Below are 144,179 nucleotides of genomic sequence, written 5' to 3' on the forward strand. Positions count from 1 at the left end.
GCATTAGTGTTACATATAATACAAATGTGAGACATTTTTCCTTGTAGAACAAGGCTTTCTTTTGGTGTCATGACCTTTCAAGAGTTATATCATTTTTTTATATTTTAAAAACAAAAGGAAAACTTGATTTGACACATGTGGGTTGATTTACTAAAGGAAACTAGACTGTCCACTTTGCACCAGCTTCTAAGAGGAAAACAAGTGCAACAGCACTTGCAAAAAGTACAGTCTTTTTGCCTTTGGTAAATCATCCTCATGATAATTTCAAAACAAGTGTTGACATAGATAAAAAGTGCTAATTTTATTTAGTAATTTTATGTATCATATAAACAAAATTATTTTTCTGTTACAAAGCTTGGTAAGGATATTTACATATTATTTAGTTGTTTTTTTAATTATGTGTATGTATTTTTTAACACACTATAAAAAATTGGAATAAATGAAAACACAAAAAAATGCTTTCTATGAACAGTATAAATTGTTGAAATCAGTGTAACAAGAATAGCTAAGGACAGTGGAAGAAAGATGTAACCACTTCCTGTCGAGCTATTTACGGGTATGTCACTGGATTGAAAAGGTGATATCTTGGTCATCGCTGCACCAAGAGATGATCGATATATTATTATTCAGGGCTGACAAAGGTAATCAGAACAACTACAGAGCCACTGGATTACTTTTACAGGTGGTGGAAGGGGGTTCACCCCCCTCCCACCACCGCCTCTACTGGGCACTCCTGAGTGAGGATGCGATCAGTGGCACCCAGTTCTTGAGACACAGTGGGAGGAACGAATATCATTCCTCCAACTGTGTGACATCAGAAACCAGCAGCGACAAGGATTATGTCACTTTCAGTTTCAGTCTCATGTAAACATGCCATTACTGGTTTGTAAATGCATTGGATCAAATCTATCTGGATTTTATCCGATACTTTGGAGTCCAGAGGAGACATCTGGGGTCTAATAGACCCCAGATCTCTACAAAAAAAGGCCTATGCTATCACAAGGGATGTTGTTCATACCTTATGTTAGCAGCAAAAGGGATTTAGAAAAAATAAAAGTTACAGTGTAAAAAAATAAATAATAAATAAATAAAATAAATAAATAAAAAAAATAAAGGGAACATGTTCCTGCATGCTCACATGCAAAAGAGAACACACGTGTCAGTCCCGCACACATGTATAAATGGCGACTGTATCACATATGTGAGGTATCGCCACAAAAGTTAGAGCGATAGCAATAATTGTAGCACCAGACCTCTTGTGCAACTCAGGACTGGTAACCTGTAAAGGCTTTTAAAGCATTCCCTATGGAGATTTTTAGGTACCAAATTTTGGCGCCAATCCACCAGCGTAAATGTTTGATATAGATTTACTCTGTGTAACATCATCTTTTATATTTTACCAAACAATTGGGTATTATATTGTGTTTTTGTGTAATAAATTTCATTGAAGTTTATTTTCCCCAAAACTTTGTGTTTGAAAAACCGCATGTGACAAAAAACTATTTGCAACAACCATCATTTTATTCTCTAGGGCCTCGGCTTAAAATATATAAATATAATTTTTGGGGATGCTAAGTGGTTTTTTAGTAAAAGTAAATTATGTTTTTTACATGTAGAAGAGGATTGTCAGAGTTGGCCCAGACTGGAAGTGGTTAAATTATCGTAGATCTAGTTAGGGATAGCAAGTGGTTAAATCGAGGTTAAATAGGAAAGACTTACTGAAAGAAAAAAGGATCTGCTTCAGCTTAATAGGGTTTCTAAGTTATTGTTTATATTTTAACACCTGTTTCTGCAGATCAGTGCTAACATTGCTGCTTCTAACAACTTTACTAGATAAATCAGGTCCTGGCAGGTACAAGCCTGACCGTGTGTTCAGCCTGCAAAAATTCTAGGACAAATTAGGTATTTTCTAGTTCCTTTACTACATTTACAAATTAGCACTATTATGAAAAATTTGATAGCATTTGCTATTTGCATTCCAATTTCACATGCCTTTATTTACATTTTTCTTCAAATTTATATGAAGACCAAGCAAAAAAGAGAGTCACTAGTGATCAATTCATTTTTGTTTTGTGGTTTTAATTCTTTTTAAAAAAAATGTATATCACAGCAAGAACTTAAGCAGTAGTTTTCATGGTAGTTATGGAGTTTGCTCTGCTAGTTAGCTTGGTCTTTGTGTTCCTTTGGGAAAAACTATAAATCAAGATGTGAATTTAGAAAAAAAAGCAATTAATATACAGAATATTTTCATTACAGTTATCAGAATACGTTTCTGTGGTCCTTTAAGGGGTCTTTGTTCAGTCTCAAAAACAAGTCTATTTTATTTTACATTGGTCAGTATCAGAAGAGAGAAAACTTTAATTTCCACACTGTTAGGACTTATTGTTGTACTTAACAGTTAAATGAAACTTTAGACCTGTTTCTTGGTTCATTAAGAGCAGAGTATTTTCCTTGCAATTGCAAACTGTAGAATTGGAGCCTTGTGAAATTGACTGTATTATTACTTGGATACTCTATATTATAAGGGAATGTATTGACATTCACATCAGATAACGGTGTCTTTTGCACAGCTTAATGCACACAATTCCATTGCCTTTCCAAGACACAGTCTACATTCAAACAGCTCCTACCTACACTCTTACTCTTCAATGCCATATTAGAAAATAATCTGCAGCTTCCAAACTATAGTCTTGCAGAATGCCTTTTAGTCTAATATTACTTTGCTTCTAAATTAGTAAGCCTATTTAATCTGACATTAAGTCTAACAATAGCTGGAAGAAAAAAAAACAAGGCAGACTGCAGTGAAATACATATACCTTTGTAAGTGCTATAGATCCTGCCCAAGGAAGATAGCAGAATAATTCCCTATTAGGGCAATTAAATCACAAGGTTCAAAAAATCTCACTTCACGTTACCCTCCAGCCCCTGTCAGTCAATAAAAGAGAGTGAGAGAAAGATCTAATAATGGCTCCAAAAGGACCTCTTTGCTAGTCTGTTAAGCCTGCTATGGGGAATCTGAATATCCACCAAGTCAATCAAATGTCAGATTCCAATTCTCCAGACCGCTGTTGGAGAGGATTTATGAATCACCACTAGTAAGCAAGCTTAAGTGATTTTCCTTCAATCTCATAAATGCTTACAAATACTTATTTAGATAAGGGTAACCTCATGCAAACTTGTAAAAAGATAACCATTGATTCGATTATACTTATATAACAAATACTAATGTGTAATGCACTGTAATGTTTGTGCTGGCTGGATCCCAAAATATTTTGGAGTTAAGGGAAAGAGCAGAAGGATCCCAACTGAAACAGGTCACACTACCTAAAAAATGCATATAAGTTTATTTATATTATACAAATACCACGAGTCACAGTCAAGTCAACAATCCCTAACCCTTGAATGAGAATTTAAAATGACAAAGTATAACCATGAAGAATATGGTAAGAAGGGACTAAAGGAATTAAAAAGCCCCCAAAACTGTGCTAATCATTAAACAATTAAACACCAAACCCCTGCTACCCCAGCAATTTGGAGGACCAATAGGGTGATCAGACCCAAGTCCTCATATGCAATATATTGAGTGAAATACAGTGTTACAAATATATAGTATATATTGTACTCCCAGTAATGAGAAAAAGACCTTAAAAATGCTCAAGGACCAGCTCCCTGTCCTGGACTCACAGGAGAATGCTGAAGCTAGAGGCACCAAGTCATCGTGTAGTGCTGCTCTCTGGAGCATTTAGGAGGAAGATGAGCAATCCAAGGCATCACTTGACTGGATCAAAGACCCAAGGAATTTAGATATGTATAAAGATTTTTTATTATTGGTTAGAATTAAAGCTCGTGCTGTGTAACGTCATCATGTAAAGTTGGTGACTATGATGCATCTCCTGCATCATAAAATCATAAAAAAACAGATTACAGAAGAAAGAAGTGGCGTTGACTGAAACACAAGTAAAATGGTAATGGTGGGTGTGTGTACCGCACCATATATTTAAAATTACCACCTCTTAATTGTAAACCAGTTAAAAGAATCAGTAAAAGAAAACATAGATAAAACAAATAGATAAACTACAAGAAACCAACCTTAATGACCAAAGTGAAAGGTACCAGCCAAGGCATGGCTGGCAGCAGTTATCAACACAGCGAAAGACAGCAATAGCAGCCTTATCGAAGGAAGGGTCCCTTAAATATGGTGAGCATCGAAAGGAATGGGCTGGCAGAAATCAGGTGATAATAGAATCACTTACCACCAGTTAGACTGTCCACAAATATCAAAGACAAACAAGATATTCAAAACTGGCACCCTCTAGGGGATCTCCAGTTGTGCATGAGTGCTGTGGCCACCAAGGATTGAGGCAGTGGTTATGTCATCATGCATGCATGGCGGCTGCACAGGGTGGCCGTCTTGGAATACTGTACATAATTGCATTCCAGATAGCCAGAGGTGGAGGGGTGCAAGGGAACTGCAAGGGAGGGGTGAATGGGAGCATAGAATCCCCAGAGCCATACAGAAAGACAGCAGGAAATCCCAAATATCCCGATTTACAGAGACCAGCCAGAAAGCCCTCCCTAACCACCATAAAAGCAGTACTGCTAGGGTATATCCGTGCAGATAACCCACCTCATTGATCAAATACCAGAGGAAAGACAGACATACAACATGTACAAGAATACATAAACAATGCATATACACAAACCACAAAATATCAAAATATAAACCAATACATAACAAATCAGTTACTGTAAATATCAATGCATGTATGAGCTTACAGCCTCAGCAGAAATTAGTTACAGTCAATACATTGCCGTATGTTTCTTAATTTTAGAAGAATATCCCTCCAAAAAGGGCTGAAAACTTGCAGCCTTATTTAGCCTATGGGCAGCTATTGCTTTTAATCTATGAATCCATCTCAATTCCCTTTGCAACAGAGCCTTGTCCCAATCCCACCTCAGGGTTTGGGATGTATCTGATCTAAGGCAATGAAATAGACATGAGAAATGGCAGTGGTGGACCTGGGCTACATGTCTGACTAGGGGAAGATACAGATATCAAATTTTCATAGCAAACTGTATTCTGTACATGATCATGTATGCTTTTACAATACTCCCTCTCTGTCTTCTCCACATAGAAGCTGCCGCACTCACAAAGTAAGAGATATATGACACCTTCAATGCGGCAATTCACAAAATGGCATGGAGTATATTTTTCACCATTCGGTAATCTAGAATTCTAATTTGTATTCACACATTTACAGTAATTACAATAGCTTCAATAGACTGAAGCACCACAGCAATATGTGGATGTAACACTTAAATTAAACCTCTACAAAGAGAAATATAACGCTGCCATTGCAGATTTCGCTTTCTGAAAATGCTAGGCTGTGATGCTGACCATTGGATATTTTTAAGGTACGAACCAAAAACCAGTAAGAACACCAAAAATTCCTACTTTTTTGATTGTCTGCTTGTTCTATCTCAGCGGTTCCACAAATTCTAAAGGGCCAAACAGCCAGATAACTGACATTTTCTGTATAGGGAAACCCCTGGAAATCTGTTAATTATACTGTATATTTGAATTACATATGATCGACACATATTTATTGTCTTTCCTGAAAATGTACTTGTAGTTCTAATTAAAATAGTCTTGTGAATTATACAACTCTGCCACATTGTACAAGCAGCCAGGCAACACACTTGTTCCCTGGTTTAGAATGGCAGCATCCTGTTTCACCTACCTATCTAAGGTGCTTACTGGATGATGAATCAGCAACATCACTTCTGTACTAGAAGCAATAAACCTGATTCAGAAAGTAACAGAATTATATTTCTGGCCTTGCAGTGTGGATATGTGCAAATTCATTTTTAGATAAAACAGTGTGTTGAGCTGTTTGCCTAGAGTTCCACTTTAAATTCTAGTTTGCCCCATTCTATGCAGTCAGCTGGTTCCTAGAAAAATCTTCACTGTGGGCCCAGTCCTCTTCCTGTGGCTGAACATCAGGCATGCACATGTTAACTGCACTGGCTTCTGGGGTAAGTTGCAAAAAAAGGTTCCCAACTAGGACCTTCCCAGCCTCCATTCTCCTCCATTGAGAAATGCTTTCACTGCCTGTAACAGGATCTGTGAATGGAGGAGAGACTGATGAGTCACAAGATTATCTCCCCCATTCACAGATTGTGTTACAAGCAGTGAAAGCAATGCAAGAACAAAGGGCAGATCCTCTGGAAGAATTTTTTCAAAGCAACTCAGCCTGGAGTCCAAAGGTGACAAAAGTTCAACCACAAAAAGGCCTCATGCACACTGCAGCTAAAAAAATACCTGTTTTACAGCCATTTGATTTTTTTTGTCTTTAAATGCATCTCCATGCACACATAGGTGTTTACAGGCAGGAGCATTTAGAGGAAGAAAAAAAATACATAATTTTCATGTTGCACGCGTTTGATCACTCATTTCTCAATAGATGCAGTATCGGATCGATGCTGCATCCACCTAGGTGAATGTAAATGTCCATACTAATCTTTTAACCTTTTAGCTAAGAACATTAAAAACTACACTTCTTCAAGTAGTAGTAGCAGATAGTAGATGATTTATAACACAAGGAAGTTCTAACCATTTTTTTGTCAGAGAATATTTGCGGGAACTGTCCCCCAACTTCCCCCTTCCCTCTCAGGGGAGAGTAGCAATGTGGCGCATCATGTGCACTACATCATAAGGTGGCTGTGGCCAAACAGTGGGAGGGTCTTAAAGGACATTGTTATCCCCTGTCCACTGCCACATCCTGGCCCTCTAAGAGGTTCTAAATGCTGGGAGAGCTCCCAATCACAAGTATGCATCAGGAGATTTCCAGTACCCATCAGTATCTCTGCTGGGAGTGTCCATGCACTCTCAGCACAGAAAAATGTTTACAAAGGGACACAGATATGCAACCTCTTGGCGTTAAAGCCCACCCACCAAGATGCTGTATATATCTGTACCTCTGGTGGAAACTGGTTAAATAAAACCAGGATTGCATAACGCACGGAGTGCAGGGTTCAGGAGTGCTTATCTCACAACATGCCAGTTTACAACCAAAAATAACCTCCCTCCAAATTTTCCCCAAACCCCCTGTTAGGACAACTCAATTTCATGCTGACACCCTCCGTCCAATCATGACAGATACAAAGTACTTTGGGAATAATGCAATTCAGACACTGAGGTGTGAAATGCAGAATTCAAAGTCTTTATTGTTTGAGTTTAAATACAGAGATAACACTGAATATTTTGGGTGATATCCATAAAGCACCAATCAGAATACATTATAATTGTTACAATAACTCAACATATGGTGTGTAATAGAAATATAGCAAACAAAATAAGTTCTGCAAAGCTTCATAGCACTTATAGATAACATTCCAGTCCCCAGACAACATTCTTTTTTTAAAAATAAAAGTTGGTTGGCAAGCACAAAGCAAAGGTAAGTTAACTATTAACCCTTTCACAACCTCCCTTTTGTCACAATGAGACAACTAATATATTTGGCCTTTATGCCATTTACCTGTACTGATTCACTGCATGTATCATTGTCACCAAATTGAGAATACATTGTAGACAACAGTATAATCCAATTAGGCCACAACATGCTATTATCAAACCACCAATGATTTGCCTCAAACTTCCCAGTCCAGATATCCATCCAAATAACCAGTCCCACCAATTGCTAGGAAAATCCTGTTTAATTCCTGAGGCCAACTCATGTATATGTGATTGTATAGAGGTGGCATGATCACTCAAATTAAAACAGCACACTCCTTCAACATTTTCACAACCATAATTAGTTTTAAAGAGAAAATAATCTAGTCACTCGATTCTGAAGCACCGCTTTACGGGTTCCTTGGAGGTCGAGTAACTATTCATGCACAGCCATTGAAGTGTGATTAAGACTTTTTACCATGCTACATGCTAAAGCATTAACAGTTCTTGTATTGAATAATGCTAATGCTGGTACTCCTACAACAGATGCGGCCAAACTAGTGTATTCAGCTTTAGAAAGCAATGTAATATCTGATATACAAATTTCTGATACACTCTCAGTGTCCCTTTTTGATCTTAGGTCCCTCCCCTTAGCTTTAAGATGCACAGGCAATATCATACTCAAACTGCTCAAACTACAAAGCCCTCCAGTAATATTGCCTGGAATATATGTATACGTGGTATTTCCACAAAAAAACAGCCATCCTAAAGATAGTTTGGCATGCTTAATATGGCTGGGCTACAGTAAAACATGATCACAAGTCATTGTGTTATGTACTGAAGTACATGTTCTATTAGATTTACATAACATCCCATCATGAGGGGATAGGGTTGTTGGATTTGGCCCATATGTAAATCTTAGATATCAACACCGGGGACTCTCTTCAGAATCACATGCCATTTTATAACATACATTTCCTTGGGTAATATTCAAAGTTTTTATACAGGTCATATTTTTCCAGCGTTTAAATGAATCTGGACAATTCCGACAGTACTCATACAAGAAAATAGATGGTACATCAATCACTCTCACATCAGTATCATTAGTTAGAACTCTAAAGTTATTCAGAAATACTTGTGCTGGAGTAGGAACGGCTGTAGTTAAAAGGTCTGTAGGATTGAGCATATCTGACAAACAAAAATTGGAAGCATTCATCACTGTCCTATTTATGTAAACCCATACATTCTCAGATTGCTTGAACAGTTCACGTGGATGTCTAGGTCTAGACAGGAGGTCAGTCTCTTGGGGTTGCGGGCAAATATACATCAAGTCCTGAGGGTGATGATAACATGTACTAATCACCCAAATCGTAAAAAACAGTACCAGTGTGAGACAACCTATTAAAAGGAAGATTTTCCAAGAGGTTTGTGGATGCAAAAGCATTGACATCTTGATCAGTCTGTTTTTGGATCTCTTCCAGAGAGACTCTTGTCACTGGCTTCACTCTCTAACACGTCTGTTTCAGGGACTGCAACGCCTGCTTCACCCTCCTTGTCTGAGGGTCCAAGCCTGAGAATCTGCTGTCAAAACTGCTGTATATATGTCACAGCTGTTATCACAGTGGGCTCTCCATAAGGCCTTAACAACTACGTTGTTTATTAGCTTAAAAGGATGTGTTGCTTCCTGTGAGGGAAGCAGAAAAGAGAGATATACATCACCGTAGATGCCATTCAAATCAACTCTACGTCCCCAGACATAATCACCAGTAGACCTTTGGTCCAGGGAGAAGGAAATGGTCTACCCATCAAAATTTCAAAAGGTGACAATTTAGTGGTTTTGTTTGGTGTCATCCGTATTTCAGCCAATATGGTAGGCAGATAAGTTTCCCATTTAGCAAATGTACCTCCAGTGGCTTTCCTCAGCTTATCCTTATATGTCCTGTTCATTCTCTCTACCATTCCTGAACTCTGTTGGTGGTAAGGGATGTGAAATTTCCAATGAATAACCATTCATTTAGCTACCTGTTGGGTCACTTTGGATGTAAAAGCCAGGCCTTTGTCTGAATCAATCACCAGAGGGCGACCTCATCTCGGAATGATTTCTTTACACAAAATCTTGGCCACTGTTAAGGCATCCTCCTTGTACCTTATACCTCCAGCCATTTACTGAACTTATCTACTATAACCAGCAGATACTTACCTCTCTTGCTGTTGGGCATTATGTGAAAAATCAATCTGTAACTCCTCAAAAGGACCCTTAGGTGGAGGAAGATGGTCATGATGACCATGTTGTTGTCTGGTACTATTATTCCTTAAACAAATAACACATCTTCCTAACTGATCTTGCACCCGCTGTGTTAAGTTTTGTATGCAAAAACACTTTTTCACTTCCTGCAAAGTTATCTGCCATCCTCTGTGCCCTATGTCATGAAACTGTGCAATAAGTACCGATGCACTGTGTTGAGGTATCCCTATTATCCCCTCTTTAAACACTAGACTGTTCTGGTCCATTATCAAACCTTTATCTTTCCAGTATTGAATATCCTCTATAGTGGAAGTGTACTGTAATTCTTTAAGCAACTTTTGTTCTGGGAGCATGGATGGTTCTAACATGGTTAAAGTAAGGTTGGAAGACTCCTGTAATGGCTGAAAGGCAGCTTCCTTGGCCGTACGTTCAGCCAATGCATTGCCCAGAGCAATGGGGTCATGTGAAGATGTGTGGGCTCTGCATTTTATAACACCAATAGTATGGGGTTTGTGTATAGCTTCGAAAAGATCATTCACTATGGATGCATGAGAAATACCTTTACCATCAGCGGTAACAAACCCTCTATGCTGCCAAATCTTGCCAAAATCATGCACTACACCAAATGCATTCTTGGAGTCTATGTAAATAATAACATCCTTTTTCTCAAACAATTCAAAATCACAAATAAAAGCTATGAGCTCAGCAGCTTATACCAAAGGATAAGGAAGGGGCTTTGCTTACCACACTGTGTTTGGGAGTTGGACAACTGCTTAGCCTGACAAATGTGTGTTGTCATTAGGTCTTGTACAGAAACTGTCTACAAAAATGTCAGTGCCCCCTTCAACTGGGTTTTGTAACATGTCAGCTCAGGGGGTAGTGTCTTCACAATTATGTTTCTCAGGAGGAATATCGGACTCTGATTTCAATCCCAGCATGATATTCAGAACAATTGGTCCTGAACTTGGAGAGGAGTATTTAATAGATAAATTGACAGTGTAAGTGAGAATAACCTCATACCCACTAGCTCTCTGGGCCATCATATGCTGTGTGGTAAGATTCTTCAAAATTTGTAATACATGATGTGTAGCATGCAATACAGTATTATGTCCCAATGTAATAGCCATAGATGCATCCACTCCCATAGTGCACATTGCCAAAGCTCTCAGACACGCCAGCATGCCTTGGACCGGCACAGGGACTACTTTGAAAAAATAGGCTACTGGGCGCATGGCCCCTCCATGTTCCTGGGCGACTACCACATCCATGGTTTTACTATTGTATCTAGCATACACATGAAACAGAACAATATAAGAAGGTAGGCATAAAGCAAGAGAGGAAAATAAAGAGGACTTCAAGGCTTTGTAGGCATCACTTAGATCCTGGGTCCACACTATCTGGTCGGAAGTCTCAACCTTAGTATTTTGCCTCAATATGTTGTCATAATGTGAACAGTCAGGTATCTATTGCCTGCAGTAGCTGATCATACCAAGAAAGGACAGCATATCCTTCTTAGTCACTGGGTGGGGCAGACCCAGAATAGCTTAAATCATTGACTTACTCACAGTGCGCAAATCTTTTGTCAGAGTGAAACCCAGATATTTAACAGATTCTTTGCAAAACTGGATCTTATGCCTCGCCACCTTGTATCCTTCATCGCCCAAATAAGCTAACAGAGACAAACTATCCTGCCTACATGCCTCTCTGCTCGGACTGCACACCAAGAGATCGTCACAGTACTGTACAAATAACGAACCATGATGGGGAATCCCTCCCCTCAGGGACTTACGGAGTGCCATAGCATATACTGCTGGGGAATCGATGTAGCCCATAGGCATACGACACCAGGTTAGTTGGCGATCGTCAAACGTAAAAAACAATAGCAGTTGTGTCTCTTCATCAACAGGGATGGAAAACAAAAGCTTTACTTAAATCGAGGACTGTGTAATATTGCGTGGTGCAGGGAACAGAGGTCAACAATGATGATACATGGGACAATAGGGGCTACAGGCACTACAAGAGCATTAACTGCCCTTAAATCCTGAGTAAATCTGTATGAACCATCAGGCTTTTTAACGGGATTAGCTGGGGTGTTGTAAGGTAATATTACAGGAGCCAGAATTCCCTTTTGCAAAAATGTTTCAATCATCGGTCGAATACCTTCCAGCTTTTCTTTGGCCAAAGGGTATTGCTTTTGAAAAACGGTGTGTGTGTGAGGCTTCAGTGTGGCTTTGTGTGGTGTACAGGGTATGAATCCCACATCCAACTTAACCCTTGTCCATACTTTCGCATCTACCCCTTCCAATTCCCCAATGGCAACCAAGCAATATGGTGATTCCATATGAACACCTCCTTTGGGGCTTACTGTATTAACACTTTCTAATTTTCCCAATAAATCTCTGCCAAACAAATTCACTTGACATGTTGGGATGACCTTAAAAGAATGATTTGTGATGTGACTTCGCCCATAGGTATTGCTCACCTCTAACGGTAGGGTTTCCCAGGTTTTGGTTAGAACCCCAGTTATTCCCAAAGAAGGTTTACACTCCAGCACAGCACCGTTGTAACACGCTGACCTTAAACAAGAACAGGTGGCTCCTGTATCAATTACAAAAGATAATATCACACCTCTTAGCAAGAGAGATATGGAGGGCTATTCAGCGTATTCAGAAGAGAACTGGGGGAGCATGAGGGTAGCACCTTAAGGGCAGCCCTACTTTTGTTGATTTTGTGACTGGAGTGGGTATTTCATGGCAGGGGTGCTTGCGGTGAAAGAGCTTGTGAGGGCACGCTTGATCTACTCTGATTCTGTGGTGTCACATTAGGGAACTGATGTCTCCAATGTCTGGACTGACCACAGGAAAAAGAATGGTCATTTCTGGGATTGAAGACTCTAACCCTTCCCCCTCTCCCTCTTCCTCTAAAACCTCCTCTTGTGTTGCTCCTAAACTGTCCTGTCTGATCCCTTGGTCTGGCATCTCTAGGATCACAATGCTGTAATCCTTGAAAATTAACCTTTGTATTTGCCTTAGGAAATTCAAAACACCCTGCTGAATCCTTCTCCAAGTCCTTGCATAACTGCCTGTATGTACATAATTCCTAAATCCTGCGTTGTCAGATTTAATCCTGCTTCCTCTTTCCAGACATTCTTAACCACTTCCAGACCGGACACTTTTACCCCCTTCCTGACCAGGGCAATTTTCAGCTTTCAGCGCTATCACACTTTGAATGACAATTGCGCAGTCATGCAACACTGTACCCAAATTAATTTTTTACCATTTTTTTGAGACAGATAAAGCTTTATTTTGGTGGTATTTATTCACCGCTGGGATTTTTATTTTTTTTGCTATGTAAATGAAAAAGTCCAAAAATTTTGAACAAAAGTGTTTTTTTTATAACATTTTGCAAATAAATAATATTTCATCATAAATCTTTGCCAAAATTTATTCCGTTATCTTTTTAGTAAAAAAAAAACAAAAACAAATTCGTTTATAACCAAAAATTATAATTTTTAAACATTTTTTTTTACATTTTTATTTTATTTATTTATTTATATTATTATTTTTTATTTATTTATTTTTTTTACATACTGTCACCCTAGCAGTACAGTGTCACCATGGTGGCACTGTACTACTTGTGGGGGGTGATGAAGATTTTTTTTTTTTTTTTTACACTGATTGCTTTTACATCCATATAGGATGTAAAAGCAATCATTTCTCTTTCTCTCTGTGTGCATTCCTGCACTCATTGAGAAGTACTGAGTGAGCTGTGATTGGTCACACCTTGTCACATGGTACAAGGCTGTTGTGAATAGCCTTGTACCATGTGACCTCTGTGATCATTCACAGATTTCACACGTAGTAAGCAATGATGTCACAAGTGACATCTTGCTTACTACTTTGCATGTGATCACTGATTGGCCAATCAGTGATCACATGATCGGGACCTCGTACAGAGGTCCCGTCCGACGATCGGTGTTTCGCTGTGTCCGGTGGACACAGCGGGCACCGGATCGTGGTGCTGCGCGCTCCCAGGGAGCGCGCACAAGCAGGGTGTGGGGAGGCCGTTCATAAACGGCCACCCGACCCTGCACTGTCACCGTCCAGCCGTTTATATGCAACGGCTGGTCGGGAGGTGGTTAAATATCTTAAGAAACTCTGTAGTTGATTCCTTACTGCCCTGCTTACAAGCAACCACTGTAGCTAGTGTCTGCTTATCTTTTCATAACCACTGCATTTCTGTAGTTAACTCATTCCACATCTGTTCCTGTCCTGCTGCAGTTCTCCACTCGTAGTTTGTAGCCGGTTTAGACAGTTCATGAAGCAAATTAATTGTAGGCATTTTAGCCCATTCCCAACCTGATTCCATATCATATTCCAAAATCTCATCAATGATTATCTTCATATCCTGTTGTGAAAATTGTCACCCTTGAGATGCTCTTTTCAGGTAGTTGATGGCAGCAGTGGGGTTCCTCCGTGGATCAGGACAACCCTTTATGATGCCATTAACTTTAGTTATTTCCATCAGCTTCACCACATCATTACCCACAATGATATAAGGGTAAGCTTGGGTGGCTCCCTCATCATCTCTAGCACCTTTTCTGGCTCTCAGATGATACCTACCAGATTCTTCTGATTCATCCTGCTCCACCTCTTCATCCCCTGCTGAATCTTCTGGCTCCTCACTTGCTGTGTCCCTCTCCTGCACTTCCTGCTCCTTTACAACTGATTACTGTTTACTCAGTTTTGTTACCTGGCTTGATACCTTGCTCTTTTTACCCTTTCCCTTCTTGGTCTTGTGCGTCATAGCAGCCACAGTTTCCTGCATCTGCTCCAATGCCTTTCCCAATTTAACTTTAGTTTCTTTCCACTCTGTATTTATTTCACATATTGATAAACCTTTAGCTGATTCTTCCCCTGAAGAATCCTCATCACCACCATCCATCAAGGTCAAATGGCTTTCTTGATCGGTTGGTGACTGCTTGGTATAATCAGGGAAGGGAACACCTGGTGGCTGGGGAAGGGAAACCAGTGGAGCAGTAGGTGGGGCCCCGTGGGCTGAGGCAAAATTTAATGAATGTCTCCTCCAATTGCTTGATAACAAATAATCCTCATCCTTAGGGAGTTGAGGATACAATTGGATATAATCAGGAACCGCAGTGGCCCGTGTCAAAGAGGGGTCAAGAAAAGGATTATTATTCTGCTATTGGGGTAGAAGGGGTTTGTATTTTGTGCTTGCATCCTGGAGCATATTTCAACCAGTTTAACGCTTCCCCTTTCATATACTTCATATCCCAGTCAGGATCTGGATCAAAATATGGAATGGTACTCTTGCCTCCTAAACATAGACCCTTTATCATGTCCATATGAAAATCATCATTATCTATATTCCTAGGAAAATGACTGGCACTACCCATAGTTTCAGTCCATGGCACCAAGTTGTCCAGCCATGGGTTTATATAATAATAATCCCAAGGTGACACTCTGTCAAAATATTCTTTATATGTCTCATTAACTGGTGGCTGGGGTTTTTCTAGAGCTGATCCCTTTTCTTCCGTTCATTTTTTTTTTAACAATTTCCTTTCTCTTAATACTTTACTCGGTGGCTTAGGAGAATCTGGATACTTCCCCTTACCTCACGAGTTTCCCATTGTCACTTAAAGCAAAGAAGCAAGGTTATGCGAGCGGGCCTATGTGTTTCTGTCCCAGAGATTAATTTTTGTGCAGGGTGAACCTGTACTGAACTCACATAGAGCTCTGACAAAATTCTTCTCTACTGTACAAGCGCTTCAAGGCTTAAAATCACTTGGACAAATACATCCCTATTCTGACTCTTTCAGACTGCCACCATGCTTTCACCTGTCCCGGGTCAGCAGGAAGAACCCTCACTGAGTAGGTGGTGTGTCTTGCAATTGTCCAGAGACTTATAATACATCTACTTAACAGTTTCTCTAGTTGCAAACATACATAAGCAACTTAACACACTATTCTGTATGATTGGATGGAGGCAGATTTATAAATCAACCTAGATTTTCAATCCCGTGAGCTTCAGCAGACAACTTCTCATGCTACTGCAGCACAGAGTCTTGTTCAAGATAGGAGGCAACCAGGGCAAAGTAAGACAAAAACTGCTCACTTACCTCCAAAGACCGGACCTATCCCACACTTCTGACATCAGTTCTGTTAGGACAACTCAATTTCGTGCCGGCACCCTCTGTCCAATTATAACAGAAACAAAGTACTTTGGGAATAATGCAATTCAGGCCGTAAGGTGTAAAACGCAGAATTCAAAGTCTTTTATTATTGTTTAAGTGGTATCCATAAAGCACCAATCATTATAGATGTTACAATAACTCACCATATGGTGCATAATAGAAATATAGCAAACAAAATAATAAATTCTGCAAAGCTTCATGACCTAGGACACTTATAGATAACATTCCAGTCCCCAGAGAACATTCTGTTTATAAAAATAAACGTTGGTTAGTACGCAGAAAGCAAAAGTTAGTTAACTATTAACCCTTTCACCCCCTCCATTCCCCTGTTGGTTATTTCTTCCCCCACATTCCCCTGCTAAAAAACTGTTGGGCTGCATTACATACTTTTGACCAATGAGCCCTGTATGTTGTGCTGTTTCTTCCTACAAAGTAAAAATCTTCTCTGTTGAAAACTTTTCCCCCCTAAACAAGCAACACCCATCATGCAACCTTTGTCTCCCCAATCACCTCTGCACCTCCAATCCACAGCTCACCCATGCACCTCACTGTCCACAACATATCTCTTTCCCCTGTCCAAAGCTCACTTCTGTATCCCTATCTAAAAGGTAATCTCTGTACCCCACCATCCAAAGCTCACATCTGCACCTCCTGTCCACAATTCACATCTGCATCCCACTTTCAAAAACTCAACTCTGTTCTCCCATTAAAAGCTCACCTCTGGACTCCTGTTCAAAGCTCACCTCTGCACCCCACTATCCACAACTCAACCCTGCCTCCCCATCCACAGCTCATCTTTACACTTCCTGTCCACAACTCACCTCTGCACCCTCATCCACAAATGTCTGCAAATCACCTCTGCACCACTGTCCAAAGTTTACCTGTGCACGTCCCGTCTGAAGCTCATCTCTGTCTTTACCTCATGCACCCCATCAATTTTCCTCTTCTACACCTGACTGCAGCTCTCCTCTGCACCCCCACAACCCTCACCTTTGCACACATACACCCACTCCACTGCCCTTATCTGATTAGCTATCTCTGCAGCTGGCCCTACCTTATAGTACCTCCAGTGACAAGATCTTCCTACACAGTGCACTAAGTGCACTCACTTACAGTGCCTCTCTCCCACTGGCCAACAGGATCATCCATCTTGGGTCATCATCTGTGCACCAGGCTGCAACTCGAGATGCCCCCCCTTCTGAGCCATAAGCACACTGCGCTGAGCAGGCTGTTCCTTCCGTGTCCCGCAGTTAGTACAGTAGCAGGGAGGGTCAATGGGAGCCAATGGCAGAGAGTCACTGTCACTTGCAAACACAGAAGCTGCGCACAGTAGATATTGGTCTGCACAGTGCCAGTTTCAGCAGAAAAAACGCGCTGATTCTAAGTAATGATGAAGTTTATACTAAAATAAAAGAGGTGATCTATGTTACTTAACACTTTTGTGGCACCCTTACTAAAATTGATCTGTATGAAAGACCTACTTTCAGCTTCCCATGGGGTCAGGGCTGCCAGTCACACTCCCAGTGAAGTCCGGGCTGTTTTAAGAGATTGCAGACCTAAATTTGAAATTCACAAAATACTCTAGCAACACAGTAAGTTGAGGGGAGCTCCTTCCCCGGGACAAATCTTCACAGTTTACAGGATGACTTCCTCTGATTCCCCCATAAGTACACGACATAGGGAATTTATGTCTCAGGTCATCTGGGAAGAGCCAATGATTTACATCTTCCTATCTTCCTAGGGCACAGGGCAGACATTGGACACACCATCACTCTCTACACAGACAGAGCCAACTTCAGAGTGCAGCACGTTTCTCCTTTCATTCCCCTAGTGCAAAAACAATAGCATATCCAATTGGGTTTGGTGAATAGAAACATAAGAATGGTTCTAAAGCTAAAACCTTTTGTTACCTTAAAGGAAAAAATGTTTTACATCTTTCTTTGTTTCCCCACCTCCCTAAATACTTACCGGAGTCCTCAATCGATGTAGCTCTGTGCATGGCTGTATCTCTTCTCTCCCCTCTTCCTCTACCCACAGGGGCTCAGACATCAGCGGGAGCAATTGGCTCCTGTTGCTGTCAATCACATGCTGTGAGGAGGGATCAGGGGGCAGGGCTGAGCCACACTGTGTATGTCTATGCATGCACACAGCCCTGCTTGGGATTGAGCCTGCACAGCTGGCCATAGCAAGCAGTTTGCTATAGGAGCACACAGTAGACTAGGAGTGGACAGTGCTGATGTGTGGACCCAGAAGAGGAAGTTCGGGGATGCTCTGTGCAATTGCACAGAGCAGGTAAATATAAAATGTTCAATATTTTAATTTTAAAAATGCCTTTAGAAACACTTTAAGCTTTACTCTAGAAGAGAATAAATGTCACACGAGATTTCATCCATCAAACAAATATTTTCTATTTTAAAGGGTAACTTTGGTGCTCAACTAGTTTCTCTTGAAAAGGAACCTTCCATCCTGACTTTCCCAAATGCTTTCTCCCATGCAAGAAATGTTTTCCCCCAAAAGAGTGCTTACCGAGCATTGTGCCATCTCTTTTCTGGCCCATTACAAAGGGAAACCCTTCTCCGCTCACTGAGCTGGACAGGCAACCAAAAGGGAGAACCTCTGCTAAAAAAAAAGTCCCTAAAAGAGTGTGTATTTCTGATAACCTGGGATAGGAGGTTCAGAGACAAAGTTCATTGCAAAAAAAAAGGACTACTTATCCACAGTACAGTTTGATTATGTGTAGCATTGGTTTAGGTTGCACCTATGTCATAATATGTATATTCATGCAGTATATCTCTGCATTTAATGAAGTAAAAATTCAGAAGTTCCACTCTTCCTCCTTTATGACCACATTTTATTGTGTGTTGCAGTAAGCTAATTAATCAGCATTCCTTAGTGCAGCCAGTAAGTCTATGCAATGAGTATATTTTAGTTTTCTATCACATTAACAACTAAAACCAGTTGAAGGTGAGTAAGTACTTATTCCAGGTCTCTTTAGTAAAGATGCCCTAGCACCTGATGGTAAATGTACAGTTATAAAAAGCATGCATTCAAATGACACTTTTTAACTTCCGGTTGCAGAAAATTAAAATCTTGATGGATAAAATATCCTTCCTGTTGCATACCTCTAGTAAAATGATGAGTAAGCTAAACACTCCATTTGCTTAATCAAGATTACCTAATTCACTCATGTCTGTCAGTGTTAATAAAGTCAAGCCCTGGACATCAGTTAATACATTTAGTGTAATGCACTACCTACTTGACAGTTGTTATAGCCAATCAACAGTTCTGGAGTGCAACTCAGAAGATTGGACATAATTGCCTGAAACTGAAATGCCAGTAGGTCACACATAGATAAAAATCAGTTGCGAAGGTATTGGCAAGTAACATTGGAAGCCTTGCTTTGTAGAAAATGAGACAAATGACCAGTATGGGAAAACTGAGAGCTTTGCACAGTCCTTCTGGCAAAATAATTGGCTGGATTTGGGCAGGCCACGTTGACCTGTAAATCATAGGTTCAGGGCTATAAACAGAAAAAACTGCTAGATTGTTTAAAAAAATTATAAACTGAACACTCGGCCATATAGGAAGTGATTTGGGCAGCTACAAATCATTACATCACATCCAGGCTCTTCTACACTATTAAAGAGTTACTAAACCCACAACAGTAAAATCAGTCTACAGTATATATATGCAGTAAAGAATGCTTGTTATACTCACTGTCGAACCTAAGGGGTTAATCCTCTGCATTGTGTAAAAAAGTCCTTTGACCCTGTCTTCTCTGCTCCTCCTCTTCTTCAAATGTCCACATCTTATCTCCTGATAAGACATACTGGACCCATAGCCATTTTGCACATGCTCAGTTTAGTGTGTATTGCTAGAGAGGGTTTTTTTTCCTTGGGAGAGTGCATGTGATCAGCACATGGCCAATCAGCACTGTCCAGACAGAGGTCAGTAGTTTTGCATCCTCCTAGAGCAGAAATAAACTCCTCCTACAAGCTTTAGCTAGTGCTTCGCTGAACACTGATAGAATTCACAAGACTGCTCTAACTTCTGATGAGAAAAGGTATTTAGCAGTTTATATTTACTAAAATAATTGCATTTCCATGTTCTCTGTACTGTGGGAGACCAGATATAGTGAATGCAGGGTCCTGGCTTTAGTAACACTTTAAGATCCATTTTTCCCATCCTGGTTTTTCTTCTTAACCCATACTGATAGATAAGCCCTGTTCCCTTAAGATGTAACTAAACATTAATTTGCAAATCCTTTTTGGCAAGAGATATACCTAATAACCAGTGCTTTTTTTAAGTTACCTTTTCCATGAGTTTGTCCGTCCCAGCTGTGTCAGACATCTGGTCTGGTTTGGTCCTTAGTCAATCAATACCTTGGAGGGCATTGCAAACAAAGTTGCTGTAAATTCAAGCTTGGATTGAAGATACACATCATATGGTGACAACACTGCTCCTGTATTGAGACATAGTGAATAAATGTCACCCTAACATAGGGTGATAATGAGTACCTACAGAAGATTTTTGCTGGCAAGATCACCAGGTACTATCATAGATATTCAAGGTGTCATAGAATAAGGAGGATATACACTTTCATTATTGGAAGGTAAGTTATCATTTATTTAACCATCAAACTTGGATTTAGATATGCTTTAAACTTCTACAACATCTGCCAGACCAGCATTCCACAATCCTTGTTGACTTTAGCCATAATGATTCACACTAGCTTTGCCAAATAGCTCATCTGAATGCTCAGGAATTTTCAGATGGAGGCCATAACTATGCTTAGAAACGTGATTAGGGGTTCAGGACAGCAAAAAATCAACTTTAACTTAAAAAGTTGGATCTGAAGACACTGTGTACTGCAAATCTGTCTGGATACAATGATACTATCCCTCCTCTGTCGGTTGGCTGGAATTCAGATTTTGTTCACAGAGCTTTCACAGCTGCTATCAAGATGGAACAATAAAGAGCATATGACAGGCTCTATGCACAGGTACTATTAGATAGGATAGCAAAAGGAATGACATAAGTCACTTTAAATGTCAAATCAAGCTACAGGGGTTTGTAAACAACATGTTTTTTTTTCCAACACAAGGTGTGAAAAGGAAACTAAAGCTTCATATGCATGTTTAAAAAGAGAATACATATGAATATGCAACATTTCATATTTATCTGACAAAAAAGAAAACATATATTAAAAGTGTTAGTGCTGACAATGATATAGACGTTAAATATTTACAAAACCATCATACATTCCAGTTAATTATGTAGGTTTATTACTTGTGGAAAATGTATGTCTTTGGGAATCTTTAGGCAACTTTCAAATCAATTGTTGCAGGTGAAAAATGGAAATATTGACTTAGTCATCTGAGGCGCAAAATGGAAGTAGGTTCTTGTCGAGTTGTGAGTTGTGTAAGTGTTCATTGTAATTCTGCCCAACTTAAATTGTGGTTTTGTTGGAATTCATTGGGTTCCTCATTATTTGCAAAAATGTCTGCTTCAAAATCTGCTACATGTTTGACTTACTCCATGTTACTGCTTTGGTAATAACTGCCATATTTAGATACAAAGTAGAAGTGAGCATTCAGCCCTAAAATCTCATATTCTTTATAGAAGAATTCAAAGTATATCTAAAACCCAAACTTGTTTTGTTGCATAGCGTAGGGAACATTAAAACCTCTATCAAGTTTTTTTTTAATGTCTGTATCCCACTTGGAAAATTTCCCTTGACTTCCTGGCCCATATACACAACAAGAAGGGAAAGAGAATTTCTTTAGAGTGAGGGGAATCCCATCTTAGATGGGTTTCACTGCAACACATCTCCATTGGAAGATTTTCCCACTGTTTGTTCTGATTACAACTCAAAATATTGGATATTCAATTGCTTGTACAAGTGACAGTGGTCACCAGAAGAAACACACAGGGTGAATCTCCCAAGATACCTGCAATAATAAAAAATTGACTATGGGCCTATGGCAGGGCTTGAAATTTCCACTCGCCTGCTCGCATTGGCGAGTGGAAATTATGGTGGGGGCGAGTGTGTCCCCAGGGCCGTCTTGCTGAGCAGGCTCGGAACTCAAGGCCGGATCTGTCACTCGCACTGGGAGCCATCAGACTGCTCGATAGTTGAGCAAAATGAAAGCAAAGGAAGGAGCGTGTACTGTGCCCTCTGCTTCCCCCTAGAGTGCAGTACCCAGCTCTGTGAGTGAAGGTAACGATATACTGCAAATTGTTAAAGGGCTGTGTGTGTGTATATGTGTGTGTATATTTGTGTGTGTGTGTGTATTTGTGTGTGTGTTTGTATGTATGTACATATATCTGTGTGTACATGTGTGTATCTGTACATGTGTCTGCATGTATGTACATGTATGTGTGTGTGTACATGTGTGTGTGTTTGTGTGTATGTACATGTCTGTGTATGTATGTACATGTCTGTGTGTATGTACATGTGTCTGTGTGTGTACATGTGTCTCTGTGCATTTGTGTACATGTGTCTCTGTGCGAGTGTGTACATGTTTCTGTGTGTGTGTACATGTCTGTGGTTTGGTCAGGTTCAGGATTATGTGGTTATTATGGGTGGTAGCATATGGGGCATTTGAGGTACTGCTGGGTTGGATAGTAGGTAGGATATGCTTGGTAGAGTTAAGGTTTTGTGAGTGAAAGATTATGGGAGGTTATGGTTGTATGTTGTACATGGTCTAAGTATGATGGAGTGTTTAGGGGGACATTGGAGGCCCTGATGTAATGTGGGGGGACTCTGGGGACCCTGATGTAACATGGGTAACATATAACAGTGCCATTTCATGAAATAATGTACAAAGGCGTGTTTAGGGGCAGAATTAGGGGTGTAGCAGGGTAAGGGTTTGGTGGGGCAACTGGTCGCAAGTAACTCTTAAGACCTGGCTAGTAGCTCAGGACTTGAAATTTTAAGCCCTGGTCTATGGGTTTTATCACTACCCATTTTGAAGAAAAAGGTTTTGGCCCTTATATTTTAAGGGGCAGTTTGGTGGTCTCAAATCCCCAATATCAGTAACGAGACCTGGTATCCTGTTTTAGTCCCCCTTGTCAGCATGGGGGGGGGATTTATTTCTTCAGACTGAGAATAAGAAAAGCTCAGCTGTAGCATTATGAGTTCAGTTACTGCACTGTAACTTCATTCTCCTAATCCCTATTCACCACTTTCATTTAGTTGGAATACGAAAGGCCGGATCTATCTCCGCTGAATATTTTGCACTGTATGTCACGTTTTTTCGAACATGTCACGTTTCTTGGATAACCCTCCCACACACATGCCCTACAGATGCAACTCTATCTCAGTCCTATTTTTTTCTGTTTTTGGCATGACTTAGTATACTGCAAGCTTCTTGTGTCTATCTATATCAGAAAGTTATTTTGTAATACATATTATTTTATGCATTTAGCAAGTGGTTACTTTATCATTGTAAGATAAATTCCATCTTATTAGTTAATCATATGCCAATGAGTCCACTGTGGAGTCCAACACTAAGCTACCTTGTCCATATCCTAACGTGTATGCTACAGTATGCTTTCCCAGTTGTGCAGATGTTATGTTTGATAAAAGTTTGGAGGAAAGTGTAGGAGGAAACACATTGTGATTCATGAATTAACCACACTTCCTCCTGCACTTTCTCTAGCAGTACCTAGATGACAGTTTCAGATACTGAGAAGTAACTATTTTAATTATTGCAAAAAACAGGTTCTTTAGCACATGCTTAAACTCTAAATTTGTACAAAGGTTAATAAATGAAGATCTAAATCAGCCTTTCTCAATTTTTTTACTCTGCAGAAATTCTTTTAAGGTCTTAAGGAACTCTTGCTAATTATACATAGAGATCGTATTGAATTAACATGATCAGTAAGTTGTAGAAAGTTTGAAATAAGACAACTACAATTGTGGTGTACCCAGAGTATTTGACATCCAGGGCAGATGATTTAACATCCACCTGCTGTATATGAGGTATATAAAAATATTTTTTCAGAGTAATAATCTTAAAATGTACATTTAAAATGTACATTTTCCTCTGTAAGGGGGTCACTTCTACAATAAACACTAGTGTTGGGGACATCACAATTTGCACTGTTTTCTTTTCTTTTTTGTTACTATTTTTAAATATTAACAGAAAATAAATGAAGACAGTGTAAATTGTGGTGTCCCCAACACTAGTGTTCATTGTAGAAGTGACCCCCTTAGAGTACATGCACACTGGACACTAAAATCAACTGCCCTGGATGCCTTTCTTCAGGCAGAACAAAAAAAAGCTTGATGCTGGTGAATGCATGTACTGCGTTTACCTGTGTCAAGTGCTTGGGTATTAATTCATTTCATTGGTCAGAATAATAATGTATTCTGGCCACTGAAATGAAAAAAATGCCCATGCGCTAAATGCACATAGTGTTAACTGCATTTAACAACATTTACATGCACTTACACACGTTTTGGCCGCATTTGCTATTTTTCTGCCAAAACAGTCCTCTCGTGAAAGCGAAAGAGGAGCGTGTCACTGCCTCTAAACTCTGCTGCTCCTAAACTCTGGTAAAAGTCTATGAATGCATGGACATATAGGCTTTTCTTCAGTTGAGATCAGGGGCTTTGGCAAAAAACACCAAAAGTTTTAAAAACTTGAGTTTAGGAGCAGCACTGTGCATGAGGACTTCCAGTGGTGGTCAGTGGAAAATTGCGTAATGTAGTTGTGGTTGGTGTAGCTGGGAGATCAATTCACCACTGTATACTGCTAAAGGAATCCCTAGTATCCTTGGAAGAAACCCTAGGGTTCCATGGAACCCTGGTTGATCTAGCTGAACATATATTATAAAGTTCTAGTATAAAGTATACAAATATTATAAAGTATAGTATAACGTTTAAACAAGCTGGAATAATGATAGTCACACTTTCAGCTCCCTTCCTATCAGAGGCAGACTGACCATTTGGAAACTCGGGCACTGCCCGAGGGCCTGGGGTCGGTAGGGGGCCCCATGAGATGCCCCTGGTACCTTTTTCATAGGCTTTTTTGAGTTTGGGCAAGGACACAGGGGCCCCATGATCCCCTATTGCCCGGGGGCCCCATGAGTTGTCAGTCCACCCCTGCTTCCTATAGATTTCCAGTCCAACTCCTTCAGTTTCTTCTTTTGCTTCCTGTGCACTATTAGTACTATTTCAAATCTAAATACCACTGCATTGAAACATTCAATGGAAAATTTACTGGCAAGCCAATCCGATAGAGAAGGATACCAATGGAAGGCTTTGGAAGTACGAATAACTTTTCAGATCCATGTGCGGACCTGACTCCACCCAAAATGAAATTGTTATTTTTCGATGGAATTGGCCTACTAAAGTGTAGGAATAATATACACATAATACCCATCAGTAATGTGTTCTTTTTATTCAAATTATGCGTGTCTGGAATAAGCATATTTTTACATTAATCTGACAAAGATTGGCTTACCTTTACAACAGACATAGGAACATAGCAACCATAGACATCAATATGGTACTGCTTCATTCTATAGTCATTCATACGTAAAGCTGAATTGGACAACATCACTGATTATTATATTTAGAACAGCTCAGCAAGAGACATGTTAACTGAGGATAACGTGATTGAGCAGCATATAAGGTATGCCGGAGGCAGCAGCAAATCACAGACAGCAGTGGAGACAGCGAAAAACAAGGGAAACTCTCTTAATTAACAAAACAAACACAGTTAAAATGTGATATGGAATAGAAGTTGAGTTCCAGACAGAGCCTGGCGACCCCTTCAGGTTCAGCCTTGGTTTCCGATGAGCGTGTCTGGCTCTTCAACTATATAAATTTTCAGCCCTATACATTTACTGCCAACCAAAGGCACTTACACGATGAAAGGGCAGGATGCTTTTATAACAATCGTAAGCTTGCCGTTCCATTAAATCGCTGTAAATTATTTATACAGCTCCATCACCAATTTGTAAGTGAATTTATTTTTTTTAGGATGTTTTGCATGTTAAAATAATGTACAGATGATGTGTAAACAGCCTGGGCAATGAACACTACGAAGCAAATCCTTACTGTGTGTCACGATTTGAGGCGTTGAGCATATAAAACAAGACACAGGGGCATCTTTCGTGTTTATCTATGTGTGTACATTAGCTAATCATCATATGTTGATTTTGCTTTTGAATGAAACAGCAACCTGAAGCCAGTCTTGCATATTTAGTTAAATAAACAGTTTCACAGTTATCATCGTGCAGCAACAAAAGCTTTTTTGTTACCCAAAAAAAAAAAAAAAAAAAAAGGAAGATGCCTAATCTTACGTCAGCATGTCTGAGATTTCAGACAGTCAGCTAGCTTCGTGTGGCCAGAGTTCCTGGGAGCAAAACTGCACGCATTGCACTAGAAGTGACTTTCAGGTGTGCCAACAGACCAGCCAGACCTGCTCTTACGATGTTATTTTCAAATTTGGATCGCCAGGTCGTCTCCGCAGTGCTTCTTTTTTTTCTCCGAAAAATTGGCCTTTTTTTGGATAGAGGACATTGAATGATAACACTACAAGTCAGCTGACTGCTGTGTCACAGAGCTGCTGCTTTCTACATTTCCACAACTGCAAGAGCTCTTTCTACTGCAGTTTTCTGGTCGCAGTGCGGCAATACAGACGCACAGGACGGGATACAGAACGCCATTATATTTTTTCGGTCCGGGGAGTTACCCTTCTGTCTGTTTCGGATACAAAAAAGGATTGCTGTGTTTTTGGATAAGAGCAAGGAAGTGGCTTGTACATAAACGCTGGCATCGAAGTTGCTACGTTTCCCAGCCTTGTTCAGAGTCTGGATTCCAAAATGCTTCCGAAGAACGAAGAAACATCTGCTTTCTCACCTTGCATGATAGTTTTCTGTGCCACGCTAGTATACCTGCAAGGAGTAGGATCCCTAAGACAAAGGATCCGATGCTTACTGGTGTCTCTGTCTGGGGCCTTTCCAGCCATTCTACAGATGAAGCTTTCCTATACGTCCGGGTTTACCTATAATTCTGGAAAAACAGTAGGATGCTATTTATTTTTCACATGATGAGGAAAAATGGTTAAAAAAAAAAGAAGAGTGTCCAGACTTGCTGACCTAAATCAATCCCAATCCTTGTCTGGATACAGGGCAGGAGCCGTCTAGCAGTGACACAACCAGCCATCATGTGGAGAATATCTAGGATTGCAATGCCTGTTGGATGAAGCTTCCCTGATTGAAACACAATACTTTTTCTTCTTTTTTATTATTTTGCTTTTGGATGTTTGTCTACCTGCTGCTGTTTCTGCCTGATTGCATTTTCTCTCTTTGCAGCATTGAGTTGTGCCTGGTCTTAGTGCACGTTCGTGTGGATTAGTCTGTCTGAAATGCAGTCCTCATTTGCTCCTGCTGGAAACCAGGACACTAAGTCAGCCTGCTTTAACAGTTGTTTTGCGTGATGCTATGCAGCTAGGAAGCCTTGCACGCTGACAACAAAGGAGGAAGCACAAAGCATCACTTTATCTTCAGGGTTGTTACAGGAGCATAACTCTTCTCCGAAATGATGCCTCCTCCTTTTCCTTCATTTCTTCCTTTTGTTTCTAATTCATCTAATCGAAGAACCTAACAGATATCGTCATGGATGTGTGTGTGTTTCTTTTTTAATGATTTGGGGAAAAAAAATACAACCTATGGAGACCGCAGCACATTTTAGGTTATTGCCAATTTGAAATACTTGGTTTGTTGAAGCTGAGCCCTTAGGGACAAGCTCAGTAGCTTAGAAAGAGATCGTAGATAAAGAAATAAAAATGACAAGCGTAATGGAGGCTGTGGAAGAGACACTGTCAGAGAATCAGTTCATGGGTTCCTCCAGTCTGAAGCTGAATAATTCATAGATTGAAATTACCCTGCTTTCACCTTTCCATTTAAAGCGACATGATCTGAATCGCTAATAAATTTTCAGGATATAGTAAAATGGCAATTTGAATCTGAAGTGCTTTCGAAACCAGATGCTGAATCCTGAATCTTTCGATATCTTTCACAATTATCCGGTGAGAATTCCCCTTCATCACGAAGCAGCTTTACCAAGGAAAATTACTGTGATTACAATAGCGACAATAGAATGCCATCAAATGATCTCTAATTTGCCTAATTTTCAACGACTGACGATCTCACTTGAATGGCTACTGCGACACAAAGTCTGGCAACCGCGGATCGATATCCTGCTATGCCCAAATGTTAAATGCTTAAAATTAATATTAATTCTCATTTATGCACAATGTAAAATCGATCTGATACTGCCTACCTTTGTTTTCACTCACTGCTTTTTTTCCCAATTAGCGTGTGCCAATCTGTCGTCATGTTGCTTCACACTTTGCTACCATTACGATGCTATACAGGTGAATATCAATTTGATGATGCCGGCCCACACAATGGCCACTGTAAGCTGTGTGTGTACGCCTAATTTGTCTGCACAATGTGATCTGCACGCTTTTATTTGTTCTTTGTGGAGTAACTTTCAGTGAGTGGCTTCAGTCGTGCAGGATCTGAGCACCTGATGCAGAAAAGATACATATGAAGCCTGTCAAGCTATACTTTTTCACAACTTCAATGTACTCGCTCAAAGGAGCCAGACATGCAGCTTTTGGAACAGCACAAAATCTGACCATGTAAGTATGCAAACAAGAACAACGTAGAATTGCGCTGTAAGAAAATGTTATAGCTTTCAGTAGGAAAAGGGGGGGGGTCAGCCTAAGTGATACATGACATGCACGTTTGAGTCCTATTTGCATATTAATACATGACATTCATGATTATGCATACTTTTAAGCCTGCAGTCTCATTAAAAATGTTATTTTATTATGTTAGATACCATTTTTAATACATTTGTACTTCCCATTTTTGGGAAATACTACTGTAGAAGATTTTCTTTGCTTCATATATCATCTTGAATTTAATAACTTATAAGATATTCTTGAAATCTGTTAAAAAAATGTGTACAAATATCTTCATCGTATATAGATTAACATGCGCATCACTTTCATATTTAATCTTTCATCAGCATGTTTTACCTGAAGACAGGACAGAGGGAACGGTTTAGACATTAAGCATACAAACGAAAAACTTACAACAGAAAGTTATGAAGCTCAAAAGGTGTTATTATAAAAGGTAATGTTAATATATAATATAAATTACTTTGGCAAAATTCTCGCTGTTTGTTCACATCTGGGGTTTTGTTCATTCCCTTTAATAACTTGCTTTTTTGCTGTGTTTAATTTTGAAAAATAATGAAAAATATTATAATAAATGTATAGTCATAGTCTAGAAAATTCAAAAAGAAACAAATTTGCATGTATGTAAAAAGACTAAATTCTATATCTTCTTTGGTTTTTGTATTAATTGGAGACAATCAGTGCAGTAAGTTGAGTTTCCTGCAGGAAGACAGAGGGTTAAGTGAACATGAGTTTTGACACATAACATTAGAATGTCTAAGCGTGAAAAGATTTCTTAGCGATGAGTGCCATCTCCAGATCAGTAAAGCAAAAATATGTTATTAGTTTGTCAACTTCCAGAGGTATATATACTTACTATGCTGTACAGCAAGGTGAAAATACACCAACGATGTCATGAAATCCTATAGAGAAATGCTGTAGTATAGTTAAGATCCAAATAGTAACTTAATGCAGGAATAGCAGTGTTTTTCATGTTGACCTAGATATGCCTTGCGTTTCCTTTGATCCCCCTGGAAAATGTCACACTCAGACAGTCATTCATTTTGATACAGTCAGACTGCTCTCCTTCCCATGGGCTATATTCATAATGTTGTGTGTTTTCAGGTTCATGTAGCATAAACGGTGACTTAGCCATCTTTCTTTCAGTCTATGAATACATTCTACCTAGCTTTTACCACAGAAGTTACCCATTACAATAACATTTTAGACACAAAGAGGAACATGAACAGCCATTTTAATAAAAATGAAGGTTTTGTTGACTGGGAAATAGTGGATCCATATAGTAATTCTGTGAAAATGAGTGTTCAACATAGCTTAGATGTGTTCTTTAATGGATTATTCTTCCAGTCCAGTACATAGCTCTTATATTTTGTTGTCTGGCAATTGTGCACAACCTTGCTCCCCCCAGTGCTGACATTCCATCTAGCCATGAGAAATGGATGGATTAAACTCACTGCAAAAATGCACATTTCATATAGGTTGTTCTGGGTAAAGAGAGTTGTATGCTTTAAAGGAAAGGCACTTTTTTATATGTAATTAACATGAAACTGCCAGGAAGAAAGGAAGAGCATGACACTGATAGAATGCCAACATGTTACTTTGTTACTTAGATTAAAGTAACGTGATAACGCACAGGCGTCAGTCAGCTGTTACAAAATCTGCTACTTACAACATATGCCTATTATTATCAAGTGCTTGGAAGATTAAGCTACTAATAGTGGTAACAATGGGGTTGATTTACCAAAACTGGAGAGTGCAAAATCGGCTGCAGCTCTGCGTACAAACCAATCAGCTGCCAGGTTTCATTGTCAAAGCTTAATTGAACAAGCTGAAGGTAGAAGCTGATTGGCTACCATGCAGAACTGCACCAGATTTTGCACTTTCCAGTTTTAATAAATCAACCCGAATGAGTATTAGAATACAGACAAATGGTAATGCTATTAACTGCTAATACTGCTAATAACTGGTGCTACAAGCATTTTTGACGCATTCACATTAGCTAGAGTACAGTATGGTTCAAATTTAACGGAATAGATAAGGCTTATACATACCATGCAATAAGCCAGACTTTTCCTGTAGAGATTGCTAATAGTCTACCGCTAGGTAGCGCATAATACTTGCTGCATAAAGTTCCGACTCATCACAAACTTTACATTTAAATTGTCCTCCTTGCTGCGTATTTTACATTTTATATCACAATCATAGTATTAGAAGTGAATCAAATGTTATGCTGCCCATAAACATATTGATAAATGACCCAGAAAAACATCAACACAGCAAAGAAATTGATCAGTTTGGTTGATACTAATTGGATTTTTGATCATGGCCAATAATTTCATATTCATTAAACTGCCTGTTAGTACAGTTAGTTTTAATGATGCAATTCTTTCATCAAAACCATTTTTAAATCGAACGATTGTATCACTAAGTGTATGGACTGCATTAAGCTGTACTATTACCTGTTTTCTTTTTGACTGCTTTAACTATTTGTTATTACTGCAGTGTATTTATAATATGACAATATGGTTTGCGATGTACTGAAACTGCTTGATGTTTACTTATCTTTACAAAAAGCTATGTCCACATTTACCCTTTTAATGCAAAGAATGCACAGAAAACATTTATGATAAGTATTTCTTTATATACATTCTATAGGAAATCATTGCTTTGTATTGACTCAAGTTTGGTAACTGACAGGGTAGTCAAACATGCATTTATCATATGCAGATACAGTATATGGTATTGCTTTTTCAACACAAGGCTATATTTCCGTTACATTACTTTCTGCCAAAGTAAAATTGGCATTGTAGTTGGGTGTATCTTTGGTGTTCACATTCAGCAAAGAAGGAAACCTTGACTTAACCCTTAAACCTAACTTTTAACCTAAACCTATCACTATGGCTGTGTTTAGACACCACTTTCCCTAGGCAGACTGGAATGATCACGCCCTTTTTTTGTCTCTGCCCCCTGTGTGTGGTTATTTTAATTAGAATGTACTACTGGAGACAACATGGGGTCCTCTCACACTACTCCTCCTAAAATGTGAGTCCCACTACACTCCTCCCCCTAAGGGATGTGACGTGTCAGTGCTAGATATGGTATTGCTTTTTTAGCACTAGGTTATATTCAGGTTCTATTACATTTTTGCAAAATAAAATTGGCACGGTAGATGGGTGCAATTATCTTCTGTGTTCACATTCAACAAAGGAAACATTGAGTTAACCCTTAAACTTAACTTTTAACCTGAACCTATCACTATGTCTGTATTTAGACACCTCTTTTACTAGGAAGAGTGGAATGATCATGTCATTTTTTCAGTCTCTGCCCCTTGTGTCATATGGTTATTTTAATTAGAATGCACTACTGGAAACAAAATGGTGTCTAATTTAGATGCAGGACTACTATTCAACTGTAAAAACCATTAGACAATTTATTTTTTCCTGAACTATAAAGAGCTGTTTAAAGGCTCACCCCAGCTACAACTCCCCCCACCTCCACCACATGTTACTACTGGAACCCTCCCTGCATTCATTTTATTAAAATTTCAGCTATACATACCCTAAACCCAAGTGTCTTTTAGTCGGTCACATGACAAACAGGGTCCTACTTCTTCTCCTTCAGTGCTAGTGGTAGGTATCCCCTGCTGCATAAAATGGCATTCACATTGCAACATCTGAGTGGGATTATAGCCATCATTCTGCTGTGAACCTAGGCTGTTTGATGGTGCACACTATGGGGGTATATCTATGACAGGCTAGGCTCACAGCAAATTGGTAGAATGAGCTGGGTCAAGTAGTGTTTTTAAAACTTAGTTAAATCCAAGCACCAGAACCTTTAAGGTGACACTAAAGTATTTTTTTACTTAAATGCTTCCAAAATATCAAGTATACCATGGCTCAGCTTTTTATTTTTTAAAGAAAAGTATCTTGCATTGCTTTCAGGCTTCTTATAATATCCCAAGTGTGCTCCTGATTATCCGCTGATGCATATAAACGCTGCTAATGTAGAGCGAACAGTGTCCATTATTTCTGGTCACATGCTCAGCTCCATGGTACTACAATTCTCATAGTTCTCAGGACTTTAGCAAGCCTCAACACATGTGCCAAAATAACACTGATGAATACCAGCTTCTCCCACACTACTCCTCCCAAACCTAAATCCTAGTAGATTTCAGGTGTCAGGGCTAATGAGTAGTCCATCTCCATGGGTGAGCAAGAAAGGTTAGCTATGTTCACCCAGACAAGGAGGACATGAAGAACAAATGAAGCCACCCAAAAAAGGAAGTCTGAGAAAACCAAAATAGGCTTGAATTAATATACATTATACTTATACACTCACTGGCCACCTTATTAGGTACACCTGTTCAATTGCTTGATAACACAAATTGCTAATCAGCCAGACACATGGCAGCAACTCAGTGCATTTAGGCATGTAGATGTGGTGAAGATGACTTGCTGAAGTTCAAACTGGGCATTTAAATGGGGAAGAAAGGGAATTTAAGTGACTTTAAACGTGGCAGGGTTGTTGGTGCCAGACGGGCTAGTCTGAGTATTTCAAAAACTGCTGATCTACTGGGATTTTCATGCACAACCATCTCTACGGTTTTCAGGAAATGGTCCAAAAAGAGAAAATATCCAGTGGGTGACAGTTGTGTGGATGAAAATGCCTTGCTGATGTCAGAGGGGGTCCAACCTGGTACTAGCAAGGCGTACCTAATAAAGTGGCTGCTGAGTGAATTTAATCATAATGCATTAATTTTCGTTTCTAGAAAAATGTGAGTTTAGTGTCAATTTAACACTTTTCAACATACCCTGGACCCCCTTTATTTACAGTTCTCTTGGTGAACTTAGACACAAATGTCCTGAGGGTGACAGAAAAGAAGAATTTAAACATCTTGAGGTTTGGTGCTAGCCCCTGCAGCCCTAGACACTAACCCACAAGTATCTTATGGTAAATATAACCCTGCTTATCCCTAAACCTTATCTCTTAATTAGTTCTTATACTTAAAGCTTAACTCTGGTCACAGAAAACTGTTCCACCCACATCTACCTATAGATTGCATTTTAAACATGTAACAAACATCCCTTATTTCTTACCTAATTTCATATTTTTTCACAGAAAGTAGTGCACACCTCTGGAAATTGCCTGGTACCAGGATAAATACCTCTTTTGGCATGCAAGGGTTACAAAGAGTCAATACCAAAAAAATGTAATCCAAATTCAGTTCTTGCAAACACATAAAATAGCTCTTTTATTTAAACTGCTTAAAAAATAGCAGCAAAAAGAATAATATCTCTATCAACCCATGTGAGGCGTTTCAAGCCATTATATTTTCCCGACCGGGTGCACCCTAGTAGAGAATGATGAGCTACTGACTGAACCATAGTCATTCCCTATACTAAGAGGACTGTATACGCTGTAATGCACATGTGATGTTAATGCTTCTTGATTTAGAACAAGCCGTTTAACATGCCTCAAATGTATGATTTTTTTTTTTTTTTTTTGTAAATGTGCATTGGGGTGCAACATGGGTTTAACATGGCTTATTTATTTATTATAGGTACTTATATAGCATTGTCAGTTTACGCAGTACTTTACATATATATTGCACTTTCATGTCAGTCCCTGCCCTCAAGAAGCTTAAAATCTAAGGTATCTAAGTCACATTCATACATACTAGGGCCAATTTTAGACAAGAGCCAATTAACCTACCAGCATGTCTTTGGAGTGTGAGAGGAAAGCAGTTATGAATGAATTTACATAACACAAAGGCCTCTGTGATTGGGCAGAAGGAGAGGAGGGATGGCAGAGCTGCTGTGTGTCTCCTCTGGAAGCACCAAAAACCTGTCAGATGTAAATATTAGAGATAAGTCCAGGAGGTGGCATTGACTCTATATCTTCTGGGAGCTCCATAAACCTGTCAGATGTAATGTAAAGAAATAAGTCCATAAGGTGGCATTCAGCTCATTAGACTTAACTCATTGTATGCCTGTACTTATTACAAAGTAGCTGAATTCCTGAAGGTTAGCTTTAAAAAAAACAATTTGTGGCCTGTTAGGCTACTTTTAATGGGAAGTTATTCATTCTCAAAGGTCCTCAATGATCACAACACTGGCTCCAGAGTCAAGTTTCAGTCGATTTCTAGCAGCTTAGAACCACCTGCTGCTTTCTTACATTCAAAGGCTGGAAGCTTGCCAAGATTCTGCTTTCATAAAAAGCCACAATCCTTGGGTTGTAAACTTTGATTGAAAATTAATTTCTTTACAATACTTAAAGGTACAAAGATGAATGAGGGCTGTGTAAAGACTTTAGTGTTCATAATCTGGGCACGGGTTTACTGTACGAGCAGCAGAGGGAGTCATTTATGAATTGAGATACAGCCTTACAGTATATTCATCCCATATCCCTGCCTCACTGTTCCAGTTTAGCATTGCATTTTTTTGCAATAGAATTGATAAAAGTTCCCCTGTGGCTACAGCCCTGTGCCATAAACTACCACTGCCAGGCTTCCAGTGCTGATAACAAATGTACTGATACCTATTTGTTAATTTATATATACGTGTAGCTTAAAAATATTCCAGATGCCTTTACAGTGAGCACAGAACTATTCATGCCAATCAATACACAGATACATTTTACAGTTACATACTCTACAAAGTCATTTAAACATACACAAAGTTGATTTGGATAGAACAATGTACCGTTAGTTTTTAAAATGTGAGGAAACATTTTTAACCAGAAGAAAAACATTCAAATACAGATAGAAACTCCATGTTAACTATGCTCAGATGTATATAAATTCAAGAACAGTATTGTAATTGTCAGTGCTGTGCAGATTATAATAAACCTGTGATTGGAAAGTATAATCTCAGGGGTGTAGCATCATCTACCTTGGGTTCCTATACAAAGTCTTGACCCACACTTTTTGCCAGAAAATCACTGTTCTGATCATCAAGCTAATTTACTAGTTGACATATCAACATGGATGTTGCACCACTTTCTAAAACTCTTTCTTTCCAAAACTCTGCTCATAATATTCCAACCCTTCCCGTGACCCCTCCCCAGCCTTTTTTTTCAAAAATAATAGCACAGCTATCCTTAACTGACCTCATACCAGGGTGCAAGGTGTAATCCTGAACTCCAACTTCATCTGTTCCCTACATCCAATCACTGTACAGATCTTGCCACCCTCGCCTTTGTAGCATTTCCAAAATACACCCCTTCTTAACCAATGAAACCACCAAGCTACTAATTCACTACCTTATAATATTTCCTTCATCCCATGTCCCCACACCCAGGGGCGGACTGACAACTCACGGGGCCCCCGGGCAATAGGGGATCATAGGCTCTAAATAGCCTATGAAAAAAGTACCAGGGGCATCTCATAGGGCTCCCTACTGACCCCGGGCCCTCAGGCAGTGCCCAAGTTTCCAAATGGTCAGTCCGCCCCTGCCCACACCTGACATTTTAATCAAGATCTATTGCACTATTATCAATCCCTCCCCTCATGCCAGGTTGCTGAATATAATCCTAGAATCGGACTTCTCCTGTCTCCACATCTCTATCCAAATCTTACCACTTGTACATTCACAATACACCATCTCAGCTGCCTTAGCTTATCCAGACTACAGATAACCTCCTAAAAAAGACATTGTAGGAACTGTACTCTTAAAACATACTTTAAAGGAAAAGATCAACACAGTCCATGGTCAAAATTATGGGAAAATAAATGATAAAAATTAGGTAAGAATACTTCTTCTGTTGTGCACTTGAACATTTTATTATAGAATCATAGTATTCTGTCTTTAATTATCATCAGGCTTGAATTTCCAAACACCTTTTTCAGAAAGAGATGAACTTACATATCTTCTACAGCAAAGCAACCAGCATCTAGCAATTCCACATAGCTATCTATATGCTCATAATTACATAGTTTAAAGTTGTTCCAGTCCCCTGTGGAAAGATTAAATTAGAATAATTAATTTTATGAAAATATGTGCATACCTCTTTTAATCATGACAAGCCTGTTTGAAACATGAGCTTGTGTTCTTTGTTGATTCGTGGACAAACAGTAAACAGAGGGGGAATTCAATTAAGCTGCTGAACCACTTTTCTGGTGTTAATTCCACTTGTTAATGTGTGCGCCAAAATCATGAAGTACCTGTAACACTTTTGGTTCTTACAGTGACTTGTGCACCAAATTCAGGTAGTTCTAAAATGCACCATTTTATATCATGGTGAAATGAATATGCTAATTTAAAAATAAAATACTGACAGTTTGTATCTTGCAAAATTGGTGCTAATTAGGAAAAGGATCCCCTACCCTGCAACCTCTCATGTCTCCCCTGAGTACATTTCTCACTTCTCTTCATTTTCTTACTAGCCAGTCCCTGTCTGGTTTACTAAACTCCTCACCTCCTGCAATTTGTCCACTCACCACCTATCATCCTTCCCTCCAGAATGTCTCCACATTCCTCCTAAGATCCTTACTCTCTGGCCTCCTAGACAATCAGTTTATTTATTCATTTGTTATAACCTGTGTCCATTTGTGGTATAAGTTCACAAAACACCTCCTCAGATTCTAACATTCCAGTTTCTTCGACATTTAACTACATTACTTATTCCCTGAAACAGTTATCCTATGTAGTCTGTGATTCTTCTTCCTGGATTAACTCTCAACTCCTCCAAAGGTTTGTATACTCCATTCCTCTGGCTGCTCCGCTATACTCATCTCAGTAAGCTGTCTGATCTTCTGCAACATCACTGTCCCCTGCACATCTTTGAACCCTCTCTCAAGTCCTTAGTGTGCATTCTTATGCCTTTTGCAATTTCCTCACCTACTCTAAATGGTGTCTGTGCATCTGATTCAACCTATAACACCGTGCTCCCACCCTTAAAGGAACCTATTCATGTTAGTAAAGTATAAAAAAATAGACCATATACTTCATGTGACATTAGCTATCTGCAGAATTGCCTCAGTGCCTTATTGGTAAGTGAATGATGTTTATGAAAAGGAAAAAGAAGAGCTGTACCACAAGAGTTATATATATGTGGGGGAAGGGGGGCAGCAGAAACGCTAGCTATCATATAGGAGTACTGGGTTTTGTCTTCCCGCTATAAGCCCAATTATTGTTGAAGGCACTGCAGCTTCTTTTTCTTCAACATTGCTCCTAGTATATGGGAATTTACTGATTGAATTTGGTAACATTCTTGGATGTACTTTTGGCAAGTGTAGTAACTATGCTTATCAGTATCCCGTAGGGGTGCTCCACCATCATTCTGGCCTTTTGGCAGGAATGGCTGGCTGTATAGTTTCCCTGTTGACTTTATGGGGATCTTTCCTGTTGGAAAAAAATCAAATTAAGAGCCCCTTGGCTACAGTGGGGTTGGGAGTTTTTCCCTGGTGTAACAGATTCTGAGGCACCCAGTGCCTCCTGATTTGAGTGGTATGAGCTGGTCTAGATGAGGCCTGGGAAGGCAGAGACCCTGTGGGTCTCAAGCTCCCCCTGATTATCTCTATGGGTTTGGACCCCACTGTGAGAATGAGCATGAGACCACAACACACTTTTTGTGCACCTCATCCCATCAGCTAGGACTTTTGGCCAAGACTGGGGAAATTTCTGTTACAGGCCACAAGGCCTAGCCATTGTATAGCACAATGGCATTTATTTCTTTTTTCTCTCCGTGTGTGCCACTTCACCTTTTTATAGTGTGTATTTTTCACTCACCAGATAGCAGGGTGGTGATCGTGGGCATGCTCTAAAGTCTAGAGGAAGAATCTGTGACCCTAAAGTTCCTCCTTTCCCTGCCCAACGGTCTTTCTTTAGGAGAGGCCCTAACCTATTACTCGGTAGTCTGCTTTAGACAGACAGGAGGAGAGGGGTCAATCAGCCAATTTGGCTAGGTGGACCAGAAGGCCAAGTTCCTGTACAGTTTTTTGTGTGTGTTCATATGCACTTTTTTGGTCTACATGGTGTTTAGTTTTTGCACACCGCACCATGGGCTCAAAAGAAAAAAAAAACACAGTCCGGGATGTTGAACACATCAGCAACCAAATACAATCCAGCATTTAACACCTTTTTGCCTTATTAAGAATTAGGATACCATTGTGGAAAAACTTATTTTTTTTTTCAGTTTCACTAAATGACTTAATTTGCTGAAACTATTTCCAGCTTTCTCTAAAAAATATTTATAGGTTTTGATAAAACATTTACCTGGCTGTATTGGAACTAGTATCCATTTTATCTTAAATAATGTTTGTAAACCTTAGTAAATCTGGGTTTACTACTTTCTGAGACATGCTGAACCAAACAAACTATTTAAACTGAAAGAAAACCTGGAGCTCAGAGTACACACTTAGCTCAGTAAAGTCAGAATAAGGCTGTAACGTCTGTAAATATCCACGGCTGAACTTATTTATATGCACTTATCCTATTATTATTTTCAAGGTGCTCACAAAAGCAGAACAAAGTATAATAGTCTCTACTGATGTTTGAGCCCTTTCTTTGCTCAAAAAGAGATTAAAAAATAATGACCAAAGTGTTCAGTTATGTTGTACCTTCCTTTTTGCAATGCAATTCAGACACCTTAAAGTGTTTACAGAATGAACAGTGGATAGGAGATTTTATGTGCTAAATGTTGCAGACAATTTGGTATATTTTTAATGATAATCTATTTTTGTTTAGATGTGCGAAAAGACTTCTTCTGAAATGGGCAATGCAGAGAGGCTAGGTAAGACTTTATTCAGTAGCTATACAGCTATTTTCACAAAAGGATTGTTAACAGTAATAGATACCGCAGCGCTGATCCTCAGGGAATTATGTCTGCTGAGTTAATACAACTATATTTTCATATATCACATATAGTAGCCTTTTTGTAGTGATCTGAATGGCTGTTTTGCCTTGAGTGCCTTACTTGGACTAGGTATCCCGTGAAAATATTTTCAAGCTTTTACTTCCTTTGATACCATAAAAAGAACCAGTCATAACTGTGCTTAGGCAAGAATCCCTTTATTTGCTCCTAATTTATTATAAGTGTTCCATCTTACTTATGACAGATCTACATCTGCTCCCTTTTTTATCTTTACCTAGTTTATATGAGATTGACACTATAACCCAGGGGTGGGAACAGGGGCAGACTGACAACTCATGGGGCCCCCGGGCAAGAGGGGATCATGGGGCCCCTGTGTCCTTGCCCAAACTCAAAAAAGCCTATGAAAAAGGTACCAGGGGCATATCATGGGGCCCCCTACTGACCCCGGGCCCTCGGGCAGTGCCCGAGTTTCCAAATGGTCAGTCCGCCCCTGGGTGGGAATCATAGATCAACTAAAATCTGACAGATTACTTTGGGATCTGGGATGGAAATGAGGCAACTACTGTATGTTCGTTCCTGTGAAAGTCATGTCAACAAATAGGAGGAGAGGTTATAGATGGAAATGAGGGCTGTTGACTTTTGTCTAAAATTTGAAATTTGCATTGCAGTAAAAAAGTTTAGTCCACTTTGGTTACAAGTTTCAGTTGGAAGAAGACATGTGTGTTTTAATTGTATTTAATTTGATTCATAGGCTAAAATAACTATTGCAAACATAAGTAATATTTATCACTTTTTTTTTTTAACAAACACAATTAAAATAGCTTACCCAGTTTAGCAAATTGACCACTTAGTCATTAATTTGGATACTGATTAACCTTTCAAGTCCCTGAGATTCAAAACTTATGTGTCCAGACCACAGTTTGAAGTTTTGGTATGCTATGGTTGACTCAATAAAACCTTTTTTGTATAAATATTATTATTTCACACATTTTGACTAAATAGTTTTCTCTTATTTATCCAGAGTACAGCAATACCAAATATGTAAAGGTTTTGATCAGGGGCGGACTGACAACTCATGGGGCCCCCGGGCAATAGGGGATCATGGGGCCCCTGTGTCCTTGCCCAAACTCAAAAAAGCCTATGAAAAAGGTACCAGGGGCATCTCATGGGGGCCCCTACTGACCCCGGGCCCTCGGGCAGTGCCCGAGTTTCCAAATGGTCAGTCCGCCCCTGATTTTGATACATATTTTGTGTGAATATGTATCTTAAAGATATGAAGATATTACACATTTAGCATTACTGTGCAATAGACACATTTTACAAATAACTTATGGAACTCTCTTCTTCTTAGAGCTGAAGTTGCTGTGAGCAAAAAGAAGCTGCTAAACCTTAACAGGCAGCAGGTGTTTACAAGCTTTCCTTTAGCCCCGGTTCACATATATGCGGCCGTGTGGGCCGTGTTTTGTGTGGACACGAGAGCCCATTTATTTGAATGGATTCCCGTGCCCTGTGACATGCAGGGAAGAAGTCCCTGCACTTCTTCTAAATACGCAGCCCACACGAGAACCTCGGTTCCCAGTATGGTTGAGTTTTCCAGTGCGGGCAGCGTGCCAGTAGAATTAATGGCACCTGCCCGCGGGTCCGCATTTCTCTGTGTGGGTGATGTGGTTGCATGGATTTTCATGCAGATCTGCAGTGGCACCACCCGCACATATGTGAACCAAGCCTTAAATACCATGATTAGTTAATCAGGATGATTATATGATTTGTCATCACTCAGAGCGGACTACAGAGATCTAAGCAATCTTTGACGCCTGCTGCAGTTGAAACTCACACAACTAACACCATCTTGATAGGGATGATCCAAGGGAACTTGCTGAGGATGATAATTTACAATGTGGGGTCATAAACATGGTGTTTAACATGGATGTATGATATTATGTTACTAACAGTTGCTTCTGCGTGTTGTATTTTTGGACAAAAATGTTATCATAATATTTAAGTCAACCAGTCAGATTGGGTCATATTTTCAAAATGGGGGTGGCTTCCAAGTTTTATGGCTGCCTCTGCCACAGGGAGCACTCATTTAGGTAGTTTATAAAACCTGACCTGAGTAATATTGTTTCCTATTGAATAGGCCTGCACCAGCTCCAGCTGTTCAATCCCTCTTTCATCCCTGTCTACCTAAAATTTAGCTGCCAGCTTGATAAGACTGAGTTTGAAAGTTTGTGCCCCAGTTTGCCGTTGGCTTGGTTGAAGCTTGGTTGATGCTTGTAAATGTACTTTTTGTGATAAACTTACCAATAATCCCAATCTATCTCAAAATTTCAATAAACCCACATAATCCAAAAGGTGATGATCAAATCTGAATTAAAATAATAATAAATCTCCCTCTAATATATATTCAAAATCATCAAATATACCAATCAATATTACAAAAATAAAATAAAATAAAATATATATAAAAGTGTCCAAATCACCAAAAATTAATAATAATAATAATAAGTGTCCAAATCGCCAAAAAGGTATGTAATATAAATAAATAAATGTCCAAAAATCCCAAGAAAACAAAAACGTTCTTTATGTGTTCAGTGAAGCAAGACGATACTCCAAAAATGCCTTGTTATCCTCAAAAGTAAAAAGAAAAATATATCATAGTGTAATATCCTCAAACATATATATATGCTTCACACTGTGCAAAACTCAAATCACACAAAAAATAGTGAAAAATCAATAAATCAAAATAAACGTGAGAACTCGTGATCACTCCAATCTCAGGTGAATAGTGATACTAGGTACCAATATCCTATACACTCCAGCCAAAGTAGATGCTAAATACCATTACCCTCTTATGGTATATTCAGGCATATACTGTTAGATAGGAAAGCCATTCCTCCATCACTCTTATCCCGGGGTATTCCTCATATGGACAAAGAGAAGGCTCAATCAGGCAGATTTCATAAAAAGATATAAATTTATTCCACACTTACATGTAAAAATCACTTTATCCAGCTCTCTGTACTGCACATTTCAATCTCTGGTTGAAAAAACGATTGTTTCCAACCGACAAAATGGCCGCGGCGACACTTCCGGTTAGCGTGCGTGCGTGATGACGTCACTCCACTAACGCGTTTCGTCACTTCCGGACTTCATCTGAAGCCTTCAGATGAAGTCCGGAAGTGACGAAACGCGTTAGTGGAGTGACGTCATCACGCACGCACGCTAACCGGAAGTGTCGCCGCGGCCATTTTGTCGGTTGGAAACAATCGTTTTTTCAACCAGAGATTGAAATGTGCAGTACAGAGAGCTGGATAAAGTGATTTTTACATGTAAGTGTGGAATAAATTTATATCTTTTTATGAAATCTGCCTGATTGAGCCTTCTCTTTGTCCATATGAGGAATACCCCGGGATAAGAGTGATGGAGGAATGGCTTTCCTATCTAACAGTATATGCCTGAATATACCATAAGAGGGTAATGGTATTTAGCATCTACTTTGGCTGGAGTGTATAGGATATTGGTACCTAGTATCACTATTCACCTGAGATTGGAGTGATCACGAGTTCTCACGTTTATTTTGATTTATTGATTTTTCACTATTTTTTGTGTGATTTGAGTTTTGCACAGTGTGAAGCATATATATATGTTTGAGGATATTACACTATGATATATTTTTCTTTTTACTTTTGAGGATAACAAGGCATTTTTGGAGTATCGTCTTGCTTCACTGAACACATAAAGAACGTTTTTGTTTTCTTGGGATTTTTGGACATTTATTTATTTATATTACATACCTTTTTGGCGATTTGGACACTTATTATTATTATTATTAATTTTTGGTGATTTGGACACTTTTATATATATTTTATTTTATTTTTGTAATATTGATTGGTATATTTGATGATTTTGAATATATATTAGAGGGAGATTTATTATTATTTTAATTCAGATTTGATCATCACCTTTTGGATTATGTGGGTTTATTGAAATTTTGAGATAGATTGGGATTATTGGTAAGTTTATCACAAAAAGTACATTTATTAGTTTATTCACTTCCTAGGGAGGAGGTAGTGTTTTGTGGCTGTATAGGAGCTTTTTGATTGATTGGTTGATGCTTGGTTGGTTGTTGGCTTGGTTGGTTGGTTGAAGCTTGGTTGATGCTTGGTTGGTTGTTGGCTTGGTTGGTTGATACTTCCATGCTCCCTTTTAGTTCTAAAAGCAGGCCTAATATTATTTTGCCTGTAGCATGATCTCAGTGAAAGTGAATGCATATTTAATCACATACAACAGTAACTCTTTGGCTGCCAGCAGCTATAATTCAATGACAGAACAGTAACACTTAATTCAATAAACATCATCTTGCGATCATGTGATAAAGTGTGGATAGGGGTCATTGGTTGTCAGTCATACTCACAATGCACATAGAGCTCTGCTTGACAATGAATGAATGAAGCAGAAGTAGTCAGCACAGAGCACTTAGGGGTTCAGAACAAGTATCCTGGCAACAGCCAGGCTAGTATTTGAAGAAAAAAAAAAGAAACTAAAGATATATTATGATGAAGGAAACATTAATAACAAAGATTATACTTATTATACCTGTATGTCTATTCGTTGTAGTGCATGACACTTATCACTGGTAAAGTGGGTAATTAAATAAAACAGGATACAGTTTTTATGGATAACTGAGCTTGCTGTGCATATCCTTTAAGTGCCCTTAAGCTAAATTTACTAAGCTACGATGTATTATTTTCCATAACAGTCATTATTTTCAGCTATGTTATTGTTATTTTTAGCCCTCTTTTCTGAAAATCATTATGGCTAACGATTATGATTAGAGCTTAATAAATTAGACCTCTTTTTCCAGTAGCCTGAGTAAAAAGGAAATGTCATTGCATAACTATATTGTCTGGATCATCATGTTTAACACATCATGGCCTGCAAACTCCTGAGGTCTGCTCACATTTTCTGTTAAGGTTGCTCTTCCATCCCAGACCAGATCCCCTAGCCTGTCTTCCCATTGTGGCTCCTAGTGGTAGCTGGATGAGGCTTTCTCCAAAACAAAGACGATAATAGATATACTGTATGTCCAACCAAAAGCTCGGAGCTTCAACAGAAGCTGAACGATGTAGACATTAACAGGCTGAGCTATGCATTCTGATGTCATTTACTTGATGAGGTGTTGAAGTCAGTATATATGGCTAATTAACAATAATATATGGGAAAGAGGAAGGAAATGTATACATCTAGCCTAGTTATGAAAGAGAAACTACCCTCTGTGTGTAACACGATAATAGACTCAGAGCCACCCCAAGCTACGGAAGTAGAAAACAAAGAGGGAATATACAGTAAACATGTATGCCTATGTTAAGAACACAAAATACTAAGAATTAAAACATGCCACATGACAATACTGAGAATAAAAATCACACACAGTTTATTAATAGCCCATTAAAGTAGAACTATAGGCACCTTTTTTTCCATTTTGCATAGACTAAGGGAGGGTTATAACCCCTGTCAGGTATTTTTGTGCCCTATTGGGGCGATTTACCTTCACTTCCTGTCTCATAGCCAAAACAAAAAGTGAGGAAATCTCTGCAAATTAAGGGAATTCCTTGGGAACTCCCAGGTCACCATAACTAGTGTCCCCTTCAGAAAATGTCCCCTCTATTACTTTTCTGGGGATAACCCATAATATGGGGTTTCTTTTACTTTCACTTTCAATAATAACGGTAAACAGGCACATACTGCGATAAAAACCTAACAGGTGTTTTATTCCATCTCCACTCTGTCCAAAACTGAAAAAAAGTTTTGCCTTTAATTATATTTTAAGGACAACAGCAACAGTTAGATATACATTTATGAGTTCTGTAAAAAAAACTATATTAAAATATAGCAAAGTATTGACTGGGGAAAAATAAGCATAATGTCATATGAATATTAATAAAACCTGTGAATTTTATACACAAATCCAGTAGAATGACAACGAACTGTCTGTCTATGTCCTCATGTCCTCTTCAGTATTGTATATTTTCATGTGTATTGACAGCAGAGCTCATCCAGGAGTAGAGAAGGGATATCTATACTAATGCATTACTGGTGCTAATATTTTCTTTACAAAGTTCAGACTTATTGCACACAGCAGCCCAAGTAGAAATTTGTGAATATGGACCTGACAATTAGAGGCAAATTAATACCATAAACATTTTTCTACAGAAAGTATTATAGTATATACTGTATGAAACTTCATACGTATTATCAAATCAAATCAATGAAGTGTAAATAGTGCTTAAAGTGTTACTAAGCCCCGGACTCTGCATCCACTATATCTGGTCTCCCACAGTACACAGAACATGAAAGTGCAATTATTTTAGTAAATAAAAAACTGCTAAATACCTTTTCTCATCAGAAGTTAGAACAATCTTGTGATTTCTATCAGTTTTCAGTAGAGCCCTGGTTAAATCTTGTAGGAGAAGTTTTCATTCTGCTCTAGGATGATGCAGAACACCTGACCCTCTGTCTGGACAGTGCTGATTGGCCCTGTGCTGATCACATGCACTATCTAAAGAAAAAAAAAGCCACTCTAGCAATACACACCAAACTGTGCATGTGCAGAGTGACTCCACACGATATGTCTTATCAGAAGATAAGTGGGGGGCACTGGAAGAAGGGGAGGATCAGAGAAGTCAGGATCAAACAGCGTTTTTACACAATGCAGAGGATTAACCCCTTAGGTTCCACAGTGAGTATAACAAGCATGCTTTGCTGCACATACAGACTGATTTTACTGTTGTGAGTTTAGTAACACTTTAATGAATTTCCTTTTTTTTCCTCCCTTAGATGTTCCATCATCTATCCAGATCCATAAGAATGATGAACATTCATGTCATCTGTACACGTTGGATATGGATCTTTGATGCAGAGTATATCTCAACTCAAAATCTGGCACACAGGTAGCACATTTCTGAATAATATTTATAGATTAACTTTCTGTGAGCTTAAAGGGGGGACTTAGAAATCATATATAGTGCTTGCATGTCATCCCTTGCATTTATTTAGGTGTCATTCAAGTGCTCCTATCTAATTCAACACTTAAAAAATACTGGTAGACGAATGCCTTTATTGTCCATAGAAGGCATGCATGTCTGTGTGATGGTTGATAGATTGTAAGCTCTACCAGGGAGGTTGTGTTTTGAATGTAACTATTTATATAGTTAAAAAGCATGTAATGTTCTGACATAAAATAAAAACTACAGTGAAGGAAATAAGTATTTGATCCCCTGCTGATTTTGAATGTTTGCCCACTCACAAAGAAATGATCAGTCTAAATATCAAATGATAGGTGTATTGTAACACTGAGAGACAGAATAGCAACAAGAAATTCAAAAGAAATGCATGTCTAACAAATGATGCACTGATTTGCATGTTCATGAGGGAAATAAGTATTTGATCCCCTTCACAAAACATGACTTAGTACTTTGTGGCAAATCCCTTGTTGGCAATCACAGAGGTCAGATGTTTCCAGTAGATGGCCACCAGGTTTGCACACATCTCAGGAGGGATTTTGACCAACTCCTCTTGGCAGATAATCTCCAAGTCATTAAGGTTTGGTGGCTGACATTTGGCAACTCGAACTTTCAGCTCCCTCCACAGATTTTCAATTGGATTAAGGTCTGGACACTGGCTAGGCCACTCCTGGACCTTAATGTGCTTCTTCTTGAGCCACTCCTTTGTTGCCTTGGCTGTGTGTTTTGGGTAATTGTTATGCTGGAACACCCATCCGCAACCCATTTTCAATGCCCTGGCTGAGGGAAGAAGGTTCTCACCCAAGATTTGACAGTACATTGCCCCATCTTGTGAGTGGGCAAACATTCAAATTCAGCAGTGGATCAAATACTTACTTCCTTTACTGTTCCTAACACCGATTATGGAATGCTGATTATAGACTGAGTTATTTGTGTTATACCCCCACCTCTTCTGCACAGTCACCCTCAACCAGAACCAACATATTTGATATCAACAGCATGGTTCCTTCTTCTTGAATTTCCTCCTTTTTTTAATTCTGTAAACATCCCTGACCACAAGTACATGTCTTGTGTGTACTGAGGGTTCAGCATCATTAATCTGAGACCCAATACATCAGTGAATATTGGAATAACTAGAGATCCCGACTAGAAGGTGTAAAGATGGCCATGCATGGAAAGATAAACTGAGCAGAATCATACCTGACTGATTCATTTGAGTCAATATCTATCACCTTGCAAAATTCTCTTTACATCTCAAACAGCAAACCTAGAAATAAAACAATCTATTTAGCTTCAGATGCACTTCTTAGACTTCTTAGACTAGCATCTTGCTAAAATCAGAGTACTGTGCAGTGTGCCGGAAGTTAGGAAGCAATGAAGAGTGAGCCTAATCATTTTCATTTTTATTTGGCCCCAGTGCTCTGTTGTACCTTGCATACTTGTAGGAAACATTATATAATTTGAGTTATGCCTCATTAGTCTAAAATAAATCATCTACATTTGTGTGAACCTGAGTAGTTGGAGTAGTTAGGAGTTAGTATATAATGTAATTAGCTCTCAGATGTTATTTTTCTTATCCTGATCATTACTGAAAGGGATGACACCATAGCATTTTCATCTAGTGTATGACAATTCTGCTATGGAATACTTAAACTTTAGACAAGCACAGATCAAAATAAAGGCCCACAGTGCTATGATTCAAAGATTTTCTATCAAAACATCCCCCATGATTTTCCTGAAATAAATTTAAACATTTATGAACAATCCCCACTGCAACCATCCATCATTCAATTCAGTTTGCTTTGCTGGAATAGTGTATTCTAAAAAGAACCTTCCCCCAGCTGTCAAAGCATATTTAATAACAAGCAAACAGGCACTTAAGCCAGCCTCCAGGCAAGAGCATAGAGACAGAGGAGTGCTGATTGAGGACAGTTAAACGAGTCATGAATAGACTAGGACAAATCATTTTCAGCAAAACAAAATGGCAACTATTTTTGTTTACCCCACCTTTGCACTAAAGGTTCCCTAACTTGTCTCCATAAAAACATAAAATTAAAAAAAACTTTATTTTCGCAATAAAACTGTTGGATTAAACTAAGGGGTTGGTTTGCAGAAACAATTACGCATCCAGAGAAAAATTTGACCATCAGAAGAATTTGCTATTGATTTCTTGATCTACTCAGTTTAATCTATTAGAGAATGTTACATCAAAAGCATACCTCCTATCTTTGCAACATACAGTAAAATAACCATGAAAGCAAAAAGCCATCTGGACCATTGATCCTCAATCACTGCATTGCATCCTGCTGATAGAGTTCAGCTCTTTCACCAAAGGTGACCTTCACCTCTTCAAAAATATTGAAAATCAGTCCTTGACACCCTAAACCCCCCTCCCCAAAAAAAGTTGTGAACCACTAACCCAGCTTGTATGTAATACTGTGATGCTACCAAGTGCTGCCTAATTCATGATTCCCTTACTTTATCAAGCCTTCTTGATTCCCTACGCTTATCAGGCCTTCTCTGTTCCTCTTTGCAGTCTAATGAAATTGAATTGTGGTGTAAGTTCTTGCATTTTTGTGTTGAACTCAATGAACATGTACTGTATCTTTTTTTGATCTAGGTAGGTAAGGTATGGAAATGACTGTGATAGCATCTAAAACTGCAGTTACCACAAACATAAAAATAGAGTAGACCTTTCTCTGACTTTACATGTGTGTTTTAATATATTCCTTACATGTTAATATATTCAAAACAGTATAATTTTCAGATAAGCTGTACCTGCTATCATTAAGAAGAAATTGATGCATTCCAATCAATGACTTTGCCATGGTTGAGATGATGTCATCAGTCTGCTGCAGACAAGAGAAAGTAGTTCCTTCCAGATTGTTTGCATTACGAGCATGCACCTATATGTGTGCTTTACACAACCCTTCTAATTCAACCCAATGGACAGCTGCATGGGGAGGCTGTGGGTGCTGTACAGCTTCAGTTCGGCCATGTGCATGAAGCCTATAAAAGTCTCTTTGCAGTGTAATTACAGTTGCGAGAAAAAGTATGTGAACCCCTTGGGATTACGTGGAGTTTTGCATGAATTGGGCATAAAATGTGCTCTGAATGTCATCTAAGTCACAACAATAGAAGAACACAGTCTGCTGAACATAAGACTACACAAACATTAGATGTTGCCATGGTTTAATTGCACATAACATGTAAACATTCACAGTGCAGGGAGGAAAAAGTATGTGAACCTTTGGACTTAATAACTGGTTGACCCTCCTTTGGCAGCAATAACCACAACCAAACGTTTCCTGTAGTTGCAGATCAGACCTGCACAACGATCTGGAGTCATTTTGGACCACTCCTCTTCACAAAACTGTTTCAGTGTAGCAATATTCTTGGGATGTCTGGTGTGAATCGCTCTCTTAAGGTCATGCCACAGCATTTCAATCGGGTTGAGGTCAGGACTCTGACTGGGCCACACCAGAAGGCGTATTCTGTGCTGTTGCAGCCATTGTTTTGTTGAATTACTTGTATGCTTTGGGTCATTGTCCTGTTGCATCACCCATCCTCTGCGGAGCTTCAGTTGGCGGACGGATGTTCATACGTTTTCCTGCAAAATGTCTTGATAAACTCTGGAATTCATTTTCCCATCAATGACAACAATCCGTCCAGGCCCTGAGGTAGCAAAGCAGCCCCAAACCATGATGCTCCCTCCGCCATGTTTTACAGTGGGGATGAGGTTTTGATGTTGGTGTGCTGTGCCTTTTTTTCTCCACACATAGTGTTGTGCGTTCTTCCCAAACAACTCAATCTTGGTTTCATCTGTCCACAGTATATTTTGCCAGTAGTGCTGTGGAACATCCAGGTGCTCTTTTGCAAACTTCAATTGTGCTGCAATATTCTTTTTGGACAGCAATGGCTTCCTCCGTGGTGTCCTCCCATGTACTCCATTCTTGTTTAATGCTTTCCTTATTGTAGATGTGTCAACAAAAATGTTAGCATGTGCCAGAGATTTCTGTAGGTCTTTAGCTGACACGCTGGGATTCTTCTTTAACTCATGCAGCATTCTGCGCTGTGCTCTTGCAGTCATTTTTACAGGACAACCACGCCTAGGGAGAGTAGCAACAGTGCTAAACTTTCTCCATTTGTAGACAGTCTGTCTTACCGTGGACACACGAACATCAAGGCTTTTGGAGATACTTTTGTAACCATTTCCAGCTTCATGCAAGTCAACAATTCTTGATGGTAGGTCTTTTGAGAGCTCTTTTCTGCGAGGCATGGTTCAAATCAGACAGTGCTTCTTGAAGCCAGTAAACCCAAAACAGGTGTGTGTTTTTTAAGGGCAGGACAGCTGTCAGCAACACATCCAATATCATCACACTGATTGGAGTCAAGGTTGGCTCACTCCTGGCTCCAATTAGCTCTGGGAGAAGTCATTAAGCTAGGGCCTCACATACTTTTTCCTCCCTGCACTGTGAATGTTTACATGTTATGTGCAATTAAACCATGGCAACATCTAATGTTTGTGTAGTATTATGTTCAGCAGACTGTGTTCTTCTATTGTTGTGACTTAGATGACGTTCAGAGCACATTTTATGCCCAATTCATGCAAAACTCCACGTAATCCCAAGGGGTTCACATACTTTTTCTTGCAACTGTATACACAAATCTGAAACAGTCTAACTGGAAGTGATCAGGATGCTTTTCTGCTCATACTGCTTTCTAACCATCTCAGCTTGTTCCTTGTATGCACATGTGCATGCAGCAAATTTGATTGACGTTTTTTTCAGGAAAAGAGAAGAGGCTGGTGTCTAGTACTGACTAATTGCATTTACTACTTTACTTACTCTTCTGCATTACTTACTAACTGCAAAATACATTTTCAGTTAAGCCGTAACTGCATTAATTGTTTTTTCATATAACTGCCTGGAGTTCAGCATTAAATAAGAATCAGTTAATCAAGCAAGACTGTTTCATCAAGCCTAGATCCTTGACCTCCATGAGCGTCCCAAGCACTGGAGTTGTATGTTCTTATGTTTTGCAGCTTTGTGTGTATTGCATTTAAACTTAGACCCATGTTTCTCAAGTAATGGGTCACGAACCAAAAGTGGGTTATGACCAGGGGCGGACTGGGCCACGGGGCAAGTGCCCCCCCGGCCTCTCTAATGCTCCAATAAAACGTCCTGTGCCCTAACAACATAGCTTAATAAAACCCATTGGCCGAACTAGTATAAATGTTAAGATGGCTGGGACAGCAACTACAGCCAGCCATAATATTTGTATTACAGCCAGCCTGTCCCACACGATGCAGTTAAAAAGCGGTCCCATGGCCTTTTGCTCATTCCTCCTTCCTCTATGGCAGCGTGGGAGATCGTGACATATATCTACACTTCCTTTCAGCCAGCCAGCTGCGCAGGAGGTAAGAAAACCTCAACTGGATGCCAGGGAATGACTCTGCTAGGTACTTTTCCTGGGTTGTGGCTGGGTGATGGAAAGCACATTTTGAAAGGAGTGAAAGAAAACAGGACAGACCTTCACCCATTAAAATTATGTTTTTACTCCTGGCACCTCCCCCCATCCCTCCTCCATAATTTACTAATGGGTCAATGCAAGCATGTACAGATATAATGCAGGTCTCCGGGACCTGGCTGACCCTGTGGTACATCTGTGCACACATGGGTAATTCCTGCAAATGCCCATACATGCAGAAGGTATCTACACAATCCCAGACACCAGAATTTAGTGGGTGTGTGCGCATGCGTGGGATTCCCCTTTGGTTCCAAAGACCCTGCAGCGACCTGCAGCACATCTGCAATGATGCAGGATATGTTGAGATGGTGGCACAGAAGACAAGAGGAAGGGTGAGAACGTCCAGAAAGTGAAATTCATCTTTTATGTCTAAGGCTGAGTTTGTGTTTGTTGGCTTCAAGCAATTACTAAATTTAAAGTGTTACTAAACCCACAACAGTAAAATCAGTCTGTATATGCAGTAAGGCATGCTTGTTATACTCACTGTGGAATCTAAGTGGTTAATCCCCTGCATTGTGTAAAAAGGCTGTTTGATCCATTCTTCTCTGGTCCTCCCCTTCTTCCAGTGTCCTCCTCTTATCTCCTGATAAGACATATTGTGTGGAGTCACTCTGCACATGCTCAGTTTGGTGTGTATTGCTAAAGAGGGTTTTTTTTCCTTGGAAGAGTGCATGTGATCAGCACAGTCCAGAAAGAGGTCAGGTATCCTGCATCCTCCTAAAGCAAAATGAAAACTCCTACATGCTTTAACATGTGCTTGGCTGGACACTGATAGACTTCGCAAGACTGCTGTAGCTGCTGATGAGAAAGGGTATTTAGCCATTTATATTTGCTAAAATAATTGCACTTCCGTGTTCTGTGTACTGTGGGAGACTTGATATAGTGTATGCAGGGTCCGGGTTAAGTAACACTTTAAAGGATGATGCATCCAAAATGCAGCACGCAGTGCAAAGCTTTGGTGTGAACAAACAAGTGTCAACAGTGTATTTGCTTTAGTCCAAGCTTTTTGCTGTGTTTATGAATCATAATGCATAGCAAAACATTCCGGTAAATACACTGCTCAACAAAATTATAGGAACACTTTTTAATCAGAGTTTAGCAGCAAGTCAATTAAACTCCTGGGATATTGATCTGGTCAGTTAAGTAGCAGAGGGGGTTGTTATTCAGTTTCAGCTGCTTTGGTGATAATGAAATTAACAACAGGTGCTCTAGATGGGCAACAATAAGATGACCCCCAAAACAGGAATGGTTATACAGGTGGAGGCCATTGACATTTTTCCTACTCATCTTTTCTGACTATTTTTCACTATTTTTGCATTTGGCTAGGGTCAGTGTCATTACTGGTAGCATGAGGCGATACCTGGACCCTACAGAGGTTGCAAAGGCAGTCCAACTCCTCAAGGATGGCACTTCAATACGTGCCATTGACAGAAGGTTTGCTGTGCCTCCCAGCACAGTCTCAAGAGCATGGAGGAAATTCCAGGAGACAGGCAATTACTCTAAGAGAGCTGGACAGGGCTGTAGAAGGTCCTTAACCCATCAACAGGACCGGTATCTGCTCCTTTGTGTAAGGAGGAACAGGATGACCACTTCCAGAGCCCTACAAAATGACCTCCAGCAGGCCACTGTTGTGAATGTCTCTGACCAAATAATCAGAAACAGACTTCATGAGGGTGGCCTGAAGGCCTGATGTCCTATAGTGGGCCCTATGCTCACAGCTTAATTGACATTTGCCACTGAACACCATAATTGCCAGGTCTGCCACTGGTGCCCTGTGCTTATCACAGGTGAGAGCAGGTTCACCCTGTGCACATGTATCAGATATGAAAGGGTCTGGAGAAGCCATGGAGAATGTTATGCTGCCTGCAACATCACTCAGCATGACCGTTTTGGTGGTGGGTCAGTGATGGTCTGAGGAGGCATGTCCATTCAGGGATGCACAGACATCTACAGGCTAAACAATGGCACCCTGACTGCCATTAGGTATCAGGATGAAATCCTTGGATCCATTGTGAGACGCTGGTGTAGTGGGTCCTGGGTTCCTCCTGGTGCACGACAATGCCCGGCTTCATGTGGTGAGAGTATGCAGGCAGTTCCTGGAGGATGAAGGGATTGACACCACTGAATAGCCCCCTGACCTAAATCCAATAGAACACCTCTGGAATATCATGTTTCGGTCCATCCGACGCCGCCAGGTTGCACCTCAGACTGTCCAGGAGCTCAGTTATGCCCTGGTCCAGATCTGGGAGTAAATACAGCAGGACACCATCCGTTGCCTCATTAGGAGCATGTCCTGATGTTGTCAGGCATGCATACAAGCACTTGGCAGCCATACAAACTACTGAGCACCACGCAAAATGGACTAGCCTGCTGCATCATTTTTTCACTTTGATTTTGGGGGTGTCTTTGAATTCAGTCTTCTGTAGGTTGATCATTTTCATTTCCATCAAACGATGGGGCATCCTTACATTCCTAACACATTACTCAGTCCATATCAGTATAGATATCCAGCATGATATTTTTCCCCATTGAGATCTGATGTGTTTTTCAAAGTGTTCCTTTAACTTTTTGAGCATTGTTTAATATTTGTGTATTTTTGTAGAAGCCGGTCATTTTTTATTAGCTGCCAAAGGTCCTGAAACATGTAACTTTTTCTACAAAATAAGGTTAGCGTTTGATTAAGCCTAGATCAGAAATAGTCCAGTATTAGAACAAAATTCATCTTTGCACTTCTGTTTCATGCTTCACAAGTCAATACATATTTTTTTAAGCACAATTTTATCTGTGTGGTCAGAAACATCATAACTTCTCCAGAGTACTGCTGGTGCAGCCCCTCAGGCCCTCACTTGTCAGCATGGTGTAGTCACTAAGCTGACTGTAAATGCTTTTAGTGTTTTAGCCTGGTAATGGACTGATTGTCAGTAAATAGATTTCTAGAACTGCGCACTGTGCCTCTGCTTACAACATAAAGCACTTAGAGTTTCATCTTTAGACGTTATTGATATGAAACAAAAAGGCCTTGATATAATTACAAGTCATTTTGACTCAATTATTCATTGCTGATTACCTAAATTACCTATTTATTGTGTTTTGATATGTGCATATGCTGCTTCATTGAACACATTTAAAGGCACACAAGCTAGAAGACCGGCCTGTACTGCTGTCACCAAAAATTACCCAGATGAGGTGTAAAGTCATTTTGCATGGTGGTGGATTTTACATATACACTACATGCCTATTTATCTGGATATTTGAAGAGGAATGATGCTGACATAGTAATGCTCAACAGCTATTCAGATTTTACCATTCTTTAATTTGTGGTAGCCAAGGCATTTATTGCTGGTTGATTTCATAGATTACTGCACTTTACACCTTGTTGGTTGTATTAATAGGCCTTTACAGTGTTAGGAAGCACACAGCTAAAGACGCAAATTACTGTAAATCCTCCCACTATCCTGCTTCTCCTAATACAAGTTATCCTAAGTTCAAAACATGATTCACCCCTGAGAAGTCATATATATTTTTTCCTGATAAGTGCACACATGCTAATGCGTAAGCGCACCACTTAAATGCCATTGTGGCTCCTTACTGCACATCTGTCTACTAGCTACAAGCTGGTACACATTACTCCACAGGAAATAAGGGAGGGGGGAAAGGGAGCCAAAAACCTCACTTTTGCAAACACAGGCTGCTAGAAGTGTTAAAGTTTAAAGGGGAACTCTGCAATATCTGGGTGCTGCCACAGCTAAGTGCTTTACAATATAAAGGGAGACAATATAGCAATGATACAGTTCCATACAAAAGGGTTAGGAGGGCCCTGCTCCTTGGAGCTTACAATCTAAGAGGGAAGGGCTGGTAGTACAAAAGGTAATAACTGTGGGGAATGAACTGATAGAAGAGATAGAAGATTTGGTTATTAGCTGAAGGCAGGATAGGCTTCCCTGGAGAGATAGGTTTTCAGAGATCGCCTAAAAGTGGGCAGAGTAGTCGATAGACAGATAGATTGGGGTAGAGAGTTCCAGAGGATGGGGGAGGCTCTGGAGACTTAGCAGCACACTTTGAAAGCAAGGCTGCTCGTCAACTTGAACCCAGAAAGCTTTGGGCCTACAGAAATTAAAATCCAACAGGGTTTCTGGCCTTTCCCTACTCTACTAAAGGGAATCATTTTTTTTTGTGTCTGGGTTGCTGTTAAAGAGTTTCTTTCACTTCCTTTTTAGCAAAACATTGCCAGGAGGATAGGAAGTGAGGGAAAATCTCTCTAACAAGGCCCCATTTATTAGTCATAATCTAACAAGGGTTTAAACCAATCTTCAAAACTAAGAAAAAAAAGTTTTGCCTGGACATACACTCCATGTTATTGCCATTTTTGTATTAATTTAGAAAAGGTCTGCTCTGAAGTCTTGTCATTTATTAGACTGTGTAATTACAAAATAGTAGATGGAAATTAATTAATACACTAGAGAGCTCATGAATATTGCTTAATAATTTTATTACCTTGAATATGCAAATACACAGTAGCTCAGACTTAAAACATTACATTACTTTCATGGGTCAGTTAAGCTGAAACATGACTTTGTTCTGAAAAATAAATTAATGAATCCAGCTAAATTACCAAACTCAGAAGCTGAATGATTAGAAAACCAAATTACTTCAGGAGAAACTGAGATAATACAACACTTAAAGTAACCCTGTCATGAGAAGCTGCTGTTGCTTACGTCTCCTTCTGATTATGCTAGTTGCCTGGCTGTTATGGTGACCCCTTGCTTGAGTAATTTGATTCACTGGCTTTAAAACAAGTAATCAAAAAGGGACCTCTGACTTCATTGATTTGCATGCTAGTTTTGAGTCAGTTACACAGACAGCATTAGAGTTAGTGGGTCAGCATAAGAGCCAAGGTTATAACATTTTTAAAAAGAGGGCATTAATGGCGCTTTCTATATTTTATATCATTAAAGCTTAACTCCAGGCAGATATAAAAGATGCAAATTAATTCAGCTCTATAATAATATTTGTTCGAGAAGCTTGCATATGCTTGTAGGAAAATATTTGTACATACAGTATTACAGTAATATATTTGTGAATGCAAATTTTATATTGTTGAGAGTAATATGTATAATATTCTGGAGAAAAACAGTTTTTAAAAAAGTTTGGCATTGCTCTTTTAGTCTATGCAGTTATCTGCATTTTGCTAGTTTTAGATTTTTAAATTTCCAGAGTAAATTTTATATTCTTTCCAGGTTATCCTTCATAACATACCAAGCACACAAAAAAACCCACAGCAACTCATTTACTGACATTAGCAATTTCAAAGTCAGCCAGTAATTCAATATATACTGTATACAAGGACAGCCATATTTACCCACTACATATGTAGCATTACCCCCTTAGGAGTTGCTGAAGTTTCAGGTCCCCCTATAGTCCTGCATAGTCAGGCAACACACATTTTCCACACAGACTTTCATCCAGGAAACAGTGACCTGTCCTTGAGCCTGAGTTTTTTTTTTTATTGGAATTAAAACTTGCATAGGGTAAGAGGTGTATGGGATGTCCAAGGGTATTGGTAACAGAGGGCAAACTCCTTATCTACTATGTACAACTCTGTACAGCAAAAGTTATCTTTTGGAGAGCCAGCCAGCATCTCCTGTAGTACCACCCCAGACCCCAAATGAATCATCTCCTCATCCAGCTGTATTGGGTGTATCCCTGAGCAGGGGATCCAGTGCCTACCATTGCAGTGCGAACAGTCCCAGGTAAAAAGCTATTCCGGTTTCCCACCAGAGTGCCTCTTTCCCCTTACTGGCCCAGGGGGTGCAGGTTTACTCACTCAGTCCTTACTCCTGTGCTGCTGGTGGGTTGGTGGCTGCTACCAGGCCTTCAAGCTGGGCCACTCCTTCCCCACTGTACAGATGGTCCTCGCTCTGAGGGCCGGTGAAGTCCTGAACTTTCCTCCTTCCAAGCTCCACTGCCTGTAGGTGAGCCCCTCTATAAATGGACTCCCTCCCAGGTTCCTGCTCTCCAGCCTTACTGCTCCACCTGAACTCTCCCTCTCCTCCTCCTCTTTCTTCCACCCAAACTCTCTCTCTACTTCTCTGCCTACTGAGCAGGCTCTGTCACTTTTAAGGGCTTTCCTGTCCCCATGTCAAGCCTCCTGTTGGGGATTGGTCAGGATCCCTCAAAGTGCAGAGCAGTAACTCCTTACCTCTGCCCACTGCTTCTAGAACTTTCTCCAAAGTTCTAGAGCAGGGGAAAGTCTCAGACAGCTGATCTGCAGAGCCTCTCATCTCTGACCACAATTTGACCCTGCTCTGACTGTTACACCTCGGCTGCTACTCTGCCCCTATTTAAAGAATCAACTCTAGCTCCCCCTAGCTATCTAGGAGGGTGCTGCAAATGCTCCCTGCTGATCCTCACTTAAGTCTACCAGACCTTCTAATCCAAAGCAGTCTCTAATGACATGAAGCACCTATTATGCTTCATGTGATCTGAAGTCTGGGTTGGGAAACTCTCAAGCAGTATTTGTTTAATTCATTGTAAGAGACAGGTGCTTTTAACTGGAAAAAAACATGATTCAATAAAGCTGACCTCTATTATTGAATGTAATACATGAATGTAAATGCCATGTTTACTTAAATGGTCTTCAAATCACAATCAAAAGATGATACACATTATATAAGTATTATATGTAAACCTTTCAGGCAATATTCTAATAAAAAGATTATAGGGGTTAACTTATTAAACTAGAGAGTGCAAAATCTGGTACAGCTGTGCATGGAAGACAATCAACTTCTAACTTCAGCTTGTTCAATTAAGCTTTGAACAAAAAACCTGGAAGCTGATCGGTTTCTGTCCAGAAGCTGCACCAGATTTTGCACTCTCCACTTTTGGGAAATTAACCCCATAGTGTTTGTGTAAATAATTTCTGTCACTGTTTTTTACAGGATTACAAATATAAAAATGTTAAAAATACAGATTTAAAAAATGAGTGATAAATATAATATATCGCATGTGAGTATTTTGCAATCTCATATCCAAACAGCTTGTATGGCTTTTGACTCCTTTTCACATGCAACTCCTTACCTGCAGTTCTGAAAACACTGTTGTTTACAGGATTAATAGTTTAACAAACAAACTAATTGACTATATAAATGATCCAGCCCCCTCCCAAGCCCTAAACTACCCTAAGCTGATCAGTTTCCCCCTAGGTGTTCACTTACTTACTTTCTCCAATGGAGCCAGCCTCCCTCCACCTGTAAGCTAAAATTAGCCCCCCTTGCCACCCCTTTCTTTTCAGAGGAATGGTTGGCTCTGTCTGCAAGTTTTGCTAGATACAGCATACATAAAAGGAAACAATTTGTTTAGAAAACCCATGGTGGTCTGGAAATCTTATGTCAAGGCTGCACCGCTTATTAAATATTTAATTACAAAACAAAGATTTATAGTGTAAGAAAAAAATCTGAAATAGTTGAAAACATAAAGTTTAAAATGTTATAGTTCCCCATATGGTTAAATTATTTTCTGCACATTGCTGACTTTCTGCCTCATACTCCAACTTGGAGACACATCAGGCAACTCTCTCGGCCCATTGAGCCTAATAGTATAGATGGTATAAATCATAAGCCTGACTTGGCCTAAAAGCAAGTAAAACAATACAGTTATTGTACGCAGAATTGAACCTTCAAAATAGGGGTAGGCAACCTTTGAGAGGTGGAGATCTACCTGAACAACATGAAAGAGAACACGAGGTTCTGTGCCCTTTTTTTTAAGAAATTAACTAGCTAGGATTAACTTAGAAAAATATAATAAAACAAATGTCACTGTAAAAATATAAACTACCCTAAAAGTGGACCAAGTCAGTCAGTAGGGCCATGAACAGTGTGTGGACAGTGTCAGTAGGGCATTGGATGATGTCAGTAAAGCAGTGGACATGTCAATAGGGCAGAGGTTGGTGTCAGTAGAGTAGTGGATGGTGTCAGTAGGGCAGAGGACACTGTCAGTAGAACAGAGGATGGTATTAGTAGGACAGAGGCTGGTGTCTGTAGGGCAGTGGACAGTGTCAGTAGTTTTTATGTTTATTATTTTATTATTTTTACAGCTTTATTTTTTTATCATTTTTTTAACAGCTATGTTGGGGGGATTTGGTGAAACATCAGGGGTTCAAACAGACCCCCAATATCTAAATTTTGAGACAGAGAAAGGAGATTGAGGCCCAGTACTCAATCTCCATCTCTGCAGCTTCAGCAGCACAGAATGAACAAACATGAAGAGCTGTGCACAGTCTCCCTTTCCTTCACAAACTGAAGCATAGTAAACACAGTTTACTATGCTTCAGTTATGAATAAACACAGTGAGTTAATGGTATAGATCACTCACTATGTTCCTTCAGAAAAGGAAGGGACAGGTAAACTACATATTTACTGGCCTCTTCCCTTGCTCTCCATCATGAATAGAAGCTGGTGGGAGAGGAGAGGTGAGGAAGCCGGCAGCACTGTAGGGGAAGGGGGAACCAGCCAGCAGAAGGAACAGGAACCTGGACAGGAGAAGTGTCAGGGGGGACATTTACTGGACATGATCACCTGTATTTTCCTCCAGGAGCAGCTGAATGGAAGAGGAGATGCCAGCTTTCAGCTGCTGCAGGGGAAAATGCAGGTGGTCACTTTCAGTAAATGCCGCCCATACTGCACCTCCTCTCCAGGTACCGGGGGGTCGGCAAGGAGGAGACGTGATCTACTCGTCACCTGCCTGCAATCGATGGGTAGATTGGAATCGATGGGTTGCTGCCCCCCACTTTAAACAGATATCAATGAATATTAAACTGCTGAAAAGTAAAATGTATACATTTTGTTCTAAATGTCTAAAGAAATAAGTGATGACAAAGCTTGAAATTAAAGTCTATGCTCCCCCTTTTTTCTATTTTTACTTACCTTTTTCAGATGTCTTCTGGATAATCACATGATTCATTGGGACTTCTTCTTCCTTGTCCCTCTCTTACTGATAGGTGGTTCTGGATGACACAGAGATCAGCACTGATGTGATGACATCAACACTACTCTTAGCATCAATACACTGGAAGAGCAGGGTGTCGTGTTCAGGGAGCCGAGCTAAGACACGCTACGTTCACAGTCTTACAGGTTGACTGAGAACAACGTCTGACGATGAAGAGGTACTGTGGGGACAACACCAGACTGAAGGTGAATAGCAGCCAGAGATTTTTTTTCACCACTACCTGTGGGACATTTTAAAAAGACATAGCCTGGAGTTATGTTTCAAAAAGAATTTTAATGAAACAAAGGAGAGTATTATGACACCGAAAATGATGACACTGTAGGACACTGCTTACAACATGTAGCCTGTATACAAATTCAGCTTGGCCTAAAGTAATAGTTACCTATAGTAAATTAAGCATAGTTGGTATGAAACCAAACTAAGAATTTTTTTTACTTGCATGTACAAACATTACATTTTTGCCACTGGGATATTTGGACATACCTTGTAAATATTATGCTTCATAAATGTTATGGGAAATGAAAAGCTCTAGTAAATGTTTTCCATAATGCACAGTAAATGCCAAAAGAGCTATGGTAAATAAAGTGACGCCATGCTAATTTAGAATGCAGAAAAAGGCATGGTCCACAGATACTACTGATTACTAGTCCTTTGCCATCTATTCACCAGATCAGAATATAGTACAACACACACAAGGCTTCATTCACAAAGCTTTAAAGCTGAACTCCAGGAATTGAGACACTTTGTAAAGTGTCCTCAAATATTGGGGGGTTAAGTCCAACAAGGTGCATGCCATCTAGTGGATTTATGTATTTTATTTACAACTGACAGTTTTACTGAGCACTGGAAGCACAGCTATTACTGTTCTCCTGCCACTCTGACAGGAGAGATGCTGCTTTCTCACAGCAGCAGCTGTATTCGTCTCTCCCTTCTGCTGTATATTCACAGAAGGCTATTATATTTTGTGAATGGGCTCACATAATACAATGCACTCTGTGATCAGGCTTCACAACAAATGCTATCTACTGTGGATACATCATTTGATGCGGTGCACACTAGTCTTTGCCTAACTCTCCATAGCAAAGACAAACCCCTTATGGGCACTAAGTCACCCTTGTGGGTGACTAAGTCAAGAAAGATGTTTTCCATACATAAAATTTATTTTGCACTTTGTGAGGAATGGCTCAACCCCGGCTTAGCTCCTCCGAAAGGTTTTGCTAAGATGTAAGTTCATATGTTTGTTATAAGCCTCCCAGTGTTAATGAGGAGGTGGAAAGTCAGCTCCTTGCACAGATCGAAAGGGCTGCAAGGACTGGGACAGTGATAATAATGGGGGATTTTAACTACCCAGAAAATGACTGGAGTAATGGTACTGCAGGAACAGTTAAAAGGCAAAAATGTTTAAACCTACTACAGGACAATTTTATGGTACAGTTCGTAGAGGCCCCTACTAGGAATGATGCTCTCCTGGACCTGGTAATCTCAAACCATGCAGAACTTATTACGAATGTCCATATAAAAGAAAATCTGGGTAGCAGTGACCATAACATGATTTAATTTATTGTTAGCTGTAAATAGCAAGCACATACGGGAAAAATAAAAACACTCAATTTCAAGAGAGGTAATTTTCCAAGGCTGAGAGCTGCTCTCCAAGACTTAGACTGGGAGGGAATATTGGCATTGATGAACACAACACAGAAATGGGAGTTCTTCAAAAAGACTGTATGTGAACAGACTGCAAAATATATTCGCATGGGCAACAAGTTTAAAAGGCTAAAAATCAAACCTATGTGGCTTACGGCCAAAGTTAAAAAGGCTATAGATAATAAGAAAAGAGCTTTTATTCAATATAAAAATGAAGGAATGCTATCATCGTTTAAACATTACAAAGAATGTAACAGAATATGCAAAAAGGAAATAAAGGCCACAAAAACTGAAAACGAACAACAGATTGCAAAAGATAGCAGGATCAACCCCAAAAAATTCTTCAAATATATTAATAGTAAAAAGGTTTGGTTCGAGCATGTAGGCCCTTTACAAAATAATCTAGAGTGGGTGACTGGGAACAAAGAGATGGCAAATTTATTTAATACCTTCTTCAACTCTGTATATACAAAGGAGCATGGGGGAGCTCTTGTCCATAATGGGCATGGTATTGACACAGCTCCAGATGATCCACATTGGCTCACAATTGATATGATCCAAAAATATTTAGACAGAATAAAGGTGAATAAAGCACCTGGACCGTATGGCATACACCCATGGGTCCTTAAAGAATTGAGCTTTGTCATTTCAAAGCCATTGTTTCTAATTTTTAGGGACTCTTTAATGACTGGCATAGTACCACTGGATTGGCGTTAGGCCAATATGGTGCCTATATTTAAAAAGGGGTCAAAATCTTTACCATGTAATTACAGACCTGTTAGTTTAACTTCTATAGTTGGGAAGATACTGGAGAGTTTAATAAAAGACCACATAGATGAGTTCTTGCTGGAAAAAAATATTTTAAGCAACAGACAGCATGGATTCATGAAAGACAGAAGTTGTCAAACAAATCTGATTTCTTTTTATGAGGGAGTGAGCAAAACCTTGGACAGAGGGGTGGCGGTGGACGTGGTATACTTGGATTTTGCAAAAGTGTTTGACACAGTTCCCCACACACGGCTAATGTGTAAGGTAAAGTCTACGGGCTTGGAAAATTCAGTATGTAAATGGATAGAAAACTGGCTAAAAGATCGTATTCAGAGAGTAGTGGTTAATGATTCATACTCTCTCTGAATGGTCTGGGGACATCAGTGGTGTACCCCAAGGTTCAGTGTTGGAACCCTTACTTTTTAATATATTTATAAACGATATAGGGTCTGAGATTAAGAATCCCATTTCAGTCTTTGCAGATAACACTAAGCTGTGCATCCTTACAGAATGTCTTCAATTTACAATCCTACCTCAATGCACTGTTTAATTGGCCAACTATTTGGCAAATGAGGTTTAATGTTGATAAATGTAAGGTTATGCACTTGGGGGCTAAGAATATGCATGCATCATACATACTAGCTGGGGTACAACTGGGGGAATCATTGGTGGAGAAGGATCTGGGGGTTCTGGTAGATCACAAGCTTAATAATGGCATGCAATGCCAAGCTGCGGCTTCTAAAGTGAGCAAAATCCTCTCTTGTATTAAAAGAGGTATAGACTCCAGAGAGAGAGATATCATATTACCCCGGTACAAATCATTAGTTAAACCTCATCTGGAATATGCAGTTCAGTTTTGGGCACCAATTCACAAAAAGAACATTGGGGAACTTGAGAAAGTACAGAGGTCAACTAAACTGATACGAGGCATGAAGGAGCTCAGCTATGAGGAAAGATTAGAGGAACTAAATTTATTCTCTCTTGAGAAGAGAAGAGTAAGGGGGGATATGATCAACATGTACTGTATAAATACATCAGTGGTTCATATAGTGAACTCGGTGTAGAGCTATTCACCCTGAGGTCAACACAGAGGACAAGGGGGCACTCTTTACGTCTGGAGGAAAAGAAATTTAATCTCCAAACACGGAAAGGTTTCTTCACAGTGAGAGCTGTGAAAATGTGGAATAGACTCCCTCAAGCGTTGGTTCTGGCCAGCTCAGTGGATTGCTTCAAAAAAGGCCTGGATTATTTCTTGGATACACAGAATATAACTGGATACTAACATTTATAGGTAAAGTTGATCCAGGGAATATCCGATTTCCTCTCGGGGGATCAGGTAGGAATTTTTTCCCAGGAGCAAATTGGATCATGCTTTGCTGGGTTTTTTTTGTGCCCTCCTCTGGATCAACTGTGGGTATAGGATTATAACTTTTTTTTTTTTTCTGTGATTGAACCGGATGGACTTTTGACTTATTTCAGCCAGACTAACTGTGTAACTATGTATCCTATGAAAAAGTATTTTATAAAAACATAGGTGATTCCAGTATTGGATCCTGGCATTTCAGTTCTCAGTATACACCATATGGTAACTATTGAGGATGCTGTTGATAGAGGTTTTGAAGCCCTCTTAAAGGCTTCCTTTTCCCTTGAAGAGCCAACCCTGCAGCCATGTCTATTTGGCATACAAATTGGTAACTGGAGAAGACAAATGAACAGACCTGTCCTTGGTGACCCTGCTCTCTTGTAGCTGATACCCTTAGCCTTATTTGTTTTGTGTTGACACTCTAATAAATGTAATTTACCAAGTCTCTAGAATGTCCCTTATCTATATTGTGGCTTAAAGCTTGGTGTGCTGAACCTGCTAGTAAGAAGCATTTTCTACGCCTTTTGACAGTGAATGCCTGTTTGGGCATTTCTTGATAAATTCAACAGGGTGGAAAGGTGCTCCTACCCCACTGGAAGTCTAAATCTCCTACTCCAAAGGCTACTACTTTTTTCTCAGCAAAATGGATATTTCCTTAGGCATCAACCTCACAACAAGTCCACTAAGCCTTCCCAAAAGCCCTCTTCACAATGAAGGGGCATCCCCACTCCTCGTAGTGGGGGAGCAGGGGTCATCTGTTGGTGTTTGCACCAGTATGGATCAGACAGCCCAGGCCTCTGGGTTCAATCTGTAATTTCTAAAGGATAAATATTAGAGTTCCTATCTCTGTGTCCACCTCATTTTCTACCTTCCTATCTGCCGGGTTCATATCAAAACAGATTTAAAGTTGAACTCCAGGAATTCAGTCACTTTCCAAAATGTTCTGGATTACTATTGGTTAAGTCCAACAACACACATGCAACCTGGTGGATTTATCTGTTTAACTTACAGATTATATATTTAGCACAAGTACAATGATCATTATACTTCTGGTGCTCTGACACTGGACCTTCTGGTCTTAGCCTGGGCAGCTGCAGAGTCACATACATCGCATCTTTGCCAGCCTCTTCCCTTTGCTGGCCATTCACCGAAGGCTTTGCATTTTCACATAATACAAAGTGCTCTGTGATAGCACAGAGGGAAGGGGCGGGCAAAGATGCGGTGTATGAGAATAGAGGGTGCTGGGAGAGTAGTGATAGCTTAACTCTCAGTGCTCAGTAAAACTGTCAGTTTTAAATAACAGATAAGTCCATGAGGTGGAATGCACCTTGTTGGACTTAACTCATAGTAAGCCAGCACATTTTATTAAGTGACTGAATTCCTGGAGTGCAGCTTTAACACAAAGTATCTTTACTTTCAACCATGCAATTTCCAGATCTCATTGAACCCATCTACCCACCCTGGTGGGTTAGCTTTAGGAATTTAAGTTTCTTAATTCTTATTTTACCATCAGTATTAAAACTGCATGCTATGGCATGTCATTAAATGTATGTTTCTACTTTAAGGTTAATTTAAGGCAAGCTTTCTGGGATTTATGAGATCATATTTTGACTAGGAGTCTACACCAAATTCAGTTTATGAGCAGATAAGCCACCGAGCTTTAACCATGATCTGTCAGTATGTGTGATTTACACTGTCAGAAATTCTAGAAAGTTTTTCCTTATTGTAATAGTTGTGGAAGTGTAAAGCTACTGTAACTACCAGAAAAGGAAATTTTCAAATAAACAGTAATTGAATGTACAGTAGCCTCAAATGAAAGCTGGTATATTTTTAGCGAAAAGAATTGATAACAAATTAAATAGGAAGACTTAATCGAGTAGGCATCCAGTTGTATTTTGTCTCAAATTCATCCCCAGTTCTTCTAAAGGGTAGAACAAAGGACATATCAGCTAATTAATCATGAACCTGCTGGTGATGTGGGACTTCCACCAAAGCGTCGTTACACTCTAATATAGCAACATTAATATAACCATCACTACTATCAAGGGGTCTTCAGCACTAGATGTTTGACATACAGCAGATGCCTGACAAGATAGCACTATCTCTGATGTCAGCAGTAATATTTAGTACAGTTCAGGGCAGGTTTTCACTTAATTATTAGCTCTGCAACGACAGAAGAATAGCGATGGAAAGGAAAAGAAACAATATTTGTTAACACGATCATCCATTGTTATGCTGGCCTACAGTGTGTTTCCTCACGGTTAGTATATTGAGACAAGCAAACCTTGCTATGTTACAGTGAGACCCACTAACCGGTGTACCAGATTATTAAGATATGATCAGCTTGTCAGGTGACACTAAGCAAAATCCCCCTCTCAATAGGTGTGTGCACTAAATTATGCAGGTATTCAAAAGCAGACCGATTTTTCTTTTTACTATGGCCATGAACAGTGGTCTCCAAACTACGGCTCGGGGTCGGATGCGTCCCTTTGCTTGCCCTTATCCGGCTCTTGGGGCACTTTTTCTCCCACTGATACAGACACTATTCCTCCCACTGACACCAACAAGGGGGCATAATTCCTGCTACTGACATCAACAACAGTCACTATTCCTCTCACTGAAACAAACCATGGGGCACAATTCCTCCCACTGACACCAACAAGGGGGCATAATTCCTGCTACTGACTTCAACAACAGTCACTATTCCTCTCACTGAAACCAACAATGGAGCACTATTCCTCCTACTGACACGAACAATGGGGCACTGTTTCTCCAACTTACACCAAGAATGGGGCGCTATTCCTCCCCTAATACCAAAGATGTATTGTTTACCCCCAATGACACAGGACAATTTATACTCCTAATGGCCACAGTCCGGCCCCCTAAACTCTGAAAGCCAGTAAACTGGCCCTGGAGACCCCTGGTCATGAACATAGCGTGCAGATCCTAGAACACTAGTTTAAAATGTGTACTGTTGGAATACAAACAGATAAAGCATATTCTTAGAGCATTTGAAATTCATTTTAGATTTACAGTACAGGAAAACTGTAAGGATTAGATATTTATTTTTAACCACTTCAATACTACCCCATTCTTGCCCAGGCCAATTTTCAGCTTTCAGCGTTGTCTCACTTTGAATGAAAATTCCACAGTCATGCAATACTGCACCCAAATTAATATTTTAGCATTTTGTTCACAGAAATAGAGCTTTCTTTTGGTGGTATTTAATCACTTCTTATTTTTTGCTAAACAAATGAAAAAATACTGAAATTTTTGAAAATAAACCCTTTTTTAGTTGCTGTTATAAAATGTGCAAATAAGTAAATTATTTTCTTCACTGGTGTGCGCTGATGAGGCTGCACTGATGGGCACTGATAGGCTGCATTGATGGGCGCTCATGAGGCTGCACTGATGGGCACTGATAAGTGGCACTGATGGGCACTGATATGCTGCACTGATGGACATGGATTCGCACTGATGGGGTTGCAGTGATATTCTGTACTAATTGGCACTGATATGCTGCACTGATTGGCACTGATGGGATGCACTGATAATCTGTGCATGACTGCACAATTGCCAGTTAACGTAGGGCAGTGCTGAATAGAAAAAAATGGTCTTACAATACAAAAGTAAATAATGTCCCCCATGTAAATTTATTGTTATTCTCATTGTTAGGTAAGTTTAGTCCATCATTAATCATGACCACCCATGTGACCAAAAATGTTTCCATTGGCACTATTACATTAAAATGTTCATTAACCTTTCTTGGCCAGTGACATCACCTAGGATCCGCAGCATGTTTGTTTGCATTCTAGCAGCCAGGGATTTGTCATTTAGTTGCAGTAGTGGGGCAAGGCAATATCACTAGGCAGTGAATTATCAGTTCAAGAAGCAAGCATCATTGAGCGAATTGATGCTGTATTTACATCAGGGGGTATTATTTACTTTTTAATTTATTGTACTTAAAGGACGTTGCCTAAAGTGTTTATTTATGTTTAGAATAAAAAGGGGGGGAGGTGCAGCGCTAACTTAATATATACACATACATATAAACCAATGTTAAGGTGCTTATAAAGTGCATAAAAAAGTGACTACAGATGATAAGTATAGTCCATAACGTGATCCAAAACCCAAGAGAGTCTTCAAAGAACCTCAATGGCTGGATTCATAGGTGGGGTGATAAAGGTATAAAGATTGCGCACTCACCAGATACGCAATCCAAATGCGCATTCAGAACAAATGTTTCCAGATAATCCTAGGGTCCTCATATGGGTCTGGTCAGATCTGAAGATATGATAGTCAGATCCGGTCAGATATGAAGACCCATATGAGGACCCTAGGATTATCTGGAAACATTTGTTCTGAATGCGCATTTGGATTGCGTATCTGGTGAGTGCGCAATCTTTATACCTTTATCACCCCACCTATGAATCCAGCCATTGGGGTTCTTTGAAGACTCTCTTGGGTTTTGGATCACGTTATGGACTATACTTATCATCTGTAGTCACTTTTTTATGCACTTTATAAGCACCTTAACATTGGTTTATATGTATGTGTATATATTAAGTTAGCGCTGCACCTCCCCCCCTTTTTATTCTGATTATTCTGGAGGTTCATACGGTACCTTTTTTGGTGTTCAGCTGCTACTGTCTCATTTTCATTCTATTTCATTTTATTAATTTTATAATCTAATTTAAGCGCTCACTTACCCTGAGATTTACTGTTTATTTATGTTTAACTTGTTCTGGGAATGAGTAATTGGGGTACTAATTTCATGTGCAGCTTTAAAGCATTGCCCAAGTAGGTTTGTTAACTTATGTATTTCCAATGTTAACCATTAGCTTTGTATTACATACATGTCCCCAAGACAGTAGGTAGCTACCCAGACCTTTTTTAATAGTAGCATGCAAATTAATTTTGAAAAACAATCAATTTCAATAGTGTATGAGATTTCAGACTTCCTGCTGGGTTCGCTGAACCTCCTACTAAGTGAACTTTACCCAGTTTGCTCATCCCTACTAACAGTATATACTGGTGCCAGAGGCTGGCATTATGTGTTTAAAAACTTTAACACTGGCAACAGTAAATAACGGAAGCAAGTGAAATGTTTGCAATATGCATTTTGTATAATTAAATAAATAAATGAATAAAACTCTTGTAGAAGAGAAAAGGAGGCTGGTGGCATATATTAAAAATGGAACTTTAGTAGTTAAAGGGGAGAAGAAGGCACAGAGACCAAGCTGCTGCATTCTCTGCAATATCACAATAATACAATAAACAGACACATTATCCACTTCTCGACCGCCCTATAGCAGATATACTATAGCAAAATCACGTATATATGCGTGATTTCGCATTTCCGGGTAGGGGGCATGCGCGAGGTGCACGCATGCCCTACCTGCGCCGCCATTCGTGGCTGTCAATCACTGGGTCCCGGCAGGTGATTACTCGCAGGCGCCCGGTGATTGGCGAGCATCTCCGATGGGGAGGAGAACTGTATGTAAACAATACAGTACTCTTCTCTGTCAGCTCTTGCACACTGCTTTGGATGGCTGTGCATAGTACAGTCATCCAAAGCAGTGTGATTACAGTGAAGCACAAATACACAGTGCTTACAGTGAAACAGCACACAGCACACAGTTAACCCTTTGATCACCCCTCATGTTATACCCTTTCTGCCCAGTGCCATTAGTACAGTGTCAGTGCTTTGTTTTAATACCTATCACTGTATTGGTGTCACTGGGGATGTCAGTGACACCAAGTCAGTTTCCCCAAGTGTCATACTGCCCGCCACAGTCCTGCAGTCCCGCTATAAGTACTAGTTAAAATAAAAAAAATAAAAAAATCCCAGTATATACAGTATATACACCACCATTTGTAAATGCTATAACTTTCAAGTAAACCAATTAATTTACACGTATTGGGAATTTTTTTTAGCAAAGCCATGTATCAAAATACATTTTGGCCAAAATTTATGAGGAAATTAGATTTTTTTATTTTTTGTACTGGACATGTTTAATAGCAAAAAGTCAAAAATATTGTTTTTGTTCTCAAAATTGTCGGTCTTGTTTTTTTTTTTTATAGCAATGACCATGCAATTGTCAGTCAAAGTAACGCAGCGCCTTAATGCAAAAAATGTCCTGGTCAGGAAGGGAGGTAAATCCTCAGGAGAGCAAGTGGTTATGGTAGGCAATCCAACTAGTGTGCCCAGAGACGTATGCATGAAACTGATATTATTTGTAAACAACTACACTAGAAAGTGCTGCATCAGCAAATATAAAAGAGGACAAGGATTTAATGACATATTTTAAACAATAATAATAAAACCGTGATATATTACGCAACTGTCTGTCAATATAAAAAAGAAAGAGTACAGAGGGACCCGGTAAATGCGAAGACTATAAATGATACTTAAAAATACTCATACTGCATGATCTGAAAGAAAAAAGGGAGGGGGGATATGCTGCTTCTAGGCTTTGTCACACCTAAAGGAGCCCCCCGGGATACGCTGCTTCTAAGCTTTGTCAATAGCTAGGCGTTAATTGAACAATAAAGAAAAGTGTGTGAGACAATAAGTCTCAGCGAGGCTGTTAACCTAATCTTTATGGACTTTCCATGTCACCTCACCTGATTGAAAAGCACAGGATCATAGGAAGGTGGATGAGAAGCACAGTTCTGGTGTGGAGGACACTACTCCGCCCCCACCCCAGGAGGAAACTACAACTCTCAGAGGGCTTTGCGGCCAGGGGGAGAGGCTGTGATAAAATAAAACTGTGCAGCTCTAGAGGGTTCTGACGTGAGAGTGCAAGGAGTAGAGAGAAGACATGTGGACCTGGTGCTCTGAGTGTGTGGGACCCTCTTGCCCTCCAGTAAGGCCTATCCCTCTGAATTGGAAGTCACCTGAGATAAGTCTCCTGCCAAAGACCTCAGACCCGCATTCTGCCGGTGACCTCAGACAAAGCTGAGGCTGGTCACCTCAGACAAATTTCCAGCCAATCACTTCAGACAAACATTCAGCAGGTCACCTCAGATATCTCCAGCTTCAACTCAGGATATCCTTATCTCACCTATCCTAGTTTAACCTGCTGCAAAAAAGTTATTTTTCACAAATTGACAAATTGAGGTTGTCTTTGCCACCAGTATACCACCAGAGAGGGTCCCCACTAAGCTAGCAAAAGCAATCATCTGAGACTATTCTATCTTGTCTTAGTATACTAGTATTTTTCTCACTATTTACATTTTTGGGGGTTGCTCTATTTCTCACAACAAAGCCCTGCAGGCAAATTTGGGCTTATCAACACATCCTTGAGGACAACTTAGCCTCTTGAAATTTAGTTACAATTTTTTTAATATATTTTTGATTTTATGCCTTGGCTATACTCTTGGTGGTCTTGTCATAGCTCAAAATACGTTTTATACATGGTTAAATCTTGGCCCAGACACCTTTAGGGTTACTCTCCAAAGTCCAGATTATTAAATGACAACATTGTATTGTAACAGTGTGTTATAAGCTCATTATTGCAAACCTGTACATTTATATAATTGACAACATTTTAATTCATAATACACTCTAAGTCAATTTAACCCAGTGTGGTTTATTTTGTCAGAATGGTAGAAGTACTCCACCACTTAAGCTCAGTAAAGGAAATCCAACTTCAAAGGAATTAAACTAGCAGCTTCTGTGGGGGTACACTACATAAGTTATGTCCCTGATATCCAAAAAAAATTTAACTAAACATCCACTTTAATAGTGTAATAATGAATATAGAGCTGTATTTATTTGTATTTTATATCTTCCTGAAGCCTGTATTTCCAGTAAGTGTTCTAAGATATTGCTTTCTTTGTTTTTTAAAAAGGCCTGGATTCTTTCCTAAATGTACTGTACATAATATAACTGGATACTAATATTTATAGGTAAAGTTGATCCATGGAATATCCGATTGCCTCTCTGGGATCAGGAAGGTATTTTTTTCCCCTGCAGGAGCAAATTGGATCCTGCTTTATTGGGTTTTTTTTTTTGCCTTCCTCTGGATCAGCTGTGGGTATAGGATTATGTATATAGGACTGTATAATTTTTGTTTTTTTCCCTTTTATTGGTTGAACTAGAAGGACGTGTGTCTTTTCAACCAGACTAACTATGTAACTATGTTGTGAAGGGAGATTCATCGGCCTGCCTTGCTCCTGAACAGACAGGCAGCAAAACAAAATTGCAATTAGAGTTTCAGCAGGGCCGGACTAGGACAAAAAATAGGCTCACGCATATTAGACTGAGCATCCCATACCAGGGGTGGACTGACAACTCATGGGGCCCCTCAGGCAATAGGAGATCATGGGACCCTCCTGTGTCCCTGCCCACACTCTAGCCACACCCACACAAAGCCCCACCTACAGGGGGCATTTAAATATCAACTGCAGCATAGCCTGCTGGAAGTTCCTGGCTTCTTTCTGTAGAAGTTGCTGGGCAGTTCCAGGTTTAAAGATGGCTGCCACACAGCAGCCATCTTTATGATGTAACCAGGGGAGTTTTATGAAAGCAGTGAGCCTGTGTGCAAGATTATAATTTGGGCTCTAAAGCTAGAGAAAGAAGTGTTGGCAAGCGCAAAGCGCCGTGCACTGCCACAAATATTGGGTATAGTTTTGGGGTGCTGTAGGTAGCACCTGTTGGTTACATAGTACAGTAAAAATGCATGATGATTGAGGGGATGCCTTGTGCAGCTGATCTGGTCCAACTCAGCTCCTTCCTAACAGGCTTGCCAACTGTCCCACAACTTTTTTTTTCACTTAGAAAACATGGAAAATCTACTGACAGAATGCATTTTTTACTGTGAACCTGAAATTAGAAAATAAGAGGGGAAGAGGGGGTGGAGGGATAGAGGCAGAAGGGAAAAGGGGGTGAGGGAGGAGGGGGAGGAGAGATAGGAATAGGAGGGAGAGAGAGATGGGGATATGGGAAAGGAAAAGAAGTAGGAGAGAAATGGAGGAACTGGAGAGAAGGAACAGGGAAAAGAGGAGGGGGGTGAAAGAGAGAGAGAGGGGGGAGATAGAGATAGAGTGGGTAAAGAGAAAGAGAGGGGGGGAGATAGCGATAGAGTGGAAAAAGAGAGCGAGAGGGGGGAAGAGAGATAGAGGAGGGGGAAGACAGAGAGAGATAAAGAGAGGGGGGGATAGAAAGAAGGGGGAGAGAAGGTGGGGGGAGATAGAGAGGGGGGAGGAGAGAGGGGGGTAGGCGATCAGAAGGTCTGCTATTGACAAATATTGCCCATCCCACAATTATTTAAAACATAGTGCATTCCCCACCCACACACACAGGTGCCATCCCATTATAATGAGCACACACCCCTCCTTAGGACACATGGAGGGTCCCCCTTTATGGTATAATGACCCTCCCCACCAGAACACACACACACAGGTCTCCTCTCAGTGTGGTCTCTCCCCGGTCCAGATAAAAGGCAGGCTTTCACACTCTGTTTCTCAGCTGATGTCCAGTGCCTCTCCCTCCCCTCCTCCCACCGTTACAGCCAGAGTTCTTCTACCAGTCCAGAAAGTGTCCTCCTCCTCCCCAGGATCTCTCGGTCCCTCTCTCTCCTCTCAGGACCGGACCCAGAGCCTGTTTAATTCATCCATCCTGCCCCATCCTCCCTGGAGCTTCTCATGGGTACTCCTACTGGCTCTGGCCCCGTATCTCGAATCATCAGTCTGCCCCTGGGGATGGGCCTTGCAGCTGTCACCGCGCAACCTCATCTGGCGCTGCTTGTCTCACTTGGCAGGGTCTCGCCTCCCCAGAGTTGGAAGATGATGGGAGAAGGGAGTGGTGGGAAGCCATGGTTTCAGATATACATTGGATTGGATTTTGATAGGATATGCGACCCGACAGACCTGGCCCGCTGGGCAAATGCACAGTGTGCCCTATGGCCAGTCCGGGCCTGGGTGTCAGTATTTTTATATTAACTCTGAAAATTTAGGCACCTACATTTTCATAGTTAATTTAAAGGTATAGCACTTTATTAGATCTGCAGCCAGACATATAGTGATAGAGGAGTTATTTACACACACACATGGTCCTCAGCACAGGTACACAATAGTATTTTAAGTATTTTTATAGATATTGTTTCTGTTTGCCTTTGCTAAGATGTCTAGTCTAATTCCTCTTTAATTCAATCAGATACTGGTACTGTATTTTTGCAATTGTAGTATTCCAATATCTATGTGCAGTATATATCAGATATATGCTCCACATTCCATACTCACCTTAGGCCTGACTTTGTTAAAAAGGCCTTGGTAAAGGCTATTATTAAAATGTCTGCATGTTAAAATCAAGATCTGTCATTTAACAGACATATTTGTAGCCTTTCCCAGTCATTTTTTTTCCATTAGCAAATGTTAGACTAACATGAATAGCCAGAATGTACACATTACATCTTCCGCAGCCGAGAAATGCTTGTTAGAACATATTGTTTCCTTAGAAATAGACTTTCAAGCAGTGTTAACACTGCTAAAGAGAGATGAGTGACTTCTTTAGCTTGTCAATTTGACAGGAGCCTCCCAAAGGCAGCACCTTTTTTCTCCATCCACTTTCATAATTGGAATCAGTAACTGCATGCGTTTGTCATGCTGGAACTCTTAGCAAAGCTTGCTGTCATTATTCTCTTCTGTCTCATATGTGCTGGTCTCCAGCAGGGATAGCAAGCTTCTCCCGTGTGGTGCTTGCAAAGTAACTAGATAGAAGTTGCACATTAAACAATGAAGACAGCTTGAAAATAGGGGATCTTAATTGACTGTGACATGAATGTCATGAAACAGATGGCAAGATGATTTAAGCCACTAAAGGTCTGAATAAGACTACAGACAGTATAAAATGTAAATGCAAAAACTGTACTCCTATGATTAAAAGTGGCCTTGTTTTGGTTGGTTATCTTATTTGAAGCTGCATGAACTTCTTTCTTTGAACAGTAATGACAGATGGTCACTGTTCATCACTTTTATCTTTTAATTGTTTGGTTTGTCTGTTATACTTTCTTGGAGTTGTTTGAAAATTACTTTCATTTTCATCCTAAAAAGTATATAAAGTGAACCTTTTTTTTTCAAAATCTCTCAAACAATGAATTTGATGTGTTGACATGTTGTTTTGTCAATGTAAAGGATAGCATGTTCAGCCAGTACTCAAGTGCATACAAGATCTCAGAGCCATATAGATATGATATATTAAAGACTCTTGAACTGAAAGGTTTACCACCACCCAACAGGCCATGCATGCATTTTTATGAATGAGATGTAAGAACTAGTGGTGGAATCATAGAGGATGAGGTGTGTGTGTGGGGGGGGGGGGGGGTGATGTCACAATCCCCACCTCGTCCACTCAGAGAAAATGCAAAGCATTCTCTAAATGGTGCTCTTGCCAAGCAATTGCCATCCTGTGTTCACTAAGCAGCAGGACAGCCTCTCAACATGGGACCCAGATGTTAGGGGGAGATATAGAGTCAAAGATTAATTTAGGAAGTATGATAAATTTAGGAAGGGTATTGTTAAATTTAGAAGTCGTGGTGTGGGGCTCACCTTACTTTTTCGCTTGTTTTCTGTTCCGAAAATCACATGCCTTGAACTACCTGACAGAAGGTTCTCAGCACCAAAAGCTAATGTATCTAATTTTTTTGGGATGTCTTGTTTGAACAGCCATCTTCCGACAGAATTGAAATACTGGGAATATGTCACTATCATTCAATTGAATGATATATAGCCATTCCAAAATATTGATTTTTTTCCTATTTAAGTCACTTTATTGTAGAACAATATGCCTTGACATTCTGCTGCAAAAGTTTTCATACAAATTGGAAATTATTGGTTGTTCCACGATTACAAAACCACCAAGACTCTGAGGCAATAAACCCAGCCCCATTCCGCCATAATCACTATTAGGCTTTACAGTTGAAATGAAGCTTTTAATTTTGGTATGTAGTGTTTAGTTTTCTCAAAAAAGGTTAAACTTTTGTTTTATCTGTCTCCAGATTACTTCACCATTGGAGCTATGGAAGATCCCAGGGTCTATACCAAAACTGAGATAGGTAAAAATGTTAAATTTAAAAAACTGTTCTTTTATTGTAAACACAACAAAACACCTCTTTTCCAATATTTTTCTTAAGACTGACTTGTAAATAGACAAATTAAATTGTGCAAGAGACACCTGAACATCCTTTTGTTGTCACCCTAGATTTTATCACTTATTTCATTTATTTTTAAGCCTGGCATTTTGATGCTTCTTCTTTAAGGAGCAAGGACTATGTGATTTTGATGATGATCTCAATTTAGATAATGACAGGGTTAGTATAGATTTGAAGGGGTTATGTTAGTGATAGGGTCAGGGGTTAACGTCAATGTTTAAGATTGGAATGAGGATATTGGGTTGTGGTTACTAGTTTCAGGATACAGTTGAGAGGAGGGTTGACTGTGAGAGAAAGATTAGGGACCATTTTAATGTTTTTTTCTAATATCATGTCAGAATCATGTCAGAATAGGTGCTTGTATGTACAGGCATGCTGTTGCATCTAGATGGCTTATCTTACTGTTAATATGAATGAAAAAGCAGCTCAAAGCAATTTAAAGCTACTTCATCTTAACATATCTTATAGTAAAGCCCATTTGCAAAAGCTATAATAACCCATTTGCAATATAATATTGGCTTAAAGGAGAAGTATAGCCAGAGCTCATTTCACTGTACTTCTCCTGTAGATTACAGGAGTACAATTTGTTATGGACTCCTGTGACCCTTTTTCATTGTCACTCAGTTGGTCCAGGTTGGGGACAGATCCCAACTTTAAAGTCGGGATCCACCCAGATCCCTGGACCAGCACCTGGCTCAGCCTCTAAGCGATCTGCTGAGAGCTTGAGCCAGCCGCTCCTGCAAACTCCACAGCCCAGAGCTCCAGTGAACGTTGGGGGGGGGTAAGAGCAGAGAGCCGGAGACTGACAGTCCTGGCTCTGTGCTCAGAGCAGAGAGAAATAACTAAGCAATAGCAGTGTTTGATCACTCAGTTCTCAACCTTACAACTGGCAGGGGACAGATGTAGTATCAGCTGTACCCACCTAGGTAAGTATAATTAAAACAAAACATCCTAAACTTCTCTTTAAGGTGAACACAGAATTCTGAATTTTATCATCTACTCCCACTTCGATTTTTACTCCAGTATGTAATTGTTTTTTTTGTTTTCATCTAAAACAGTCACATGCAACTTGCATTTGGGCCAAAATATCTTGGCAATGCAATTTTTTCTTGTTACTTCCCATTGTTTTAATCACATTTAGGTAGAGAAAGTATGCAGAACATTGAAAAACCAAAAGGAAGCCTTAGCCAGCACTCCCACCCCAAGCATATATTCTGGTGACTTTCTGATTGTTGGGTGTTTGCTCACCAGTAAAATGAATTTGGTGTCTGGTTCATGCATCAAAAGCAGAGTGAACTTTTATAGCTTTGGTTATCTTTTATATATATATATATATATATATATAAATAATTTCAAGCCTATTAAATGTAAGGCAACCCATTCTCTACTTAACTACTTTCACTTTGCAGACACTGTATCAGGATCGAGTCTCCTACTGGTCCCAGAGTGCAATGTCAGGAAAACACTGTTTGCAATATCATGGTATGTTGTATTTATTTTTTTGGTGAAGCATGCAAAACTGCATTCATTTTAGGTAATTACTGTGTCAGAGTGTTTATAACCTCCCCTTTATACAATAGAAGAAAAATTGGTTCCCAGAAGTCTCGCAGATCATGTTGACCTACATTGCTCTGAAGAGTAAGTTCTATAAATGTTTTAACATGATCTGAAAAGACACAACTTAATGTAGCAGAGGGTGCTTGAGATGTTCAGGTACATAGCACCTTTAACAAAAAATAATGTCATGCAAATGTTTGAGTTCTACCTCTCATTTCACACCCAGTTTGTAATGAATGTCTAAAGTGAATAATGACTGCAAAGGTCAAGCTTGTGTGGAACTTGTTGGCGCCAATTGTTTACCTAATAATTTCATTCTGAATGTAGCTGAGTTGAGTTGTTAGGTAGATGACTCAATAACGATATATTAAATGCTTGTGTATATATAGGTAAAGGTAATGGTACAACTACTGTGGCACTTCAAAAAAATTTACAATTCTAAGCATAAATTAGCCATTTTGAGAAATTCAAAATGCAAGAAAATTAGCACATAGAGAAATTGTAATTAATTTCCGTAACACACTAATAGTATGTGCACATATTAAGCAGTCCATTTATGAGTTATATTGTTAAATTCAATATATACTGTTCTTTATAATATTATTATATGATTTTTATTATTTTTGTATCTGCCATTTTGTTATATCCAATAATACAGTACAAAGTAAATATTACATCCCTGAAAAAGGCAGAAAATACACATAAATAACAATATTTAAAAGGACAAGCACAAACAGTTGTATAATAATACAAATACAATAATAATAATTATTATTAATATTACTATTAATAAAATCTTATCGAATTTTGCATAATGAAGTGAAATTGAGAGCTACATTTCATTATTATGTGCTTATAATTGATATTGGAATACCTAACAAGCTAGCTAACACTATAAGCATTTAGTAAAGTGTAGGTCAAAGGATAAAGCTTTCTGGTACATCAACAAGCACAGGGCAATGGAAGGAGATTGAAATGAACTAACAGCCTTATTAAAAAAGAGTTATAATTCTTAAAGCCCAACTCCAACTTCCACCTCCAGGTACCACAATCAGAGTTGTCCTACAGCAAAATTCTAAACCTACAAGTACAACCTCACCATAAGGGGCTCTGCCTGGATTAAGACATTAGACATGTTATGTTTGCAATTACTGCAGCCATATTATAATGGGGGGGGGGGGTGCAAGATCTCGTTTGTGGGGTGAAGGGTACCTGGAAAACTATAGAGGATGTTGTGAGCTCATTACTATTTTCTTTCTTATATCACAGTTCTCGAGCAACACCTAGATAACAGCTGTGAAACTCAGTGCAAAAATTGACTTTACCTTGAGAAGTCAGATTTGCAGAATGTGTAGTATTTCTGCCCAGGCACAGTGACAACATCCCTCCTTTTCCAATTATCTGGAATGTTTTTGTGTTGGCAGACAGCTCACCATGTTATGCTATACAAGTGAGCTAGTAATCAATAAAAAATAATTCCAGCCAATAAGGAAAGGGAGATATTGATGCTCTATAGAGTTTTATAGCTAAAAAGCTGTAATACGAGAAAGGGAATAATAAAGAGCTTACAACAGTGTTTATATACAGATACTATTAGATGGAATAGCAAAAATAATATTAAGGCTCACTTGCAAAAAGCACAGATAATGTGTAAATGTAGTAACCCATAGCAACTAGAATTCACTTTTCATCTACTTAGAGCTGTCAGTACAATGAAATGTCACTGCTTTGCCTTACTAATAGGCCCATTAACATTCTCCACTTAGAAAATGCTGAAAAAGGAGTTATGTCAAAACAAAAAGATACACCACCCTACAGATATTTCTCTTTAGTACTGTCTTACCTCTAGTGTCATTTGTCATAGCGAGAAGACATTTCAATGCTGGAGTGCTCTTCGCCATAATTACAAATCACCATGGGGAATCCCAGCATAGGAATGTTCCAGATTCACATGTCACCCAAGCACAGGATGGGAGGTTTGACCCTATTATGTGTAAATGCTGCATCAGACGTACATCTGATTTCTTTGAGTGTGGCTACTATGGGCAAAATCTGTTCTTACTGCCAATATCAACCATGCAGAAATCCTTGTTTAATCATTTGAAAATGAACTTTGATTGGCTGCTGTGGATGACAATACCTTTTTAATGGTCTTTTTTAAAAATAAGCCTTAAGTGTCTTGAGTTTCTTTTAAAGTTTAAACCTATATGTGATACAGTCATTTCCTTATGTAACTGTAATATTTTGTTTCTGTTCAGATTAATAATGGAGGAATAGAAATGCACTGATGAAATAGAGAAGGTGACTGGTGAAAGACTGTATGGCCATGGTCAGCTTTATTGATGGTAAGGAAGAAGCCTTGAGGGACTTTATTGTAACTCAATAGCACAGCTGCATAGAAAACCATCAGTGTGAGTGCATCCCTTAAATAAATTGTCAGATAGAAGGTATTATGTGCTAGATTGATAACTGTAAGTAAATAATGTTACTGGTAATGCTATTACAACACTAGCATTTGCAAATGTCATGACTCTGTAAATGTGCATTAGATGAGGTCATATTGTTAGCTATGAAGTGATGGGAACTTTGCTGCCTTCACAGAATGATAAACAGTCGTATGGATATAAATCACATGTTAATATATTCATTTAAACATTACAATGTTGTTTTCAGACCTATGCTGTATTTGCTGCCTTGCTATTTTTTTATATTGTATGGTGCCATGATGTATATTGAACTTTATTTACAGACAGTTAAAGTGGAAGTAAACTCCCACTGGACACTTGTACCTACAGGCATGCCTATAATAAGACTTACCTGTAGGTACAAGGAATATCTCCTAAACATGCACCATTTAGGAAATATTCAGTGTCCCTGTTGCCGATGATGTCAGCGGCACATGCGCTCTGAGAGTGACGTCATCATGGCTCAGCCAATCAAGCGGCCAGTGTCCACGAACCCGGAAGGAGGACAGGGTGAAAATGGAAACCCTGTCAGCGGTGGCAGTGTGTCACTGGAGGGCTTCGTTCTAAGGTAACCCATATGGAAGAAAAATATATTTTAAAAATATTCTTCCCAAATATATATATATATACTGTATGTTGAAATGTGTTTTTTTTTATATATTACAAAATATATGAAAAATATTTTTCTAAATAATTTTTCAAATATACTGTATGTCTTTAAAAATACATTCAATCTACATTTGTGCAATGCATTTACAAATATATGTAAAACTATATGTTACAAATACTTTTTTATATGTTAACAAAAAAATCTGAAGAATATATTTAAAAAAAAGTATTTTTAAAAATATTTTTCATATATTTTGTAATATATAACAACATACCGTGTATGTGTGTATATATATATATATATATATATATATATTGAATACGGACAAAATTGTAGTATTTCAAATATATGTTAATATATTTGGGAAGAATATTTTTTAAATATATTTTTCTTCTATATGGGCAATCACTGGGTCCCGCCCGGTGATTGGCGAGCATCTCCGACGGAGAGGAGAACTGTATGTAAACAATAAAGTTCTCCTCCATGTCAGCTTGTGCCCATTGCTTTGGATGGCTGTGCACAACACAGCCATCCAAAGCAGTGTGATTAAGGTGAAGCACAAGCACACAGTGCTTACAGTGAAACAGCACACAGTTAGCCATTAGTAGTGTCAGTGCTTTTTTTAGCACCTATCACTGTATTGGTGTCACTGGGATGTCAGTGACACCAAGTCAGTTCCCCCAAATGTCAGTATGCCTGTCGCAGTTGTGCAGTCCCGCTATAAGTCGGTAATAACCGCCATTACTAGTAAAAATAAAAAACAAATCCCAGTATATATATTTATATATATATTTGTAAACACTATAATGTTCACGTAAACCAATTAATTTACACATATTGGGATTTCTTTTGCAAAGCCATGTAGCAGAATACATTTTGGCCTAAATTTATGAGGACAATTGATTTTTTTTTTTTTTTACTGGACATGTTTAATAGCAAAAAGTCAAAAATATTGTTTTTTTTTTCTCAAAATTGTCGGTCTTTTTTTTTTATAGCACAAAAAATAAAAAACGCACAGGTGATCAAGTCTGAAGTCTTTCCTAATGTGCTAGTATGTGATGCATACTAGCACATTATGACATTATTTTGCAGGGAGGATTTTTGTGTTTTGGCAGTTTACTACTGCTTTAAGGTGCCCAGTTTTGTAATCCAGTACTGTGTAATGACTAGTTGTATTTTAGTATGTAGAAACAGATGCCCCTATAATATTGTCAGCTAAGTGGCATAGAACCCATTATCAAAGAGATAGAGAGTAGAGGAAAAGGTGAGGGCTATCACTGCTGTTTACTTTCTGAAAAAATTAGATCATGGTGGCCCTCTGGCTCCAGTAATTTCAAAGACACTGACTTCGAACACATACCCATGATGCATGGTCTTCACTTTCTGCATATTGGTCCTGTGTCAGTGACCCAGAAAGTACTGGCAACAGCAAAATTTGCATGACAGCCAGGCAAGAAATTTTTTTAAGTAGAGAGTCTGAAATGGCAGCCCATATATTTCTATTTTGACCCATTTCTTCTAAAGCTGACCTTCGTGTTTTTTTTTTAGTCCACCTGCTGGGAAGAAGAGGAGCTGTAGGGGAATTTTGGATGGAGGGTGATACAGGTGTTGTGCTGATTGGAAGATGCATTTTGAGGCCTGGACGATAGTCAATATCAAGGTTAATGTACTATATGTTGGGAATCTTTTATTTACATTCTTGAGGGGAAAAAGCCAAAGAAATAAAGTTTGACTTTTATCACTGTACCATATATGATATTTTTGTAAATATTCACGCTAAGGCCTCACGCACACACAAATTTTGCAGACTTTCCTAAATGCCTCTCCTCCAGGCAGCAGCATTTTGGCTGAAAAAATACTTGGCACTTGTAAAAGTGGGGAATGTATTTCATTGCATTTAGGTGCGTTTGGCACTTGAGCGTTAGTTCATTTCAATGACCAGAATTCATTATTATTACAGATGTCTCGCATTTTTTCTGCCGAAATGCTACTGCTTCTGGATACACTAGCAGTGTTTTTTTCTTTCTGCCTCTAAACTCCTCTAAAAGCCTACAGTATGTGTGCATGGATACATAGGCTAACATGCAGGGGCATTTGGAGGCAGGAAAAAAACAACAGAATCCCCTATAAGCAGCTGAAAAACTGTCCAGTGTGCATCAGTCCTATACACGTCTTTTTGGAAAATTCTTTTTATTGTTTTTAACCACTTCAATACTGGGCACTTTCACCCCCTTCCTGCCCAGTCAAATTTTCAGCTTTCAGTGCTGTTGCACGGTCATGCAACACTGAACCCATATGAAATATATACCATTTTATTGAGACAGATGAAGCTTTCTTCTGGTCATATTTAATCACCACTGGGGTTTTTATTTTTTTGCTAAACAAACAAAAAAAGACCAAAAAACTTTTATAAAATTGTTATAACATTTTCCAAATTAGTAATTGTTCTTCACTGATAGGCTGCACTGATGGGCAGTGATAAGACTACACTGATGGGCACCAATGGGCACTAATTAGGCTGCACTGGTGAGGTGGCACTGATGGAGCAGCACTGATGGACACTGATAAGATGCACTGATAAGGAGGCACTGTTGAGGATTCACTGATAAGGTGACACTATTGGGTGCTGGTAGGCAGCACTGATAGGTGGCCCTGATGGGCACTGATAGGCAGAACTGGTGGGCACTGATATGCTGCACTGATGGGAACTGATAAGCTGCACTGATAGGCACTGACTTGCACTGATGGGGGGCACTGATGCTCAGTGCTCAGATTATCCGTGTAAATGTGTCCTGTCAAGATTTCTGGTTATTGGCTCTCCTTTCCTCACTCAATGACAACGCATGAGGAAAGGAAATGCTGATTACTGAGGCGTTTGTTTACATGTCATCAGCTGTAATTGGACACAGATGTTCACATGGTAAAGGGCTGCTGTGATTGGCCCTATACCTCGATCAGTGATCAACTGTGTTCAAAGGACACAGAGAGCGTCCAATGTGTGTGCCGGGGGCGGGATTCTGGGAGAGCATCTGTAGAAACCCTCCCAGAACTAGACAAACATGCTGAAGCAGTCTTTCAGCTATGGCGGGTCGGGAAGTGGTTAACAAAGCATATAGCAACACAAAAAAAATACTATAGACTACTTAGTTCACAAACAACGTACAAAGAGACTATGCACATCTTTCATATTTTTTTATTGAGAGATGATCCATATTATTGGAGACCCCTGACAAACATTTGTACCCCTATCATCACTCAAAACGTCTCATACTAACACTGCTGTAATCAGAAATGTATTTTCTCTAAGGCATTGGAAGGCCAGTACCAAGGGCAGCAGGATTAGAGAAGGCAGTTAAACCTGTCAAAATATATTCTTATATTGGTTTCCTCAGCTGTTCACCTCTGGGTATTAGTCCTCATACACACTGGACAATTTGATAACGCTGGTAACGTTAGCTGTGTAAAGTCACTTTAAAAACATGAGTTTTTCAGCTTTTTTAGCGTTTTTGCATTAGCGTTTAGCGGCATTTTGCCACGTTTAGCAGCATTTTCCTGCGTTTTTACGCGTTTGCGTTTTTTACCAGAAAAAAAACATTTTTTGTTGTGAAAAAAATCCAAAAATGCCGGTTTATTTCGTTTTACTGCATTTTGCAGCGTTTTTCAGTGTTAGAGCATTTTTACAGCTAAAAACTCATCTAGAAGCCCACTAGTCCAGGGTTTTTTTTTCCAGCCAAAAAACGTTGATTACAGTCTATGTGTGCATGGACACATAGGATAACATGCTGGGGGGGTTTACTTGCTGTAGAAAAAAAATGTCAAAAGCCAAAACCAGCAGCTGTAAAAACATCACATGTGCATGAGGACTTATGGTTAAAGCCCAACTCTGGGATGGAAAAAAACCCTTGCAGTGGGCCCTTGCACTGCAAGAAATAAAGCCTTCCTAACTCTTGCTAACTAGCTTTACAGGCTTTGGCACGCTTCTCTTCTATTGACACTCAGGGCTTTGGGCCATTACTCAGCATAATCACATACACTGCAGGACTATTAGTCCTGCATTACAGTCATGTTCATAAATATTGGGACATCAACACAATTCTAACATTTTTGGCTCTATACACCACCACAATGGATTTGAAATGAAACGAACAAGATGTGCTTTAACTGCAGACTGTCAACTTTAATTTGAGGGTATTTACATCCAAATCAGGTGAACGGTATAGGAATTACAACAGTTTGCATATGTGCCTCCCACTTGTTAAGGGACCAAAAGTAATGGAACAATTGGCTTCTCAGCTGTTCCATGGCCAGGTGTGTGTTATTCCCTCATTATCCCAATTACAATGAGCAGATAAAAGGTCCAAAGTTCATTTCAAGTGTGCTATTTGCATTTGGAATCTGTTGCTGTCAACTCTCAAGATGAGATCCAAAGAGCTGTCACTATCAGTGAAGCAAGCCATCATTAGGGTGAAAAAACAAAACAAACCCATCAGAGAGATAGCAAAAACATTAGGTGTGGCCAAAACAACTGTTTGGAACATTCTTAAAAAGAAGGAACGCACCGGTGAGCTCAGCAACACCAAAAGACCCGGAAGACCACGGAAAACGACTGTGGTGGATGACCAAAGAATTCTTTCCCTGGTGAGGAAAACACACTTCACAACAGTTGGCCAGATCAAGAACACTCTCCAGGAGGTATGTGTGTCAAAGTCAACAATCAAGAGAAGACTTCACCAGAGTGAATACAGAGGGTTCACCACAAGATGTAAACCATTGGTGAGCCTCAAAAACAGGAAGGCCAGATTAGAGTTTGCCAAACGACATCTAAAAAAGCCTTCACAGTTCTGGAACAACATCCTATGGACAGATGAGACCAAGATCAACTTGTACCAGAGTGATGGGAAGAGAAGAGTATGGAGAAGGAAAGGAACCGCTCATGATCCTAAGCATACTACCTCATCGGTGAAGCATGGTGGTGGTAGTGTCATGGCGTGGGCATGTATGGCTGCCAATGGAACTGGTTCTCTTGTATTTATTGATGATGTGACTGCTGACAAAAGCAGCAGGATGAATTCTGAAGTGTTTCGGGCAATATTATCTGCTCATATTCAGCCAAATGCTTCAGAACTCATTGGACGCCGCTTCACAGTGCAGATGGACAATGACCCAAAGCATACTGCAAAAGCAACCAAAGAGTTTTTTAAGGGAAAGAAGTGGTATGTTATGCAATGGCCAAGTCAATCACCTGACCTGAATCCGATTGAGCATGCATTTCACTTGCTGAAGACAAAACTGAAGGGAAAATGCCCCAAGAACAAGCAGGAACTGAAGACAGTTGCAGTAGAGGCCTGGCAGAGCATCACCAGCGATGAAACCCAGTGTCTGGTGATGTCTATGCTTTCCAGACTTTAGGCTGTAATTGACTGCAAAGGATTTGCAACCAAGTATTAAAAAGTGAAAGTTTGATTTGTGATTATTATTCTGTCCCATTACTTTTGGTCCCTTAAAAAGTGGGAGGCACATATGCAAACTATTGTAATTCCCACACCATTCACCTGATTTGGATGTAAATACCCTCAAATTAAAGCTGACCTGCAGTTAAAGCACATCTTGTTTGTTTCATTTCAAATCCATTGTGGTGGTGTATAGAGCCACAAATGTTAGAATTGTGTCGATGTCCCAATATTTATGGACCTGACTGTATATGGCAAGAGGTAAGAGTGCAATCACGGGCTAGAGCGCCTTAGCGGAGGCTGTGGAGGACTGCTCACACATATGGAGGGAGTTTGCCAGAGCAAGGAATAAGGTTAGTATTACAGCTTTATTTCTCAACTTCTCAGAATTACTTAACAAGAGTTTAACCCTTGCATTGTAGGGGGGACCACTGCACAAGTATTTTTTTTTTTGTTCCTGGAGTTGAACTTTAAGCTCTGCAAGAGAACCTTAGAGGAAAGAAGAATATTAATAGGAATCAAAAGATTCGTTATAGTTCCAAGAAGTGCAAACCCATCTTTAGCTTTGAATTGTGGTCTGTAGAGATGAAAAGTAATTCTTTATATAAAGCAGACCCATGCAGATTCTGGTAGCACCTTACAACAGTAGATACCCACATGAGACAAAAGGTGGAACTTTTACAAAACAGTGTAATAATTCTGATATGCCTAGGTAGCATGATGTCTAAATACAGTCCTGGATTTATTATATAATATATGCAATGTGCTATATAATACCTATAATACTCTTGATTAATCATATCATGTGCCATTTTACAAAACCAATAAAGGATGAGAAAAAAATAAATTGCTCATAATCTTAAAACATTATTCTCTTTATTGTTTTGAATTTATTGCTATTTTCACAGCTGCTGTTATGAATTTAGTTTGAAGCTTATAGGATATATTATTGTTGAATATTTATACATACTTCAGTAGATAGAATAAGATGCCATTCAAATGCCACACACATTTTTTTTGCCACATCCAATGTTTTCATAAACATTTTACACTTGAAAAGACGGTTCTCTCAAAAAAATCGATACACATGAATGATATCAATGTACCATATAGATTGTGGAACATTTTCCCTTGATTGAAAGGGACACTAGCACTAGAAGTAGGAAAAAAAACATTTTTAAACCTGATTCTTAGATTTTTATATAAGTTTTAATAAAAATCCCTGTGTAACACTGTATTAATTCAACAGATCTTAATTAGATATCCACCCACACGTTCCCTTGACTTGTTTTTCGAGCAAAGAATCACTCCCAGGGTTACTGTAAAACAATTACAGTAAGACCTCACTACAAGTTAGTTGAAGCATTAATTGAATCAGAATGAGAATGCAGACAATGCAGATAAAGGACAAACGTGATAGAAAAAGAAAATTTAGTGTATGTAACTTTTACAGACAAGGCCTCAGGTACTCATGAAAACCCAGACAGCTGGTAACCTGTGAGGGTAAGGTGGCCAGAGATGACCTCTTTAGGTGAAATATTAAGGTTCAAAATTTTGAATTTATTCAAATTTGTTTTAAAATGTAAAATGTTATTAAGTTTCTTTAATTCATCTAGTAGTACAAGCAGTGTGGTTGTTAAGAAAAGCTAGGGGCTGCACAGTGGCTAAATGGTTGGCACCTCTACCTGGCAGTACTAGGGTCATTGGTTCAAATCCCAACCATGGCATCACCTGCCTGGAGTTTGCATGCTCTCCCTGTGCTTGCCTGGATTTCCTCTGGGGACTCCAGTTTCCTCCCACACTCCAAAGACATGCTGGTAGGTTAATTGGATCCTGTCTAAATTAGTATGTGCATGAATGTAATTTAGGGACCTTAGATTGTACACCCCTTGAGGGTTAGGGACTGATGTGAATGTACAATATATATGTAAAGCACTGCATGAATTGACAGCACTATATAAGTACCTGAAATAAATAAATAAGAGTTCAAGAGAGATTGCAAATAGGAGGAAGACTTTAGACAAGAAACCATTAATATGAATTTGTGCTGTGGGGTTGAATGTAGAGCACTTGAATCTGGCTCAACATTTTAGGACCGAAAGCCAAGTGTTTTATGGTGAAGAATAGCTTTGCACAGTTCACCATATCAAATGTTATTTCAGCATTGGGGGAAAGAAGTAAGTTTGATTGTGGATTGTGATATTTATGATATACAGTATGAGCATCAAAATTTCTCTCAAGGGGGCGCATGCGCGAACAGGGACGTCCATTTTACATTGATGGTATATTATTCATTTCTCATGCTAATACATGTGCTTGTTTCATTATTATTTTATAATGGCTTTGAGGTTTTTGTCATATAACGTTAAGGGTCTCAATTCCATTCAAAAACGTTGGATGGCTTTGCGGGAATTTCGATCCTCAGGAGCAGACATTATTTTTGTCCAGGAGACCCATTTCAAATCAACTGGCTCCTTCCGTTTTGCCTCAAGATTTTTTTCCCAAGCTTATTCGGCCTTTGATCCTTCCGGAAAGGCTGGGGTGGCAATTTTGATTAGGTCACACTGCTCCCTTCGGGTTGTTTCCTCCAGGGTTGACCAACAGGGTCGCTTTATTATTTTGGAATGTATGCTTGGTGACACTCCCCTTGTTTTGTTGAATCTATACGCCCCAAATTCGGGTCAATTGCAATTTCTTTCACAAACACTCGCCAACTTAGATTCCTTTTCCACTTCGCATGTGATTGTTGGGGGTGATTTCAATTTGTTTTTTTCCCCCCATAAAGACAGGAAAGTTCTTTTTGAGTCCACACCCTTGAAGCGGCAGTGCTCCTCTTCAAAATCTTTCCGTAGACTGATAAGGGAGCATCGTCTCTTCGACGCCTGGCGGATTAAACACCCCCTCCATAAACAATTTACTTTCTACTCCACCCCTCACCGTAGTTTTTCCCGCCTAGATCATTTTTTTATCTCTGCCCCACTTCTTCCACTCCTGGTCTCCTCTGAAATCAACCCCATTACCTGGTCTGACCATGCCTCTCTGACTTTAAACCTTTTTTTCCCTCCTATTATACCCAAACCATGTCATTGGCGCCTTAATGAGACCTTTCTTTCCACAGAACATCTTAGGGATGAACTGTCACAGGGACTTGATACCTATTTCACCCACAATGTTGGCTCCGTAGCTTCTTCCTCAACCCTATGGGAGGCTCATAAGGCGGTATTTCGAGGACTCTGTATTTCTATGGGTTCTCGTTTAAAAAAATCCTCAGCGAGTGCTAGGGCCTCTCTTATCCATCAACTATCTTTGGCAGAACGACGGTTGTTGGCCAAGCCGTCCATTTCTGGGCTCCGGAAGGTAACATCTCTACGTGACCGAATTAAAACTCTTGACTCTAGTAAGTCTGTGCAATCCCTCCTATGGGTTAAACAAAAATTTTATGAATTTTCCAACAAACCTCATCGTATGTTAGTCAATCGACTCAAAGCTCAGTCTCCTTCCACGATGCCTGATCTCTTAATCCAACCGAATGGAGGCCCTACCTATGATCCTCAGGTCATGGCATCCCTTTTTGGCTCATACTATAAGAATCTTTATAACTGTTTGACCCCAGACCTTCACCCGCCCCTCACACAGTTATCTTTTGATAATTTTTTTGACCCCCTGTCACTTCTGAGTCTTTCACCCTCAGACATTGCCACCCTTAATGCTGATATTACGCCAGGGGAATTGTTTGACACAATTAAACATCTTTCCTCTCGTAAAACCCCGGGATCGGACGGATTGCCCTACTCCTACTATAAATCTTTTATTGGTATCCTGGCTCCTCATCTCCTCTCCTTTTATCGAGATCTTTTCAAGGGGGTCACTCCCCAGACTGAATTCTCCCGAGCATATATCTCGGTTATCCCCAAACCCGATAAAGATCACTCTATAGTAGACAACTACCGCCCCATTGCCCTACTTAATTCCGATTACAAGATCTTCACTAAAATCTTGGCCAACCGACTGTTTGGAATTATTTCCAAACTCATACATAGGGACCAAGTGGGCTTTGTACCTGCCAGACACGCTGCAGATAACACCAGGCGATCCATTGATCTGGTAGACTTGGTTAACCGATCCTCCACTCCCGCTATATTATTAAGTTTAGATGCTCAGAAAGCTTTTGACCGTTTAAGTTGGCCTTACATGTTCATGGTCTTGGAAAGATTTGGTTTCAGGGGTCCATTTGTAGCAGCCTTGAAGGCCCTTTATTCTTCCCCCTTTTCGCAGGTCAGATTAGCCTCTTTTTTTTCACTCCCCTTTCAGATGTCAAATGGTACACGTCAGGGTTGCCCACTCTCTCCTTTACTGTTCATTCTTTGTCTGGAACCATTAGCCATCGCCATCAGGTCGAATCCGGATATCCGCAGGATACGATCCCATAACCATGAATACAAATTATCGCTGTTTGCTGATGACATCCTCCTCACGCTTGCGAGTCCCCATACCTCCCTACCGATTTTGCATAAGACCTTGAAACAATTTGGGGCCATACCTGGCTACAAAGTTAACACGTCTAAAACTGAGGCACTCCCGATACATGTCCCTTCTGGCGTTTTATCCTCGCTTCAGGAAGCCTTTCCCTACCGGTGGTGCACCCACTCTTTAAAATATTTAGGTACTAATCTGACTTCCTCTTACCAATCCATATACGAGGCCAATTTCCCCCCATTATTTATAGCAATTTCTCGCTCTCTGAAACACTGGGATGCCCTGCCCATTTCTTTTCTCGTATGCATTAACGTACTAAAAATGACCGTGTTACCCAAACTGTTATACCTGTTTGCGACTCTCCCCGTTCCCGTTCCTATGTCCAAACTTCACTCCCTCCAGAAATCTTTCCTGCATTTTATTTGGCACAACAAGCAGCACAGGATTGCACGTTCTGTTTTGCTTTCTCCGCGTTCTAGGGGGGGCTTGGGGGCACCGGATATAATAACATACTACTATGCAACTCATCTTCGTTTTCTCATGTCATGGTCTACTCACTATCCTCCCAACACGTGGGCTGAGATCAAATCTTTACAATTGTCTCCGGTTCATCCATGCTCCCTCCTTTGGTCGACCTCAGCAGTGGATGTCTCTTCTTTTCGCCACCTACTCCTTGGTCCCATGCACTTTTCTCTGGCTGTTTGGCAGAAATGTAAGGCTAAATTTACACTGGCCTCTGATTGCTCCCCACTGACAAATATCCTCCATAACCCTAATCTTCCAGATAATATGGCCATGTCCCGGATGTCTCTTTGGGTAGTAGCTAACCTTTTTCAATTGCGTCACTTGGTACACCCGGTGACTCGTGAGTTACACTCATTCCCAGATCTCCAGAAAAAAGCTCTTCTACCTTCTCAACACCTATATATTTACCTTCAAATACGCCACTTCTTCTCCACCTTATCACCCTCATTAACCCTGGGGAAGCCTACTTCCTTTGAACGTTTATGTATGCAGGGTCCCCACCAAAGAGGTATTATTTCTAACACATATAAACTACTTCTAGATGCCCCCTCTTTATCCAATGACACTCACCTTTATATGCGTAGGTGGTCTCAATTCGTACAATGTGATATTGATCTATTAACGTGGAAGAAAATTTGGGAAAATGCATCTAGATCTTCTGTTTGTGTGGTTTTTAAGGAAAATATATACAAGCTCATGATGTTATGGTACAAAACACCTGAAGTTCTTCATGCTTATAATCCGAATGCTTCTCCTGCCTGCTGGCGCTGTGGTGGAGACCAGGGTTCTCTCTATCATATCTTTTGGACATGCAGCTCCATTACTCCTTTTTGGAAAGATGTTCTCTCCCTGTTACAATCACTAATGCATACCTCTCTCCCACTTGATCCACTACATTTTTTGCTAGGTCTACCATTTCCGGGTCTACCTAAACCATCCGGAAAACTTGCTGTACATGTTCTGACCGCGGCTAGGAGAAGCATTCCTATGTGTTGGTTGTCTTCTACCCCTCCTTCAATGTCGATTCTGTACAAACTTATTGCTGATGTTAGACAGATGGAATACTTGACTGCACTACATAGTTGTTCGTTTGCTGTGTTTGAGATGATTTGGCTCCCATGGGATACCTTCATTTCCTCTATGCCGGCCCAAAATGTAAGGTCCTGATAACCTTCACACTGTTATTTTATGTTTTTGTTGGTCCTGCCCTTACGCAGTTTTGCCATCGATGTACCTTTCTGTTTTGCTTGTTTTCTTATCTTATCCTTTTTTTTTTTCTTAAACATACTGTTTGTATATTTTTGAAAATTAATAAAAATTGTTATAAAAAAAAAAAAAAAATAAATAAATTTCTCTCAAGGTATTGCCTTGGTATTCAGTTTGATATGCATGTTTAGAGCTGATTCACACATGTGCAATAAAGCTCAGGTTTCACAGCTAATTTAGATCAAGTTCAGGTCAGGATTTTATCCTGTTCACAACTGATGACATGTGCAGCTTAGAAATGGTTCCCATAGATGCTCAGAAATCGGACATGACTCTTTTTCAATCAGCACTGCCAGTGCACCAGACGTATGTAAACAGGCACAATAGGAAGCAATGTTATTTCACATGTCATGTGGATTGGATGTGGTTAAAACTGCATCCAGTCCACATATATGTGAGCCAGCAATTAAAAGGGATACAAGGGAGGGGGGGGGGGTGATAACAGGGGGGTGCTTTTGTGTCAGGTTTTCAAAAAACTGTAATGTGTGTAAGTGATGTTTGAGGTCTAAGCTGGTGTCCTTGTGTTAGAGTTTGAGTTACTATATTTGCATAAATGTGGTAATAGGCATTCTTTACAGAGCATTTTCACTTTTGCAGCTAAATTGGGTAAACACTTACTTTATATTTGTTAAATTTTTTTCATTCACGCAACATAACTTAAAAAATAAATACAAAAATACTTCCTACATCTTTACTTCCAGTAAGGTAAAAAAAACCTGCATGCAGCTTCCCCTGCAGCCCCCCTAAATAGAGAGAGAGATGAGGCTGTCTTGGCTCTCTCGCTCCTCATTGGCTTAGATACAGAAATGGGAGCTATTGGGGCGGGGCTGAGCCCCGTTCTGTGTGTCTTATGGACACACGTGGCAGGGCTCGGGAGCAAGCACACACTAGTGCCCCCAGAGCCAGCAGCTTGCTTTCAGGTCACTTGGCAGGGGGGGTGTAGCCCAGAGGGCTGGCAAGGGACCCCAAAAGTGGAGGATCGGGGCTGTTCTGCAAGTAAGTATGACATGCTTGTTGTTTTAAGGAAAAAAGTTTAATATCTCTTCAAATGTTCAGGATGATGTTGATCTATGAAAATTAAATTTATCTGTGCATATATATTGCGTGTGTGTGTGTGTAATGAAAAGGTCAAATAATTATGTAGGACCCTCCAAGCATCAATCTGTTGGGCCTTATGAAGTTGCTGCTGGATAGTACTTGGGGCTCATGTACACTGCAGCTGATAAACTCATGTTTAGGAGCTGTTCAGCAATTTTTTTCAGCAGCCCCTGAACTCACCCTAATGTTTTCCTATGTGTCCATGTACACATCTTCATTTACAGGCAGTTGAGTTTACAGTCGTTTTTTTGAACGCAGAAAACCTGCGTTCAGCAGTCAATTTTATCAGCGTTTCAAACGCAAAATTCTTGTAAAATGCTGCTACTTTTACTTTCTCCCCTTCATTTAATTTGATTGATTAATTTGCCAAAAGCAGGTTAAGTGCAATATTGGATCACAGACATATGGCGCTATTGATAGCTTTATTGTATATCTGTTTTCTTTACTTACAAAACCTTCATCCAGCCCCTGATAAAGAAAATAAAGCAATACATGGCAAGAATTTTATCCATGCCTACTTTATCCAAAAAAGATACATAGATTTTACTTTAACATTTACTCCTTTGCAAGCAGTCATTTCTAACAACTGGTTACTCATACAAGCAAAGATCATCAGCAAGGTATCTTGATCGACAGTGATACAGGACAAATATCAATACTATACAACCAGAATGGTCCTGTGTGTATGTAATGATTAACTTTTGGATAAAAGCTTATGTTGACTATTTGTCACAACTCCATTGCTAATCCTCGTCAATGTTTAAGAACCTTAAAGAATTATATTGGTAATCATAAAGATCCTCTTTCCTTGCACCTCTGTTAATCCACAGACTACTAATCCCTAGTACTAGAAGATCCCAAACATCCCCTTTCCGCAACAGAGGTTTAATCAAGTAATCCATACAGTTTTTAAGTTGTTGGTACTTTGACAGAATCTATTGATCCTACGGGCTGTGTTCCTAGCAATAATCATGTTTTAATAAGAGCATAGGATTCTAGAGTGCCACAGTTTATTTTCTATGTGAGCATGGTCTGCAAGAAACACAGTACTACTGAACCTAACATGTGGATTTTGCAATACATTTTCCTTTTCTTTATAATTTTATTATAAAATATATTTGTGAAAGTTACATTAAGCGGTGGGATCAGAAAAGGAATATTTTCTAATTTATATTTTATAATATATGTGTTCTAGTTTCATAGGTCAGCTAAGCAGATCTCTTGGATATTGAGATAACTGGCACAATTGCTGCAAGGTTTCAAGTGGGAAATCTGAACCTTGTTACATAGCAAAAGATAAGTACCATGCTCAACTGCCAATGTTGTATTCAGTTTGTTGCTGTTTTGGATTCATCACCTTTAAATAATAAAATAAAGGTACCCAATAACTAAACATTTATTTCTCATATTGTGTGTGCACTGCCTCATTTCCTTTTGATTCCTGCACATATATTTCTCCTTTTGATTTAGCAGTTGTTATCAGCTGCCTGCAGAATTAATTTGATTGAGACTATTGAAAGTGTGCTAGTCAGAGAGAATGAGATCATTGCATTCATAGCTGACACATTTTTTTCTGTGTGTGTAACAAACATTTTTCAAAGGGAAGCAATTTATTGCATGATATTTATAATGAATTCATTCTTTGTGAATGTCTGATATCACATTCTGTGCTATGTGATAACAGCTTAGTATATTAGTATTACATAATTATTAGTGTACGTTATTGTAAATCATAGCTGAGGACTGTGTAGTTAGTATTTATTCCATTTGCTTGTGTAGTTTGTTTAAATTAAGTCTCTGAAATGAAAATAATTCATGTATTATTTATACTGTGAAATTCCTTGTGGAGATAAATTTTCTTATTATTCTTCGTTTGCTTTCCTTCTAACAGGAAAAGCAGCAGCAAGATTCCATTATCCACTACCATAATAACGCATATAGTAATAGAAATAAACATAGAGCAGAGGTGTGAGAAGGTCAATGAAAAACAAAATTGTAAATCTTTACACAGAAGGCTTTCAGATATTTCTAATTGTGGCTTTACAGCAAGTTTTATTAAATAGAAGCATTTGCGCAAGGCAAAAGATACACACATTTATACATTTAAGTAGGTTTTTATTGTGCTATAAACATTTTACAGGGGCGCTTAGGCCAAGTGTTGGGGATTATCCCATACCCCTTCAACCTGTTTCAGGAGTCATCGGAGAACAGCTCCCAAAGCCCATCATTTTCTTCTCAGGAACCCATTCGATGGCTTTACCAGACAACAATTTCATCAAACTGCCTTCTGTCAAAAAAACCTGCACTTTTCAGTAAACAGACTTCACTTCCACTTTAAGGGCTTTCGGCAAACTGCTTAATGCTTTACAAATGCTTGGTAAATATGTGCTGCAAATAATGTGCTCTGAGCTAGCTTTTAATACTATGATTGAAAATGCCAATGTGTACTGAGTCCTAAAAAGCTCTTCCAGTTTGGGAATGCTCAATACCGAGGAAACCAACCATGATATAAATATGTTGGTGAAACTGTGACCCTGAAACCATCATGCAGCCAGTACCACCCACAATCTTTAAGAAATGAGTTATGTCAGTTAATGGTATTGTTAGGTATACATCTAGCCAGCTTTAAATTGTAGCTAGTTGAAGCCACCATAGTAAGCTGTCAAGGGCTTTGGAAGAGAAAGCATGCCCTTCTCCGCCCATGAAACAGCACTTGGTGTCTCAGTGATCTATCACTAAGTTCAAGCACTGTTTCAAAGGTTTTTTTGAGTACGGGTTTACATTAAAGTGGAAGTAACCCATCAGAGCAAATTAATTTGGAGTCCTTGGCTATCTTATTTGGGCCAGGATGATGTACCTTCCATATACTGTATGCACATAGGAATTACTTCCTCCTGTCACAGAACCAGCAGGTAGGTAGAAGCTAATTTACAATAGTAGTTCTAATACTCCTCCTTTAGATGGAAAGGCAGCAGCCAGGGGTATACACATGCTGGGCCCAAAATGGTTTGCTTGGCAGCTGAAGCAGGAATATTAAACCCCATGTAGCATTTGATGAGCATTACTGCCCACTGAATGTGATCCATTCCAGTGAATGGGGCCATGCTGCAAAGGCCCTGCATCTGTGCACAATGCACACAGTTTTAGCATGGTAGTCCAGCATTCAGTGGTTTAAAACAGGTGATAAGGCGGCAATACAATGCCACACCTCCTGTCAAATGCTCTCTGAAGAGCGGTCTGAATGCAGATTGCTCTTCAGAGAGCAATGCAAGTATAAATGAGGCCTAAAAAGTTTCCACAAAGGGCTTCCCACTTTTAAATGCCTTTCACATGCTTTCTGTATGTGTTGCTCTTCAAACATCAGCAAGCTAAGATTATATACAATATATAAGCTATACACAAGTTAGTGGTGCAGAGCAGTATTTATTCCTGCTCTATTTACATGGCCCCTCCAAAGTTATATTTACAGAGATCCAAATAATGCATAATGATACGAGAGAATCCTAAACAATTATAGTTTCTCTTTAACGGACTTCCTTTTATACAGGGTCTACAGTCTTCAGGAAAGCTGTTTGATGCTTTATGAATGCCTTGCAAGGGCTTGCTGATACTTTTTGTGCAAACCAGATAGGCTTCTAAAATTACATTTGGTCCCTTTTGCCCCCAGGCCTCGTATACTAAGGTCTCAAGGCTCATGTCCCCCCGGTCCTGTATTCTAAAGGTCTAATGCAGGGCTTAAAATTTCAAGTCCTGAGCTACTAGCCAGGCCTTAGAGTTACTCACCACCAACAAACACACACAAACAGAGACACCTGTACACACACACAGACATGTACATACACACACAAACACACAGAAACATGTACACACGCACAGAGACACATGTACACACACACACACACACACACATACAGACACATGTATACTCACACAGGCACATACAGACACGCATACACACAGATACATGTACATACACAGAAATGCACACACACAGACAAATGTACATACATACACAGACACATGTACACACAGACACATGTACGTACATACACACACACACACACATGTACACACACACAGACACATGTACAGATACACACATGTACATACACAGACACATGTACAATTGTACATGGATACACAGACACACACAAACACACACACATGTACACACACACACACACCCATAAAAAATTGCAGTACTTCATTGTTCACTCACAGAGCCGGGTACTGCACTCTAGGGGGAGCCAGAGAGCACAGCACACACTCCTTGCTTTGCTTTCACTGCGCTCAGCTATTGAGCGCTCAGCTCCCAGTGCCAATGAGAGATCCGGCCTGAGCTCCGAGCCTGCTCAGCAAGACGGCCCTGAGGGACACACTCGCCCCCACCATAATTTCCACTCGCCATTGGCAAGCAGGCAAGTGGAAATTTCAAGCCCTGGTCTAATGGGTCCTATGTAATAGGGAGCCATACTTACTCTATTCAACCTCCTCCCCAGGAGCTCTTCCCTGCTCCTACTCTTGCTTCAGCCCTAACAGGCTTTTAAGGTCCTCTTGTACAATGCAGAAACACTGGAGTACACGAATATATTGGCAAAGGAGTGGCTGCATGATCAGAGAAATGTAGTGGCATTGTGGGATGGACATGAATAGAGTAGGGAGGGGAGAAAGCCTGTGGGGATTCCACTAGTGCAACGTATAAAATTCAAAACACTAATCACATTGTTTAAAGCATCCGCCACAATGCCCCTAGCTATATCATCATCCTCATCTGCAGATATCACCCAAATCTGTCTACTCCTCCCAAGATGTTGTGCTCTCTCGCTCCTTTGTTACCTCCTCCCATGCTTGCCCCCAGGACTTTCCAATAACCTCTCCCATCCTTCTACCCCAGAGTGTCCAGTCAACTCCTGCCCTGTCCGCCTTTAGGTGATCATTGAAAAGTCACTTTTTCAGTGAAGTCTACCCCCCACCTCCCTTAAAAAGCTGTGCTTGAGTCACCTTCATCAGATCATCCCCTGCAGCTATTACCTTTTGTACCACCTCCCGCTCTCTTTAGATTGTAAGCTCCAGGAGCAGAGCCTTCCCTTTCCTTCTGTATTGAACTGTATTGTAATTGTACTGTCCCCATTTATATTGTAAAGCGTTGTTGTACTGTCCCCATTTGTATTGTAAAGCGCTGCACAAACTGTTGGCACTGTATAAATGCCGAATAATAATAGTAAATTAGATAAGCATTCCTATTTGTTATATCCCTCTAGACTATATTAGACCCCTTGCTGACTGCTGTTCAATTTAATTTATAACCAGATTTATAACTTAGGAAATGGTAAAAAGAAAACTGTTCAGGATAACTGTTCCATTTTACTGTTATATTGCATTAGTCATGGTAAATCATCCCCAGAGTCTAGAGAGTTTACTCATTTAGAACGTCCTAGTGGGTCGTACCCGCAGAGTTGGCCTCAGAATTATATTCTAATATTTGACATATATTTGAAGTCAGAATTAACAGTAATTTAAGTGAAACACAGCAAAACAAATTTGATGACGATTGTGACATTCTAGTGATTAGATATTTTCATACACACTTATAAACCAGCACAAAATGATTATGTCAATTTTTTTACACCAGAACGTTAGACTTCACTCATGTCAGGAGTTCTGAATAAAATGTAAGCATTAAAAAAATATATTGTGAAGGCCAAAAGACCCTTAGAACAGAAGCTCTAGAAAAACCTTCCATGGAAACAAGTCATACAAAACAAGTACTTGCAGGTGCATGAATAAAGACACAGCTTGTGCACATTGACAAAGGGTCACATAAATAAATATAATTAAACAAAAACGAGGTACTATATGTACAATGTAATAAACAATCTATTCGTGTTACTGTTTTGTGTCTTGAGCAGGATTGCAGAAATCTTTTTTTTTTTTAGTTAAAAACATTAATATTCAGTACTGACAAATAATGACATTGGGGTTGATTTACTAATGACAAATAGGCTGTTCACTTTGCAATGTAACACCCTGGTCACATCGGGTGCGACTTGGCATGTGATTTGCATGCCATGCGACTTGCAAATCGTATGCCAAGTTGCACCCTATTGTCTGCAATTAGACCTGTCAAATTGGTGTGGTTCCAACTTGGTCGGAGCCGCACTGATTTCTAAAGTAGTATATGTACTACTTTTGGTGCGATTTGCATAGACATCTGTGTCAGATGTCTTGCAAATCGTACCTGCAATCGGCATCTCACACGACTTAGAAATTGTGTAAGTCACATGATTTCAAAGTCGGCTTGATGTGACCGGGGTGTTATGCTCCCTTAGTTTAGTGGATGTGGTGAAAATCAGCCCATGGCAAGTTTCATCATTCCGCTAGCTGTGATGTTAGATTGACCTGTTTTTTTGTTTGTTTTATCTTGTTTTATCTTGTTTTTCAGTAATGATTTTAATGAAGGAATGTTTTTGGTTTATTTGTCAATTTAGGGTTTTAGACCAACAACGAGAAGTATTTACTTGTTCAGATTTGTCCGTTTCTACTTCTGTGTTCTCTTGATACCCCCTTCTAAAAATATGCTTCTTAATTATGAAGCAATCAGTGGTAGGTAAACTCCTACCCAGAAGCAAAGTAGAAACCAAATTTCACTGACCTATATAAAGCACACACAACTGCACACTTCCCCAAACTCTGCTAACCCCAAAGGAGCAATAATATTTGTCCATTTGCTTTGCTTACCATTTGCATATTATCATGGAGCTCAGGTGCAGATTACATACAATCTCCCATTCAGTTATTTGCTCAGGCCTGCTGTTACTTCACCTTTATTTTTGTTCCCATCTGTTGGGGATTGTTAACCAGTTCTGGATCTTATACCTTATATTAGTTCTATGTCAGAAATTGCAGTTGTCTGTCATTGTCTGTGTTGCAACACAGTCTGCACTGCTTTGTTCATAAAGACACTGATTATATTCTTGTTACACTATATTTACACTATTTGTACATAATGTACATACAATTAAAGCAATCTAACAAGTGAAAAAAAGGTTTTATTTTTTAATAAAAGTAAATCTATTTTAAGGTGATTGTAAACCCATATTTTTTGTAATAACAAACATGTCATGCTTACCTGCTTGGTGCAATGGATTTGTACAGAGCAGCCCCAATCCTCCTTTTTCTGGGTACCCCACTGGCCCTTCTGACTCCCCCCCACCAAGCCTCTTGCTATGGGGGCACACATGTGGACTCGCTTATGTGTGTTTATTGACACACAGACCGAGATTTGTCTGCACCCCCTGCTCCATTCTCACTGGCTGTGATTGACAGCAGAGGGAGCCAATGAGTCTATGAGGAGGAAGAGAGTGGAGAGGGATGCTGCTCTCATGCACAGCACTGGAAAGAGAAAGGGCTCAGGTAAGTACAAGGGGGGGGCTTTGGGATTTGAATGCACTCAAAAAAAAAACTCCAGCCTGCAGAACAATTTTAATTTCTTATCAATCTTTAGTTAACTTTAGTCAGCCCTCAATAACTAATTTCTCTCCTTCTCCCCTTAGCTAATTTTTTCTGTGGACTTTTTTTACTTTATTTTCCTTATTGCCAATAATATCTAAAATATGTGTATTTCATTTGTTTTGTTTGCCTTTCTTAGTACTGCATTTGAAACATTTGTGATAGCTCAAAAACCTTTATTTCATTTGTAAATAACCTCACCACATACAAATAGTGTCATTATAAACCAAGAAAATAAAAAAAATGGTACTCTTTGTCCACAGTAAAAATAATTATTTAAAAACTAACACTGGTCAAACTAGACAAAGAGGGTATTGGTTTACATTTCTGTCCTGGGCCTATTCAATAACCATCTGATTACTTAAGGCAACTACTGTAAGAGCCAGTATTATCTTGCAATGTTTTTTGATATTTAGCATTTGCAGTCACACTCTGGGATTTCTTTATCATTCTGTGTATATCTATAAATTTAGGTTATATTTTATTTTCTTACACACCATAACACTTTTTACAATATTTTAAAGAAAAAATCAAAAGTGTTGTCTACAGCAACCAATATATTGCCTTCTCCATAAAATTACAGGACCTGTTATATGCAGAAACACTACATCTGATTTTTAATAATAGGTCTGTATCTTCCAAAACAAAACAAAAAAAATTTATGTTTTAAGTTTAGTTCAGGTGATTTGGCTTTAAAATCATAATACTTATATGAAATTTTTTCCTTTGTCACCAGCTTAAAACTGAACTGACACTTTGAGAAAAAAATCACGCACAGTGCAATGCATAAAGGCAATTGTAGCCATTTTAGTATATGAAAGAGTGTATGCCTTAAGACAGTTTTTATATTATTTAACAGTAGTATATACTTATTGGAAATGTAGCATTAAAGTTTCATTACTTTTTGGTCTTATTACTAATTCTGGCATCTTAATACATTAAACATGACATGTATATTTAATAGAGTACATTGTGCTCCAGGAGTCAAAAATTCAGCGTTAATAAAGCTCTCTTTTTTTACATAAACTTGTTGCATATGTCTGCATTCAAACAAGATTGATGGGTAGTGGTAGAAAACCAGCCAGATGCACTGGCAAATGTGAACACTCATGGAAAAGTAAAGCTTCTCTGCCAATACATTTATATGTAGCCAGAATCGTTAGACTAAAAAAAGAAAAAAAAAAGACTACATTGTGCCATGTTTCTATGTGACAGATGTGGATTTTGTTCAGCAATAATTATCGTTGTATTAAAAAGAAATGCATGTATAGTTTATATTTATGTTTAATTTTTTGCAAAGCTTTTTTTTTGTACTACACCTTTTATCAGCACTACAGAAAATGTCTAACTAAATTACAATGAGCTTAAAAATGTTTTTTTATGTTAGAAAACAATGTTCTTGGCAAGTAGGTGCACTTTCTAATCCGATCTGAAAAATGTTTATTGGCTGTTAGCGTTAAAGTAATACCTGTACAAGCAAGAGTAGTCAGTGTGAGGATCAGACAACTGTTACAGTTACCCCTGCAGGGCAAAGTCTAAGGATGACTCAACTTCAAACCTTCCCAGTGTAGTAGCAATTTCCGCAAAATCAGGAAAACTCCAGGCTTGGACTTCTGAAGGAAGCAACTGATTAAAAACAGCGCTGTTTTGACTCAACAGATGGCTTGTGCCCTCATCTGCTAAGTGAGTTATAGAAAACTTCTTACAAGCGTATATACCAACGATTACGTCACAAGGCATACATTCCTTTCCTACTTTCTATACACTCAAAAGGCTTCCTAAACTCTGCAGAATAACCTTGGCCAGCAGCTAGAGATAAGAAATACCCCTCTGACCCTCTGCCTTCCCCCGCCCCCCCTCTTTTTTTTTTCTCATCTCTCTCTCTGGCTCTCCATCCCTCATCCTTCCCTACTCCCCCTCCGACCCTTTTCTTATCATTCCCTTTAATGTCTCTTTCCGCCTTTCTTTTCTGCATGTCTTACCTTACTCTCCTCCTCTTATCCTTCAACTTTTCTCCCTGCCCATAGGCGACATACTCCCATACCCATACGCAATCTACAAATACGCTCCATCCGATTCACAAAGACCTCTCCTCACATACTGGTAACCACTAGTCGTAGCCCCCATTATACCTCATGGATAGTATAGAACTCTCTACATTTCTACACCAGCTTTCCTCTATAGGATATACCGAGCCTCTACCCATATCCTTTGCCCCTCTTCCCTGCTTTTACATGATGTAAGAGATATGTTGGAATAAACAAATGATCTTGCCTGTCTTTTGGATTTCTTATGCCTCATTTTGGTTATGAGTATTAAGTGCCTCCATCCTTGCTGTGACCGTATGTCGTCTCCTCTAATTGAATATCATTAATAGTATGTGCGACATGAGATTGTTTTCTCTGTCTGTCTACTTTAGCATCTCTCACTGTATGGTATTTGTTATTTGTTTTACATTGCGATTGTCATTATCACATTGTATCTCTTTGTACTCAATGTATTTTTTTGTATGCTCTGTGCTTTCCTAATAAACTTTATGGGAAAAAAAAAGAAATACCAGCTACAGACCCATACACAGGAAATAAGGGAGGGGGAAGATGAGCCAAAAACCTTGCTTCTTCAAACACAGACTGCTAGAAGTGTTAGAGTTTAAAGGGGAACTCTACAACATCTGGGTGCTACCATACCAGCAGCTTCCAGGTATGGGTAAGCATATGACTTACTCCCCCTCTCCCACCATGTGACTGCAGTCGATGCTCCTTGATTGGCCCAGTGATGTCATATGGATCTGGGTAAGATGTGCACAACCCTGTGTAAGCTTTGATGAATTGATTTGGTGGCTACACAGGGCTTTTTTCTGGTTCATGTGGCAGAACATAGTAATGCAAAAATGGGTATAGGTGATTATTTAGTGCTGGAGACGGAGGTAGGTAAGTGACACTTTAAGCTTGCCCTTCAGGAGCAAAGGAAATAATTTTTTATAGGCAGGGTGTACATTGCTGTTCAAAGTTTGCATGCCTGGCCGGTAGATCTGGGTCGTTGGTTTGAATCCCAGCCACAACATTACCTACACAGAGTTTACATATTCTCCCTGTGCTTAGGTGAGTTTCCTCCAGTATTCTGGTTTTCACCCATACTTTAAAGACACGCTGGTAGGTTAATTGGCTCCAGTCTAATTTGGGACATACAGGTAAGTGATGTGACTAGAGTTGTAGAGGGTTCTTTTTTTAGGCTGTATTCAATTGCAGCAAATTCAATTAACACAGTGCTTCAGAAACAATACAGTATTTTGCGCATTAGCAAATACGCACTCCCAAAGCAGTAAAAAATACATTTTCATTTGTTGCAATCAAGCTTTAAATTCTGCAACTCATACTTTACAAATATATGTTTGATAGCTCTCTGAGACCCATCCTATTGTCAATGCCTTCTAATTGAATTATTGCTATACTATGTCCACTGAGAAATACTAATAAAGTTGTGGTTTACAAGATAAAAGTTGTCAGTTATTTCAAGACACATTTTTTTATTTAAAATTGTGGTGCACCTGTCCCCTGCTACCAACATGACATACTCAGGGGAATTCACAAAGACTGGTGCTAAGCTTTAACAACATATCTATGAAAAGTGGAGTAAATAGTCCCAGATTCATATACATGGTATAGACACTTCTGTGAATCTGAAACTGACAGGACTGGTGGAAAAAAAAAACATATGTCATCTGGCGTAAAAACAAACTGGGTCAATAAATAATTAAATAAACAAATAGCTACTTTTACACAGTGGGTTTAGAATGTCTATTATCAAAAAAATAATTAATTTCAGTAATAACATGATTTCATACAGAAATATCAATACATATGTTTTCCCAATATGTGTCAGAAACACATTCATATAGATGAAGCATTAGTAAAAGCCAGCCTGTACATATGTACCTTTAAACATTCAATATTCAGCAAAATGACTACCATATTAAGCCAATAAGTGTAGCTGTGTGATAACACCAGTTCCGCTTTGGTCTTATCAAACTCCAGATTTGTTATTAAGAAAAGTGTCTGAACAGCTTTGTAAATCTGTTCAGCTGTCACTGATAAAAAGAACAGGTGCTAATAAGAACTATGTGAATTTGGTGTGATGCATGTCATGTAAGATACAAGAAAACCTTTCTAAAAGTGTTACTAAACCCACAACAATAAAATCAGTCTGTATAAGCAGTAAAGCATGCTTGTTATACTCACTGTGAAACCTAAAGGGTTAATCCTCTGCATTGTGTAAAAAGGCTGTTTGAACCTTCCTTCTCTGATCCTCCCCTTCCTCCAGTGTCCCCCTCTTATCTCCTGATAAGACATATCATGTGGAGACACTCTGCACATGCTCTGTTTGGTGTGTATTGATAGAGAGGTTTTATTTTTTTGGGAGAATGCATGTGATCAGCACATGGCCAATCAGCACTGTCCAGACAGAGGTCAGGGGTTCTGCATCCTCCTAAAGCAGAAAGAAAACTCATCTTACAAGTTTTAACATGTGCTTAGCTTGACACTGATAGAAGTCACAAGACTGCTCTAACTGCTGATGAGAAGAGGTATTTAGCAGTTTATATTTACTAAAATAATTCCATTTCCATGTTCTGTGTGCTGTGGGAGACCAGATATAGTGAATGCAGGGTCCTGGCTTTAGTAACACTTTAAAGAATGCCTTCATTTTTATTGAGGAGAAAAAAACAGTTCCTTTTTGGTGATCTATGTACATTGCAGGGATTTTAACAAATGTTTTAGCATATTCATACCTTTTGTTGTTCTAAAATAATAGCTGGGGTTTTTTCACAATGTCCTTTGCACTGGTTCTGAATTTTAGGTACTGGGTTCATTATAATCAGCTGGTGCACTCTCAGTATTTTACTGTCTCACTAAAACTGAAATTCCTATTGCAGGAGGTTCCTAAAATGTTATTTCTATCCTAGTGCAGACATCTGGGAAAATCAGTAAGCCAATTACACAAGAATGAAAGTGCTTCCATTGGAAAATGTTCCGTCTCTTCATGTGCTAATGACAAATGTATTTTTTTTTATTTCCTCTCACTTTCTGCTATAGTGACAATGATCACCAGAACAAATACTGAGGGTATCCATTAAGGGTACACGAATAGATATAAAAACTGCAATACTACTTTAAGTCAAATGTGATTTATGGGTAGCGTCTCATATTCTTTTGATACAGTTGTGCTCAAAAGTTTACATACCCTGGCAGAAATTGTGAAATTTTGGCATTGATATTGAAAATATGACTGATCATGCCAAAAAATGCTCTTCTATTGAAGGATGGTGGTCATATGAAGCCATTTATTATCAAATTGTTGTTTGGCTCCTTTTTAAATCATAAAGATAACAGAAATCACCCAAATGGCCATGATCAAAAGTTCCATTACCTTGTTATGCAGGACATTTGACAGTTTTTTTCTGATTCCCATGGCTCAGTATCTAGCCTAGTCAGTGCTTCCATGTAAGAGCTAACAAACTCATTGACTATTTATACACTGACACTAATTGCAATTTAAAAAGCCACAGATGTGGGAAATTATCCTCTAATTGGCATTGTAACCCGTATGTGTCACCTTGTGTGTCTGTACCAAGGCCAAACATTCCAGGGTATGTAAACTTTTGATCATGGCCATTTGGGTCATTTCTGTTATCATTATGATTTAAAAAGGAGCCAAACAACTATTTGATAATAAATGGGTTCATATGATCATTATCCTTCAATAAAAGAGCATTTTTTGGCATGATCAGTCATATTTTCAATATCAATGCCAAAATTTCACAATTTCTGCCAGGGTATGCAAACGTTTGAGCACAACTGTATTTGGGTGCACATTTGTAAAAACCTAAACAAGTAAATAAAAGCGTATTTCCCCCAAAATTCTGTTAAGTCTACTAACAGAACATTCCTCTAACTCTGCAATTACATTTAAAGTGTCATTAAACCCAAAATGTATTTTATTGTCATTACATGCAACAATTTGATCTCTACGTATCTGTATAATTTTTCCATTTAGCACGTTGTGATTGTTGGTAAATCCCTGGTTGATTCTGCCATTCCCCTATTCAGAGTGACGTAATAACAGCCGATCATTGGAGGCCTCCAGGGGCGGACTGACCATTTGGAAACTCGGCACTGCCCGAGGGCCCGGGGTCAGTAGGGGGCCCCATGAGATTCCCCTGGTACCTTTTTCATAGGCTTTTTTGAGTTTGGGCAAGGACACAGGGGCCCCATGATCCCCTATTGCCCAGGGGCCCCATGAGTTGTCAGTCTGCCCCCGGTGGCCTCTGTTGCCAGTGTCAGTGCACATGCCCTGGAAGATTCCTGTTTGGAATCAGTGCTTCCGAGTGTTTCTGGTCTAGAAGCTGCTCTGCGTGACTCTTTTCATCATCCGCCAGGTGCTCTGACATCTCCTCCCACTGCCCTCCTGTCTGCCCCCTTCTCCACTCCACTCTGTGCTCTGAAATATCCACTCAGGAGTGACACAGGTCATCAGTCAGCAAAATCTCCGCCTCTGCCTTAGCAGAATGATAATAATTTTATTACAGTGGATATGTAACATACAAAATTGTGGCTTAGATATCATTTATTAGCCATTTTTCTTTCTAATTAGAATTTTTTTTACATCTGACTGCAATAATTTCATTTGACTCTGTTCCTGCTTGCAGGAACACCTCTTGTGTTGCGGGGAAAAGCAATTACCCGAACGTCACGTGCCTGAGGTACTGAGCACATGAAATAAGGTATTTGAAAGTAAGATAGCTATGAGTTCTAGGGAATGTAGGTGAAATCATTTTCAATTTCCTAATGATTCATACTAACCTGTTGCATTGGGTTTATTGACTCTTTAAAGTTGAATTTTAGTCAGAAAATTAGGTCCTGATAGATCACTTCAGTCTGGCCCCTCTTGCAGGTATAGCTATGTAAAACATAAAAAAATAAGTGCCTATACTGTTTAAAATTTAGTAATACACTGTCTCACCCTGATTTCCACATGCTCAGTTGCTCTCTATTTTTTCAGTGTTGAAAATGTAGAGGTTAATCGGCTAACAGCCTAAATATTTACTGCTGCTCAGGGAGATCTGGGCTTCAGCAAAATGTCAGCCTTCAGCAAGAAGAAACAGGAACAATGCTGAAGTCATTTGCAGTGCACGCTAATTTTGGTAGCATAATTATTTACAGTATGTGGAATATACGTTCTTTGCTAAAGAACATTATTTGTTATCAAGTTGTTATGGGTAAAATTTCTCTTTAACTTCTCCCCTATAGTGGGTAGCCAGAAATTGATGAAAAAAACATTTCATGTGGTACACCTCTTTACCCTTTTCTGCATAATACCACACCCCTATTCCTTTGGAACCAATCAGTTCAGAGTTATTTGCTGATGTTACAGATAATGTCACAGATCAAGCTAACACTTGTCTAAAACAGTGACATATTGTTTGCAAGTGTGGATGGTAAATGTAGCGTAGACATGGGGATGGGATTAAGCTGAAATCACTGTAAACGACGACTGTTTCCAGATTCTATTGAGGGTTTTGTATGGGCTAGTTTAGAAAGATTTTTAGTCTCAAGGCCCGTTCACATCTGCCATTTTGAGATCCCAGGAAGAATTGCAGAGATTCAGCCTGTAATCTCAAATCATACTGCAGTAATGGCACAATGCACCATATGTGTTTCGGTGTCTGCATTTTGTGTTTACTCTGGTTATCTTTGTGTAATATTGCAATTTGTGTGATGATCTGAATCATTTAAGTGTGACAAATATGCAAAAAAATTAAAAAAGTGGCAAATATCTTTTTTCTTTTCTGTAGGTGTAATTGAAAATTACAGTTTTTAAATGATAATTTCATTTACTAAGGGAAAAAAAGATGTCCAAACCTGTCCGGTCCTATTTGAAAATTTAACTGCCCGTCCCCCCCCATGTTAAATCATGAATGAACAGAGATTTTTGGAAAGCTAAATTTAATTTAATTTGCCACACCCAGCCTGATTACTGCCAGACCTGTTGAACCAAGAAATTGCTTAAGTAGAAGCTGTCTGACAAAGTGAAGCACACTAAAATATCTCAAAAAGCAACACATCATGTCGCCGTCTAAAGAAATTAAAAAAACAAATGAGAAACAAAGTAATTACATGTATCAGTCTGGAAAAAGTTACAAAGACATTTCTAAGGCTTTGGGACTCCCGTGAACAACAGTGAGAGCCATTATCCACAACTGAAATAATTGGAACAGTGGTGAACCTTCCCAGGAGTGACCGGTCTGCCAAAATCACTCCAAGAGCACAATGACAGTTCATTCAGGAGATCATAAAAGAATTTAGAACAACATTTAAAGAACTGCAGGCCTCACTTGAATCAGTTGTCCATGTTCATGATTCAACAATAAGAAAAAGACAGGCAAAAATGGCATCCATGGGAGAGTTCCAAGGCGAAAGCCACTGCTGGCCAAAACCACACAAAGGCTCATCTCACATTTGCCAAAAAACATTTTGATTATCCCCAAGACTTTTGGGCAAATATTCTATGGACTGATGAGATGAAAGTTGAACTTTTTGAAAGGTGTTAGTCCCCTTACATCTGGTGTAAAACTAACCCAGCATTTCATAAAAAGAACATCATACCAACAGTCAAACGTGGTGGTGGCAGTGTGATGGTCTGGGGATGCTTTGCAGCTTCAGGACCAAGATGACTTGCCATAATTGATGGAACCATGAATGCTGTGCTCTACAAAAAATTCAGAAGGAGAATGTCCGGCCATCAGTTCATAAACTCAAGCTCAAGCACACTTGGGTCATGCAGCAGGACACACCAGCAAGTCCATCTCTGAATGGCTCCAAAAAACAAAAATAACGTTTTGGAGTGGCCTAGTCAAAGTACAGACATAAATCTGATTAGGATGCTTTGGCATTACCTTAAACAGGCCATTCATTTTCAAAAGCCCTCACATGAGGCTGAATTACAACAATTTTGCAAAGAAGAGTGAGCAAAAGTTCTTTCACAGCGATGTGAAAGATTCATTGCCAGTTATCACAAATGTTTGATTGTAGTTGCTACCACCAAGGGTGGCACAACCAGTTATTAGGTTTACTTTTTCACATAGGTTCTGCCTGAGATCCCAAAATTTCAGATGTGAACAGGGCCTAGAAGTACAGAGGGTAGAAAGTAATTTTGACACATATATATGGTGAATACACGTGCCTCTTATGATTACCAAACATATCTTCATCGGACGATGAGAAAAAACAATTATTCTTGAATCACACTCAAGGATGGTCCCTGCAGCTGTTGCTATAGCTACTACCTCTGTTTGTACACTACAGATTTAGCATGGTTATACTCAGTCATCTTACAGTTTTTCAAACCAACCACACAATATTTCAAGCAGATGTTGCTCATTTGGTAAGGATGTCCACACCCCATACACTGGCTGATTACTTACAGATTAGGTCAAAAGCATTTGACCTGCTGGAAATTTTTTTGTGTATAGGTACCTTTACAGACACAACTAGCCAAATGTAGTTTTGAAGCCCACAGAACCTTATTTGTACTGTGCAGGAGAATTTCTATCTCACATTAAAAAAAAAGCTGAAACTGTGAACTTTAATAGAACTTTTTCTGCTGGAATTAGTTACATCTTAGTATAATAGCTAATCTGAATAAGTACATTTCAGATATAATGGTTTTTAATGTGGCATTGAGGGCAATCTGCACTTTAAAGCGGAGCTCTACCCAAAAGGGGAAGTTCCGCTTTAAAGACTGGTCCCCCCGAATTTGACAGGTACCCGCTCCCACTTCCGCTCCAATCACTGAAGATGCCGGAGCCCAGGGAGAGAAGATGGCCGGTAAAACGGGCTGTGGGGGACATACCACTGTACCGAGGGACAGGTGAGTGGCTGTTTTTTAAAAGTCAGGAGCTACAGTTTTTGTAGCTGCTAGCTTTAATTTTTTGACAGCGTGACTGGAACTCCGCTTTAAAGAGGATCTTCGCCTGTATCTTAAAAAGTACACCAAAGGCACCTGTAAAAATGTTTTGTAATGCCAATCTTCAGCAGATAATTATATATACAGCACTTGCAGGCTTTTTATTCTTTCATACCTTCCTTTTCTTTTACTCCCTATTCTTCTCATAATGTCTATTTTTACTAAGGGGAAATAAATCCATCTACCTTTACTTCCTGGAACTCTGGGTCTACCTCCTGGAACATGTGATACTGCACATCATATGAGGGCAAGGGTACTGGTGATGTAGCCTTCCCAGGATGCAGCTGTGAGGCCAGGACTACATCACCAGGTCCTCACTTAACAAGGAAATGGAAAAACAATAAATGCTTAACCAAACTAATGAATGTAAGATGATTTCATATCAGCATGCCGAGCTGATGTGGTTTTCAATGAAGGTCCGCTTTAATAAACAAGCAAATGCTTTTTCCACTAGTTGAAATAGGGGTAAAGTACATAGGAAATGTGCAGATAGATAGATAGACAGTATGACTGTATGAATACTTAAACACATACACATATTATGGCCCTAAATTATTAGACCATAATTAATGGAGATAATTTAAATGAATTTTAGCGACACCATTGTCTCAAGCGGACATGAGAACATTAAATGTGTCCAGTCAGATAGTGCAAAGAACAAGACAAATGGCAGGTGCTACTGGCTTGCTTTAAAAATGCTGGCTGCCTGGCTGTAATACTGATCTATGTCTTTAGTACTTCCTAAATCACTGGTCAAGTAAGCAGTTCTGGAGATCTTCTCGTGACTCATTGAATCCAGAGACAGCCACAAAACAAAAAAAAAAAAAATCACATTTTCTGGAGGATACCAGTGACAGTCTTATCTTTCTCTCAACAAAGGATTATTTAATAGGTTAATGCCAATACATTCCTTTTGTATATCAAAGACCAGATTTTAATATTTGCATTGCCTTGACTTTACAAATGTATGACCTTCTTACTGTCTGCAATGCTGTATACAAAAATGGTGCGTTCTGTCATTTTGTCCATGGCTGGATGCTAGTAAACTGGGGTAAAATGTCTGTAAATCATTAAGTGCTATAATAACAACCAATGTTGTGAAGAATAGCCAGTGATGCATGCTATAACCTTTAGCTAGATGATGAGAGGCAATACAGTTAAAGGCACAAGCTGATTTATTATGGCCTTGTACCCCATCCAAGGTGAAGTAGCCAAGAAATAGAACTAGATAGAGTAAATCATACTGCAAGAGGCTCTTTGTAGAAAATCCGATTTATGTTTGTATTTGGATTTTATGCCATCTGCACTAACTAATAATCCTTAATTGAAATCATAGCATCCGTATCTATAGATCGCAGAGGAAGCTGGTTTTAAAAACAATTCCATACATGGTCCAGTGCGTATCATATATACTGTATGCAACTCTGGTTCATCATCAACATGATCATTCATCAAAGAAACCCTCATATACCCAGGAGGCACTTAGTTATAATGTAGAACAATAAATGCTGGTGTCAAAATTACCAGATATCCATGATTTCCAGAGACAGTCCCAGGTTTTCAAGATTTTTTTGCTAGCAAATTTCATCCCTGGGAATGTCCCTGTTTTCAGTAGTGGCCAGATTTATCATAAGATCTGATTAAAGTTTTTTCCTAAAGTATTTATTGATGTGAACTTGATGTTTTAGGTAAACATTTGTAAAGATGCGTGTAAAATAAAAGCTATATATATTTGTAGTGCGTTTGTGATGATAGGACCAGGGGCGGACTGACCATTTGGAAACTCGAGGGCCCGGGGTCAGTAGGGGGCCCCATGAGATGCCCCTGGTACCTTTTTCATAGGCTTTTTTGAGTTTGGGCAAGGACACAGGGGCCCCATGATCCCCTATTGCCCGGGGGCCCCATGAGTTGTCAGTCCACCCTGGATAGGACTGTAGTACACATCACAGCCCCCAATACAGTGTATTCATTTACTAATGCCCTTTTAGCAGCAAAGTTTCCCTGGGAAGTATTTTAAACTGTTGAACACTATGAAAGTCTGGGCCTATATCAAAGTGTCTGACAAAAGAATCACATCTGTAAGTCTGTACTGCTCTACAGTAATCAGATTCATCTTATAAAGTATGAAAGGGTGAAAAGAAGATCTGTTTAAATGGGACTATTTAGGCTGTCTGGGATAAATATTCTTCTGATAAATGGGATTAAAATGGAAATTAAGGCATCAGGATAAAGACATAATTAATGAGAAAAACATTCTGTCCAATTATAGAAAACCTTCATATATAAAAATATGTTGATAATGTGCCATACAATTGTCAGATCATCTCTGGCTGCCCTATGTGTTTCTATTTCAAAAGATACAGCCTAGGTGGAAGAATTGCTGCAGATACTTTAGTAGGGGCTATAGTCACAGACACTAGGACCAAGTAGGTTCAAGTCAGAGGAGGAGGTGCAGTAGCACTGAAATCACTGTTGAGTTCTTCCTTCAAAGCACACTCGGAGCCATTGGAACACCAGAAGTGGTAGAACCATTGCCAATTTATTGTGGTACCATCACTACAGCCCACTGGAATGTTTACCCACATCGGGACAGAAATATAGCAGCTAATATATATGGAATGCTGGCTACAGATTGGGCACATAGATTAGGAGTAAGGATTGCTGCAGATGAAAAAAATGCCCTGATTCCACTTTATATGATTTCCCTTTCATTACATGAAAGTGCTTACTAAGTGAAATCAAACAAAGATATCGAAGCAATTCAGTCGATTGCTGTCCTATTTGTTAATTTGAACCCTGTGCAACCAATCCTTACACACCTTGGGGGCCTGGGGCACCTTAGGTTTGGGAAGGGGGGGACCCTTATAAACAGCGTTAGTTTACATTTTCAATGACAGTCACACATTTTTAAAATGCAAGACACCACATTATTCTGAGGTCACACGTGCACACACATGAAGTCATAGCGCTCTATGTGTGCTTGAGCCGCAAAATTTGTTTTTAAAATTGATACACTATACCAGTCCAGGGTAAAAACTTTTACAGATGATGGCTGGCAAAATATTACTTCCCTAGATACATTTAATAAAAGAAAGTAACTTTTTTTATTATACATTTTATATTATTATTTGTTTTTATTATATATATATATTTTTTTTCCTTCTTTCTTTAAATATTGTTTTATATCATTTTTGTATAGAGGGGGGCCAGGGCACTCACCCTTTTTGCCCCCTTTTAAAGCCAGCACTGCTTACACAAATACAATCATGTTAGTTCTATAAATAATGTAGAATTGTTCACACTAGATGAACATTTTTCTGTATGTAAACATTTTTAAGGGCATGCAAACTCTACCAATGAACTACTTGTAGCATTAGCATTTTATTGCATCTGTTCGAAGTCCAAAAAATACCCATTGATCCTGACAGAAGTGTTGTCAGCGGATAGTGTCCTTTGCTGTACTTTTATCAGCTACATTGTTTCCAGCTTTTTTGAGGACTACAGGACCCCTCCCCTTCTAGGTTACAGAGAAGAGAGGAAGTGGAGGTGTTTCTTTATTATGGTGACAATGCTGTTTCTTTATATATAACTTGTGAGTAAATGTTCTCACCCTAGGACAAGAATTATGGTAATGGCAGGAATACCGTGTCAAAATAAAGGAAAAGTTGTGCATCACTTATCAGCTGAAACATCAATGTACTTTAGTGCAGTTTGTACCATGTCATTCTTTACATATAAACTGATGACCAATATAATCAATGAGTCGAGGTTTAAGCAATTTAAATCAGACTTATGAATAACATCTATGTGCACTAGGGCAAGATGATGAAAAGAGTCTGATAATTTGATAAGTATGGTAATTTAATCAACTCATAACCCAATAGCAAAAGACATTTTAGATAAAAGGATTTTAGCTAGACATTGTGACCATAAACATATGTCAACATGAAGCTTTCCCACAAGTTGTAAAATCATCACTCTTATTAAGACTTCTAATATGGTAAGTTCTGTTGCTTTATTACCAATTTTCTGTAGGAAGATTAGGTTGCAGGTAACATGGAAGGAATGTACAGCTGTATGTGCCTAAACTACTCACATACATCAACTCCAAAAAAGAAGTGGTGTTCATATATTTTGTGGTATAACTGTAGAGTGTTAATTCCTTTACCATTGTACCATTTTGCTCTCCTAATATTTCTATGGTTACGAAACAGTGTTGACAATTTTATGATATTTAATGTCACATCTTTAGAAGAAACCTGTTTGCCTTGGCTAGGGTTTATAGTATATATACGTGTCCTGACTTGGAAACCTAGGTGGCACATATCTATCTACGGACAAATTTATTGTGCAATAGAAGAAATAGTAAATGTTTAATCCAGGTATGGACATGTTGAGCAACATCTGCTATGATTTTCAACTTGTCACCTGGCAGAACATACTGCCTGTTCTTCATTATAACACTCATCACTAAAATATGACTATATGAAGTAATTGGAAAGTCATTAATTTGAGAAAATGTGATTAGTATATCTGGTGAAATAAGTATAAAGTTTGATGTTGTATTATGAAATAATAGAATTTTTGTACTAACCAAAAAAACATTTTCTGGGAGTAAATTGAAGGACACAGGATTCAGAGACATTTAGGCTATACTGCCATTTCCGGAAGGATTATGACACTGGCAAACAAAAACAGTGATCATCCTTTAATAATCCCTCTTCTTCACAGCATGCCCTAGTTTTTTAAAATGGTAGCAAAGTCCGCTTTATGACTTGTACCTTCAGGAAAGCCTGTAGGTATAATGAATATCACCTAAACATGTACCTCACATTTGTAGAGGCCGGCACCATCATCGGTGCATGCACACTGTGCTTTGAATGGAAGGCATACTGGAGTTTTCTGCCCATTAAGAGTGCTTATCAGCAACCGTGACTCCCACTGCCATGCACAGAAGTGACGACTTTGCGGCCAGGCCATTCAAGTGGCTGGAGCCAATGAACACGGAAGGATAACCCGTTGAAGATGGACGCACCAACAGTGGTGATAGCACTCTGTTGGAGGGCTTAGTTTTAAGGTAGGTCTGTCATAATGTGCTTGTATGCAGTGCAGTGCATACTATCACATGATAACTTAAACTGCCCAGAGGCCCAATTTCTTTTTGTTTTGGACTTTACTGCCGCTGTAGCCTCCCTAGCGGTCTGATTATGTCCATATTTCTGTGCTCAAAGCGGTAAATTTTTTTGCATGGAAATATGTATTTTTTTTATTGTAGGCCTGTAATTTTTAGGAATAACTCACTGAAATCTGTCCAAACAAGAGTCTAATAAACATCCCAGGTATGTTAAAATTTGAAACACAAAATCATAAATTATAATGTAATAAATAATCATAAAAATAATAATATAATAATAATAAATTTAATTAAATAATATATTCAAACCAAAAACACTGAAATGTGAAATATAGCGCCAAGTTCGCACATCACTGAGCAAAGTCGCAAAATCGTTTTCAGTGTCTGATGACGAATTTCCCCACGAATCATTATCACTCAATTCTGCAAGTAGTTCTAATTTACTATCGCTGTTCTCTAGCTGGTCTAAAACCGCTTTTGACCTAAAGGGACACTTTTTGGATGCCATGGACATTTATCAGTTTCCAGGCAGAAAGAACAGCAAAAATGCAGGCAGGGCACAGGATAAAGCACTCGGGACAAAATGTATATTTCGTGTTTCAAATTTTATCATACCTGGGATGTTTACTAGACTCTTGTTCGGACAGATTTCAGTGAGTTATTCCTAAGAATTAAATATTATAATAGTGTAGCGCTAAATAACATAATCAAAACAATCTGTATAAAAGTGATAAATTAAATGTATTGACCTTATGAGAAATCTCACAGTGCCTAAAATACTCTAAGTGCTCATCACGCGTGTCACTTTTCTCATAAATATTAAACAACATATATCATAATAGTGCTATGTTTAGAATCATTAAACATATTTTGTGTTAGTGCCACTTTAAATAAACATATAACGTGTGATCGTGCCAAATCACTATAAATTAATATATCGTCCAATGTCCAAACAACAATATAAAACAATATAATCCAAGTGATGCTTAAATGCACATGCAGTGTGTTATCATAGTGTCACTCGTGAAAAACACACTCTTCCACTTTGGCTGCAATGCCTCCTCACCTCCTTTCAGCGACCCCTAGGGGCCCACAAGCCTCTAGGGTCACCTTGGATCCTCAACACTCCTGGATGGTACCTCTCAGGCTATCCTCCTATTTGGCCTCCTCCACACCTTTACGCCTTATGGAGTCCTCTACAGCGATCCTCTGTGAATTCTCACTCTCACAATAGTGAGTTAAAAAAAAAAGAGATCCTCCATAGTGTAGTAATTTTCAAATCCAGCAAATATTTTTATTTAAATAAGAAGTGACTCACATTTGTGTACAGCGTTTTTTTCTCCTGCATGGGTAAACTGCACTCATGTGTTACTCTTGGAAAATGGCGTCCCGTACCGGAAGTGCGTCACTCTGGACTCCGGAAACTGCGTCTCTGCGTGCCTACGCGTTACGTCACGTACCCTTGTGACTTCATCGGGGTACTGACGTAACGCGTAGGCACGCAGAGACGCAGTTTCCGGAGTCCAGAGTGACGCACTTCCGGTACGGGACGCCATTTTCCAAGAGTAACACATGAGTGCAGTTTACCCATGCAGGAGAAAAAAACGCTGTACACAAATGTGAGTTACTTCTTATTTAAATAAAAATATTTGCTGGATTTGAAAATTACTACACTATGGAGGATCTCTTTTTTTTTTAACTCACTATTGTGAGAGTGAGAATTCACAGAGGATCGCTGTAGAGGACTCCATAAGGCGTAAAGGTGTGGAGGAGGCCAAATAGGAGGATAGCCTGAGAGGTACCATCCAGGAGTGTTGAGGATCCAAGGTGACCCTAGAGGCTTGTGGGCCCCTAGGGGTTGCTGAAAGGAGGTGAGGAGGCATTGCAGCCAAAGTGGAAGAGTGTGTTTTTCACGAGTGACACTATGATAACACACTGCATGTGCATTTAAGCATCACTTGGATTATATTGTTTTATATTGTTGTTTGGACATTGGACGATATATTAATTTATAGTGATTTGGCACGATCACACGTTATATGTTTATTTGAAGTGGCACTAACACAAAATATGTTTAATGATTCTAAACATAGCACTATTATGATATATGTTGTTTAATATTTATGAGAAAAGTGACACGCGTGATGTGCACTTAGAGTATTTTAGGCACTGTGAGATTTCTCACAAGGTCAATACATTTAATTTATCACTTTTATACAGATTGTTTTGATTATGTTATTTAGCGCTATACTATTATAATATTTATTTGAGCACTGTTTTTGGTATCAGTAGGAGTGTAAGCAGCTGTTAACTAGGGAAAGGGAGGGTGGTCCATAGAAGCGCAGGAGGACTTACAATATATTCCTAAGAATTACAGGCTTACAATAAAAAAACAACATATTTCCATTGAAAACAATGTACCTCTTTGAGCACAGAAATACTGACATAATCAGACCGCTAGGGAGGTTAAAAGAAGTCACCTCCAAGTCGGATCCTCATCTATTTTGATGTGATTTGGATCCGACATTACAGGAAGATTACCCAGCCATTCCCTGAAAGATGCTTCAGAGTTGCTTCAAAGTAGTACTCAAACTGCCTGGCAAAGTCGCACTGCAAGTCACACAACTTTCAGGAAGCAATAGTGTGAGCCAAGACGTAATGGTCTGTCTCATCCCTGTAACTGCAAGAAAGCTTTTCTGTTGAAAAACAACAGACTTACTGGCTGGATCACCAGATGAAAATAGAAGAAAGAAAGCCTAAAAAAGAAAACTAATACAGCCATCACATTAAAGAAATGGTAAGCTGTAATATAATAAATATTTGCTTTTGGGTTTAATACTGCTTTAATTTAGCTTGGTCCATTCACTATACTAAGTGAACATTCTCTACTCCTTCAGAAATCCAAAGCTATTGTGTGTACTATGGTTCAAACTTGTATGGAAATACACTCCCCGGAGGAAACATTGCTTACGGCCTCTCTCCAATCTTCATGTTTTGATTGGGAAGTTTTATACTTCCTTAAAAGTCTAACAACTAACCAACAAGCATAATACTTCCTTATTAGGCCAATAATGTCTTGGGTGTAGGAATTCTCAACACAATTTCAGATCTCTTTAAGTGAAAGTGAACACAGGTTTGGTGACTTTTTTGCAAGGTTTACATGTTTAGTAAATCAAAGCCATTTGTATGGGAAGTCCTGCATTGTTTTGTGTGTATATTTCATATTTTTGTCAAAACTGTTTTAAATGATGTTCTCAATGATTATTTGTTACTTAATATTTAAAATTCTATGTCTCTTTTTCCCTGCTTCTAATTAAAAAAATAGTTATTCCAAAGCAACAATCCAAAGTCCAAATGTTAGCAATTCTGTACAGAAATTAGTCATCTATGAATATATTTTTTCATTCCAAACATGACTCAAAGCTCCTTAAATGTATAAAGCACATCAAATTAAAAAACAATGATGAACTGTTGAGACCATCATTCCATGATACCACAGACTACAATAAGACTTCCACATTCTCCATGGATAGGGGGCACATTCAATTTGCTGCACTTTTTCTGGCCTATTAGTTCTAAAACCAATGTTTTGGCCAAGCTCAGCAGTCTGTGGTTTTGGATGTTGGGAGCAATTCACATATGCTTTTAATTGATTATCTTTTAAACTGAACAGAGTGTTATGGAACATCTAAGAACCCAATTTAATAAGCAGTGCCCTATTGCAGAGTTCTACAGAGTTTCGTAACAGTCATAGGAATGAAAGAAAAAAATACATCTAGAGCCAACATAGTTTTCAGTTTACTTTTGATAGGCATAGCTGATTGTCTTTTTTCCTATTCCATGTTAATTCTTTGTGTACAGTGTTATTTATTGGGCCTTGATAAACTTCTTACACAATGCTTGCTTTTCATGCGCACTTAAATAATGGAGTTTTCAATGTTTTAAGTGTATAGCACATCAATAATAGCTTTCTCCTTTCTCTATCAATGACACTTTTATTTTAATCTAACAAAGTATATAGCTGTGAGGTTATTCAGTGTCACTGACATAGGATTGTTCTTGAAGGATAGTAAATATAACAAATGTGGCTGCAGAAATACACACAAATATCCATATCTAGCTCTATTTCAAAAGATAAGAATAACGGAGCTAAAATGTTAGGTTAAATGTACTATATAGTGTAAGTATGAATTACAGATTTTATATTTTTGATCGTAGTATCCCCCTAAATTTAGCATACTGTGTTAGATTGGGCAGCACAGTGGCTAAATAGTTAGCACTTCCACCTGGCAGTACTAGGGTCATTGGTTCAAATCCCAACCACGGCACCACCTGCCTGGAGTTTGCATGTTCTCCCTGCTCCTGCGTGGGCTTGCTCCTGTTTCCTCCCACACTCCAAAGACATGCTGTTAATTGTTAATGCATGTTAATTGGTTTCTGTCTGAAATGGCCCTAGTATGTGTATGTATGAATGTAAGTTAGGGACCTTAGATTGTACGCCCCTTGAGGGTTAGGGACTGATGTGAATGTACAATATATATATATTTATGTAAAGCACTGGGTAAATTGACAGCACTATATAAGTACCTGTAATAATAAATAAATAGATTGAGGTGAAACTTTACAGCAAATGCTGTGACGATCGTGGCATCAGACCCCAGCCCTTCTCACCAAACTTGTGACCAAAGGACTAGCCAATCTAAAACCGCGCTGTCACGTGTGTAACAATGCCATGCCCAGCTGCACTCTGCACAAAGATTTTCCAGCTAATGGACCACAATCTGTGTATCTGCAGCCTGGGAGTGATTGTTACTGGGTCAGGTTTATTATGCAATTAACCCTTCACACTGCTACCACCTCCTTTTTGTACAGAGAAAGAGGAAACTTGGCAATATCAGCAATAACACTATGATGTTTGCATAAGTGAAGTTTAAAACACACACACAGTAGCGCTCTTCAGAGGCAAGGGTTCTTAGTTTGCATTAAAGAGCTTTAGAAACAGTTCAACATTTTCAGAAAGTAAGATTTATTACTAAAAGGTCAAAAGGGTGAAATAAAAATATTTACAGAAAAAGATGTAGCCAATATATATATATATATATATATATATATATATATACAGAAAACAATACCACATTAAAGAGATAACAGACAGAAGTTTAGAGGGATAAAGTACTTGCCGTCAGCCTTGGTTTAAGCAGATCAGGTTTCAGAGTCAAAAGGATGCCTTATCTCCCAAAGTTAGTTCCGATGTTAAAAGGGAGAATCTTCAACTTTTCTCAGCTCAGCTTTTTCTAGGAACTCAGCAGGGTGTCTCCTTAAAGCAGAGAACCAATCGCCTCATTTGGGGAGAGGTGTTGGGGCGGAGACCCAAGCTGGAACCAAAAACTCTCCCAGTTGACGTCATGGTTCATAACCTATTCTCGGTGCATTTAGCAGCCTTACCACTAGTAGATTAATATGCAGATGCATCTGCTGAACGGTTAGATATGAAATATGACATACCTGCTGGATGGTTAAGGAGATATAATTTTCTGCTCTCCTGTATATGCCAGCTAGGGGATGTAATATATCAGGCGACTTGTCTTAAAGTGAGCCGTCCGAATATGTGCTCCATGTTTATGTAATTATGTCCTATTTGAAGATATAAAATTATATGGAAAAGGGAGTTTTTAAACGTAAGTCTGTTTTTATGACTACCTGGAATGTATTTGAAGCTCATTGAGGGCTTGGTTTATGGTTTTACGATCCCTTCTCCAGCAAGAGTCTCGCAGACATAGGGGCACCAGCTAGTGGGGTTTATAGCCATGACGCCCTCCCAATGAGTTTGCTGCTTGTGATCTCTGTCATCATCCAGACCACATGTCACTCAACAGAGAGGGAGGGGGGATATCGGAGGAATCTGATTTGGGAGAGAGAGATACAAGATGGAGGGGTTTGGAGCAAAATGGATGACCGCGTCCATCTCTGTGTGCATGATTGCTACAAATGCCACTATCCAAAAACACAATTGAAAGCTTTAAAAGAAGCTGCCTTCAAAATACATTTCAGAATATTTTTCTCTTCAGTGGCTGCTGAGTCTGATCATCACTTGTGCTTATCTGGCCACCCGCTATGGTCTCTGGTTCCATCTGCCGGACCCTACTTCACTAAAGCCCTATAGCAATGTATGCACACCTGGATATGTCCGACGTTGAAGATTTCTCAAGGCTGTATCCATGAAAGAGATTAAATTAGTACTTAGTGCTGCTTAACAGAGAGTTAACAGAGAGTTGTTTTGATTCTTCTTTTGCAAGCAAGTTGTTTTTCAATTTTTTGGCTAATAGAGAGCTACTTTACGATCTACACAATTTTACATTATATGGCATGCAAAAGCTAGATTGTTGTGTTGTTAGAGCCTAGAATACCTTTTCATGCGTTCTGTTGGATGCAGCTTAATGTATGTTCTGCTGTGAAATTTTCAGTTAAGGACTAATTTGCAAGCCACAGTTCCAACATTTTAATTTGTCATGGCTAACCAAAAACTACTTCTCCAAAGAACTTGTCAAGGTTATCAGGCAGAGTTCTTACAGTCTTAGGCTGGCCATAGATGCCTCACTTTGTTTTCAGTTAGCCAGAGCAATGAGGATGAAGGAATCCTCCTGCTTTGCCATTGTATTCTGACAGCAGTCAATAGTCAATAATAGTATCAGCTGCTAATCCCCAAACTATATGAGTAACCGCTTCCCATTCGTCCTGCAGCAGAAGTGCTGCTACAGGGTGCGCAAATCATATATATATATATATATATATATATATATATATATATATATATATATGTGTGTGTGATTTTGCATCTCTGGGTAGGAGGCACTCGTGAGCCTACCCACACCGCCATTCGCGGCCGCAGCTATCAACCACCGGGTCCTGGCCGGTGATTACTTGCTGGCGTCCAATGATTGCCAAGCACCTCCGAAGGGGGGGAGAACTGTTAATGAACAGACTGCCCCCCCCCCCCCATCAGCTCCGGAACATTGACTTGCATGGCTGTGTGCAGCACAGCCATGCAAAGCAACGTGCTTACAGTGAAGCACACACACAGCCCCTAGCAAAACAGCACACCCTTAACCCTTTGATCACCCCACATGTTAACCCATTCCTGCCCAGTGCCATTAGTACAGTGTCAGTGATTTTTATTAACACTAATCACTGTACTGGTGTCACTGGGGATGTCATTGACACCAAGTCAGTTCCCCCCAGTGTCAGAATGCCCGCTGCAGTCCCGCTATAAGTTGCTGATCGCCGGCATTACTCGTAAAAATTAAAAAAACCCAGTATATATACACCTCCATTTGTAAATGCTATAACTTTCACGTAAACCAATTAATTTACACATATTGGGATTTTTTTTAGCAAAGACATGTAGCAGAATACATTTTGGCCTAAATTTATGACAAAATTTGATTTTTTTTTAATTTTTACTGGACATGTTTAACAACAAAAAGTCAAAAATATTGTTTTTTTCTCTAAATTGTCGGTCTTTTTTTTATAACACAAAAAAAATAAAATAAAATAACAGCAAAAGAAAGCTCTATTTGTGGGAAGAAAAAGGACATGAATTTAATTTTGGTGCAGCGGTGCATGACTGTGCAATTGTCAGTTAAAGTAATGCAGTTCCTTAAAGCAAAAAATGGCCTGGTCAGGAAGGGGGGTCAATCCTCTGGATGGCAAGTAGTTAAAAAGAAAGAATACCCCCTTGGGACTTTAGTGAAGCTTGAATACACCACAAATACATTAATTTAAAAAATATATGTTATTGAACAAAACAAGATTTCTTTAAAATCCTCACATATGTGCTAAAACTTCTATAATATCTCTGACAGGATTATGAAACATAATCCACTATGTGGGAGCAAATATCATAGAAATGCATAAAAAGGCCCTGACATGTTTTAATCATTCCAATTCAAGATCCTCCTCAGGGGGCAAAAAGAGGGGAGATCTAAAGCAATAGCTTGGAAGACACTTGCCCATCAGAACATCCTAAAAACAATAATGACTGTCATGGAGTCCTAGATTAACATGGGTGGGGCTGTATCCTTGGGAGGTACACAGATCACAGATGGTCACATGGACATTACAAAGAGTTGGCGGTGTGGGGAGGAGTCAGTCAAACACCAAAAATGTTCAATAAAAGGGGAAAGAAAATGTAAAGCCATTTGATATTCAAGGGAAAATAAGAGATATTATTCCTCTTAAGATAACCCCAAAGGTCCAATAGGTAAGGTCAGCACACATAATATTCAGAAAAAGGGGTTAGGTAGAAGCATGTTTTTTCTCTTCCATATTCTCAACAAGGGGTCTATATCTAGTTCAATTCCTGTGAACTCCACCACCATGAACTCAAAGTAAGAGAATGATGGCAATTTAACAGACGTTCTTGGCTACTTGTGGTGGAGGTCCCCAGGTCATTGAAAGTCTACATTTTGGTGGATTCCAAGGGGTCCATTAGAGAGTCTTTGGCTCCACTCTTACTTTTTTCTTCATTCTGTTAAATTGAGTTTATGGTGGTGGAGCTCTCAGGAATTGAACTAGTTATGGTCCCCTTGTTGAGAATATGAAAAAGAAATGTAGCTTCAGCTTACGGAATTCCATTTTCAGAATTATTGGAACTGTATTTTGAAAAACATTATACAGCGTGTTAGAATAGATATTTACACAAACTGTGTCTCATGACCTGAGGAAATACACAGTAAGTGTAGAATTTTCAGTGCAAATTAAAAACAAATGAACAGATGCAAAAACTAACACCTTCTCAATTTGTTCCCAATGCGTTTTCTATAGGAGTCAACAAACGTGCAATAAAATAGGTTGATGGTCATTAACGTGTGTTATTGTGCATTTCATCAAGCATTGCATAGCACTTAATTAAATAGAGACTTTCATCCTTTCAACAGATCTGCAACCTACAAGCTAAGCAAACTCTGTATTACTGTAAAGCTGTATTTGAAAAACATGTATATGACACAAAAAAGATGTTTCAGACAACATGCTTTACCACGAAAAAATAAATACCTGTACAACTCAGTGCAGAGTCAACCTAGTTTCCTCCAGTCCCAGATACCCTAAGTAAAATAAGCAAGCCAAGAAGAGAGTAATTTATACTAGATTTACACCAATGCACAACAGCAGAATTATTGATGGAACTTTCCCAGGGTGGACTGACAAATCATGGGGCCCCCAGGCAATAGGGGATCATAGGGCCCCTGTGTCCTTGCCCAAACTCAAAAAAGCCTATGAAAAAGGTACCAGGGGCATCTCATGGGGCCTCCTACTGACCCCGGGCCCTTGGGCAGTGCTTCAGTTGCCAAATAGTCAGTCCAGCCCTGATCTTTCCCTTTATTCTTGGTTCACATCTGTGCATCGCAGTGCACTAAAACACAAGTCAGTTGTAGTGCATTGGTAATGTGTAAAATTTATTTTATAACAACACACTGATTTTTAGATTGTAAGCTTCAATGAGCAGGGCCCTCCAAACCCTTTTGTATTGAATTGTATTGTTGCTGTATTGTCTCCCATTATATTGTAAAGCGCTGAGCAAACTGTTGATGCTATATAAATCCTGTATAATAATAATAAGGTCAACACTGTGGTTTCTGTCCCTATATGCTGTGCAATGTAGTGAAGCCACTGAATTGCAGTGCTGGCAAGTTCTCAAATGCACATTGACTATTTTTTGTGATTTAATGCACAAGTCCTTGCACTGCCCATATGGAAGAAAAATATATTTGAAATATATTTTAAAAATATTCTTCCCAAATATATTGCCATATATTTGAAATGCTACAATTGTGGCCATATTCTATACATATATATATATATATATATATATATATATATATCATGTTAAAAAGGGTTTTTATATATATGAAAAAATATCTGAAGAATATATTTAAAAAAATATATTTTTTAAATATATTCTTCAGATTTTTTTTTACAAATAAAAAAGTCATTTTAACATATATTTTTACATATATTTGTAAATGCATTCCAGAAATGTAGATTTGTATCTTTAAAGACATACAGTATATTTGAAATGTATTTTTAAAAATATTTTTCACATACTTTGTAATAAAAACGCATTTCAACATGCCATATATATATATATATATATATATATATATATATATATATATATATATATATATATATATATATATATATATATATATATATATATATTTATTTATATGTTTATTGAAATATATTTTGAAATATATTGAATATGGCCAAAAGTGTAGCATTTCAAATATATGGCAATATATTTGGGAAGAATATTTTTTAAATATATTTCAAATATATTTTTCTTCCATGTGGCCATATGGGTGTTAATGCATATTTAAGGGGGTTTTATAATGAATTCAGAGCTGTGTTGAAGTGTATATAGAACCAAAATGTAATTCTAGGTTTGGTTAGCAGAGGATTTTTAGATGTTTGCACCTCTAGGTAGATTCACCTTCTCCACTTGTCATGATATTGATTATAAATAGAGATGAGCGAATCGAACATGGCGAAGTGGAATTCGTTTCGAAGATCAGAAAAAATTCGATTCGCGCCGAATCCGAAAATTAGCAAACTTCGGATGCACGAATCGAATTTTCCCAAAAATGGCGGCGACATGTGTGGCGACGGAGCGGGGATCTCTGGGAAGGCGCGCAGACAAGGCGCGCTGACCCATAATGCATTCATTCATGACATGTGATCGCATTAGCCAATCAGCAGCCAGCCAGCCAGCACTGTGTAATGGTGGAGCTATAAATTGCGGCCATCTTACAATTCTCCATTAGCCTCCGGTCATTCAAGACAGACAGACCTCTGTGTATTAGGGACAGAGTTAGGGCCACAGAGACTTTAGGGCCACAGAATCGTTACTTAGGGACACAGAATCGTTACTCAGGGACACAGAATCGTTACTCAGGGACACAGAATTGTTACTCAGGGACACAGAATTGTTACTCAGGGACACAGAATCGTTACTCAGGGACAGACACAGAATTGTTACTCAGGGACACAGAATCGTTACTGAGGGACACAGAATCGTTACTCAGGGACACAGAATCGTTACTCAGGGACACAGAATTGTTACTCAGGGATAGACACAGAATTGTTACTCAGGGACAGACACAGAATTGTTACTCAGGGACACAGAATTGTTACTCAGGGACACAGAATCGTTACTCAGGGACACAGAATTGTTACTCAGGGACAGACACAGAATTGTTACTCAGGGACACAGAATTGTTACTCAGGGACACAGAATTGTTACTGAGGGACACAGAATCGTTACTCAGGGACACAGAATCGTTACCCAGGGACACAGAATCGTTACTCAGGGACACAGAATTGTTACTCAGGGACACAGAATTGTTACTGAGGGACACAGAATAGTTACTCAGGGACACAGAATCGTTACTCAGGGACACAGAATCGTTACTCAGGGACACAGAATCGTTACTCAGGGACACAGAATTGTAACTCAGGGACACAGAATCGTTACTCAGGGACACAGAATCGTTACTCAGGGACAGACACAGAATTGTTACTCAGGGACACAGAATTGTTACTCAGGGACACAGAATTGTTACTGAGGGACACAGAATCGTTACTCAGGGACACAAAATTGTTACTCAGGGACACAGAATTGTTACTCAGGGACACAGAATTGTTACTCAGGGACACAGAATTGTTACTCAGGGACACAGAATCGATACTCAGGGACACAGAATTGTAACTCAGGGACACAGAATCGTTACTCAGGGACACAGAATCGTTACTCAGGGACACAGAATCGTTACTCAGGGACACAGAATCGTTACTGAGGGACACAGAATTGTTACTCAGGGACATAGAATTGTTACTCAGGGACACAGAATTGTTACTCAGGGACACAGAATCGTTACTCAGGGACACAGAATCGTTACTCAGGGACACAGAATCGTTACTCAGGGACACAGAATCGTTACTCAGGGACACAGAATCGTTACTCAGGGACACAGAATCGTTACTCAGGGACACAGAATTGTTACTCAGGGACACAGAATCGTTACTCAGGGACACAGAATTGTTACTCAGGGACAGACACAGAATTGTTACTCAGGGACACAGAATTGTTACTGAGGGACACAGAATCGTTACTCAGGGACACAGAATTGTTACTCAGGGACACAGAATTGTTACTCAGGGACAGACACAGAATCGTTACTCAGGGACACAGAATCGTTACTCAGGGACACAGAATTGTTACTCAGGGACACAGAATTGTTACTCAGGGACACAGAATTGTTACTGAGGGACACAGAATCGTTACTCAGGGACACAGAATTGTTACTCAGGGACACAGAATTGTTACTCAGGGACAGACACAGAATCGTTACTCAGGGACACAGAATCGTTACTCAGGGACACAGAATTGTTACTCAGGGACACAGAATTGTTACTGAGGGACACAGAATCGTTACTGAGGGACACAGAATCGTTACTGAGGGACACAGAATCGTTACTGAGGGACACAGAATAGTTACTCAGGGACACAGAATCGTTACTCAGGGACACAGAATCGTTACTCAGGGACACAGAATCGTTACTCAGGGACACAGAATCGTAACTCAGGGACACAGAATCGTTACTCAGGGACACAGAATTGTTACTCAGGGACACAGAATTGTTACTCAGGGACAGACACAGAATTGTTACTCAGGGACACAGAATTGTTACTCAGGGACACAGAATTGTTACTGAGGGACACAGAATCGTTACTCAGGGACACAGAATTGTTACTCAGGGACACAGAATTGTTACTCAGGGACACAGAATCGTTACTCAGGGACACAGAATCGTTACTCAGGGACACAGAATCGTTACTGAGGGACACAGAATCGTTACTGAGGGACACAGAATCGTTACTCAGGGACACAGAATCGTTACTCAGGGACACAGAATCGTTACTCAGGGACACAGAATCGTTACTCAGGGACACAGAATTGTTACTCAGGGACACAGAATTGTTACTCAGGGACAGACACAGAATTGTTACTCAGGGACACAGAATTGTTACTGAGGGACACAGAATCGTTACTCAGGGACACAGAATTGTTACTCAGGGACACAGAATTGTTACTCAGGGACACAGAATTGTTACTCAGGGACAGACACAGAATTGTTACTCAGGGACACAGAATTGTTACTGAGGGACACAGAATCGTTACTCAGGGACACAGAATTGTTACTCAGGGACACAGAATTGTTACTCAGGGACAGACACAGAATTGTTACTCAGGGACACAGAATTGTTACTGAGGGACACAGAATCGTTACTCAGGGACACAGAATTGTTACTCAGGGACACAGAATTGTTACTCAGGGACACAGAATTGTTACTCAGGGACAGACACAGAATTGTTACTCAGGGACACAGAATTGTTACTGAGGGACACAGAATCGTTACTCAGGGACACAGAATTGTTACTCAGGGACACAGAATTGTTACTCAGGGACAGACACAGAATTGTTACTCAGGGACACAGAATCGTTACTCAGGGACACAGAATCGTTACTCAGGGACACAGAATCGTTACTCAGGGACACAGAATCGTTACTCAGGGACACAGAATCGTTACTGAGGGACACAGAATCGTTACTCAGGGACACAGAATTGTTACTCAGGGACACAGAATCGTTACTCAGGGACACAGAATCGTTACTGAGGGACACAGAATTGTTACTCAGGGACACAGAATCGTTACTCAGGGACACAGAATCGTTACTGAGGGACACAGAATTGTTACTCAGGGACACAGAATCGTTACTCAGGGACACAGAATCGTTGAATTAAAGAGTATGTCAGACAACACGCAGAGGAGTGGCAGAGGAGGCAATGTTTCAGGAGCAAGCAGACGTGGCAGCAGAGGAAGGGGTCGAGGCAGCACTAGTCGCAGCCAGAGGCCAGTGCTCCCGGTGTCATCCAGCGGTCGTGTCTCCACCGACAACCCTGCCGTCATCAATTGGTTGGCTCGGTCGTCTTCCTCTTCCCAGGTCACCTCTGACACCTACAGCCAACGGTCGGTGGGTACGTCAGACACAACCGTTAGTTGGCATGGCCCGGGAGCAAGCCCACTGAAATCACGTGTCCTCTACCTGCCCCTGTCCTTTGGTGTTCCCTCACCAAGCGAAGTATCGCATGCTGTGGGCTCAGCCCCACTGTACAGTGAGGAAGAGCTAACAGAGGGCGGTCAGGAACGGGGGGAGACATCCGCCTCTTCAGCAGCCAGGCGAAGAAGTACTGGCGAGGAGAGTGGCTCGGTAGCCGGTCTAGAGAGAGGTCTGTCTCCTGACCCACACGCAGCCGAGGGGGCTAGTAGTGAGGCGGAGACCCTAATTGATGATGATGAGGCTGATCGCACTTGGCAGCCTCGTCGTCATCAGGCTATTGCTTCCGCATCATCAGGAGAAGAGGGTGCCAGCTTGGCAGCGAGCAAAACAGTCGGTGGGTTGCCCAGGAGGCAGCAGGGTCGCAGCAGTGTCAGTGGAGGCAAATGGCCACGGAGTAGAGCACCAGCTCCACTGCAGCCTACCACCACGGCCAGTAGTGGTGCTGGTGTGCACGGAGGAAGTAGCAGTCAGCCAGTGAGGAGTAGCGGGGGCAAAGTTTCCTACTCGGCGGTGTGGCAATTTTTCGTCAAGCCGCCCGAGGAAGTAAACGTAGCCGTATGTCGACTATGTGGCCAGAAAGTCAAGCGTGGCCAGGGGGCCCATGTTGGGACTACAGCGTTGCGTCAGCATATGCAGCGTCGCCATTCGGTGGCCTGGGAAAACCGTGATAAAGATACGGCGGTTCTGCCTGCCCCAGCCCCCGCTCCATCACCCGCTCAGTTACTTGCTCTGTCACCCGACGTCAATCGCCCTCTATCAGCCAGTCAAGGCTCCAACACCTCTGCTGAGGGGAGTTGTCGCTCGTTGGCATCTTCCGCTCGTTCAGATGCTCCTTCTCCTGCTACTCCTCTTCACGGATTCCGTCAGCAGTCTTTCTTGGAATCCAAATATAAACCATATAAATGCTGCGCTACATTCAAACTAATTAAAGTGAATGTGGAATTCAATAACTCAAAATTAAAATAATAACAATAATAATAAATAAAAAAAAAAAAAATATATAAAATAAAAAATGTGCTTGATGATTACAAAAATAATGACAAAACACAAACTTAAATCCATACGCATGTGCAAAAAAAAAATGCACATACATATATTGAATCACACGTGCAAAAATGTGAAGTGGAATGAAAACTAAATAATAAACGCAAACTCAAAGTCCAATAATGGAATATTAAAAGTGAAAAAAAAGTCCAATAATGGAATATTAAAGTGAAAAAAACTGTAAACTGTGTTTCCAATAATACTGTAAAGTGACCACAGGTGAAACAAATCGTGCAGATATCTGAGTGTAGATAGAGCTTGTGAATCCAACCACCTTCTGAATTAGCCTCTCACCTCATCTCTTCGACCCTTGCGGGTCAAAGAGCAGTAATGGATCCCTCTCACAGATCCTCCAGGCACCAAGGCACTCCAAAAACCACTTCTCAGGATATAATATTCCCACTCAGCTCTTCTCCAGAAGTTCTTAGGAACCAGGCTACAGTCGTAAACCTGAGTGCACCTAGGAGAAATTGATATTTCACCTATACCTGGAGAAGAGCTGAGTGGGAATATTATATCCTGAGAAGTGGTTTTTGGAGTGCCTTGGTGCCTGGAGGATCTGTGAGAGGGATCCATTACTGCTCTTTGACCCGCAAGGGTCGAAGAGATGAGGTGAGAGGCTAATTCAGAAGGTGGTTGGATTCACAAGCTCTATCTACACTCAGATATCTGCACGATTTGTTTCACCTGTGGTCACTTTACAGTATTATTGGAAACACAGTTTACAGTTTTTTTCACTTTAATATTCCATTATTGGACTTTTTTTTCACTTTTAATATTCCATTATTGGACTTTGAGTTTGCGTTTATTATTTAGTTTTCATTCCACTTCACATTTTTGCACGTGTGATTCAATATATGTATGTGCATTTTTTTTTTTTTTGCACATGCGTATGGATTTAAGTTTGTGTTTTGTCATTATTTTTGTAATCATCAAGCACATTTTTTATTTTATATATTTTTTTTTTTTTTTTTATTTATTATTATTGTTATTATTTTAATTTTGAGTTATTGAATTCCACATTCACTTTAATTAGTTTGAATGTAGCGCAGCATTTATATGGTTTATATTCACTTGATCACTGGTATATGATTTAATGTTAGCAGCTGTTTGGGGTTCATTTATTTACTATTTCAGTTTGTATAAACACACATTTGGAGCGCAGGAGGGTCACACCATTATTGCTACTACTTTCTTGGAATCCGTTTCCAAGAGACAACAGTTTGCGAGCACGCACCCGACGGTGCAGAAGCTGAACGTCCTCCTGTCCAAGTTGCTGGTGCTGCAGTCCCTCCCTTTCCAAGTGGTGGACTCAGCACCTTTCCGAGAAATGATGGCTTGTGCCGCGCCGCGGTGGAGAGTGCCAAGCCGGCATTTCTTCGCCAAAAAGGCAGTGCCAGCCCTGCATTCACATGTAGAAGAGATGGTGGGCCAGTCTTTGAGCATGTCGGTCTCTGCCAAAGTGCACGGCAGCGCCGACGTGTGGAGCTGTAACTACGGTCAGGGACAGTACATGTCATTTACGGCCCACTGGGTGAACGTGGTGCCGGCACAGCCGCACCAGCAACTTGGACAGGTCACGCCGCTTTTGCCTCCACGTTTGCACGTCCTTGGTCCAGCAAAGATGTCCGCCTCTACCACCTCCTGGGTAATCTGTCATGGGCCCCTGTACCGCCTCCTCATGCTGCTGCCAGGTCCAGAGTGTGTCATGGGTCCCTGTACGGCCTCCCATTGCTGCTGTCTCCATCGCCACACTCTACCATGTGCCACTTTCAGGTCTCCTCACACTGCTGGTGGGTTCCATTTTGTCATAGGGTGCTGGCAGATTACGGGCCTCCCATTGCTGCTGCCAGGCCCGTAATCTGCCATGGGCCCCCGTACCAACTCCTCATGCTGCTGCCAGGCCCGTAATCTGTCATGGGCCCCTGTACCGCCTCCTCATGCTGCTGCCAGGTCCAGAGTGTGTCATGGGTCCCTGTACGGCCTCCCATTGCTGCTGCCAGGCCCGTAATCTGCCATGGGCCCCCGTACCGACTCCTCATGCTGCTGCCAGGCCCGTAATCTGTCATGGGCCCCTGTACCGCCTCCTCATGCTGCTGCCAGGTCCAGAGTGTGTCATGGGTCCCTGTACGGCCTCCCATTGCTGCTGTCTCTATTGCCACACTCTGCCATGTGCCACTTTCAGGTCTCCTCACACTGCTGGTGGGTTCCATTTTGTCATAGGGTGCTGGCAGATTACGGGCCTCCCATTGCTGCTGCCAGGCCCGTAATCTGCCATGGGCCCCCGTACCGACTCCTCATGCTGCTGCCAGGCCCGTAATCTGTCATGGGCCCCTGTACCGCCTCCTCATGCTGCTGCCAGGTCCAGAGTGTGTCATGGGTCCCTGTACGGCCTCCCATTGCTGCTGCCAGGCCCGTAATCTGCCATGGGCCCCCGTACCGACTCCTCATGCTGCTGCCAGGCCCGTAATCTGTCATGGGCCCCTGTACCGCATCCTCATGCTGCTGCCAGGTCCAGAGTGTGTCATGGGTCCCTGTACGGCCTCCCATTGCTGCTGTCTCCATCGCCACACTCTGCCATGTGCCACTTTCAGGTCTCCTCACACTGCTGGTGGGTTCCATTTTGTCATAGGGTGCTGGCAGATTACGGGCCTCCCATTGCTGCTGCCAGGCCCGTAATCTGCCATGGGCCCCCGTACCGACTCCTCATGCTGCTGCCAGGCCCGTAATCTGTCATGGGCCCCTGTACCGCCTCCTCATGCTGCTGCCAGGTCCAGAGTGTGTCATGGGTCCCTGTACGGCCTCCCATTGCTGCTGCCAGGCCCGTAATCTGTCATGGGCCCCCGTACCGACTCCTCATGCTGCTGCCAGGCCCGTAATCTGTCATGGGCCCCTGTACCGCATCCTCATGCTGCTGCCAGGTCCAGAGTGTGTCATGGGTCCCTGTACGGCCTCCCATTGCTGCTGTCTCCATCGCCACACTCTGCCATGTGCCACTTTCAGGTCTCCTCACACTGCTGGTGGGTTCCATTTTTTCATAGGGTGCTGTATGGCCTCCCATTGCTGCTGCCTCCACCGCCACACTGTGGCTCCACACTCTGGTTTTGGCCCCGTGACTGCCCAAATGAGTGAAGTGTGCGGTGATTCTAAGATCGACGGCACTCATCTGCATGTCATACTGACTGACAGTATTATTTCTCTTCCCCAGCAGACTCCAAGGGCATTTAAATTAAAGGTACAGTGTTCTGCACTAATATAAAGGCTCTCTGAAGCCTAGAAACACCCTTTTTATAAGTTAAATTCGCAGCGAATATATTCGACTCGAATCGAAATTATTCCGCGAATTCGCCGAATCAGCCGAATCGAATTTTTGAATAATTCGCTCATCTCTAATTATAAACAGTAATGATAGCCAAAATTTTAGAATTGTCAGCAAAACAAGAGACGATGATGCACATTCCAATGGGGACGCCTGTGCCAGATCTAACTGTCTGAAAGATTTCTTTTCACTTTTTCTTTTTCTGAAGCATCTCTCGGACAGGAAGTGAAGGAAAATCTAGCCAATCGGGCCCCGACAGCAAAAAATAAACTGACAGGGATTTTTTACATACATACACTTTAAATGGGGATACTTTATATGTCTTAATTTTTGCTTTAAAGTGTAAGTGCATTTATGATGGATCCTTATTACCATCTCCATCAGCTTCTGAAAGCTTTACTGCTCCCATGCATTGACTGTGCACAGCAAATATCTACTGATTCCAATGAAGTTTATTTTCCACCTATCAAGTGGAATATGGCTTTTCCGCTGAAATGAAAGATTGCAATATGCATGCATCTGCATTGATCCAACAGTGAAGATTTCATGGGAGACACAGGGGTTTATTTACTAAAGCTGGTTCACTCAAAATCTGGTGCAGCTGTGTATGGTAGCCAATCAGCTTCTAATCTCAGCTTGTTCAATTGGCAATAAAACCTGGAAGCTGATTGGTTTCTAAGATGTGCACAAGATTCCGAGTGAACCAGCTTTAGTAAATAATCCCCACGGAGTGAAAACTACACAGCAAAGACCACAGTGGAGTGGGAACAGGTAGGTATATGATGTCAGAGCCCCAAAAAATGTACTTACTTCTTAGGGTCATATTTAGATGTATTAACAAAAAATAACCCAAATTAGTTTATAACCAAAAATTATATTTTTTCTAAATATCCGGATCGCGGTGCTGCGCGTTTCCAGGGAGAGCGCACAGGCAGGCAATCGGGAGGACGTTTATAAACAGCCACCCACTCCTGCACTGCTCCCGTCCGGCTGTTTATGTACATGGGCCAGACGGGAAGTGGTTAATAATAATAAAAATGTAAATAAATTTCACCTGATACTCTATATTGAGGTTTATGTGGTCTTTATTTTTTAGTTTTATACTCATTAGAAGCAGTTGTGGAAGGAGGTAAAACTCAAGTTCCTTTTGAGTTTTCTACTCTTTCTTCTCTGTAAAAATAAAGCAAGACTGTTTTGCATTCAGCTGTCCTTTACTGTTTTGTCAGTAAATACGGATATTTATGAAGTGACAACTTCAAACCTAAAGAGAATAAAATTAAAATGGGAAAAACCTGCGTGCGCTTTTATTTGATTTAAAGTATTCCCTTTGTTCCTACAATAACAGACGCTCTATGGTGGATAAAACTTTTGATATTCTTTTTAACACTGGAGCAGATCAGATGAAAGAAAGAAAATTAATCTTCCAGAAAATAAACAGCATGAATTTTTGCTAATATTAGTTCAAATGAATTCAAATCTTTATACACATACATATGTAATGGCTGTATCCTCTATACAAACCTATACTTTTGGGTTATTTTCTTTGGCAAAAGACGGATACTTTTTATTACACCATTGTATGATTTGTTTCTTGCAGAATGAGTTATTTTCTTTATTCATTTAATTCATGACACTTCATCACACTGATGGAAGTGCTATACGACCAGTATAGCTTTAAAGTTATATGGTAAAGTGATTTTGTATCTTTTTTGTGAATACTGCACACAAACTCAAGAATTATATACAAGGTTGTACTATATATTTACAATGGTAGTAAAGTCCTTATATTAATCACTTGCCCTCCTGAGGATTTACCCCCTTCATGACCAGGCCATTTTTTGTGTTTACGGCGCTGCTTTACTTTAAGTGGCAATTGCGCGGTCATGCAACACTGCACCCCAATGAAATGTAAGTCCTTTTTTCCCAAGGAATTGATATTTCTTTCAGTGGTATTTGATCACCTGTGCGTTATTAACTTTTTGTGCTGTAAGCAAAAAAAAAGACAGTTTTGAGAAAAAAACAATATTTTTGACTTTTTGCTATTAAACATGTCCAGTAAAAAAATTTTTAAAAATCTAATTTTGTCATAAATTTAGGCCAAAATGTATTCTGCTACATGTCTTTGCTAAAACAAAATCCCAATACGTGTAAATTATTTGGTTTACGTGAATTTTATAGCGTTTACAAATGGCGGTATAGATAATGGGATTTTTTTTTACTAGTAATGGCAGCGATCAGCAACTTTTAGTGGGACTGGGGGACTGCGGTGGACATTCAGACACTGGGGGGTAACTAACTTGGTGTCACTGACATCTCCAATGACACCAATACAGTGATCAGTGCTGAAAAAAAAAAGCACTGACACTGTACTAATGGCACTGGGCAGGAAGGGGTTAATGTGAGGGCGATCAGAGGGTAACTGTGTGCTGGGACTATTTTACTAGATGACGGGGGGTGTATGCTTCACTGTAAGCACACTGATCGGGATAGCTGTATTGTGCACAGCCATCCCGAGCAGTGTGCTTGAGCTGACAGGGAGGAAGATTGCTTGTAAACAAAACAATCTTCCTCCTTGTCGAAGATGCTCAGTAATCACCAGGCGCTGGCGGGTAATTACCGGCCAGGACCCGGTGATTGACATCCGTGTCCGCGAATGACGGTGCAAGTAGGGCGCACATGCGGCTTGCATATGCCCCCTACCCGGAAATGCAAAATCACGTATAGATACATGTATTTGCGCACAGGTGCTGCCCTGTGGCAGTATATTTGCTATAGGGCAGTCCTTAAGCGGTTAACTTGTACCTACAGATAAGCATATATTCAGGCTTACCTGTAGGTATAATGAATATCTCCTAAACGTGCACCATTTAGGAGATATTTATATCCATAATAGCGAATGGTGGCACTGGTAGGGCGCGCATTTGGCTCGCGCACGCCCCCTACCCGGAAATCCAAAATCATGTGTGTATATATATATATATATATATATATATATATATATATATGCAAGTAGGGCACACATGCGGCTCGTACATGCCCCCTACCCGGAAATGCGAAATCACGTATAGATACATGATTTTGCGCACAGGTGCTGCCCTGTGGCAGTATATTTGCTATAGGGCAGTCCTTAAGCAGTTAATTTGTACCTACAGGTAAGCATATATTCAGGCTTACCTGTAGGTATAATGAATATCTTCTAAACGTGTACCATTTAGGAGATATTTACATCGGCAATAGCAAATGGCGGTGCGGGTATGGCGCGCGCGCACGCCCCCTACCCAGAAATGAAAAATCAAGTATATATGTGATTTTGCGCACAGGTGCCGCCCTGTAGCAGTATATTTGCTATAGGGCATTCCTTAAGCGGTTAATTTGTACCTACAAGTAAGCGTATATTCAGGCTTACCTGTAGGTATAATGAATATCTCCTAAACGTGCACCATTTAGGAGATATTTACATCAGTAATAGCTGATGGCATCACCTGCACATGCACAGGAGTGATGTAATAAGAGCCCTGTCCATTCAAACAGCCCGGAACCCACAAATCCAAAAGGAAGACCGAGTGAAGAAGGAAGCACCAGGGGAACCGTGACAGCGCTGCACAGGAGGGCTCATGTGCCGGTAACTGGTGTCATAATGTGCTAGTATGTGGTGCATACTAGCACATTATGGGATAAACTGGGGATGACCCAAATATTATTTTTTTTGTTTTACTACTGTTTTCTATGATCACACTTTCATTCTTTAATACCAGCATTGTGAGAGCGTCGCAAACAAAAGTTCCTTTTGACAATCTAAGGGCTCGTTCACACTTGGCTGTTTTGCCAACGCTTGCCAAACGCCCCTATAGCGTTTGGCAAGCGTTGGTCCGGCGTTTGCGGAGCGTTTTTTAACGCTCTGCAAACGCCGCATGCACGGTTTAGTGGCAGTTTGCCAAGCGTTAGTAACGCCCCACAAACGCCTATAATGCAGTTTGAGTGGTGTTACCGCTCCGCAACCTCGTCGCAACCGCACCGCAAACGCCGGCCGGGCGTTTGCGGAGCGGCACCTTAGACGAGAATAGGAGGCTTCAACGCCTCCTGACTCGTCCAGAGGCGTCCGTTTTGCCGCGATGCAACGCTGTTAGAACAGCACCATGTGCTGTAATGTGCAGAATTGGCAGAGGCGTTTGGGAAGCGGTAAAAACGCTTCCCAAACGCTTCTCTGCCGCCTGCACACAGCGCTAGTGTGAACATAGCCTAATAAACACGTACATGAAAAATCTCCTTTCATGAGTTCTGGTTGTCTGTTGGCCATCTCTTTCCACAACTTCCTTGCTTCCCTGCATGCTTTGCAGCTTCTACTCTGCTGTTTACATAGAAACATAAAATATATGTGATGTTAGGTCTACTACTACTAGATCTGTCCTTGATTTCCTTGCTATTGTCATTATGCATAAAGAATGCATCATATATGAAAAGTGTAAAATGCTTACTACTGAATGCACCACTTTTCAAGCACTCAAGAATTTTTTTCCATTCTATTGATTCTAAGATATAGCTTTTATTGAAAAATCTGCACACTTAAGCATAACCTGGCATGCCCCTTCTAGTTTATGCATTCCATCTTTCACATTTGGGACTATTTTGATATTGTTAGAGGTCAGCAAAGCACTGTGGGTATTCATTACCTAATGTATCTTCTGTTCTATTATGTCAGTACAGCTTGCAGATGTAGTTATTGCATTCAGGTATTTACTGGAAGTCATGTTCTTTGCCTTCAGATGTTTACTGTTGATGTAATATTTGGACTGACATATCACTGAACTACTGTATGGTCACAGTCCCAACAAATTCTAACCGTTTCATTGGGGACCAATAAATGTTTGAAAAAAGGTCTATACAAGTATAATAGAACAAGATGTAAAAAAAAATGAAATGCAAAATTAGGAAGTTGAATACAATGTGCTGTATGTTTTTTACAAAGAAAAAAAAGTATTATTATTTTTATTATTTCCAGAGGTTTTCGTATCTCCACTAATGTTTTTTAATTGCAAGATATGTAAATTAGGTAATCTAGTTAAATTTATATTCACCTTGGACTTCCAGATTTCTCCCTACTAGGGATACAGATGTTAATAAAAAAACCTAGCATAAGATATAACTTTCTTCCTGTATCCAAAATAACAATATTGTCACCATAATAAAAAATGGAGATTATTAATCTTTCCTGCAGGCAAATTTTTGTTATTTTGAAGAGCTATGAGCATCACAGCTATCTGACACTTCTAATTGTGATTTGGATAGCATGTTCCACATTGCATTCTGTGTATCCTTCCACTGGCCACTGTCAGTTAAATAACAGCCTGCAAGAGGAACTACAGGTACCAAAAGGTGGATGCTAACCAACACTCCCAGAAGTGTGAAACAACAAAAGTACTATACAGTGAAGGAGATAAGTATTTGATCTCCTGCTGATTTTGAAAGTTTGCCCACTCACAAAGAAATGATCAGTCTAAAAATCGAATGGTAGGTGTATTGTAACACTGAGAGACAAAATAGCAACAAAAAATTCAAAAGACATGCATGTCTAGGAAATTATACACTGATTTGCATGTTCGTGAGGGAAATTAGTATTTGATCCCCTATCATTCAGCAGGATTTCTGGATACCAGGTGTCTTTCATACAGGTAACAAGCTGAGATTAGAAGCAGTCTCTTAAAGGGAGTGCTGCTAATCCCATTTTGTTACCTGTATAAAAGACACCTGTCCACAGGAGCAATCAGATTCCAAACTCTCCACTATGGCAAAGACCAAAGAGCTGTCCAAGGATGTCAGGGACAAGATTGTAGACAATTTTGTATGTCCCCAATTTTTTATGATAAAAAATTCTATGTAGCAGGGTGAAGTCCCTGTTAGTTATGATTTCTCAGCCTTTTTGGTAAGGCCTCTGTCTCTGAAATATTTGGTAGTTAGGAGAACATTTAAGGAATGGGAAGAATAGGAAATCGGGGGGTGGAAAGAAAGATATAGAACCCAAAAGGTAAAATTTTCCCTTTTGGAGAAAGTTGGAATTCTGCTGGACCTCTAGAAAGGAATGAAGTAGAAACCTACAGCAGGAAATGTCTAGAACAGTTTTGTGAATACCACAGCACCTCTCCTGTAACAACTGACAATGGGATGAACGATATTTAAACTCTAAGGTACACCAGCACTTCACCATATTTTTGGAATATGCATTATGGATGCATTTGACTGTTTGTTAATGTGCTAAGCTATGAAAAAGAGGTTAGTAAATGTTTTACATCAACAAGTGCCTCTGTGATGTTTACAATGGGGACTATTAGCACAAGTAAGCAAGGCAGTTAACTATATGTTGGATGAGCTGTGCTATCCCTCCCCCAGTTACGTAGCTCTGTCACTTCAGAGTCTCCAGAGGTTGCAGTAAGCACTGTATTCATGGCTGCTGAATCTGAGGGCTGGGGTGCCTTGGACTCTGGGGTTGAGACATCTTTGGTGAGCTTGAACTCTTGGAGGAATCTCTACTTCTGTGGGCTTAATCCCTGACATTGGAGATGGAGGAGACTCTCACCTTTTGAGAGAGCACACCATCCATAGAAGGAACTGCCAGTGAGCAAGAGGTGGTTGCCATGTGCATAGATTAGGTGTTGGGGGGAGAATGGACTGAGCCACTGGAGAAGTGTTTGGAGCCCTTGCATGGGAGTATGTGTCAGTACCTAGAAAACCAGACCTGGAACAGTGTGCTTGTACTAAATCTGGAACTGCTGCTCTGAATTTAGAATGCCCTATGGAGATCACCAGCTGTGCTCTGGCCACTGTTTTTCATGATGAACTGCCCTGAGCAAATTTTGGCTGTGTTGTTCCCATCTAACAGGCTTAGAATGCTAGCTCCACCCAGCTAGCCCAGCTACAGAGATTATTGAAAACTTGCAACTTTGGAATATATGTTTGACTTTCCCTACATGTTGGAATCTCTATCATGGACCATGCTATCACAAGGGATGTTGTTCATTTTTTCTCCCATGTAACACTAAACCAGTGACCTGTAAAGATATTAAAGCATCTCCTATGGATAATTTAATGTACCGTAGTTTGTTGTCATTCCACGAGTGTGCACAATTTTTAAGCGTGACATGTTAGGTATCTGTTTACTCGGTGTATCATCATGTTTTATATTTAATTTAAAAAGGCTGTGTATTATACTGTATTTGTGTGCACTAACCACTTGCCCTCCAGAGGATTTACCCCTTCCTGACCAGGCCATTTTTTGTGATACGGCGCTGTGTTACTTTAACTGACAATTGTGCGGTCATGTACATATATGAAATTTATGTCCTTTTGTCCCACAAATAGAGCTTTCCTTTAGTGGTATTTGATCACCTCTGCGCTTTTTATTTTTTGCACTATAAACAAAAAAAGCCGGACATTTAAAAAAAATATATATTCTTTTTTTACTTTTTGCTATAAAACAGATCCAGTAAAAAATTTTTAAAAATCTAATTTCTTCATTTTAGGCCAAATTGTATTCTGCTACATGTCTTTGCTAAAAAAAAATCCCAATATGTGTAAATTACTTGGTTTACGTGAAAGTTATAGAGTACAAATGGCGGTATATATACTGGAACTTTTTTTTTTATGTATGTAATGTAGGTGATCAGCGACATATAGCAGGACTGCAGGACTGCGGTGGGCATTCTGACACAGGGTAAGAACTGACTAACTGCCACTGACATCCCAATGACACTAAGGCTAGGTTCACATATGTGAATCCGTGCAGCTGCACCACCTGCACAGAGAAATGTGGACCCGTGGGCGGGTGCCATTAATTTTAATAGCACGCCGCCCGCACTGGAAAACAAAACTATACTGGGAACCCAGGTTTCCATGTGGGCTGCGTTTTCAGAAGAAGTTCAGGGACTTCTTCCCTGCGTGTCACGGGCGTCCATTCAAATAAATGGGCTCTCGTGCCCGCGCAAAACGCGGCCCACGTGGCCGCATATATGTTAACCAGGGCTAATACAGTGATCAGTGTTAATAAAAAGCACTGACACCTTTCTAATGACACCGGGCAGGAAGGGATTAACATCTGGGACAATCAAAGGGTTAACTGTGTGCGGTTTTACATGATATGATGTGTGTGTATTACTAGGAAGACATGCTGCTTTGTATTTTTCTACTGTGAAAAAATGCAATGTTGTTGCGGAAATGCAAATCACATATATATATACTTGATTTTGCGCAGCCCTGCCATCCTGAAGCAGTAGTTCTACTATAGGAAGGCGGGAAAGCGGTTAAAGTGTACTTTTTTTCCTGAAACTCTGCATTTGCTAAACCACTGTACAAATATTGTGTGACATAAAAAATTGCAACAACACCATTTTTTTTTTCTCCAGGGCCTTTGCTTTAAGAAAATATATTATGTTTAGGGGTTCTAATTAATTTTTGAGTAATAGGGTGACAACACTGTTTGTTCTGCAGTGAAAGTGCAAACAATCATTGCCACCCTATGTACAGGGTAATCCTAGGTGGACATGTAGTTTTACAGTAAGAGACAAATAAATGAGAGCCTGACTCCAGCTAACA

General features: G+C 39.7%; 1 long non-coding RNA gene across 3 annotated transcripts; it reads left to right on the plus strand.

The window, feature by feature from the left end:
* The first annotated feature begins 26,226 nt into the window (after nt 1-26,226).
* Nucleotides 26,227-104,171, plus strand: LOC149458395 (uncharacterized). 3 transcript variants are annotated; one of them, XR_016313458.1, is made up of 10 exons: nt 26,228-28,577; nt 28,970-29,076; nt 39,326-39,371; nt 46,290-46,402; nt 60,999-61,191; nt 76,784-76,840; nt 78,346-78,418; nt 80,752-80,838; nt 83,117-83,228; nt 95,587-104,171. It is a non-coding gene; the product is annotated as an uncharacterized LOC149458395 (long non-coding RNA). The 3 variants fall into 3 exon arrangements; XR_016313460.1 differs by lacking the exon at nt 83,117-83,228 and having other exon boundaries at nt 26,227-28,577; XR_016313459.1 differs by lacking the exon at nt 39,326-39,371 and having other exon boundaries at nt 26,227-28,577.
* Nucleotides 104,172-144,179: the final 40,008 nt, after the last annotated feature.

The sequence above is a fragment of the Staurois parvus genome, unplaced genomic scaffold, assembly GCF_062004578.1.
Source record: "Staurois parvus isolate SC_StPar_1 unplaced genomic scaffold, SC_StPar_1.0 ptg000287l, whole genome shotgun sequence".
Taxonomy (NCBI): Eukaryota; Metazoa; Chordata; class Amphibia; order Anura; family Ranidae; genus Staurois; species Staurois parvus.